The sequence below is a fragment of the Talpa occidentalis genome, unplaced genomic scaffold, assembly GCF_014898055.3.
Source record: "Talpa occidentalis isolate TD23 unplaced genomic scaffold, MPIMG_talOcc4v2.1 talOcc4.7, whole genome shotgun sequence".
NCBI classification, from domain to species: Eukaryota; Metazoa; Chordata; class Mammalia; order Eulipotyphla; family Talpidae; genus Talpa; species Talpa occidentalis.
The window spans coordinates 103,680,210-103,823,524 of NW_023605083.1; the positions used below are offsets into that span (position 1 = coordinate 103,680,210).

A 143,315-nucleotide genomic window follows, 5' to 3' on the forward strand; every position below is an offset into this window, starting at 1 on the left:
GACTTGTGGGGGAATTGACACAGGATAGCACCAAGGCAGGGCTAGAATCTTAGAGCTGTTCACTGTCTCTGTAGCAGCTAAACCAGACCCCCACAGAACCACGGAAGACCAGGGATATTTTACAGGAAGTCTGCTTCCCAGTCTAGCATGGTCCAAACCAGGTGGGTGTTCTTTGGTGAGATGGCCAGGCCGTGTCCAGCCCTCAGTCGGCCTTCTTGGGGAGCCCTGCACTACAGCTCCTGGAGTTAATGGCTGGAGCCGCCTGCTGCTCTCTGAAAGCCACTGCAGAATTAGGCATCTGCAGACAGACTGACCACAAGAGACGCTGGCTTTGTCTTAACAAAGCTTTTGGTTTTAGGATAAGCTGGCATTGCATTAAAAATTGTCATCCCATGATAAGACCGTGTCTAAGATTACAGGGGAGCAGCTCTGGGCCTTGGTCCCCACACTCAGGCACGCAGTCTCTAGAGGCAGCTCTAGCCACCAGAGACTCAGAGCAGACTCAGGAAGACACTCAGACTTCTCCTCTGCGAAGGACTGTGAGCATTGTGCAGAGGGGTACGGTGACCCTGCCGGCTCTTCTGCCTCCGAAGAGCTGGGTGCCCACTGCTGAAGCTGCAAGTGGATAGGCGGCACGAAGCCTTTGTAAACCGCAGCCGGCTTCCCCTGGTCAGTGAGGAGCAACGGGTGTTTCAGAGCCGCATCAGCTCCCACTTGGACCGGACCTCACCCTTGTCCTCACTCGAGGTTAAAGTCAGATTCTCTTCAGGTGGAGACTCCCCTACCGGCTGGTGGACCTTCAGGTCAAGTGCCTGAATATGAAAGTGGGGAGAAGCAACAGGCTGAGTTACATTAATGACAACCACGATCTTGGGCTGTGCTCACACAGGACGGTGCAGCTCATACGGAGTGACCCGACGGGCAGAACAGCAAGGATTCTAGAAAATGCAGCTTCATGTACACTGCTGTCCCAACAAGCAGAGTTTCTGTTGTGGCCTAGTAACATGGCCTGTTTCTACCAGACAGACCTGTCACATAGAAGCAACCAATTGAGAAGTTCCAGTTGTGGTCCCAGAGATCCAGTCTGCATGCTGTCTAGACGTTCTGCCTAGTGGCCATGTCCAAACAGGCCGGGTGAGGGGTGCACAGATGTGGCAGGATCATTTCGGGGTCAGGGGCCAGCACTGGCTAAAAGGTGTCCTTGTTACAGCTCTCCTGAAAGAACAATGTGGTCTCTGATGTCCCTGCAGAACAGAAGACCCCACCTGTCCAACCCAGGTCTCCCACACAGTCCAGAACCTTGAATCTCTACAATTTTCCCCCTTGGGGTCTAGCAAGCAGCCTCTTGTTCCCTCAAATCCTGGTCTGCTCTCTCCCTGAGAAAACCAACTGTTTAGCCTTTGTTAACAGGGAGGGGTCTTGGGTGGCCGTTGAACCCAGGACACTAAGGCCAAGCCGTCACAACCCCTCCACATTAAGTCTGGCCTTTCCTTACAGTGCCTATACCCGTCACTCAAGCCTGGGGACACCCTGCCTCGGGGGGAGCCTGTTCTGCCACTTCAGTGCTAGGGACAGGGCACAGTGCCCACCCTTATAGTTTAGGGCACCTACCTCCCAGCAGGCACCCAGTGCTGCACACCCCGCTGGACAAGGTTTTCAGGCCTGAGCCTGCAGGACATCTAACCAGAACCATCTCGACCTGCCACTGTCCCTCCTGTCCTGCCCGACTTGGGTGTCCAGGAAGGCTTTGCTCTCTAGGATTTCCCCAGCACTGGAAGAAATGGGAATTTCAGGGAGTAGAACTGCCCTATAACCAGGAAGAGGCTTGTGGGGCCCACTGAGAGACGGGCCTTGAAAGATCCCTCAAGATGGCCACCTCGTTAGCCCCATCTCCGCCTGGTGCTGGTGACATACCCACGCCTTCCTCCAGTCCTGCAGCATGCGGTCGTGCTCCCCCACCATGGCCCTCCAGGCGGCCAGCTCTCTGGTCCACTTCTCCTGCTGGGTCATCTCTGCAAGATAGAAGCGGGGTGCCAGGGCTCAGTTCTCAGGCCTTTGCGGCACCTCAGCTACCTGCTGTCCACTGGGGCGACACCCTGAGCCAGGTTGAGTTCCCGTCACTGGGCTGAGCTGAACCAGCCACGGCAGCCACTGGCTTCAGGTCTCACCTGTGTGGCTATGGGTGCCTCCACACTCAGCATCCCCAGCCACCAGCATGGGGGCACTGCCTCCTGAGGCCATGCTGGCCCCATCCTCCCATTACTCAGCACACACACCTGCTGCCTCCTCCCCTCAAGTGAGGCCTGGAGCTGAAATCAGTCATCTGTGAATGGTAATAACCACAAGCCCACCTCATAAGACTGTTGAACTTGATGTGGTAAAACTCTACATAGCCTTATACTGCCAAGCTGCTTCTCGTTGGCAGTACAAAGCAGTTTGCAGAAGCACCACCTACCTGACTTCTGGAAAAGGATCATAATTTCTAAGTCATGCTGATGTTTCATTTTATCCTGTCAGCAACAAGCAAGGACTTCACAGAAACAGGTTTTGGGTAAGGGTGAATATATGCCCTCCTCATAAACTTTTTAAAAATGAACAGGAAACCGCAAACACCCAGAAACTAACAGCAGACCCAACAAAGCTGGACCTGAACCGTGATGGGGAGACCCAGAGCTACCTCACAGAAACACCCAAAGCTGGGGCGCTACAGTGGATGCTGAGAAATGATTGCTCCCAAGGCGGCAGCCTGGCCCCCCTACTCCACCACCAGAAGACATGGTCCTGCAGAGCAGAGGAGCTCAGGCTGGACTCTGGGATCAGTGGACATTGGCTCTCAAGTGACGTGACCTTGCCCTCTCAATCCACTGAAGTCCCTAGTGAGTTCCAACTAGACCATGGAGGTCCCTGCTGTGCCGGGAGTGGGCTGGGACTGGCTCTGCTGCATCAGCACCTGCATTTTAGCCCCCCTCTCCCCGAGCTGCAGCACAGCCTTAAGCTGCATGCACGTGGGAGTCACTGGAGAACTTGTGCTTCAGCCAATCTGAGGGAGGGCGTGACACGTGACCCTTCCAGTGAGGGCACAGGCAACACGCTGCCAGTCCACACACTGCCTTGGGTTGACAGCACCTCAGTGAAGGGTACTTGTGCCCTATTCTTACATGTAAAGGGACTACCAAGGGCCATGAGACTTTTGAAGGGAACAGGAAAAAACAAAACAAAACAGAAAAAGGCAACTTGGAGGGAGAAGAAAACACTGGAAAAAAAAAAAATACCAGTATTCTCAGAGTGAAGAGAAGGTAGCGCATCCATGGAACAGGAACCCAACATGAGACAAGAACAGAGTACAAGGTCTGAGTGGTATAAAGGGGACAGCGAGGTGGAGCTCACGGCTGCGCAAGACGGAGCTGAGAAAAGCTACCCGGAGGTAGAGGGAAAGTTAGACGGCAGACGCGCAAAGGAAGTGGACAATTAGAGCGTCAGCCCAGGTAGGTCAACATCTTGGAAAACAGTGCCCAAAAGAGAAGAAAACGGGAGGTAGGATGTTGGGCAAATAGCACGAAAGCGTCTAGAATGAAAGGGCAAAGCTTCCAGTTACCAGGCCAGTCAAGTCTGTGAAGACTGCTTGGTGAGAAAACACAATGCTTAAAAAATTGGGACAAAAACATCTGGAGTAGAGCAGGATGTGGACAGGAATTGGAGCCAGGGAACCCCACCTGCAAATGCTGTAGAGGAAGGGCTTTGAGCCTGAACTGTAGACCCAGCCGAGCCTAATTTCTGCATGAAGACGGGATCTCAACAGGAACTCCTGACTCTGCCGGACGCGCACATGACAGCCCTGAGGGAGAATCGGAAAGGAAGCCGCACTCCTGAGCGACGAGGGAGAAGGTGCGTCCCAGGGCAGCACGCCAGCTTGGTGCAGGAGGCTTTGGGAGGCTCGGACACCTGTGTCAGGTGTGGGTGACACAGGCAAAGACACGCACAAGGCACCAGCAGAGCGGCCACCCTGGGGGCAGCACAACCTGCCTGGCTCAGCACCCTAATAACCTGACGTGAGCACGGAGCACGGAGGCTGGGTGGTGTGCGCGCTTTGTGTGACTGTTTGGTGAGGTGTGCGTGGTGTGTGCGGTTGTATGTGATCTGGTGCTGGGGTGTGTCTGTGTGCACGGTGGCGTGGGTGTTGTGTGGCATGTGCGGTGCCATCTGCGTAGGGGGTATATAGCGTGTGTGGTGTGCAGCAGAGACAGACTGAGAGTAACTCTCACTGAAGCCGAGGCACTGCCCAACTTGCTGTTCCCTGCCCTGCCCAGCGGGGACACGGCACACAAGGACCGTCGCCCCCAGCGCTGCCCTGGGGCTCACCATGTCTCAGGACGCTGACCCGCACGGAGGAGGCCCTGCTCCCGGCGGAGGAGAGGACGGAGCAGCGGTAGTCCGCGCTTTCTCGGAGGGCGTCGCGCAGCCAGCTGAGCACGTGGGCCCTGCCGTCGGGCAGCGTGAGGGTCTGTACCGGGACACACATCTCTGCTTCATGTCCATTCTTCTCCCAGATGACACGAATGTCCGCAGGACCTGGGGGCACATAGACCATTTCTACCCCTGCCCGTGACCCCCAAATCAGGACCTACCACAACCATCTGGTGCAGGGGCAAGGTGGGGGGCTTCCCAGATCAGGGAGCAGGTGCTGGAGGGCCTGCAGGGACAGGTAGCTTTCCTCTCCCCAGCCCCTTCCCTGGCACGGGCTCGGGTGTTTTGCTCCTGTGGTCCTTGTGGCGCCCGTCAGAAAGGGGGTTGGCAAATATCTCAGGCCTTCACTGCCTGGGGGTTTCCCACTCCTCAATTTCACTCATGCCCACCCAAAAGCCCACCTGCATGGCCATGTCCCCAGACACATGGGGAGACAGTGCCGCAGGCGCTCCCGGCGGGGCCGGGGCCGGGGCTGGGGCCGGGGCAGGAGAGCGTACTGAGGGCCTGCCCTACAGAAATAAGGCCTCAGAGGAGAGTGAACCAGGGGCAGGATGGGCCTGGGCAGAAAGCCCTGCTCAAAGCATGGCTGGGTCCATGCAGGGGGCACCAGGGCAGCAGCCCAGGAAGTCCAGTGCAGGGAGAATCTGGGGTCAGACATGGGCTCTGGCCAAGTGCCCAAAGCAGCCTCAGCAATCACCTGCGCAGGCACGGGCCCAGAGGCTGTGCCAACATGAGCCCCTCCCTCGGCAAACGAGGCAAGAGGAGAGCATTGTGACTTGGCTTCCATTCAAGTCAGCTGAAGGAGCACTGAGGTCAGATTGAAGCCCCCTGTGCCCTCAGCACTGCTGGGCTCCTGCCCAGGCTCTGGGCAGGTCCCACCTATCTGGAACAGCAGGTGGGCCAGGCCTGAGATGGACATCTGCAAGCCCCAGCACGCATGCTGGCCGCTCTCCCTGCTGTTCCAGTGACAGTGGGCTCAGGCCAGGCCCATCAATCCTCACTGCTGCTTCCCCTCACTTCCAACTGTGACATGCGGGCATCCCATCCATGTTAGTGGGGTGCCCTCTGGCATCATCCAGGGATCTGGCTCACTGATTATTCCCTGTGGACTCCACCTCCCAGCAGGCTGTGGGGTCCACCTTGCCCGGAGCAGCCCCCACCTGAATCTAATGCTGCCTGAGGCGCAGTTTTCAAAGGCAGATTCCCCCTAGATGCCCACCAGGCTGGAGATGGGGTTATAAATGTGGGTTTGCAGAGGACATCAGGTTAGAAGAACTGCATTTCTGACTGTGGCTGGAGTTCATGGAGCAGGAGAAGTAACTGATACAAAGGGTTAAGCCCAGCACTAACCACACTCAGTGCCTGGGTGTGGCCAGACGCAGGGGTCCAAGGTGGGCCACTTGGAGGGGCAGGTGGGCAGCGTCCTCTGTCACGTGCCGGTTTATTTAGGAGAGACTCTAGTTTACATTATTTCCAGTGGCTTTCCAGCGTGACCAACTGAGCACGGTCAACACGAGGAGAAGCTGCTGAAGCCAGTTCTGCTAGCAAAGTATCTGGGAATATTCCACAAGGGGTTTCGTGAATAACATAACAGCCTCTCGTGTCATCACTCAACAAGAATTACACTCAAGATTAAGTAACACGGAAAATGCTAGTAACATGTGAAATGGAAAGGCACATGAGTGTGCGTGTGCATTATTAGTGCACACATGTACCTACGTGTGCATATAGGTGTGTGTGGACACATTCAGGTATACGTGGAGAGAAAAGGCCCAAAAATGGCCACGGTGCTGGCAGCTACCTGCAAATGGTTTTGTATGGGATCTTTTAAATGTTGTTCCTTTTCTGGACTTTGTCATTTCACTACAACAAATATTGTTTTTATAATCAAAATAAAACACAACTCTGAGGAAAGAAATGTGCCACAGGCCGAAGGACACTCTGCAGGATGCCCAGGGGTGGCCGGCACAGAGGCCCTGGCGGCCCTGGTGCCGTGGGCAGCTCGGTCTGTAACTGGTTTTCTGGGCAGGCCTGGCGCTCTGCAGCTGCTCCTTCCACTCCGCATGCTCTGCCCTAGGGGACTACTGGCCTGTCCTGGCACCTGCGTGTTGCACGCCTGCATCTATCCAACCACCGCCCTGTCACTGCAAGGACTAACTGCTTCTGGCACTGTTAGCCACCCCTCCCGGCACTGGGTGGACTCTGGCTTTACAGTGCACTCTCCCGAGGTACTCTGGTCAGGGGCAAGAGACCTTTCTTTAAGCAGACACTGAAGGAAGTTCTAAAATGGCCAGTGTCCCTCTTTACTCCCTGGCACCGCCTGGCAATGCCTGGCAATGGTGGTGCTGAGAGCTACGCGGGAGAGAGCCAAAGGCACCAGGAGCTTCTGGAAGGTCCTCATGATTAAGCCCTCAGACAAAGAACCTGGGTGGTCTGCGCTGAGGTGACACATCACCCCAAGTCCCATGAGCCAGGCCCTTCCAGGAGCAAAGGTCCCCAGGACCCACACCACCAGTATGGGAACTCACCCCCGACCCCTCTATTGTCACGACGTTCCTCAGTGTCATCCAGTATAATCTGTGTACTTTACTGAAAACGTTAAAAATGTTAAAGTACTTACGTTCCATTATTCTTTTATAAAATTATCCAACTCATTCTGAATGCGGAGGAAATTAAAGAGGGAAAGCGAGAATTAAAACAGGTTGGTCAGCTGGGGCATTGAATGGTGACAGCAGTGGGGCCCAAGGGCAAACCCCCTACCTCACAGGGTCTGCTTCTCCCTGCGGGTGGCCCTTGGCCCTTGGGGCCCGCCTTACAGTCCCAGCCTGTCCTGTCCTGTCCTTAACCCCATGCCATGCCTTCAGATGGGACCCCCTGGGGCAGAGCTAATTTGACTTGGGACAAGCCAAAGCCCCTTTTCTGGAGATGGGGAGTCAGTGGGAGGGGAGGGGTGTGATGGGTCCAGGCCCAAAGCTCAGGCTACACCCCCACTGCCCTCTGCAGAGCCACGCACCAGGCCTTCCCCTAGGTAGCCCCATGCATGTGGTCGCTTCTGACTCAGGGCTAACCTGTCTGGCGAGCTCCAGCTCAGGCCCTCCTGCCTGCTTCTGGCATCAGAACCACAGGCTATGTGCACCAAGGCTGTCCCGCTCCAGGTCCAGGTGCCCCTGTGAGGCCTAGAGCTCACAGCTACACAGAAATCAAGAGAACTTGGACAAGAGGGGAAAGGGCTTTGTGGGTCACCAATACCCCAATATCCTCAGCTTTCCTCCTTGGGGTGTCCCAAGCCCATCCCAAAGCTGCCAGTGCTCTGTGGCTGACTAAAGAGTAACCCCGCCTAAAATATCCAGGTCCTAATCCTCAACCTTCAGGTGGCAAAAGGCACTTTCAGCCAGGTTATGGGAAGTGCAGGAAGGCCCTGCACACATGACCACGGAGGGTGGTGCAGAGGACGTGCTCTTCTGTGGATGACTCTCCTGCACTTAAGTAGATTTCCCAGAAACCCGAGGGCTCTGTGGTGAAGGTGTGTAGATCAGCACAAATGATAGACATAGCTCCCAGCAGAACTACTTCATCAAACCTGCTACGGAGACCAGCAAGGTGACACCCACCAGGTCTGCGGGGGAATGACCAACGCGCAGTCCATCGCCTCCCAGCCCGCCTGCCCTTGCAGCAGCTCTCTGTGGTCACTGCAGCGGACAGGCCCCTCCCAAGGCCCCGACTGCCTTCTGCTGCCCTCTAACCCCAAGGGTCAACTTAGTTCAAAGGCATTAAAAACCTGAATATCCAAAGTTATCTAATATATGGGGCTCCCTCCTGTTTTACATAAGAGTCAAGCAGGGAGCGGCAGGGCCCACCAGGCGAAATTACGTGCCTGCCTAGCAAGTGTGTGCACGTCACTGCCAACCACTTCCCATTGGCATTTACAGATACCGAGAGCTTTGTGAGCACGTTTCCTCTGTGCTATTCTAACTTTACACCAGGAGCTTGGGTGCGGAACAGTGAGACAAAGAAACATGCTGACTTAATTCCCTGCACAGCACAGACCCTTTTGCTCTCTCGTCCTCATTTTCCTAACTCCCCTTGATGCACAAAATCCACTGTGCAATGCAGGAGAGCGCGGAGAGCCGCTCCAGAATTTGGATTATTCCTCCCTACACAGGCACACACAAAGACACATGCACAAACAACTGTGCGCACACATGTACACACATGCATGTATGCACAGCACACACCCCGTGCATATGTGTGCACATGTGCACAGGCACACACCCCACTGGGAAGAGATGAAGGGGAGATGGTGAGTTGAGAAGCCCCTCAGTCTCGGGGTCCTTAAGCCATGACTACCATTAAGTAGCAACCAGGCCTTGGGCCCTGACCGACCATGACACGGTTTTGTAAACCCAGCTCTATGAGACCCACAGGCCAAGACCTTGAGGGAACCACAGGACCACCCTGGGAAGAGAGAAAGACAGAACCAATACTTCTGCCAAGCTGCAGCTTAAAAAGACACCTGGCATGTAGTTTATTTAGCATCTTATGGGAAGTTTGGGCCAGAGAAGGTGCTACTTTGAACACACTATGGTTACTACACCCTCACTGCTCAGCGTGCCAGTGAGGGGCTGGTGGTTTAGGGAAAAGGCACCACCACGTAGATTTGGACATGCCCCGGGGCACCGGGGCCAGCATGCTGTGGCAGGACAGGCCTGCATGGGGCCATGCGCAGGGGCTTCAGAGGGCCAGAGGAAGGGATGTGTGCTGACCTGGCAGGCTGCCCACAGAAGGCCTGGTGCCTGCATGCACACTGGGGCTCTGTTGAGGGCTGGGTCCCAAAGGCCCTCAGTGGGATCCCTCAGGGCCACCTTGGGCTTTTGCTGCTGAGAGGGGCAGAGAACGCGTGTTCCTGGAGCCTGGAGTGGGAGAGGGTACTGCATGGGGGTGGGGAGAGCCCCTGGGGGAGGCATCTCCTCTCTTGCTGGCAGCCCCAGTGCTCAAAGGCTCACCCACACTGTGTAACAGTCTCTGCACTGTGTGACAGTACTCTAGACTGTACATCCCATTGTGGTGCGTGTGTACTGCGTGTGGCAGTGGTATGTGTGTGGCGATTGCATGTGGTATATGCTGTGGTTTATGTGGTGTGTCGTGTGGGTGTGAGTGCTGTGTGTGCTGTATAAATGTGAGGGGTGATATGCATGTGCTATGCGCACATGGTATATGTACCACGTGTGTTGTGTTCATGTGTCATACATGTGAGGTGTGTGACATGTATATTTGTAGTCAATGCTGTGTGCTGTGTGTGTGGTGTGTTTACATGTTATGCCTGTTTTGTTACGTGCACACAATGTGTTGGTGGTGGTATGTGTGCAGGAAGTGTGTGTGTGTGTATGACTGTGTATGCGGTATGTGTGTATGACTGTGAAGTTTTCATTTGCAGCCTGAGCTGGCTGGGGCGCACACAGAGCTGGGCCCCTGGTCTGGCTCCTCAGTGGATGTGGGCTCCCGCTCTTGAGGGGCATGGGCTGTGTCAGGCTCCCTACACCAAGGCAGGTCTTGCCTGGGGAATTAGGCTCAATGGGACGAGGGAAGGTCCCCAGGGGGCAACTCTTCTGGGGACACACACACCAGGAGGGTCTCAGTTCCCGTCTGAGCCTCCCAGAGCCCAGGAGACTCGTGGCCTTGGGGGCTGCAGGTCAGGCACCTGGAGCAGCGTGCTGGTGGGAGACTCTCAGTGACAGCCCTGCTGCTCGCATCTGTGGGTGGTAGGGGTCCTGCAGTCATTATTGGGGGAACCTCACATCCGTTGGCTTCCACCCTTGCTGTCACCTCTCAAGTCCCACAGAACTCCTGAATGGAAATACCTGTATTAACAGCAGGCACCCTTGGGTCTTCAACAGGTGGTGTAAAGCAGCATGGAGCCGGCACACTTTGCTAGCTGATGAGGAGGTCAAGTGTGCCTACGGGGACACCAGGCAGCAGGGACCCCAGCACAGAACAGTCCTGTCCCTTGGGGTGTTTCTCCACGCACCCCAGTCACAGGCACCTCTGCCCAGCACCCACAGTCTGTGCAGAGCCACCAGCAGCCACGCGAGTTGGTTTCCAGTCAACTGGCTGCTCAGAAGCTGGCGAGCACATTCAACATGGAGCCAGCAGCAGCTCAGCCCTTAGCAGCTCCTCAGTGTTTGTTTAAACTCAAAAAGGGAGAAAAACTGGATTTGCTTTTCCTCCACAGGAACTTCATTCCTCCCATTGGGGGAGGAAGGAGTCACCCAGTCTCTAACCCATGCTGGGTTGCTCCGTAGCTACCAGTTCCTCAGCTGAACAGACTGGTACCAGGGGCACGCTGCAAAGCGGTTTGGCTGACATCCCATGGAACCTCGTCTTACGTGGGGCCTCGTCTACGGCACATTCGCTGGGCTCAATATCTTCTGCATTTAAGCATGACTAAGCAAATCATCACTTCTCTGGAGGCTCTGAAGTTATGCCACATATCAAACCCAGCGTGTTAGCAGAGCAGGAGTCACCCTATGTAGCAGTGGCTTTTGGGCCTGCCCAGCCCGCATGCGCACCGCCATGCCCACTTGTTGGGAGCTTCTAGGATGAGCAGGTATGACAAAGACCACCCTGTGGCCACAAAGCCTCAAATCGTTAATATTTGGACCTTTGGAAAAGGTTGGGTAAGCCCTGCCGGCCAGAGGACCAGCTCCAAGCTAACTTAGTTTCACTGCAGGTCAGCTTGGCTGAGGGACGCAGTTAGGAGGGCATGCACGTGAAGGATGCTCCACCCCCAGACAGATGCCCCACTCACCTGTAGCCTGGCAGAAGAGGTGGAAGGTCCCCAAGGCACGCACATGTTGTGCCTGGTCGCTGAGCAAGGGTGGCAGGAAGGCGACCCGTGGGCTGCTGTCAGGCCCCAAGCCTGAGGTTGGCCAAGGGCTTCGGGGAGAAGATGAGCCAGGGCCCACACAGGACAGGGAGGAGGACCCCAGAGGAGGGAAGGGCATAGGAGCAGAGGCTGGAGACAGAGGACAGAAAGAAAGAGGCACTGAGGAGAGGTTGACAGGAACACGCACATGCCAAGAAGGGGAACAAGTGCAAGAAAAGTAAGCGCTCCCGGCTGTCCCGGCTCCACCTCTACTGCGGCCCAGTCCTGCCTGTAACACTCCAGCCCCACCAGGAATACCCTGTGGGAGCAACGTCCAATGCCTCAGCAAATCACATGCCACGTCAAGGATATAAGTGTCTCATTTATTCATTTACTTTCCAAATGTATACAATTCCAAGTAGAAAAATAAAAACAAAGTAAATCTTATAAAACACAAATGTTTACACCTAAACGGTTGAATCCTATCATGCTGGAAGATGAGACTGTCCAGACGGGCACACAAAATTCCAGTTTATTGCTCCTTGCCACAGACAAAAAGGCTCCTCTTCTGGGAATTAGGAAAGCGAGAGGTCGAAGTGGGTCCTGGGAAAGCCCCGTGTGCAGCTCTGGAGCAGGTGCTGGGGAGCAGGTCAGCAGTGTGGCCTCTGCAGGTGCTGTGGGCACAGGCTTGAGCTGCAGCTCTGGCTAGTTGTTTTCCAGCTATGGACAGCAAAGGCAGCCCAAGTGGGAAGTCTGGGCAGGCAGTGGTGTGCGGTGGAAGCCATAAGAGCAAGGTGAGGTTGGAGGACCAGGATCCTCTGGGTGACATCTTGGCTGTCAGCATGGGAGGATTTCTGGCCGGGACGTCAGACTTGTGAGCTGCTTGTTCCCAGATACTGGCTCAGCCTGGCTCCAGCAAGCTGGCCAGGCTTTCTCCCTTGCTCTGCCCCACCTGGTGCAAATGGACAGTCCCCCACTGCCTTCTCCTCTTCTAAAGAGTCAAAACCAACATAGAAGAAGTACAGAAAGAAAATCTCTCTGAAAATGAAGTTTCCCTCAAGGAATGAAACTAAAAAAAAATTAAGTATGGTCAAGAGATGGTGTTGTCTACATTTCTATAAGCAGAAAGAACGCATTTAGCAAAAATAAGTTTATCCCTGAGAATCTGAAGCAACGTAAATCATATCTTATCCTAATAGAAACAAAACCCAGAATAAAGTCCATCTTCTAAATATTAAACCATCTGCTTCAGTAATTTAAAAAAAAAAAAAAAAAAAAACAATGACCTAACAGACAGACCAACACAATTATAGCCAAATCCTAAAACAATCACGTGAAAGAAAAAAAGGTTTGTGCCCATCTGGACAACAGGAGATAAGTTACCAATCTGATAAACTAAAACGTCATTTCCAATCTGGAATTAAATTATCTTTCAGTGGCTGCTATGGGGAGGAAGGGGGTTGGAGCATGAGTCTTCCCAGGCCAACAGCAGTCCAGCCAGCCCCTCCACCGCACAGGTCACTCAGCCAGCACCACTGCCTGCAGGACCTCGGACAGCGCTCCAAACAGCCAGGGGGCCGGGGGTGTTCTCGCCATTTTTCCAAAAAGACAGAGATACCAAGTCACAAGCTCGACCCAAGAGAAGAGACACAGAAGACTGAGGTTTGCTGACACAGGCTACCCTACACAGCACTGGACGAGGTCACGGGACTGCGAACACAAAGACCTATCCGTGGGCGGGGCACTCAGTCCCCGTCCGCGTCGGAGTCGGCAAACTTCAGCTCACACTTGACATCGAATGGCCTGTCCTTGACCGGCAGGTCGTCAAGTCTCTGCGAGTCCTCCCTGTCGGTGGGCACTCTGCTGGCCATGGTGTCCTGTTCTGTCTCGTAGCCAGTGTCCAGGGCCGGCTTGGGCTGCCCTCCATTCTGCTGTGAGAAGCTGCCCTGCTCCACCAGGGTCTCCTTCACGCTCTGCTCGCAGTCCGAGAAGTCGGACGTGGGCTTCTTCTTGCCCAGCAGCACGGCAGAGCGGAATTTTAAGCACTGTGCCGGCAGGTAGCCCTTGTAGCAGTTGTAGGAGAAGAGGCACAGGCAGAGGAGGAAGAAGAAAAGAAAGAGCAGCATGAGGAGGCGGTTGTCACTGGACTTGAGATACAGCGTCTTCTCCGAGTGCAACTGGGGGACCGTGTTGATGACAATCTGGGGCTCACAGGACGTGCTGGTGGGTGTGGGGCTGGAGGGTAGGGCGGCGGCACCGGGTGAAGGGTCCCGCACAGCCGGGGTCTGGGGATGGGAGCCCTGGGTGGGCCCCGCTGACTCTCTGGGGATGAGCCTACTGCTTTCGGTCTGGATGGCCGGTGAGGTGGACAGCGTTGGGGTCCTCGAGACCACCTTGACCTCCAGAACGTGCTTGGCCACCAGCTGCAAGACCGTCTTGTTCCTGACCTTCTCCTCTGACAGGCATTGGTACACCCCACTGTCCCCCTCCGACAGGTTGAAGATGAGCAAGTTCTTCCTTCCCACCAGGCTGTACTTGGGGCTTTCGAAAGTGAGCACACCATTCTGGAACTTCCACACCACCCGCGCCAGGTTGGACTTTTGGGAGCATTTGAGTTCTGCCGTGCCACCGTGCTTGAAAAAATGCTGCCGGTACGGCTCTTTAACTTTATCTGGAACATCAAAATAAATGTGCACAGTGTGAACAACCCCGCTTGCCATTTCACTTCCTTTAAAACTAGGTAAATATGCACAAGAAGACATAAGAGGTTCCACCCCCTGGAGCAACATGGAATCTTCCAGAACAAGTAAGGTGATAAAAACATGCGTGACTGAAAAGCAAAGATGAGCCCTGGGTGGCAGCGCATGGGGATAAGGAAGCTGGAGGCAGCTCTGAGCAACGGAAATCCCATATGTCTCCCTGGTATCCTGAGAGAAACTCATAGGGTATGGGGGCGGGTGGGGGAGGGAGGTTAAGGGTGCAGTTGGGGGCATCACTGAGTCAAGCATGACAGGCGTCCCTAGTGGCCCCGGGCCACATCAGCCTCTCAGTCCTCAGCCTGGCTTAACCAATGACAGCTATTGGGTCAGGGATGGGAATACGAGTCCAGGGGTGCATCTGTCCACAGTGGGGATACCCCAACTTTCCCAGAGGTAGAGGGGAATGAGGATTGACTGTTCCTGAGCTCCATTCCCCCGTTCATGGTTTGGGTTTTGTGGAACAAGCCCCGTGCTAAGCAAAGAGAGATGCAGCTCGAGAGTGGATGTGACAGTTTTGAGCAGAGAGGGCTTTGCAGTGAACACACAGGCTACATGACTCCACACATTCTTCTCTGCAAGAAAGGGGTGCAGAAAGATCATGGGTCTGGCACAGAAACTTGACCTCTGTTCTGAGAAAGGAAAGCAAAATACAGGTCACAACACCAAAGCATCGTGAGATGGTTACTCGACCTTGCTGGCCTGTAAGGCAGCAGAGGGAGAAGGAGCCACTTACCGGGGCAGGCGGACACATCCCCGCTCATTTCCTGGACGAAAGACTCCCTGCAAGACAAAAGGCACAGAGGTCACGCATGCAGTGTTTTCCCTTGGGGAGGAGGTACGTCCACCAGCAAAACCCCGGTGGGTACCTGGTGGGGCTGTCAATTTCATGCAGGGTGACGCAGGAGGCTGTGGCGGGGCTCCAGGCGCAGTAGGGGTCCCGGGCCAGCACGCAGTCCTGGCAGGTCCCATGCTTTCCACAGAAGGCCACTGGGGCCTGGACCACGCCTGAATTGGAGCCGGCGTAGATGAAACTTCTGCCCTGTGAGTGTGGAACAGATGTGAAGGGTGGGCCTGGGGCAGTCACAAGCAGTAAGGTGACAAAGTATCTTTCTCACTACGTGGAGGAGGAAAAGCCTCCTTACCTGGAAATGGAGCAAGGCTGGGCAGACCCAGATAAGCCAGAATGAACAACAACGTGAGAAGAAGCAGTGCATGGCTTCTTCTCGGAATCTGCACGTTGGCGCAGGGCACCAGGCCTGGTCACAATCCCTCCCTCCATCTCCTTGGCCACCAGAGTGCCTCCCTTCCTGCTCTTCTTTAGCGAAAGGCACTCTCAGATGCCTCCCTGCGAGGGAGAGCCACTGGCCCTGATGTCCTGGGCCTCACTCCAACCAGAGGCTGAAGGGCACAACCTCAGAACCCAATGTCCTGCCTGAACGGAGGGCACTGGTGTGCATACTACAGCTGTCACCAGGCTCTGAATCCAGCAGGGGCTGCTGTGAGGGTTACGCTAACAGGACGAGGGTGGGGAGTGGACACGATGCTTATAATGGACATTCACTGACCATCACCCACAAGGAAAGAATACGCAGGCAGGGACGTGGGCGTCCACGCTCAGAAGCAGATAGCAGAGCAGCTGGTCCAGGCAGGTTGAAAGGCTGCCTCTTTCTTCAGTGAACCAGGCCCCAGAACCGCCTCAGTGGACTCAGTGATGGCCATCGTGGACTCAGCATCTACTTCCTTTGCCTGGGAGCCTCCCTTCCCACCTCAAAGTCCTACAAGGACCTCTTGGTTAACATCAAAAGATTCCCAAGTTCACAAAGAACTCAGTATTTTAGATTCAGACGAGACATAGTCTTTATCCTTAGAGGACGTGTTCAGGGTCAGCTGGAGCTCAGGTTCCTACTGTCCCCCAACATCTCCTGGCCTGTGATGCACAGTCCCCAGGTCACAAGCCCACCTGAGCACAAACAGCAGAGGAAGGAAGTCCCCTCTGCAACGTCAGCACCTGCAAAGCTCAGCATCCACTAGGGAGGCCTTGCGGGCTAGCCATAGCACCTCGCACGACAACAACAGACCAGCCCGACGGCCCCCAGAGCCTCACTCACTTGCTCTCTGCCTTATAGGAGACATTTGGGACCATGACATAGGAGAAAGCACCTCAAAGACATGACACTCTCTGCTCAGAGGTGGGGTTCTCAACCCTGACCATTCACTTCCCCACACTGTGTTAACACCACACCTGCTGATGGGGTCTTAGCCTTGTCAAGCTTGGGTACAAGAAGGTGTTGTCACAGGGCAGCGTGCCTCCCACAGCTTGGCAGGTTGGCTCAACAAACTCGGGTAAGTCCTGCCAACTCTAATTTAGAGGAGGCACAGCTCCCAGGTTTGCTTGCGTTTAGCCCAAACTCCACACTCGACCACTCAGAGAACAACTTTGAGAGCCAGAGGGTCGCTCTTCTGGGCCACATGGAGCAAGGGGTGTCTACCCCAGCTGGTGTTCACCACAGGCCACACTTCCCATCCCGGTCACCTGCCTTCTTGGAGGAGAGCAGCAGGGTCTGGATGGGCTCTAAGTCCTGGAAGAGCTGTGTCTCTTCAATGATGTGGACGTCACTGCCCAGGCTGACGGCCTTGTGCAGGGCACCCTGGTCTGCAAGGTCAAAGCACAGGTCAGTGATGCGCCTGTAGGTGGGGATAGTGCTGGCACTTCCGGTCACAGCAGTAAATGGTCCCCCTTCTCAACTCACTCCCTCAACAAGATACTCAGTAAGAGATGACACTTTTACATTAGAAATAGAAAAGGAGTGGTCCTTGGCAAAATAAACAACTGGAAACCTCAATGGAAAATTAACGTACCATTGTTAACTCCACAACCCTTTCAACAAAGCCAACACTGTACCATCTGGCTCAAACTGGTGGCATTTCTTAGGCTCCACCAGCCCTCTGGGGGTGTCATCCCATGCGGGGCCCCAGGCAGGGGAGCACGGGCCCTCTGTCTTGCTAGAGGCACTGCCAGAAAGCAGCAGTGCCCCGTCAGCTGCTGCACCCAGCCCAGCCACCACCCTCATCCTAGAGGCTTGTTTTGAAGCCACAGGCTACCAGGAAGTTATGCCTCCCTGACAGGTCAGGGCAGGTCTGCAACCTGGCTGTTGGTGTGCTCACCTGCAGCTGTGCGCGGGGGGGGGGGGGGGGGGGGGGGGGGGGCCACCTGGGCTCCCTCTGCACCAGACCAGACCCACCAGACCTGAACTTCCGGTTTTGAGCCAGGGCTTGAAGCTGAGCCAGTGCCCAGGTGGTCTGAAGGTCACAGAGATCTGAAGCCACCCAGGTGTGGCCACCTCTCAGGAATCCTTCTACTTGCTAGTTAAGAAGCTGCTGGGGGTACATGGGGAGGTGCTGGCTCCTCACAGCAGACTGAGTTGACTTTCCTGGGGTTCCTACCACAGGCCAGGACCCACCTGTGCTGAGAAACATGACATCGTAGTGAGTCCCATCCAGGGCCTTGGTCCTGTCCACCACGATCTGAGTGTAGTTCACATCACTCTTGATGAGCCGGGGCTTGTTATCTGCAGGGGTCACGGAGTCATCCATCAGAGGGTGGTCTTTGACAAACTGCAGGGTCTTGTCTGGGAGGTTCAGAGAGCTGGAGAAGTTGGCTGCACGTGCCGCATGGTTGATGCACTGCAGGGACAGACCATCATGTCAGCGGCTCATCCTGAGCTGGGCACACTAGCTGGGGCCCAGGGAGCTGCAAAATTTGGGGATTACATGTGATTTCTTGAAAAAGGGGAAAAACTGAGGTGACCTTCTCCCAGGAATCTGAAGGTGCTTCGAAAGTATTTGGAAATGGTCTATCTGTAAGATATGCTTGTATTTCATGACAGTGAAGTACTCTCTCCATTCATGCATCAAAAAAAATGAATCAAGCTCTTGGAATTAAAAGTAAACATGAACCACACTCAACAGCCTTCTGTGAGAAGATTGTTAAAGTTGCTAAAAACAGCCTAATTCTGAACAGCTTAACAGAGCATGAAGAATTCTTTTCTTCAGCCCTTGCTCCCTGATGTGTGTGAACTCACGAGCACAAGTGAGCAAAGTCTTACTCAGCAATCAGCATGGACAGAATGAGGGCCAGGGTCAGCCGTGCACCCTCATGGAGGGGAGTCCCTGCCGGGGAGCGAGCCCCAAGGACCAGCTACTCTGCTGGGGTGACGGCCCCACACCAGCCCCAGAATGGACAGAAGCCACCCAACCGGCCTAGAAATTCGCACCAATTTCAATGGAAAATTCTCTAATTTTAGGAAGAAAAAATGTGACTCATAGTGAGGATCAGACAGTATAGCTGATCCAAACACAGAGGCCTTTGCCAAGAAATCGTGTGTTTCTCTGCAGAAGCAGAAAATGAAACAGACCTAATTATGTTAAGTAATGCCAACTTCACAAATACCCCATGCAGCCAGGGCAGGCTTCTGGTCTGGGCAGAATGTGGCAACAACAGCTATTACACAACTCGTAAATGAGCAGAACTCAGAAGGAGTGGGGTGTGCTCACAGCCCCGGGGTGACGCCTACTCCCCATGGACTTGGCCCAGCACTCCATAAGCACAGGGACACCGCAGGGCCATCACCAAACCCTCTGGCCACGCTCGGGCCCCACTCACCGCCCCGGGCCTCGGTGTGGGCACGGGCCCGTTGTAGCGCACCCACTTGGTGTGGGACTGCTCCACCGTGGCGCTCTGCATGTACTTCCCGCGGGAGAAGACCGCCTCCACCGTGGACAGGTTGTAGGCACACACCGCCGACAGCCCCACGTTGTTCCTGGAGAAGAAGGGGTCACTTGAGTGCCCAAGGGGGTGGAATGTAGGCAACACCTTCCTCACACACCCGCCTGTGGAGTGAAGCACTCACAGCTGTGGGGTGAAGACCCCGTAGAACACGGGTTCCTTCAGTTCCGGAGACTTGAGGATGAAGACGTCCCGCAGTATGTTGAAGACCAGGCTGCTGTCCGGTCTGGCGCATATCAGCCTGGCCTTCAGGAACGATGTCCACTTCTTCTGCAAGGTCCTCAGGCCGCCCTGGTCCCCCTGAAATCCCAAAGATACATGTGGTCTAGGAGGGCAGGCAGTGGCCTGCAGTGTCAGCATTGTGGCTAGGTCAACCCCAAGCTGGCTGTGCCTGAATGAAATGCAGCCGAGGCTGAAAGAGAAAGCAGACTGCAGACAGCCACGTGGCCCATGTACTGTGTCCACGTCGGCTCAGATCCTGCGCGTTGTATGGATGAAAACACAAACCCAGCACACAAACTCTTGATGAAAAATCATTAACTGCACCTACAGCTGTCCAGTCCTGCCCCAGTTGCACGGCAGCAGGTGGGCTGCTGTCCTCCCTGTCACAGCTTAACCCCCTGGCCTGTGTGCATCTGGCTCATGACCAACAGAGAGCAAACCCTGAGCCAGGCTGGCACACTCATGACCCCCAGGCCAGCCCAGCCAGTGTGGGTCTATCTCCCCAAAAGGCATTCCTCGTGGAACATTAGATCTTTCTTTCTTCTCCCCCAAGTTATCTGCTTGGGACATACCAGGAGAGCTGGTGGTGGTCAGGAGAGCTGACCACCAAGAGAAAGTGTAAAACATATGACTTGGTCTGCAGGAGAGACTGTGAAATCTGAAAGCAAAAGAATATAAAATTGAAGCATCCTTGTTCATTTTGGACACTGTGAAAACAAGCCCTCTCCATCTGTACAACGGGGTGGTGAGAACCGGTTCCAGTTTCAGCAGAATTTGGCTAATAGAGGGGAACAAAGCTAACAAGTTGGGGGAGGCTTGAGGGAGGCATGTTAAAAATGGGCCTCCAGTCACACATGGGGTGCCAAGACCCCCTCGGCCCCCAGGGAGACCACAGCCTTCTGAGGAGGTTGGCCTCGCTCCTGGCAGGCCCCCATCTGCACTGACATGTGGAACAAAAGAATGAAGTGGTAGATGGACATTTCAGAGCAAGCCGGAGCCTGGGCCAAGGGACTCATCTTTCAGACATGATCAATGCAAAGCTGGACCAGAAAGGAACTGGGGGAGCAGGCCTACCTTGCACACCCTCGCTACTCTCGGGATCAGCAGTTTGAAGACAAACTCATACTCTACAGACACCTCAGTGAAGAAGAAGTAGACCCTGTCATCCCCGCCATCGGCACTCTCTGGGCTCTCCCGGATCACGTCAGCAAAGACGAAGCTGGGCTCTGCAGGGAAGAGACACCCTGATTACTGCATGGAGGGGTCTAACATCCTTGCAAGCATGGCACACCCCACACCCCAGTGTCCTGAGTGCCAACAGCATGGAGTCCCAGATGGTGCCCATGCTCTCCCCTCTCAGCCTTAGGTATCTGTCATAGGGTTCTGCCATCTGCCCTCCCTCCCTCCCAGTTCACCCCAAGCACCCAGCCTGGGAACCCTGGGAGCCGGAGCTCACCATGCTTCAAACTGACAAACTCTGACCTCCAGATCCCAAAAGCTCTGGCTGCCCGCTGCCCAGCGCTGAGGACAACAGCTGTCCCCATGTCCCATGTCACCCATCTTCGAGTGTCCGGGTGGATTAAAAGCCCAGGGCCCTGGCTGGCACCCATGAGAAAAGTCCTCAGTGCACAGCTCGAGCCACCTCCCCCAGGAACCCTACACAGACACGCCCTCAGAGCTGATCTGGTTAGGCTCCCGGGCACACAGGCGAGGGCCTCTGCACCTTGATGTCACTCGGGACACAAGGCGGCCTGCCCTAGCCTGAGCTACATTCTCCCTTTGTGAGTCTCCCTGATCCTGTGCCTCTTAGCAGAGAAGAGAAAGAAGCCCTGGACAATAGCTGCCCTGTGCCCGTGGGCAGCCCTGGCTGCAGACGCCCTCGCACGAGGCTGGGAGACAGCAGGGGAAGTACAGTGGGGTGTGAGGACGGAGCCACCACAGGGCAAGACACACCTTCCTGCAGCTGCTGGGCCACTTACCATTAAGCCAAGGTATCGCATATTCTGTTCTCAGGGGACTGTGTGAAGAATGTCGGGAGATGATGGGTTCGCTTCCCAGAAAGTTATACGATGTCCCAGAATAAAGATCGCCATCTTCAGCAGCCCAGGAGGAAAGAGGAAAAGGGAATTAGCACCAGCTGTGGGGGGTGGGGGGGGAGACTGTGAACCAGCCACGAGCCCCCCTGGGCAACGGAGAGACCACCACCTGCCCCAGGACGCACTTTTCTGCTTCTGGAATCTTCCCTTTCATTTCCTTGACATACATGATTTTATGCTCCATGTTCAGCTGTATTTTGTGAGAGCTGGGGCAATAACTAAGATGAGCCAGTCACTCCAGGCCGTAATAAAATAGTGAATCTAAAGTGGGTATTCACGGGCCTGTGGCCTGCTCGCCCCAGCTGCCCGGACATTCTAAGGTAGGATGCAGCTCCCCACAGACTCCCCTCAAAATAAGTATATACTCAACAGGCCCAATAACTGGAGGATTTTCACAAATGATGAATTTAACATAACCTCCCGCAAATCTAACCGGCGGACTGTAGAAGTGCCTGGCAGCCTAGAGAGTCATGTGTTCAAAATGGAGGGTCCAGGGAGGTCATGTGTGAGGATGGTGAATAGGGAAAGGAAGCAGAGGGAGGGCTGCTGAGGGGGACGGGGACCAAGCTCCCTGCCATGCCCTTAACAGATACCACAACTGCGTGCGACTCACCAACCATGACCGACGTGTAACTCTGAGCCGGGTCAAAGGGACACCTGCCTTTGCCATCTTCATTTCTCCCCAGAAATGTAAAGGATGTTAAGTTCTACAATGGAATAAAAGAGAATATCACAATGTGCCTGAATCTCAGAAGTAGTGTGCAGAAACTCGACTTTGGTGGTGACGGCCACGTGGTGTGTAAAGATTGCTCACCGGAAATCTACGCAGTGTTACAAGCCAACGTTACTTCAGTTTAAAAAACACAGCCTTCCTGGTGGCGCAACCTGTTGCGCCACCAGGGAGGCCCTGCTTAAGTCTCAGCACTATGAAGCTATCAGTAGCCACCGCAGCACAAGTTCGATCCCCAGCCAGGGAGCTACCCACATGGCACAGCAGACCTCTCCTGCCTCTCCCGCTGCTCCCCTCAGCAGTGTATTTCAGTAGATCTGCCTGTTCTGCTCCCCACTCTGTCTCTGGTGAATCCTCTCACCACCCACACCTCTGGCCTGCACCACAGCTCTTGTATGCATAAATAAATCAAATAAATCTTTGAAAAACAGCTGTGTGCATGTGCCATGTCACCACTCCTGGGAGGGGCAGATTCCAGGAACTTTGGGTCAGTGGGTGACTGGACACCACCGGGTGGTGACATCCCAAGCCAACCCAGCCAGCTCAGGTTGCTGTGGAGCAACCACAACAGGCAGATTCAAGCACGACATTGTGTCTCAGTCTGGAAGCCGGGGGTGGGGACGGGGAGCTTCAGGGCCAGCAGCTGAGGCCCCCTCCCTGACTTGCGGGTGGCGCCTTTCACTGTTGTCCTTACATGGCGAAGAGCGCTCTGGAGTCTCTTCCCTCCTATCCAGGCACCAGCCCCACTGGATCAGGGCCTTGCACTATAGCCTCACACTATGGCCTGTCACCTTTATCACCTCCTCACCTTTATCACCATCTCAGATACTGTCACAGGAGGTTATGGTTTCAGCATATGAATCTGGGGGAGTCACATTCAGCTTATAACACACATGAACCAAGAACACACAATCCAGGAGGAGCAGACCATAGCTAGGCCTCTCCCATGAAACACGGATAGCATGACGACAAGGAAGCACGTGCAGGACCCGGGCACACCAGTGCTTCTCCCAAAGGCCCCCAGCTGCTCTGACCACAGAAGGTTGGTCCCAGGAGTCCTCCCCTGGGCCACACCCTCAGTTATGGAGGTTTGCATGCAGGACCCCAGGCTCGGGTCCAGTGAGGCAGCAGTGGGCATTCTGAGGAGCTCAAGCTGCCCCTTCCCAGAGGCACAAGATCCTTGGTCATGTAGAGCAGAGGCCACAGCGGCCAACCCTCACATGGCTTCTCCAGCCAGGGTGCTGCCCGAGCTCACCAGGTGGTCACAGGTGGGCTGGAAAGCGTTGGTCCCACACACATAGAGGGCGTTGGCGCTGAGCGGCTGCAGCACTCGGATGTAGTTGAGGCATTCTGTCTACAAGGGAGGGAAATGCGCTGTCAGCCCCTGACACCCCACTCTCCCAGCTGTCAAGCCTGTTCACTTCAGATCCGGCCAGGCAGGTGTGCCGCACTGACCTGTCTCTGGTGTGTACCCCATCCTCCTCTGCCCTCCTAGGCTCCCTTTACCACACACTTGACTGCCCCCCAGCGCATAGGGACAGGCTGAGAGATCCACTTCAGCCCTGGACACACCAAAAGCTGCGGCTAGCCTGGGTGCAAGTGATATCATGCAGTTACTTCTACCCAGCAACTATCTGTTGGCCAAAAAGCATGCCAGTTGACCTCTAATCTTTCTGGAAACACCCACAGTAGAAAATAACATCTTACTTTCCCTGAACATACCAACTTCCACGCTGCCAGAGTCAGAGGCTGCACACTATGCAGGGTCCCCCTGTCCTTTTTAGAGGGATCCCACTCTCCATGCCCTCATGCATAGAGCTGGGGAGACTGTTTCTCAGGATGGGGGTGTGTCTGGCCCACCCCACTCAGGTTGGGGGAAGCCAGGTAAGTGAGGGGCTGCGAGCCTGAGGCTGGCTTCCCATCAGGATGGCCCGACAGAACAGCAGCTGCCACGCAGGCACTGTTCACTCTTCCAATGAGACACAACACTTGGGTTTTCTGTTGTATAGTCTGAAATTATCTCTGCTCAGGTTTTTTTTTTGTTGTTGCTGTTGTTTTTTGCTATAACTGTTTTTAAACTGGCTGGCAGTAACTCATCATCCACCTCCCCCACAAGAACTGGGAGGCCCCTGTCCAGGCCCATGTGGGGCCGGCAAAGTTCTTGGTCTACTTTTGCTGGAAGACAACTCCCAGCATGACCTGTTATTACATTGCAATGCCAGCATTTTTTTCTCATTTCCTAAAGTAACTTTGGACTTAGGGATTTAGTGAAAGCGTTTAGCACTCTGCTAAGAAAGTTCAGCAAAAAGAATTTTAAGAACCTTTTTTTCATTCTTTTGAAAATTAGCCAATTGTAATTAGCTGAAATTTACCATAAGCTGTTGTTCTGACCAACTATCAAGGAACTTGGGGCTCTTATACCCAGAGAAGCTGACATGGGCCCAGCTCAGTTGGGGGCATACTGGCCCAATGCTCAGTGCAGGGGCCCAGAGCTCTGGAGGGGTGGACACTCAGCCAGTGCTCCCTGAGGGTCTCCAAAACCAAGGTGCCCGACTTCTAGAGCAGGAAATCTCAAGGGATGGGGGTTGCCACAAATCAAGAAATCCTACAGCAATTCTTCAAGGTCTAAGGCTGTTGGGGTGTTGAGGAGCCATGAACCCTACATTTTACATCTGTAGGTGGCAGGGGACACCAATTGTTTTCTGTAGTCAAAGTTTAGGCCATCTGAATAAATTCAGTTCAGTTCAACTTTAGAAAGTTGAACTTTCTATTTCTCACTTGCCTAACTTTATCTGGCACTCGTTTTGAGGGACACCACCTCCCTGCGGGGGACGGAGGAGCAGGACCCTGCAAGATGGGCCCTAGCATGGTCAAGCCTGCACCATGCAGCCCGCAGGCATCTCAGATGCAGCAGCCTCGCAATGCTGAAATAACTAGGACATTCCCGTGACAGGCTTCTGTAGTTTGCAAAAGAAATTACCTGTTTGGACTTTCCCTTCTCTGCACATCTTGCTTGTTTATCTTCTGAGACCTTCCAGTATGCCTGTTGGGATGAGTGAGAGTCCATTTCAGTGCATGTCTGCCCTTGAGGAGGAGACACTAGAATAAAAGATGCTCAGTTCACAGAGCATGTGATGGCAGGTAAAGCAGGTATTTCCCGACAGAGCAGTGGTTTCAGGAGCCTCATTGCACGCCCTCCACCCTGGAGGTTTGAGATTTTTCCATAATAAAACTTGATGCATAAAAGGTAAAATGAGGCTGGTCTCTGGGTGACCTAGGAGTTGGGGAAGACAAGGCTTTGGGGGACAGCCCCAGATGGGACTGTACACAGGGTGGGAAGAATTATTCTGGAAGATGGAGCCCCGGGAAGTGGGCAGGTGGGAGGCTATCCCCTGGACACAGGATATCTGCAGGCTGGCCATGGGGCCAAGACAGCCTGATCCCAGGGAGGGGCCAGTGTCCTGCCATGAACCAGCAGCCGGGGAGTAGGGAGCCCATGTCCTACCTCATGCTGCTTCTTGGAGATGTTCAGGGCGCTCACAGCAAACACAGCTTCCCGGGCACCCACATACAATGTGTCCCTGTCCTCGCTGAGCAGCAGGGCTGAGTAGTTGAAAATGCCTGGCTCATGGAACTGCACCAACTGCACCTCTGGGGGGAGAGTTAGCATCAGGCACCCCTGAGGCCAGACATACCCTGTGTGTGGACTCATTCCCTGCAGTGCCATGTCCCAAGCACCATGTATGGATCCTCTGCTACAGCCAGCTCCTTGGTAGAGTCGAGAACTCAAGCTCCTCTGGGTAGAGCAAACTCTACCCTACCCTCCCACCCTAAGACAGCCAACAAATGGGACCCAGAAGGCCAGAGCCCCATGCTGAGCAGAACACTGCCAAACTCCCCTCCCTACTCACTCCAGCCCACTCCAGTTCCAAACCTGCACACAGTGAGACCCCTCCAAAAGCATGACTCCGGAACAGAAGCCCTTAGTATACATGACCTTGCAGCAACGGGACAGAGCCTCCCAGCAAATGAACCCCCAAGAGTATGAGCCCCCAGGATGTGAGCTCCCCACACATGACCCCAAGAGAACGTGATTCACTTCCCCAAGGCATCTACAGGTCAGATACCTCCAAATGCTGACATTGGCTCCCTCTGCCTCCCATCAGACTCCTGTCTGTGCAGGTTTACTCATCCACAGACACGTAGTGCGTAAAGAACATAACTATTCAGGATCATCTTAGGAAAAAAGCGATTTACCTCTAAACCTTTAGAAACCCAATTTCAGTGACTATATGCCTCAATCCAGCGTTTTCAACAAAAAAATACCCAAAACTTACAAAACAGAAACAGGTGTTTTCCCCTCACTTGTTGGCTAATTGCATCAATAGCTATTTGGGAATATGAGCAATTTAACAAATAGTTACTTGGAACTAATGTAAATGCACCAGCACTACTTTTAAGGAGGTGTTTTTTTCTTTCCTCCAGCCCAGCATCAATTTGAGCGTGTTGAATTTGCTCTCCAATCTACTGGTTTTGTTTAAGGGTCAGTGCTGGGGCTCTCTGCTCCCCTCTCCCTGGTTGAGGTGGCTGACAAGGCCCTCCGCACCCACCATGTTCTGCAGCAGACAGCTCTCGGCTGCCAGTCCACCTTGCTCAGGACCAGAGGTATGTTCTGGGTCCTCCCTGAAGCCTGGGAGACCGGGGATCCAGGACCCCCAAGTCCCCCCAAATACAAACAGATGAAATGGACACAAATGAGCTGCAACTGAAACAAATGGCTGAAGATCAGTCCCACATACAACCCAATGTCTTCATGCTGTGGCCCGTTCTCAGGGGCCAGGCCACAAGCCAGGTGTGGGCTGTGCCTGGACATAGCCCCAGACCATCAGGCACAGGGCAGATAACTTTCCTTTCAGGGGTCCCCCTGACTCAGAAACTAAATCAGCAGGCCCCAAACAGTATGTGAGCATCTCCAGCTCTGGAAGCATCTCATGGGCAGCAGCGAGCCAGCCACCGCTCCAGCCAGAGTGGGAGGGACCCCAGCCAAGTGGGTGTGTGTAGTGCCTCTGCACTGGGCGTGCAGGCCACCATCCTCACCTCTGTGTCCCCAGGTGATCCTAGGCACAGGTGCAAAGGCCACTGCTGTCCCCAGCACCACGGCGAGCGCTAGGAGCTGCATCCTCATGGTCAGGGTCACAGCTGGAGGGCTTGGGCAGCAAACACTCCTGGGCAGGGGAGGCCGGGCAGCAGGGCACCCCTCAGAGCCCCTGCACAGGGACCAGCAGCACAGCTGGGAGCTGGTGCGCAGTATGACTCCCGAGGACCCGCATTTCCCAGCAATCCAGAAGGGTCTCTCTCACCACTGCAAATGTCAAGGGCCACCCTGTGGGCTTCTTAAATGGTGGCTTCTTTGTGGTCTTCAGAAGAAATACTGGAAGAAAGTAAAAGGAAGGGGTTACAAGCCAGACATGTGGTCACAGTGTCTGCTTTCTGTTTGCTCAGTGTTCCCCCACAGCTGCCTCCTCACATCCCTGGCCACCGACTCCAAGGGCACCGAGGGGGACAGTCCATGCAGACACACAGAGGAGTGGTGCCAGAATTAAGGGGTCGGTGCTCCCCACCCTCAGGCTAGCTGGGATCCAGACAGACATGGGGACAGGGCCCAGCATGGGCCAGGGACACTGAGGAATGGATACCCTGCACCCTCCCTGCAGGGCTGCTGAGTCTAGTGGGTAAGGCAATGGAAGGGAAGGAAGCAGAGTCGGGGTTTCAGTTTCCCTTGAGACTCCCAATTCCTGTAAAGCTCACTGAAAGGACAACCTGAGTAAAAGACCAGAGGCTGAAATGCACACCCATGCAACCTTCCTGTGAGCGGTGGCTGCCTTCCTGCAGGGAGTGGGGCTGCCCCCAATGGCCCTCTTCCTCTAGCCTCCCTGGAGAAGCCTGCAGGATGGGAACAGGGTCGTGGGCATTGAAGGTCCCTGGACAGCCATGCTGAACAGATAAATGTGAGGAAGGGGCTGCAGATCTCTCAACACCCAAACTCTGGCCCAGTCCTGGTCACCTGCCAGTCTGGGTCATCTAGAAGGTTCCTTAAAGTACATGCCAGACCAGGGAGGTACTTCTTCTGGCAGGGGAATACCAGGGATTTGACCCTAATGTGAGGGCATAGCCAGGATCCCAGCAAGACTGACAAGGAACCTTTCCCCACTTCTCAGGAAGGTGCTTACATCAAAAATGCCAGCCCATGCAGAGGTAGGCCCTTGCCCACAATGTTTGGAGAACGCAATTGAGATGCCACCCTTCACAGATGTACTGTCTTCAGGGAGGTCCCACATGGGGTCTATTGGGGCCCCATTGCATCCCTCACTGTTCCCTTTTCTACAAGATGGTCGAATAGCCTGGCCCCTCCCCACATGCCTTCCCTTATGTGGAAACCCCTGCAGTCCTCCCTGACTTACCTTCCTCTACCCCCATCAAGCCAACCACCTCCAGGTCTATCACCCTGGGCGTGTCTCTGGAACCTTCCTCTCATCCCCACCACTTCCTGACTTCACCTACCTCGGGGTGTCTGACAGGCAGCAGATCCCGCCCTCCCCAACAGTCCTCCCCCAGCTCAGCTTCCCAGGGCCCCCACAATCTACTGTCCACCAGCACCTGTCCAACTGCCTGCTGCTCCAGACACCTCAGGCCAAACCAAACCTCCCAAGAGAGTTTTGGGAGGAGCTGACTTCCTGTTCACTTAGTCAAGTCACTGCCCCAGGAAGCCTGCAAGGTGCCTTCCTCATCCTCCCCAGGTCTCTAAGCCCCTGGAATCTTGCTCTGGCCCCTAAAGCTTAGCAGACAGAATGGCTCAACCTAGGCAGCACTCTGGACTTAACAGGCTCTTCTGTATTTTTATTACTTGTGTGCACTGGCAACCCACTGATCCGTTCCACTCCACACAGGAAGGCCTCACTGGGGACTTGCCTCATGGGGAGATGCTGGTAAGAGAAGGGCTCTGGGCTTCACCTGCCAGCCCACCTTCCTTGCTGGGAGGCCCGCTGCACTTCCTCTTTCTGGCCTTAAGGCATGCTGGACAGGCTGCCCATCCACCCAGGGAGCTCCTTGCTTCCCCCAGGGACTGGCACATCCTGGGCGGAAATCACACCCCTCTTTCATAAAGGTGTTATTTTCAGCTTTGCTGGTCCTAGAGTCCCTTCGGCAGCTTGACAGCAGGCAGAGAGGACTCCTACATGAGTGAGCCTGGCCAGGTGCCAACACAACTATTTACAGAAACAGGCGCTGGTCTGCAAGTCAAGCCCTGCACTAGGGATCCATAGGGACAGTCAGTCCAGACGCCCCCACAACAAGGGCGTGACCCTAACTCTAAATGCAATACCAGATGCAATAGGGAGCCAGGAGGAGAAACTGGGAGGGGAAGAGGAGACAGCTTCTTCATGGAGTAAGGTGTGGGAGCTCTCTGCACAGAGCCAGCTCTCAGAAGCAGCCTCCATGTGGGAGACGAGGTACACACACACACACTGCCTTCACCCAGCCTGGGGCGAGGGGGCTGTCCTCCACCACCAATAGGGGAATGAGATATGAGGCGGCTCCTGTAATATGGGGCAGGTGAGTTCTCTTAAGCGGTGTATTCTGGATATGACCCACTCAAGCAATCCTATGGGGCGCCTGAATGTTAAGTACTCCCACAGAAATTCTATGCATTCGCCAGACACCGAGGCCCTGGGGAAGAGCTGCCTGTGAGAGGATGCTGAGAGCTCACTGAGTGCCAGATGCCCCACCTGCCTGTCCCCAGGCTCACTTCCACCACCAGCAGCCCCATCTAAGCAGCACGCACCTCCAGTCTTGCCTTCTCCCCAGCCTCCTGCCCCTTCCAGATCACTGGTTTCCTGCCTAGTATCCAAATCCTTTAATTCTCATTAGAGAAACTCGATTTTACTTGGGATAGCAGTGTGGTCACCTAAGCACACCCACCCACTCCCTGGAGGCAGTTCTGGCCAAAGAGTTGGAAACAAAGTTATTAGGTAGGAATTCCCAGAGAGCTCTTTAAAGGACACTGACTCAGCTACTATGTGATGTATGTATGTATGCATGTATTTATCTTTAGCCTTTCCTCTTTTTGCTTCCTGCAACTGAAATTTGATGGTTAGAGCTCTGGCAGCCACCTGAAAAGCATGAAGATAAGAGCAGCCAAGTGGAAACCCATAAGAGCCAGGGGCCCTGACAACACAGCAGAGATTATAAAAACCTGCTTTCTTTTGCCTACAAACTGTATTTGTTACCAGAAATCAAATACAACTCCCAACAAAGACAACCTCCCTATAAGACATTCACCAAACTTAGTGGCAGCCAGGAAATGTAAATTAGAACATACAATTTCTCTACATGAAATATTTCAGTACCATCTTATCACTCAGATTAAACCCCAAGTTTCCATCATGGCAACAGGATGATAGATGACCACAGTCCACATTCCACCCATGCCCCCTCTCTCATGCTACCTTCTCCAGCTTTGTTCCAGCCAGCCCGGACACATGGCGATTCAGCCACACCGGACACACGGTGACTCAGCCACACTGGACACACGGAGGCTCAGCCACACCGGACACACGGAGCCTGGCCACCAGCAAGGCTGTGCTCCTGCTGCCCGGCAACGCCATTCATTCAGAACGCGTATTTCCAAACACACCTGTCCCAGAGATCACAGGCACAATCTCATTAATTCACCTGAGAACACTTTTTCTCTGTAAGAATGATCAGTGACGGCAGTGACTCCTAAGTTCTCTTTTCTGAGCTCACAAACAGGCAAGGGGTGCCAGGACTGCTACACGTCAGAGCAGCCAGAGCAGCCAGATCAGCTGTTGCAGGGCTAGAAGGAGGGAGGGTGGGCAGGGGAAAGAGAAGGAGCTTTTAGCCCTCCAAGTGGGACTCTGAGGGGAGGCTGGGTGGGTGTGGGGACAAGGGTATATGGAAACTTTCCTTTCTGCTCCATGTTGTTGTGAATCCAAAATATATTTAAAAGTGATGTTTATATGTATATACACACATATATGTAAAAAAAAAAAATCAAAAAGCAACAACAAAAAACCACCAGCTCAAGGAGGTCCTTCCTGAGCACAGAAGCACCCTGTGGCCCCTGCAAGTGTGCTGACAGCCAGGGGGCGCTCTCTGGTTTCGAGGAAGAGGTGTGAGGCCATAGGGATGTTTCACTTCTGGCCACACTTCGGTGCAAGCTGAGTCTGCCAGACTGAAGTGGTAAGCAAGGGCCCCACGGCAAGAATGATCCTACTTAGGTCCCTGATCCAGGTCAATTCTCTGAGATGTCCGTGAAACACAGCGGCGGCCAGGCTTGGAACCAGATGTAGGGGACGGGAACTCCTTCTCTGGAAACCAGGCCCATATACACAGACTTCAACCAACTCTCCTCACACCCCACACAACGGCACCTGAACAGGATATAAACTCCAAGTAACAGCGGGAGAGAAGACGACAGTCCACAAGGTGAGAACAACCCATGAAGGGAGGAGGTGACTTTCTCTCAGAAGCTGTATAAGAGCCATTTCATCTAAAAATCATGTACATTAATTACTTAAGTTTTAAAAGTAATCAATGCTCTGGTTCCTTGCAGCCCGGAAGACACGGCTCAGTGGGGCAGAAGCAGCAGACGGGGCCACGCAGGGTAAAAGTAGGGCCATAGCCCAGGGGCTGCACAGGAGTTAGGGCTAATCAGCTGCCCAGAGGCCGGCACTCCGCCCTGCATACCTGGGCACAGGCTGCTCCCTCTTCCAGAAAGTTCGCCAGCAGCTCCTGGTGGCTGGCTCAGTCCCACAGTGACCCTGGCCCTAATACTGCCTCCTCACAGGTCACCCACCCCCACCTCCAGGTCCTTCCCGCTTTATTATTCTCATAGCCTAGGACCTGTGGATGTCTCTGTGACGGTCCCTTCTGGAGTAGAAGGGGGTACATTCTAGGTAGAGGACTAAGCCTGGGCTTGAGAGAGCCAGGTGAGACTCAGTGGCTCAAGTTTTCACAAACAAAATGCCCAGAGTGAACAACAGTTCACTCTGGGAAGGGGTTGGACAGGGCATTCAGTATGCAGCGCCAGGTGCCCCTGGACAGAGGTGCTGTGGGTCTCGGCAGAAGAAGGTGGAAGTGCTGCTCCTTTGGGAATAGCAGGAGCAGCTGCTGCTCTCACAGCTGCTCAGACTGCTTTTGGTGACAACACGTCCTTCCAAATCACCTAAGCCAGGACCAGCCCAACAAGGTTATTCAGGAGCCAGGCGGGGACTGAACCAGCCAAGCAGCACTGACTCCTTCCATTCCCCACCTCACCCAGCCAGGGACCACAGACGTGGGCACGTTCTTTCCACGGCAGCACATGCAGACTTCCCAGCGCAAGTTCTGCCCAGCTCTCATCAGCACATGCCAGATTCCTCATAGCTCCCATCACATCTTGCCTCTGGTTCCAGAAGGTCTTTAAAAATCTCCACATAAATAGCAACAGTCAAGAGGGCCCACTCCAGACGCCCTTGGGGGGCAAGGAGGTACGTTTTGTTTTATGACATTGGAAAGTTTGATATTCTTCCTTTTTTGACAAGCACATGCAGTTCAGCATGACTTAAGAAATGCTAAGCAAAGCACATGTGACCCCTACACAGACATGATGACCCCATGCACTTCCCCAGGAACGTGAGTTCCATACCACTGAGGGGATGTGGCATTAGCATCCAGCCTAAATGTTCAAGTGGAAACAAGAAGTAAATGCTGGCTTCCCTGGCATTTCTGAGAAGCAGAGGGGTCTTGTTGGGAATCAAGAATCAGGGCTGTGCTTTTGTCTCCCTGACAGGAAAGCGTCGCCTTTCATGATGAGACAGAAACCCACCAGAAAGACAGTTCCCACAGTGTCGCTCCCACTAGCTACATATAACTGTGCAGGCTCGTGAAAGCACAATGTGTGTTAAATGTCAGGAGAATGGACCTCAGGGGCTCTCAGCCCAAACTCAAGGGCTGTCAAGCCTGTCACATCGCTGCCTTCTACCCGAGTGACCTGAGTCGAGTCAGGGGTCTCAGCAGAGAAAACAGACTACTCAGCACCTGGCAAGGGTAATAGCTGTTTCATGAGACAGCACCTGTATCTCTCTGTGTATACACAGAAGCATCTGTGAATGTACCTGTGTACACACATGGGTGTGCATCTGTGCATGTGTGTACACAACATGTAGTGTTCACACATACCTTGTACATACACATGCATTCATGCATGAGCACACTTCTGTGCTTCTCTGTGTGCCTATGTGCACACACACACGTGTGCGGTGCAGGTATACGCTCTTGTATGCAAAACTTCCAATCTAATGTCGCATTCTTTTTTTTAATATTTTTTAAAGATTTACTTATTTATGCATACAAGAGCTGGGGTACAGGCCAGAGGTGTGGGGGGTGAGAGGATTCACCAGAGACAGAGTGGGGAGCAGAACAGGCAGATTGACCGAAATACACTGCTGAGGGGAGCAGTGGGCGAGTCAGAACAGGTTTGCCGCGCCATGTGGGTTGCTCCCTGGCTGGCCGGGAATTAAACTCGTGCTGCAGTGGCTGCGGATTGCTTCATAGGTTGCATCTTAACCAAACTCGTGCTGCAGTGGCTGCAGATTGCTTCATAGGTTGCGTCTTAACCCCTAGCGCCACCAGGGAGGCCCTAATGTTGCATTCTTAGAGGGAACGGTGACTGCAGCTGAGGTCTATCATGGGCACCCATGTTCTGGCTCCTCTTCCTGGTCCCTGGCACATATGACCACATATACTTAGAGTGTCAGCACACCTGTAGGCGCAGAATGCTAGTCAATGCCTACCTATATCCCTGTGCCCCTGCTGAGCACCAGAGAAAGTGAAACAACCCTCCCACAGACCTTACTTTTCCTGTTGGCACCTTCCAGGCCACCCTCACATTCTCCAGACTGGACACACTGCTGCCAGGCACAGTGGGCTGGACTGGGAAATGCTGGCAGACCCAGGGAGGTATGTGTCTCAATCATGACTCAATCATGACCCACTCCTGCAGAGCTATTTCCAGAGGTCAGAGGTCCCCACGTCTCCCTGGAGAGCCTGGAAATAGCACTAAAACTGGTGACCCAGCCCTCCAGTGTATCACACATGGGGGGCAAATTTAGGTAAAGGAGATTATGTTGAAAAGCTATGCTGTAGCTGGAATTTATCTGCGTTAATTTTTAAAACTTTCCTACTGTCCAAGATGGCCACAATCTACACATACACTGATACACAAGCACACAGAGGGATATGCATGACACACAGATTCACACAGACACATATGAATAGACACAGACGCATGGCTATACACACAGGCACACACTGACACACTGCACATACATGGACATATATAAACACAGATACGTGCAAACACACATATACAGAGGCATGGATCTCCAAGAGACAGACACATGGACTGACACACATACATTTGGGTGGACAGACACAGATCCAAATGTTAACGTTACATTTGGAAGGAAGAGAACTTATTGTTTATGTCTGTTTTGTAAACAATGAAGTACACTGTATATTGCATTGTAAAAAAATTAATCCATTAACATGCATTACCCCCCCCCAATACTGTATTGACAAATATCACACAGGTGGTAGGTATGACATCTCCTGGTCAGCATCTTTATTTCCAGCCATTTCTTTGCCCTTTTTGCAGTTATGCGAAAAAGTGACAAGCAGTTTTGTTTCCTATACATACATCATGGTTTTTGGACAATGAGGTAAAAATAACAGGGCTTTTACACTGGAATTTTCTAATTGCTAACACAGCACTGGACAAGAACTTGCCTTTGCTTTCAATGCTTTATAGCCAAAGATTCCAAAATATTTCTTTAAAATAAAGGACTTAAACAAAATCCAAAGACAAAGTACCTGTGACATCAGTGCCAAGGTCTGGAATTCCTAATAAGTAAACGGCTCTCATAGGCCAGAAGAGCCCACACAGCCCCGGTCCAACCAGGACGTGCATGTCTGTACATAACTGGCCAGTGAACACGGAAAGTGCTGTGCATCCCTGGAAGGAAAGCTGTGCTCATTAAGTGGCCTCACCAAAGTGGCAAAACAGGTCTGGGGACGCTGTCATGCCCGCCCAGCAGGCAGACAATAGCCTTGGAAGTAGAGGCAGCAATCCCGCAAGTCAGCAAGACCAAGGAAGGGAGGGAGGATAAAGAGGACAGGGGCCCCCGCACTTTTACGCTTAGTCTTTTATTTTTCTTTCCTCTAAAACTGGAAATACATGGTTTGGAATTGCCCACAGCTAAGATGATCACAGAGCAACTCAAAGCCAGGGTAGGGCGGCACGAGGGACCTCTGTTCATATTACACCTCACTGATGACATCCTCACACCGCCCATGGGAGAAGATGGAGCTTTTCAGGGCTAGACGGGGGCCATCGGTTCAAGGAGAGATAGGGAAGGAAGCAGGGGTGTGAAAAGCTGTGGGAAAGAGGAAATCAGACAGGGGCACACAGAGTTCCAGGGGCACCGCAGCCCTTTGAGCACAGCCAGGGCAGTGGTGGTTGAGTATGGACCTCTGCCCCCCAAATCACATAGGAAGCAAGGAACACCCTTCCGCTGGAATTCAAGGAGGTGTCCACAAGGAGTGAGCTCAGCCACTCTAGAACATGGATGGAGAAACAAAGTGATTTTACCTGTATCTTGTGCCTCATGAAACTTCCCGATTGTTTCAGGAAAGTGTCTTCAGAGATCTTTGCTCTGAAAATAATGGGAAACAAGAACATATAAATACTTAACTTGTTGATGTACGGTTAAGCCCTTGAAAAGAAACTACATTAGGGCCTCCCCGGTGGCGCAGCAGGTTGAGCGCAGCGCTGTGAAGCTCTCTGCAGCCTCCGCAGCTCCAGTTCAATTCCCGGCCAGCCAGGAGAATCCCACATGGTGAGGCAGACCTCTCCTGTCTCGCCCACTGCTCCCCTCCGCAGAGTATTTCAGTCAGTCTGCCTGTTCTGCTTCCGGCTGTCTCTGGTGAATCCTCTCACCCTCCCACGACTCTGGCCTGTACCCCATCTCTTGTATAAATAAATCTTTGAAAAAATAAAAAGAAACTACATTAAAACAAGCTCTCTGAACTCCTCATCCCCCCCCACCCCAACACTGGGCCTGGGCACATAGCAGGAGGAGTGAGCATGTGCCATCACTCACCCCTAAACAGAGGCTGTGCCACTCAGCCAAGGTGCTGGAGCTGATACCCAACCAGTGACCAAAAAATAAGCCATTCAAAATGGCTGTAGTCCAGCCCTGAGTCCATTCATCAAAAAAATGTCATCAATCCATCTGAGCTTCAGATACAACACGTAACCCTCAGAGCTCACATTCATGGAAATCCAAGGTGCGAGGTAATAAAGGGAAAGAGCAAAGACACAGGACATATTGACCCACTTTGCTGACTGTTTTCAAGCCAAACAGAAGAATTTCCAGAAGTGGTGCCACAAGTTTCTGAGTGTTTGTTATCTCTTCATGGTGCAGGGTGGAGCCCCCAAAATAGGAACCCCAAGTGCAGTAGGATCACAATTAGACAAAGAATCAGAACCACAGAACCAAAGTCACATGCACGCATGGAATTACAGAGGGCTCGGAGGAGGCAGCGAGAGAGACGCTGACCCTCCGTGGGTATGAACGTCCCAACATCGCTTCTCAAGCTTAGACTCAAACGTTAATGTTTTTGTGGTCAATGCATTTTTGTTTTCCTTTTGCTACTTTTTTTTTTTTTTTTCCTGAAGACAGCTAAGAGCAGGAGGCAGTCCCTGGAAATACGGTTAATGTCCCATTCCTCCCATCATCCCTATGCGCAGAGACCCACATGCACCCCATTCTTACATATTATCCATGGCACAAGTTTTGTGGGGTGCCCTGGGCCCATCAGTGGCTAACATGTCCCCTGAATCCTAAATAAATGTCTCAAGTTAGCAAATGAGACCCTGGCCCACCCTGGCAGGGCTCCAGACACTGATTCGAGTCTTTGAGATGGCAGTGGCTGCTTCTGATGGCCAATTTATAAGCCAATACCGTGACACAGGAGATCTGGGGTGTCCCATGCAAAGCCATGCCCACCCAGAGATACACCCAGGGCACAACCAAGGAACAGATGACTGCAAACCATCAAATACCTGATACTCGAAATACAAGGGGTTTAAAAAGAAAGCAAGTTGCCCAGAAATAAGAGGCTTAGATGAACATCAGTGCCAAGACATTTTAAACTATAGAGCTTTCTCTTAGAGAAATCAGATAAGCCTTCATCACTCTAATCAAAGGCAGATCCCGCCTGTTCTCTGGTTGGACAAGGCACACGTCACAGGCATCCAAATTTCAGGGGATAAAAACAGCAGCAGCAGGTTTGGGGTATCTGTGTTCATGATAAGCTCATACCGTGGACTTGAGGTGCCGGTACCTCATTTTCTATCTTCAAGGCAAGTCATCACATGTCTTCTCCACCAATAGGCTCTGGCCCGTGGTTCCTGAGTAAAAATACCCTCTCCTGACCTCAGATGGCCCCAAGGCGAGGCCCTTCTCTGCATCTTTTACAAGGTAATTTTTTCTTCTTTCTCAACAGAAAAACCCACAAGCTATAATTAGTTATCACCACACACTCCTCATGCAATTGCAAATCATGTCCCTCAATTCTGCATCTCCTATTTACTTATCGGGACTCAGAGGGAATGCAATGTCCACTTGCCAAATAAAGGGGTAGGTGAATCCAAAAAGAGAAATGTTTCCCCTGCATGCACCCAAAACTTGGCCTTAGCTCCCCTCCACAACCCCCAACCCCACAGGTACAGGATCCGTGCAGCCCCCACACCCTGGTCCTGAGAGCGGCTGCTCGGGGGCCATCTGTGACGATCATGCGGCCGAGCCCGGTGGGCCTATCTTGCAGGCATCTTGCTGACATTCTGCAAACGTGACCTCACCTGAAGGCCCTCACCTCAGGAGCAGCCAAGTGGTCTCTTCTCACAGGGGGGATGGGACCAGAGCACTGGGCTCTGCAGTCAGTGGCATGGGCTCAGACTTGGCCTCTGCACTTACTAGCTATGTGTCCTCGGGAGAATGAATGTCATCTCTGTACCTCTGTCTCCTCAACCAGAAAGAGGGCAGGATAACGGTACTGCCTCATTTGGTTGTGGAGGATCTGGAATGACCTGTGTGATCTGGAATGACCTGTGTGATCCAGAATGACCTCTATGAAGGACAGCCTGTTACCCAGCAGGTTTGGGGTATCTGTGTTCATGATAAGCTCACACTGTGAACTTGAGGTGCTAGTACCTCGGCGTCTGTGAGTCGACTGTGATTCTTCCCACCAGAGAAACAAAGCCAGTTAGAATGACCTTACTAAGAAGAGTCCATGGACATAAAAAGTGGGTTCTGGCTGCCAGCACATTTGACCCCACTATTAAAGCTTCCTCCCGGCAAGGGGAGCTCAGGGCTCTATGCTGGTTTGCCAGGTCAACATCCACACTCTCCAGGCGGCAGCCCCCAGAACCCCCCAACCTCCTGGCCCCAGCATGAAAGCCCATCTCCATGGTGCCAGGGGTAGTGTGCAGTGGGGGCCTCAAAGGCAGTCAACCCCACCACACCGGCCCTGTCTAAATGGGGCTTACACAATGAAACAAGGTGCATTTTTGTCTCTGAGAAGGGCACCCATGGGAGAAGCTACTGTGATGGGGTCAGAGCAGGGAATAAAGGTCTTACGGCAGCCTCCTGGGCCACCCCTGGCAAGAACTTCTCACCTAGGCATGTGCGTGCGCACGCGCACGTTTGTGTGTGTGTGTGTGTGTGTGTGTGTGTGTCTCCATGCAAGAAAACATATTGCATACGCACATGTTTCCATGTATATAAAATATGGTACATCCTTAGGATGGAATACTATGTGGCTGTGAAAAAGAATAAAGCAGTCACAGAGATGAAAGGATATCTAAGATACTGGGTTCAATGAAAATGAAGGCTCCCCACAGTGTGGATGGCATGATCCCACCTGTGCAGACACACGATCTGTGTGTGTGTCTTAATTTTAATTTAAAAACCTGCTAGCAGTGAGAGACAAGTGTGGCTTTGTCTGGGGCAAGGGCATTTTCCATTTTTTTTTCCAACATTTTATCTTTTAGTACTCTTTGAATTTTGCCTATTTTTTTTTACCAGATATTAAAAGTAATATATATTAAGTGTAAGCAATTTAGAAAACTCCAGAGAAGAAAATATTACTGATTCCCTTTTTCCAGTTGACTAAAACGGATTTCATCAGAATGGCAGTTTTCAAGAACAGGAGGCAGACTTGAAATCACTTCCGGTAGTTCTGACACCATGCCCGCCCTCCTGCTAAGAAACCCCAGCAGAAAGGGAAAGCCCTGGAGCAATGCCCCACAGTGCCCCGGAGGGGGACGGGTGGGCTCCCAGCCTGAGGCCACAGGAACCTGCCATGCGGGGCCTGTGTCTGTGGCCACAGAAGGGAGGGCTCTTGGTGAATGGCCTGTGTACCCTGCATGCCTGCATGGCTCCCTGTGGGTGTGCCCCTGCTCCCAAACGTATTTCAAGACTGTTCAAGATGACATAATTAAGTATGGTTAACACTGGACATTCAAATCCTTGTCAATTTTCTACTTAAAATTTGTTCTTAAAGACTGACTGTGACCGGGCCTCCCCGGTGGCGCAGCGGTTGAGCGCTGGGTTGCGAGGCTGCCCGCGGCCTCTGCGGCGCCGATTCAATCCCCGGCTTCTCCCCGGCCACCGGAGGAGGGTCCCACATGGCGCGCAGACCTCTCCTGCCGCCCGCTGCTCCCCTCAGCAGTGTACTTCGGTCCTTCTGCCTGCTCTGCTCCCTGCTCTGGCTCTGGTGAATTCTCTCACCCTCCCGCGCTTCTGACTGTACCCAGTGCTTGCATAAATAAACAAACAAACAAATAAAAATAAAACTGCTCAATTAATAGACTATATATTTTAAAAAAAAAAAAAAAAAAAAAAAAAAGACTGACTGTGACCACTAGCAAAACCTGACAGAGTCATTTTACCTAGCAAAACCTGACAAATACCCAAGTGGTATTTGTGGTTCTGGGGGTCACATCTGTCCTTTCACACCTGGGCACGTGTGGGTTGGTGCATCATTCTCAGGTCGGCTTCCTCCACCCAGAAACCTCTACATAATTTCCATGACATTTCATTCCACTCTTCTAAGTTTTTCCAGTTGGTCGAGCGATTCTGAAATGGCACAGTTGTCTGCTCTGAAACAAGTCATGTAGTGCAAGCCATTTTTATGTTTTTTTTTCAAGCCAATTAGCTGCTCAATTCCATTTGTGTTTATTCTAGCCAGAGCTGCGCCACCACCCCAGCCACTCCCTCAGCTCTCTGCCTTCCTCAGCATGTGCCAGACTCCAGATGCTGAACATCTGAAGGAATCCCCCTCTGTGGGCCGAGAAACTTGGTCCCAAAGGCCACAGACCTGCAGCACTGACTGATAGCGGTGTATGGCTCCTCTATGGCCTCAGGGGCAATAGCAACAATATCCACCTGTGCTCCCAACAGAGCCCTGGTAAGATAGGCTTCAAGGACCTCTGTCTTAGAGGGTAAACGGACTAACAAAATGCAGTATCTACCTAGAGTCACAATCAGAGAAGGCCTCCCACCTTGCTCTGCAGTGCTCACAGGCATGCTGGCATTTCTCAGGCTCCAGAACTGTCCGGTACATGGAGACAGGGTGGCCATGACACAGTGAGCATGGCTGGGGAAATTGCTGCCTGCAGAAGTGTTCTCTCTCCAGGTGGTGCTGAGGCCCATGCCCCAGCCAGCACCTGTCACCTCCGCCTGGAACTCAGGACAGAGATGTGGGTGTTCTGGCCCGCGTGGGTGCTGCAGATTCTGCCTGGAACCAAGGACAGCCCAGGGCTGGCTCAGCACTGCCCTCTGGGCTGCCCCAGCATCCTTCATCCCAAGGAACTCACAGCCTCTCTAAGTGTCCCCCCTACAGTCTCATCAGAGATCCCCCTGCTCCACATGTGGCCCCCAGAACCAGCCCAGCTGAAGGGGGATGAGGGAATCTCTCCTCTTGGCTGAGATGAGAAGGCCAAGCCAAGGGGGAAGACCAAGCCAAGGAGCTAGTCCAAGCCAAGCAGTGTCAACAAGCCCAGGTCCAGGCGGAGATTTCTTTTTTAAGTCTCAAAGCCACAAAATGCCACTCTCTTTGCTTTCATCTTTAGCGATTTCTTAAAACTATAGAGCAGAGTTATAGTCAGGCCATCTCCACCGCAGGCCATTATCCCACTCAGCCAGGACCTGAATCGACCCGAGGCCTCTCCTTTGCAACCAGTCTCCTTCCCCAACATGCCACCCCTCCCCATGGACAAATCCATGAGGGAACCCACAGGCTCAGGCAAAAGTGCCGCAAAGGCCCCAGGTCACCTCCCCGCTGGCACAGAGGAAGGCTGAGCATTCATCATCTCCAGCCACCAGTCCCCACCTCAGCGATGACCTCAGGCTTCTGCTAACTATTCTGGACACACTCCATGTACCTTTACTCAGAGTCCCTGCCTTTTCCCCTTCCGGGAAACTGCAGAAGTACTGATTTTGCCCGGTGTCAGCTCAGCAAAACTGACATGGGGACAAAGCTACACTGAGACTCAGAGGCCTCAATACCATGCTTTAACACCTCCAGCCCGCCTGCCGGCGAGGGTGCGACATAGTCACGGCGGGCAGGTGCACTGGCTTTCCAACAGTGGTCAGGGGACACGGCGACAACCACATGCCTGCTGTGAGGAGGGAAGCAACCACTCTCTGGTCACATGAAGACCTGTGGAAGGCCTGCTTTTCCCTTACCTGGCAGCACCAGGTTTCCTCAGCTGCTAAAATACCAGCTGACCATCTGTGCCCATATTGATGGTCAAAATTTCAACCCACTTCTACCTTCTAAATCGCCAGCAAAGGTGCAACCCCACAGGCTGAGGCCTTCCCTTTCTGAACACATGTCAGCTTCCAGATGATTCAGAGCATGTGAGACCTGGGAAAGTGGCAGCTGGTGTATCACCATCACACGATCACCATTCACGTGAGAAAACTCTGGCAAAGAGTTTGACCAGCCCTTGTGTTTGTCCCCTGCGGCCCTGGTGAAGTGTGGTCTTCTCTGGGGACAGCTGACTTGCTGCTGGGCAGGTTAGGAATGAAGGTGACCTCAATGTCAACCAGGAGGCTGATGCTTACTATTCATGGGAACCCAAATCACTGAAAAATCTAAAAGCTGCTCTAGAAGATTCCTACATCAGGGGCCTGGCATCCTGTTTCTGAAGGTGGTGTCTCAGTGAGGGCAAATTCAGCTCTGCTTGAAATGGCATGTGTGCAAAGGGGCCCTCCTTAGAGTGGTTGGGGTCACACCAAGCATTCCTCCAGGGACAGGCTCTGGGCATCTCACACATGCAAGCACTCTGGGTATCCCTGTCCCGCAGCCACATACATGGGGCAATGTCAGCAGGTCCCCAAACATGAGTCCTAAGCAGGGTCAGCAGTGGAAAGGCTTGGCAGCTGTGCTCCTCCAGAATTAGACCTGGAGCATCACTAGCTGGTCACACAGGCCCGCTGGGCAGAGCCGATGGCCAAGCCATGGTGTGACCTGCCCTCAGCTCCCACACTCTCTGCCAGGCGCAGGGTCTCAGGGCGACAGAAAAAGGTATGTCAGCCCTCTTTCAGCTCCCTTTTAAAACCAACCATGACCGGAGCCAGGGGCTGGGCCTCTTTATGAACGTGATGCCGTGAGAACCACAGGCGCAGTCCCAAGTCATCCAGTGGGTCCCTGACCACTGCCTCCGGAGGAGCTCACCGGGAGGGGAGACTCCCCAGGGCTCCTGCCCTTGCCTGCGCCATGGAATGCTGGAGGGGTAAGTGACCACTCTCAGAGGGTCTGGCTGGTGGAGGGGCTGGGTCCCAGGGGGTGCTGCTGCCCTGTGAGGACAGGAATGCACAACACATGACCGCACACAACACGATCTGGCCCCTGTGCCGCTGTGTCACTGCCTGGTTCTGCTTTCTCTGTGACAACACAGAGGGCACAGTGTAGACGGTGCTGGGATGGCGCAGGCACCATTTCCTGAGAAGCACTTCCTGGCCCTCCCACGGCCACCAGCTGAGGACGTGCACTGCTCCCCAGTACCACACATGTTCTTCTGGGCTCCACATTGAGGCCACCCACACCCACCCCACCTTTCAGACACAGTGGGATTTTGAAGCCAGGTTGAGGTATATAGGTAGGTGTTGGGCAGCAGAGGAGAGGGTGGGAGTCCTCAGCCATGCTCCTAGGGCTGCACAAATGTCAACTCTGGAATGCTCATAGCCACTGAGTTGCTGGTCCCTTCATTTCAGACAGGAGGAAACTGAGGAACAGGATGGTGAACCACTTGGGATTACAGAGCACAGGCTCAGCCCCCAGCCCCTGTCCAGGCCCAACCTCTAACAGGATGGACCCTCCTAGCACTGAGGCCCCAATATCAGCCCTATCTACAATGAAGGGTGGCGGTGCCCCACCTCCCAGAGGGGCAAAAAAGGGGATCTGAGCTGGCCCCAGGGGTGGGGTGGGGGTCTCCCTTAATCTTCCTCCTGTCAGCAGCCCTGTGGCCTTCCCAGGGCTAGCCTGCACCCTCCCATGTGTCCCTCTGGGTCCCTTGTGTCCCCCAGGACCCTCCACTCACCAAAGTTCTTGTTTGTAGGGATGAGAAGAGAGCAGGCTCCCCAGGGGAAGTCCCGCCTGAGGTCTAGGAAGCAGGTCCCCAATCCAACACAGCCAGGTGGACCCCACCAAAGGCCACCCCTCAGCCTGACTGCCGTTAGTGTCAGAGTCACCCACTGTCTGTGAGACAATAAGGCTATGCCTGGGGGCGGAGGGGAGGCGACTTCCCTACAGTCACAGCAAGAAGTGAGTCAGCCAAAAAGGACACCAGGGTAGTGTTGGCCTTTCCCAGGGGCTGCCCAGGACTTGATGGGGAAAAACGGTCACTGTCGTCATCATCATCATCATCCCTAGTCTGCAAATAAGAATACCAAGGCCTGGAAACTTAGGAAGGTATGCCAGTGAAAAGCATGGTGATTAGTCTAAAACCTCTGCCTGGCCGCCAGCCTGCTCCCAGCACCCTCGCTGCTCCTGGGGGTGGAAAGTGAAGTTGTCCACCCCCTGCAGGTGCCCTGGCCAGGGGCACACTTGGGTCTCAAGAGCCAAATCCAGTTTCTTATCAAACTCTCAAACTTGTTCCCTAGTTTCTGTTCAATGTCAAGCTGCCCCAAAACTCAGATAACAATAAAACCTCACTAAAACCCCCATCACTACAAAAGCTGTATCCAAGTCTTGTGGCCAAAGGGTGCACTCCCAGCTGTCTCTGCAGGTGGAAGGTGCCAGGCTAGCTGTCCGAGGGGGCTTGAGGCTTGGTCTGCCAACCGCACCGAAGTGTCCACAGGTAACAGGCTCTAGAAACGTTTTAGTCACAGGGTAGGGTAAAACTCAAACAACAGACGATATGTCATGAATTTCAGAACCAGAAGGAATTTTTCCCCCAAGTTTCCTAACTTGCAGACCGGAAACTCAAAGCACTTGCCCCAGTCTGCCCAGGTCATCGGACCCCTCGGCCCCTCTCCAAGGGCCCCCGCTCCTCTACCGAAGTCAATAACCCTCTCACACACACCTGTGGGGACCCCACCATGCAGTAGGTTACTGGCCCCTCAACCTCCAGAGGGAAACAATTTACTGCCTCCCTGGGGGTGTCTGCTGCCTTCTGCCAAGTCCCTACCAGGGTAAGAGCCGGCACCAGGCCAGCTACAGGGATCCCCATCTTCCCAGACTAGAAGACCCATGAATTATTGCTGACTGGAGAGGGTGGGGCTAGCCTGGCTTCTGGAGGAGTCTGACAAGTTCTGCCACGTCTGTTTCATGGGCCTCAGCAATCCCGCAAGTTCAGGAGGATGTCAGCCCCAGCAAGCTTATCGCCACCTCACATTAGTAAAGAGTTATCATCTGGGAGCGCACCCGTCGGAACTGGCTCGATAAATAACACAGCACAGCATGTGATGCAGGCACACGGGCCGTCCAGCGGACACTGACCGGCGGGCAGCGATGAGCACAGCGTGTTATTACACACAAAGAGGGGGTGATAAAAAAGCACTTAAATGTTAAGCTTATCCATGCAAAAAACAGCCACAGAGGCTTACGCCCAGAAGAGCCCCAGGTGGCACACGCCCAGCACCACCCACTGATGCCCCGATCCCAGCAGGGTGCGGCTCAAAGCCACTTCTGCAGGTGAGCGGCTGGTGCACCTGAGCTCAGAATGGAAGCCCCTGGCACCTGGCTGTGCTCACCTGGCACAAGCAGAGGAGGGGCACCGGGGTCAGCACCACTCAGTTCTGGACAGGGACTTGAGGGGCCTTTGAATATCCTCTTTGGACTCTGGTATCTTTCAGTTTTTTACATTATGATGCATTTTTCACTTTTCCTCACGTAACAATCATGTAATTTGCAAACATCAGCACTTCTGGTGTTCTCACCCCTAGGTTACCCCCAGAATGAAGGACAGGGTGGCCCCAGTAACCCCAGGAGCACACTCCTGTCATCCCCAGGGCTGTATTCCAGTCCCTCCATTTCCCCAGCCAGCCCTGATCCACACTGCTGAGTCCCTATGTGACTCTGGCTACTTCTGCCTTCACACCACATCTGTCTGTCCTGTCCATCCAGTAGGAGGGTATGAGAGACACTGCAGTCAGGCTTCTGGGCTCAAGCTCCGAGCTCCATCACCAGTGGTGGGACCTGAGACCAGTGGCGGGACCCGAGGCCAGTCGCTTGACCTCTCTGCCTGGCCTCAAACAGGGTGTAGGCTGTTTACACCATGTCTCAGCACCACAGACTCGAAGTAGTGCTGTTAGCAATAATGTTGTTGAAACCCACCACGGAAGAGCTTGGTCAGTTCACTAAGGCTTTAACTCTGAGGTCGTGAACTGCAGCCATCTGACTCTGTGACAGGTGGCAGCTATAAAAAAGGCAACTCAGCCAAGTTTCACATTTTACTCTTTCTATACTAATTTTCCCCAAATAAACTGATCAGAAGTGGAAGAACTTGGCTTTGGATCCTGAGAGCATCCACCTAGTTGTCTACACAAGGTGGCTCCCATCTTGGTTCTGACTCTCATACTCTGTCCCAGGAGACCTCAGTGTGGTCCCTGCTGCCCTTAGGATAGATCACCACATTCATATTCCAAAGCAGAGCAGAGAAGGCCACACTGAGGGTAGGAGGGGGTGAGTGGCCTGCAAAAGCCACGGCGAGGGAGAAGGGGTATCAGAGTGCCATACACACCTGGGGCACAGCAGGGCCTCCCCAGTGCCCAGCCCTGGGGCTCCAGTCCCTCTGCGCCTGTGCCTCCTCATCGCCTCACTCAGTAGCCACATTATTAACTGTCTAGAACTTTCTGTGACCAAGATGAGTGTGACCCTGACTGCTGGCAAGATGGCTGTCTCTCAGAGAATTTAGATCAAATAGTCCTTCCCAATCTTGGATGTGGTTGCTGCCTTTGGAGTACCAAGATCTTGAGAGGCTGGAGTATGAGCATCTGTGAAGATGAAGACATGAGAGTGCAGGTAGCAGGGCTGGCAGGAGCCACCCTCCCACGCCAGGCCACACTCAGGTTCCGCCTTGGTTCCTCCACCTCTCCTCCCACCTCTGAGGCCCATGCTGCACCAGTCTACGCGAGGCAGACTCTGCCCGCAGCCCTGACACTGAGAGACTTGCAGGCAGGTGAAGGAAGTGGACAGTCACATGGGGGCCTGGGTGACCACTGCTCGTGGCCCGTGCAAACAGATGAACAGGAGCGAGGTCAGTGTCATGAGGGTGGCTGCTTCAACCCTCAGGGGGCCCCAAAGGGGGACAGTTATAGCCCCCTGAATGAAAGGGCAGAAGCATTAACGCCTAAGTCTGTGGATGCCCCTCCAGCGTTCCTTCCCACGACAGCGATGCAAGAAACAGAATGAAAAGAAAGATGATGGGCTGTGATGGAAGAACCAGGATTGTGAATGCTGCCCCCATCACACCAAGTGCACCCCCTGAGGCTTAGCCGCTGGGGGCCCTCGCCTATGGTCCTGCCCCACACTGGCTTCAGTGCTCCTGCATGGACATGGGACAAGGGTCAGGTCGGGCTCTGAGCCCCCCAGCACACTTTGTGTCCAGGCACAGTATGGTCCTTCACTGCCCAGAGAATGCCCCTGGGCTCATAGCTCAGACCTCTCCTCTGTGGTTCCTCCACCCCCAAGGGATCCTGGTGCCATTCTGGTTAGGATGGTGAGTCTCATTCTTGTTCAAATGAGGGAAGGATCTCAGGAAAACAGGGGTGCTGCTCTGTCTCCTCTGGACTCCAGCAGCTTCCAGAGGATTTCCCTTCTCAGGATGCTAAAACGATCCTCGCCAGAGCTCATGCAGAGATTATTTCCTTACCTACCATGCCCTTCCAACCAGGGTCTCCATGTGTACATACATGTACATATGTACTGATCACATGTATCCAACACACATACCATAGAGGCCAAGGTCTGGGTATGGGTAGAGGCAGAGGAAGATGGAGCTACACGGCCCCACACTCCAGGTTCATGTGGGAACACTGAGGTCCAGACACAATGAAAACTGAGGTCCCCGTACGGAGAGGAAGCGGGGGCTCCAAATGCAGGTTGGCCTGAGATTTCTCAATCTGCAAGAACCCAAGAGGGTCAGCACAATGTCCCTTCTGCTGCACCCTGGAGCAGAGTGCACAGCTGGCCGGGGGACAGGCCCAGCGGGGGCCAGCCCCAGCTCTGCTCACCAACACAGTGCAAAGTGCCCTCTGGGGACTCATGGGGCCAAAAATGATTCCATTAGGCAGGAGTTGCAGAATGATGCCTGATAACTCTGAAAATGAGGTAAGTTTCCAAATCGGGGCTTAGTTCAAAACAAAAACAATCACCTTATGCTCTTTAAGACAGCTACTATTAGAAAGCCAGAAAACAAGTGCTAGCAGGGTTGTGGAGAAAGGAGTCTGGTGGAGTGTGTGCAATGGTGAAGCTCCTATGGGAAGCCATGTATGGAGGCTAAGAACATAAAAGGGAACTGCCACCGACCCCTCACATCGGTTTCCAGGTACATACCCCAAAGAGTCAAAGCAGGGTTTTGATGAGACACTTATATGTCCATGTTCATGGCAGTGTGACTCACAGCCACAGCCATCAAAGTACCCCGTGTGCACAGACAGACAAACGGGTAAGAAAACAGGTGGCCACATGCAGAGCGCTATAGCGCTGTCCATGCAGGGAGGGGGTGTCTGGTCAACACCACGGATGCTGGTGCCCACCGTGTGGGGGCCTTGTGCCACATTCCCCAGCACCGCCCCCGCCACAGCAACACAAGCCCGAGAGGCTGTCACCCAGTCACCACTGACTGCAGCGCACTGACTGGGGCTACTCCAGTGTTCTGATGAGAAGTGAGAGGACGTGTAAGAAACACTCCTGGGAGAGCTGTGGAGAGCCCCGGCAGAGCTGTGGCCCGTGCACTCTCTGGATTGGGGGCAGGAGGATGCTACGGGCAGTTCCTGTGGACTGTGGGGAAAGAGCTTTCCCTCAGTATGGACTCGGGGAACGCTTCAGATACAGGCTTTACAGAAAGACACACGTGGGACTTCAACGTCCCTCTGGCCAGCAGTCCCCCTAAGCTCATTCCTGTCTTAGACATACCCCCCATATGCAGAGCTGGGAGCATGCTGAGTCCACACAGGATGGCCCTTCCAATGAAAACCAAGTTCTCAGGGTTCAGGATGCTGCTGCCCCTGCAGACCCAATCTAGGAAGAGTGGCAGGAGGGGAAGTGCTGGTGGGGAGCATTTTGCATTCAGGAACTGTTCATCAACAAACAAGGCAGAAATGGTCACAACGGAAATAAGCCCACTGGTCTGGCTGACACAAAGCAAAACTGCAGCTACACAGATGCTTCTGGAAGCCCAGCATGACACTGCCAGGGGCAGGCTCTGCCCCAGGAAATGTGTGAGTTGGAAAAGGTACCCCAAAGTCCCAAATTCTTCTCACTCCCTGGATGGGTGGTCTCTGCCCATCACAGGGTTCTGCTCCAGGACGGTCCACAGTACCCTCACGGTCCAGCCAGACAGGTTCTGAGGTGGTTAGGGAAGGAGCTCACATCTAAAGGCTCTACTGTGGCAGTTTATTGAAGTAAAAGGCTATCAAAGAAGCGAAACCATGTCACGGGATGGTGCTATGTGCAGGACTGGGGGTGCAGCACCCTGTACCTGAAAACAGCAAGTGCCCTTGTGAGCCCCAAGGAGTGGGGTCCAAATCCAAGAGGCTTCTGTTCAGAAATACTCCTGGGCCCCTGCTTGTTCATGCTGCTGGGCAGACCAGCCAGGAAACTCAGGGAAGGTGCCTGTGCATGCCGCTTCACCCCGTCTTCTCCACAGTGCAAGCCTGGAACTGTGGCAGCTCAGCCATCCCTGAGAACAGACACCATGCACAGTGCATGCCTGCCAGGGAGAGGGCTGCCAGCTTGGCCAAGTCCCTGCTGATTGATTGCTCCCTCTCAGGGGAGCTGAGGCCCCATCACCTCCAGTCCCTCCCAGCTGCCCTAAGCCCCCACAGCACCCGTGCCTGACATCTGACAGCGCAGCAGAGCTCCCGCCCAGACAGGCAGCAGTAACAGCATCCCGAGGTCACCTCCTCAGCCCATGACCCCTGTGCATTTGCACAAGCTACCAAGTGACTTACACCCACCAGAGGATGCCACAGGCCTGCACACCGCTTGGTCACACATCCCTTGTCTCTGTGAAGTTAAAGAACATGTCTTAAGGGACCGGTATTGGTTTTCTATGATGCCTGTAAAAACTACCACAAATTAAGAGGTTTGAAACAACATAAATTTAAATCTCATCAGTTCTGGAGGTCAGAAGTTCAGAGGCCCACTGGGCTTTAAAACCCAAAAGCTGGCCTGGGTTCCTTCAGGGATGCTCTTGGGGAGAATTCATTTCCCACTTTTCCCAGCTTCTGGAGGCTTCCTGCACTGCTTGGCTCATGGCCCTTTCCTCCGCCTTCAGAGTCAGGGTAGGGGGTCAGAGAATGCCACTTCAAATAGGGCACTTTGCACAGGATTGTTTTAAGTTGAAGGCAACTGAGAAATAGACACAGGAAGAGTCCCTGCCCTCCGCTTTCTGCCCCAAAGCAGGACATACATTTAACAGTGCTGGAGAGCCAGCACAGGGGTGGGGCTGTGTATCAAACCTGACTTAACACCCTCTACTCGCCATATATTTCCTAGTGCTACTCCCATGATTTATTGCCCCCCAGAGCCTAATCCTCCTACCCCTGCCCTTTGTGTAGTTACTTCTCCACAATTTATTGCTCTTTGCTAAAGTGATATGTAAGCTCCAAGTCTAACTTCTTCTTTGGGTTTTTACTTCTTTTCCTGAAGCCCCTAAACAATATTTAAACAGATGACTTTTTTACTCTGTGAATCTATCACGTCAGTTTAATTCACAGGTTCCATGGACTGCACCTATGAGAGTGGAGGAAGTTTCTCCTTCCCCATACCAACAACACAGCATGTCTTTTCTCTGCCCTCCAGACTCTCATAATAAAGCCCATGATTACACTGGGGGCCCACCTGGATACCTGAGGGTCATCTGTCTCCCAGCTCAAGATCCTTGGCTCCACTACTTTTGAAAATTCCTGGAACATATACTGGAACATATTCTCAGGTCCCAGGAATCAGGATGCAGTTTGGGGGCCATTATTCTGCCTCCTACAGAATCCCAATTCCCACCCTGTTCTTGTAGTCAACCTGACTTACCTAGCATGGGCACTAGTTTTTTTCCCAGGAGAAAAAAAAAGAATTTTTTAGGTGGTCTCCCTATTTCATGATGCAGAGATGCAATTAATATACACTGTTCGATCCTGGGAGGTCCTATCTCTCTAGAGGCTGAGAGATAGGCCTGCGTGGGGCCCACAAGGCAGGGGGAGCCCATGGGTGTCAGGGAGAGCGCCAGGGCTGACAACCCACAGCAGGAACACTGGGGACAGGGTGGGAGGTGCCGAGACAGAAATCCATGCCAGGGAAAGTCAGAATAAAGGCACTCCTAAGGTAGTATTAATTTTAAGAATGTTGTTTGAATAAAAATGCAAATGATTGTTAATAGGAACTAGAAAACAACCAGGGAACCAGCACATTCCATGGCAATCTTGACTTGATTAGTCATTCAGATGCAAATTTTACCCCAATTTTGGAAGGATTACAAGCATCCCTATTCAGAGCCCAGGTCCTGGGTAAGTCCCAGTCTGAGAACGCTCCCTCACTGTGCCCAGCGCGGGCATTTCCCTCTACTGTATTTCTGTGAGGCCTTTTCAAGCAGGCCCTACCCCCCCTGCCCAGCCCCCACGGTGGCACTGTCCCCAGTTCTCTGCCCTTCACAATTTTGGGATGTCCTGGACACAATGCCCACGTGCACCCTGCTGGACAGAACCAGGCTTCAGTGGACACCGTGGACTGTAGTCACGTTACTACTACTTTGTGTAGTGCCACCAGGGCCTCCAGTCCCACCCATGGCCTGCCCGGCCTGCCTCCAGTCCCTGGACAGCCCACCTGGTGGTAGGGTGGCCATACCCTTTCCTTATGGAGCTCTTACAAAATGGAGACGCCAAGAGTTGGATGCAAATCAAACAGCACCATGCTCCCAGCCCCCATGTCCACATCTCCTAGGGCCTGAATGGGCTGCCCAGTTAAGTAACCCAGGAACATTCTCCAAGCAGGAGAACACCTGCCCAGACTGACAGCCCCAGGTGCTCACTGACCAGAAGGACAGATGGATTTCCCGGATGGACCCCCCCAGGGGTCGGGAAGGATGGCTGGGCACGCAGGCCCCGGTCTTTCAGGTTGGGAGACAGAAGGATACCGCTTACTCAGCTTGCCCCCACTCAGCTGAGCTGTGAGAAATGGGAAAACAAAGCCCACTGACATAAGCAGTACAGAAACGCTAAGGTGCCTCCACTCAGCCCCCTGCAGCACCACCGGGTGCGGGTGAAATGGGATGAGCGCACATCTGCTACCCAGAGACTCACACCGCATCTCACCCACAGCACACACAGCAAAAATCTGACTCTGCTTATTACATTCTTGTGCCCAGTAATTTTGAGATGCTCGTGGCCTTTACCAGTAGCAAATAAAAACTCATGTGTGTAAATAAAGAAGGAAAGAGACCACAAACCCTAAAGAGCCAGGCAAGCCCCTGCCCCAGCCCCCCGGCCTCACCTCTCCTGGGGCGGCACTCCCTGGCCCCGCACTGACCACAGAGAGGACGGCAATCAGGACACGCTCTGGTCTGGTCACCCCCTCCTCATGGGACCTCTGCTGTCAAGGGCACCATCTGTCCCGATACTGAGGGGTGTCTGGGGTATGGTCCAGGAGGGGCCACGGGGACGGGTGGTGGGCAGCTGGGCCCACTTGAGCCACGACAAGGCTCTGTTTAGCAGTGGGACAAGGCCCTCAGTGAGTTCCCCTTGGGCCGTGGAACACGCTGGCCCCATTCTCATCCCTTTCAATGGCAGGCTGTGTGCAGTGTGGGCCCAATTGTTCTCCTGTGTGGGCTCATTCAGGGGCATCCGGCTGGGTCTAGCCGGCTGAGGAAGAAGGAAGGAGCCTTAGAGTCACTGGGGAGGAACAAGGGGTCTCACCAAGAGCCAGGCCCCTCACAGTCTCGGGATCATGCAGGTTCATCATGGTCACCGAGGACCAAGGTGTGGGGGATCCAGCCTCTGATCCCTCCAGCCTCTGACCCCTCACACAGCAATATCCCCCCATGATCAACACCCTCAATGGGCCACAGGACTCCAATTCTCCCTGCTCCTTGGGCAATTCTGGGCCCTGGGGGAGGGGGGAGTTCTGGAATACAGTGGTGCTCGCTGACAGCAAGTGATGAACCAGGTGTGCCACCAGCCATGGGGGCTCCTGGTACCTGCCTGTGGCCTTGCAGTCAGAGGATGACGTTCCAGCACTGAAGGAAGCCAGACCACGACCAGGTGGGCACGAGGGGCTGGTACACACAGTGAGCATTGGAGTTTTGATCAAGGTGACACAGAATAGGTCCCAGATCCCAAGCCCAAAATCCCCTAAAATGAGCAAAAAAAGGTTCAGGTGCCTCTCACCTGCTGGATAAACAGCACGGGTGGCTGCCAGCACAACAGTCTCACCCCTCCAGCTGGGCAATCCGGGAATGCGGGAGCGAGCGGCCTGAACTGAGCTTGCACTGAGCGAGGGGCAGGCAGCCCTGATGGGGAGGAGCCACGGAGGCAGAGCCGTAGAGAGCAGACCGCCCTGTTCCAGGCACCTGCTCCCCTCGCCTCTGCACCTCCCTCTCTGCCACAGCCTTTGGTGACAACAACTAAGCCTTAGGCTTAGGGACCAGCAGCAGGAAAGGCAAGGGGCCAGGGCCTGTGTGGGCTGGGTGGGTGCCACGCCCTCGGCTGGCCTGGGACGACTTTCAGAGGCCCCTGGGGCCACATGGCAGCTCCCATCGGAAACTAAGCAGGCTGCCGGGGACCGTGCAGGGAGCCAGGGGCCATGGCACAGCCTGTGACATGGAAGCTGATGGCACATGAGCCCATCCCATCAGGAGCGGGGAGTGGCTCGGCCACAGCAGCATTGTGGACACTTGACTGTGCCATTTGTGAGACAAAGAACAGTTTGGCTTTAAAGATATTTTGAGCTAACAAACCCAAGTAGTCTTTATATTCTTTGACTAGAATTACATGTAATTTATGTATTTTAAGGCTTTTGTAAAGTCTGCCAGATGCTCTATCATGCAGCTATCTTTGTCGGTCTGCAGCACAGAGCTCTCTGAAAGGACAGGGGAGATGCAGTCGCTGAGAGCTGAAACCACTCTGGCCTGTACGTCGCCTGTGAGGGTAATTAGCTCTGAAGGCAGTTTTCTCAAAGCGGCAGTAACATGAAATGAAGCACCAGTGCATGGGGAAACCTATTCTTTGATTAAAGATTTCACACACAAAAAATAAGGTGCCAAAGAGAAGCTGAGAGTTTCAAACAGCAGCACTCACCACCCAAACAACAAAATGTAAATTTTGGTTCCATTTACAGGAAAGGACCTCTTGGCTTGGCACCAGCTCAGCAAATTGGTCTGAAGACCAGCACAGCCCCCAGATCTCGAGCCCCAGAAAACACCCATGAGCAATTTCATTTTAAGTAAAAAACACTAGTGTCTATTTTTCACAGTACTGTGTTTTCCTTTACAAGCAAGTTAGCAAAGAACTGCCCAAGTTTTGGCCAAATGAAAACCAACAAATCCATGTTCAAGTTCACATTTATCACAGTGTATTCTGCAGGAGTTAATAATTCTAACACTCCAGGGACAGAGTTGGGTCTGCCTTCAGTTTCCCCAAGACACAAAATGAGGCCAGGGCTTCATCACCTACCCTCTGACCTGAACCCCGCCCTGCAGACCACCCAGGACAGGGCTTCCCTCCCACAGACCCTCCCAACCCCTGCACTCAAGGGGGACTCCAGGCTCCTGCCAGCTGATAGCCATCCTTTCCCTAGATTCCTCCAAAGTCCTGAGTCCTCTCTGCCAACACTGCCCCCTGGCCCCTGCGGCATTTCTACAATGCCATTCTGATGGTGATGTTCCCCGGCTTGCTGCAGATCCTCTGATGATCCCCTGGCTGCCTGTAGATAAAATTGCAGGTCCTCACCACACCCCTTCCCGACACCCCCCTGTCACCTGCACATGCCCTGCGCATCCCCGTTCCCACCGAGCTGACCCCTTCGGCTCTCCAGCACCTTCCACACACAGGATCCACACACAGGGTAGCCCCCAGGGCATTCTCTGTGCTCTTCAACATGCCCAAGGACTTTCTGGGCTAGGCACTCTGGTCTCCCCCGAAAAGGGCGGCATCATCGGGGCTTTCAGGGGTCTATGCTACCGCACACCATCGCAGAGGGTGTCAGCGTTCTTGGCAGTGCACGGGCCCTTGTGGGTCTTTCAGGAAGTCCATGTCATGAGCAATAGATATGTCGCCCTCTCTTCAGAGGAATCGTCAGTTTCCCAGGCAGAGAATAGCATGTCAAAAGTCCTGGGGTGACAGTGAGCCAGCACATCTGGGCAGAGCAGAAGAACTATATGGTTGGAAAGCTGAGATCAAAGGGTGACCCTGAACTCTAGCCTGGGGTCTTGCCCGCGTCTGAGACCTCAGCATTAGAAGGGGATAAGGGAAGCCAAGAGGCAGGAGGAGGGGAGGCACCAAACTTCCCAGCTTAGGGGCTCCTCCTTGGTATTGCCACCTGTGGCCATGGCTGCTTCATGCACCCACAAATCCCTGGCTCCTTCATCTCTCAGTCTCCAGTACCAGCTGATGCTTGTGTCTCCAGTGCCCCTACTGGGCCTGGTCTAAAGCACTTCAATCACAGCATCTGATCAGCAAGGTAACTCCGAGCCACCATGAGGGCAAAGGACGGGGGCTGGCTGGGACCACCAGCTGAGAGACCAGGCAGAGGCAAGTGTGGGGCCGGCAGTGCCCCCAAGAAGTCCATCTGATGGCTGCATTAAAGCTCTCTCCTCCCCATGGCCGCCTGGTCCTACTCGCACATCCACAGTTCCATGGTTCACGTACACAAAGAGCATCCACACGGCTATTATTAACACCCCCACTAGGGCGCCAGGAGCTGGCTGTGTCCTTCCTTCCCCTGCTGGCCAGTCTCTGGCCTTCCACAGGGCTCACTTCCCCAGTGCAGCTGGGGTCCAGGTCAGCGGCCAGAGTTCTGAGGGGGTCAGGGGAGGTGGTGGCAGGGTGCCCGCCTTACTCCGCCAGCCCTTTCCAAACTCCCAGGGTCTGTTAACTCCAGGCAGCTCTGTGAGGCCTTGTGAGCCTGGCTGTGTGGCCAGTAGCACATGAGGAATTATGCAGAAGCCAAGTGCCTGCAGAATCTCAGAGGAATGAGGCCCTCCCAGCAAGGAGGGCTAGGCCCCAACATCGGGAATCCTGCCCACAGAGAACTGCCTCCTGCTCCTCTGAGGGCTAGAAATACAGGGTCCTCGGTCAAATCTGGTAAGACAAATGACCCCGTCTACAGGCACCCAGCAGCAGGCGAGTTCAGACCTCCCACCCTCCCCCTGTGAGCTCTCCCCTGAAAGCACACACGGAGTTCTGGTCCCGCAGCCTGGGGATCAGCACCGGACTGACTCACACCATCCTCAGCCCACACTCCCTGCCCCTTCCCAGACTCCCTTCACAGACCCCAGTCGGGCTGATTCACCTGTGCAGGCAAACACCCGCCACAGTCAACCACACATTCCCTGAAACCCCCAGGAGAACCCCCCGTGCACGTACGCAACTCTTGATAACAGACATCCACTGTGATCAGTGGACACGAATAACACACCCCACAGCTGTGAAAGGTCATCCCAAAGCTGCACCATCTTTCCTGGGTCCTCCTCCACCTCCCACAAGGCCTGCTCTCCATCCTCTTTCCACGAGCCCCATTCCCCATCTCCCCTTCTCCTCTGGAGCCCACTCCTAGTCCTCCTTCTATGGGGCCTGCTCCCCATTCCTTCCTCCTTTCCATGGATCTGCACCCCCCCCCATTTACTTCCCACGGGTCCTACTCCCTGCCTCATCCACCCCCAGTAAGGGGCTCCTGGTTCACCTTCCACTGACCTGGTGCAGGTCAGTGGCAGTCCGGTTGTACCTGCAGAGCCTCCAGTCACACAATGTCAGGGAGACAAAAGTGCCACCTTGCAAAGGGCAGTCTGGACCCCACCCGCGTACATTTGCCACCCGGGGAGCAGGCTGGGCCAGCAGCAGCTGCCAAAGCAGGACCTGCTTGGGAGGAGAGTGACTGAAACACCTGCACCCACCCCATGCCCACATCTGCTGAACTGGCTTCCTCCTGTGAGGCTGCAGATGTCGGTTGGGTATGGGTTAGGCACCTGTGGCTCTAACCACACCTCCACCTGCAGGTTGGGTGGACCAAGGCCACCTGAAGGTAAGCACAGGCCATGACCTCGTCAGGCTCCTGGCATGGGTGGGGCCAGCTCAGCTCGGGCAGCACAGCAGGACTGCAGGAGGAAAGGGCATCTGGGAGACAGAGTTTGGGGGCACAGGGTGCTGCCGCCAGTAGGGCCGGAGTCAGTGTCCAGGTGTTAATTCCTGAGAGGAGCCAAGGCTTCGGGAGACAGCAATATGCACACACACCAACGGCACACGCATGTGAGGACACCCACACTCAGAGGAAGTCCCCATGCGGCATGTCCCCAACATGCCCTTACCCGGAAAAGATGAAAAAGACCTTCTTAGAAACAGATCTGGCAGGACCTCTATGATAAAGAGACACCTGACCCAGCAGCACTGCTATCTGACATCTGTGAGTGTGTAGCCGCCTGCACTGGCTGTATTTTCTTTTCCTGTGGCTGTTTTGACAAATTACCACAAACTGGGTGGCTTAAAACAACAGAAATCTATTCTCTACTGGTTTTGGAAGCTAAAGGTCTGAAATCAATTTCACTTGACAGAAATCAGGGTGTCAGCAGAGCCACGGTCCCTCCAGAGGCTTGAGGGGAGAATCCTTCCCGGCTCTAGAGTTTCTAGTGGCTCCAGCATTAGTTGTTTTGTCAGGGTTCTCCAGAGACAGAATGAATAGGGTATGCAGCATACAGAAAGCAAGATTTATTATAACAAATCAGATCATGTGGCTATGGACCATTCTCCCTGGAAACCTGTGGTCCTATCAAAACTCTCGGCTGCCAATGGTATCCCCGAGCCTTCTGCCCTGCCCCAGGGCCTTTGCACCAGCTGTTTCTTCTACTCCACTCCATTTCTCCTCTTTGCATCCCTCATATCTGACTTACTATCCCCATTTGTGGTCCATCTTCCCTGATACTGAAATGCTATTTCCACGGCAGAGGCCTGGGTGCCTAGGACAAGCAGGCCCAGAACAGGGGTTCAGAACTCTGTAGTGACATACCCCAGAGGGACTGTTTCTTCCCCAGATGTTGTGGGGCCAGTCACATTACCTCAACACAGGAGATGGGCTGTGCTTGATGTGAGGGCTCACCCAACAGCAGTAGAGCAGATGTAAAGCCCCAGGCGTATGCACGTGGATGAGAATGTGTCGGGTACACCAGGAAGTCAGCTAATGAAAGGCTTGTTTCACTGATTTCACCCCTGTGCATGACAGCATCGCCACATGCCCACTCTTGTCAGAGAAAAACAGGCCTTTGTGGGATATAAATAGCCTGGCCAGATGTGGGAACGCCTGCGGGTCTCTCCAGGGCTCCGTTCACGTACCCTCCAGCTGCATGTCCAGGGGCAGAAGAGGTTAAACTGTGGTCCCTCCTGCTTCATCAAAGCCATCCTGCCATGTGGGCTCGCCCTTCGTGTCAGTGTGCACCAGAGACAGTTGTGAGTGAGGAAAAGGGCCTGGATGTATCCACAAAGAGGAAGACAGGGATCCGAACACTGGGGCCTTTGGTCGTGGTGGAAGGCTTGCCCAGTAAACAGTCAGAATGCTCGTGCAGAAGAGGTGCAATCAAAGCAGGGAACCCATTTCTTTGGTATGAACAGCAAGTCAGCCTGGCACTGGGCCGCTAGGGGACACCTCACAATTGGTAAGACCATGGGACGGTCGTTGGAGGTTTTATAATTGTTTGCAGAAACGCAAAATCAACAGCACTTACAGCTAGTTAAAGGTATTCTGAAAGCCTGATGTTGGTTATTCATCAGAGCTTCCCAACCTAAAGGCTAGGCCTTGAAGGAAGTAGGACCTTAAGTACAGAGTGCACCAAAGAAAAGTCCAGAATCCCTGCTTCCAACAGAAACACCAGGCCAGCTGCACATACGTGATTTCAATGCACTGAAATGTCATGTCAAGAGAGTAAAAGCAAGCAGGTAAGTGGTTTTAAAATATTTTTTATTTAACCCAACACTCACCCAAAGCACAGTCGCTTCCACATATAATTAACAGTCACGCAGGAGATGCCAGTAGCTAGGTTCTGTAGCTAGGTTCCGCAGCCTTGCCACGGCGCAACACAGCACAGACATAAAGCATGGACACTCCACACTGCCTCTGTGTGGCCACTCTGTCGGAGCTGGGTGGCCCCAGCTGTGGAAGCTCAGGTCACTCTAAATGGCCCCAACAAAGCCTGAGTAGCGTGAGTCTCCTGGATGGAGTGCTGGATAGCCTGTCCTGGGGTTGGCTCCTCGGAGCTATCCTCGGCCGTCTTCAGACAGTAAAAGCTCAGACCACATGTCAGCAGTGCCCCTGGCACCCTGGATGCCCACAGCGGGTGGCCCTAAGGCCACTATCCAGATGACAATCTCACAGGGCTGTGTCTGCAGAAGTATTTAACTCCTTCTCCAGGGTCTCTAACTTACATCAGCAGTAGCCCCGCTGAACTCTGAGTGGCACCTGAACACCTCCCATTTCTTGCCCGTGCATCACCCTGCTTCTGGGGCCCCCTGGCACCTGGGCAGCATGTGCACCCCACAATCAGTTAAGATGACGGGATTGCTGTAAACTACCAGGGGAAGAAAAGAATGAAAACCTAAGGCCCAGGTAGCACTATTCAAATTAATTCATTAAGCGACATTCAAGTTAATTCTTTCCCGCATTCAAGTTCACCACAAATGCAGGGGCTTTAAGGCTTTAGGCCTAAGAGAAGAAATTGCAGGTGGGACATGAAACTGTGTCTGCTGCTCTCTGCTCCCCCCAGGTAGGTGTCCGTGATCTACCTGGGAGGCCTTGGAGCCCTTCCACCCTCCTGCTGCATGCTTTGGGGATGCTACCTGCAGTGAACCCCAGAGTAGGTACCCAAGCATGCCCTGACCATCCACACCTAGCAGCTGAGCCTCCAGACCGCCTGCCTGGCCCCTGGTTCCATGAAGAGGACACATGACCCCAGAGGTCAACCTCCACTCAGTGCAGTCTCCCCAGGACCACCACAGACTCGGATGGTGCAGTGTCTGTGTGAAGTACTCAAACCAGCAAAGTGGGTCTCCGAAAAATATTGTTTTCCTTCCACTTCAGTGCAAGTTCTAGAATACTTTGAATCCTCCTTTTTCCCTTTTTAAAGTTCCCTTTGTATGCAGACTGTCTGCAATTGAAAGGTAAGCCAGGGGAGAGTCCTAACATGGGGGAGAGGGGCCAGCAGCTCAGAGACCAAACCCAGCTCTCTCCCTGAGAAAAAGGTCAGTGAGCACCAAGGCTTGCTGGAGGGGATGCAATAACTCAAAACATCCTACATGCTGAAAACTAAAGCTCCTTCTGGGGACTGCCCTAACACAGACGTGTCTGCACACACCTCTAATCCAGGTCCCCGGGACAAGCCGCAGGCACTGCAGGTCTGAAGTGGCAGTGCCCCTCCCAGCTTGGGTGTGACTGGTGCCCCAACCCCAACCAGCACCCCTACCCGTCCTGCCCTTGCCCCCCTCCACTGCCTGTCCATAGCTGCCAGGAACTGGGTCCTGGGTATTCCTCTAACTCTTCTAGAAGTTTATTCTTAGCTGCTGGCCCCCAACCAAAACAAACAGGCTCCCTCTAAAGACTCTGGCTCAGTTAGAACACGTAAGCTCAATGGAAACAAGAGCTGAAGACAGTCCTCTGGGGCCACAGCGGGGCCTGTCGCCATCTAGCCAGAGCTTCAGCCCCCCTGTTAGGCGTGACCACCACCGCTGGCAACTGAGGGGTGTGACTGGTGGACTCAGGGCTGATCCTGCCTGTGTCTGACCCTACATAGGGGCACGGCAGCGAAGGCAGCATGAATGGAGAGCAGCAAAGGCAGCAGGAACAGGGCGCAATGAGGCGTTGGACCAGTCCCAACCCTGGGCAGTGAGCCCAATCTGCAGCACCCCCTTCTTCTGCTGTCTGGGAAACTGGCATCGACCACTGGGTAACCCACCTGCGGCCCACACCCTGGCATTGCCTCTTCTACTCACGTCCCACAGGCACCTATGTTCCCTAAAGCCTAGTCCCCTACATGACAAGAGACCCACTGTCCTCCTCGCCTTCAAGTCACCCAAGGGTGCCAGAACACAATAAACACCGAGTAGTTCACCGACTCTCCCAATTCCAGAAAGAACCACTCTCTGCAGGCGGAGCTCACTTCCTACCTGATGATCGGGGTCCTCAAACATCTCAGCCATCAGGACTCAGCTTCTTCCTGCTGTCTGTGGTGGCAGAGTCTGAAACAGTCAGGAAAGGGGAGGCTTCAGCAGGGGAACTTTGAGCCAGAATCTCCTCCTCCCTCCCCCCATGCACGCAAAGTGCCAAGCCACTGAGCAGGCCTGGGAAGCAGTGCCTGGGAGCAGCTCACGCTGCCAGGTGAAACCAGACACAGCCTCATGGCACAGACTGGGAGGGAGTTTGCAATCGAGCGCCTGAGTGACAGTAAAGTCACAGGCACAGGAACGAACACAGGCCTCTCAGAGATATTGGGGTTCAGTTCAGCAAATACTGCAAAGAAGTGAGTCACACGATTTTTTGGGTTATGTTTACACTTTACCGTAGTCTATTAAGTGTACCATAATATTATATCCAAACAAACAATTTCTCAATTAAATGTGATGGAGACAGGAAGTGCTAGAGCACACATTGTCGGGAAAGTGGCACCAACACACTGGCCAACCTTCCATGTGTGAAAACACACCATCTTCAGGGTGCAATAAAGCAGAGCACGCCTATAAACGTATTCACACAAAGCTTTCAAATGGGTCCCTATTTAGAATCCTGTGGCAAGAACATGAGTTCAAGCTCAGTCTTTCAACAATGGTTTTCAAATGAATTACAGACTTAAAAGCCCAAATCAGGGGCCTCCCTGGTGGCGCAAGGAGTTAAGCACCGCACTATGAGGCAATCCACAACCTCTGCGGCATGAGTTCGATCCCTGGCCGGCCACAACCCACGTGGCGCAGAAGACCTCTCCTGTCTCACCCGCTGCTCCCCTCAGCAGTGTAGTTTCAGTCAGTCTGCCTGTTCTGTTCCTGCTCTGTTTCTGGTGAATCGTCTCCTCTCAACCCCCCCACATCTCTGGCCTGTACCCCAGCTCTTGTATGCATAAATAATCTTTTTTTTTTTTTTTTTTTTAAGACAAGCCCAAATTAGTAGATGAGGGAGTGGAGGAGAGTCACAAAGAGAAAGGAGAAACCAAAAGAGCTGGAATTTGTGAGGGTTTTTAATAATCTTAAAAGCAGAGGAAGGGCTTCCAAACATCACGTGGAACTCAGAACTGCAGTGAGGAAGCACCATGCTGAAAGCCTTGCAAGGAAGCAGCAAGAGCCCTCACCCAGCCCCCTGTGCCCAGAGCTGCTCCAGAGTATGCAGGACCTTTCGTTGTCACAGCCCACTCAGATGGCACCTCCCCCAGAACAGGTCTGAATGGTGTAGGCCTGGGCAGGTGGCCCAGCTGAGGCTCCAGGGCCAAAGTGGCTGGAGGCCAGCCTGGAGGAGCTACAGCTCAACTGCGGGATAGGCCCCACTCCCTGGCAGGGACAGACCTGAGCATCCCCGGCCCTGCGGTTGGTAGGTCAGAAATTCTGTCCCTCTGTGTTCCAGCAAGAGCTCACTGCTCAGGACCTGGACAACCCACAGAAGCCCTCGCTCCCCTAGGCAGAGTCACAGACCCCAACTTCCACCCTGTGCCTCGACAGTGATGAGCTGACCACCCCAAACAAAATGCTTGTCACCAAACAGGTTCAGCTTCCTTTTCCCCAACCCTGGACCTGCTACCAGCCTGAACCCTCAGACCCCCGAAAACACACTGGCAAGGGGAGGAGTATGCTATGTGCTATCAGACCCCGCCCCATGACCCCACCTGGGTCAGTCAGCTGTGTCCACACCTCCCTGCAAAGGGGTACCTGTTCCTCTGCCCCTCTAGAGGATTGCTGATCGCAGGGTTGCAGGACTCCCAACTGTGACAGCCCCCACCCCTACAATGGTCCTAAAATAGTCTCGTACTAAGTCCAGGTTTGTTTTTTAATTGACAACAGATTACAAACAACTTGAAGTCCCCAATCTGGCTGGCAGATGACCAGATGAGAGCTTTGGTTTCATGAGGTCTCACCAGCGAGGGTCCCCACAGGAAAGGAGCCAACTCAGGAGCATGTAGGAGACCCCCACCTCACAGCTGTTCCTGGGGGCAGGTGGGCAAGAGGAAGAAGGAAGGGCTAGCAGAGAAACATCACACAGGCTGGCGACCCCACACTGTGGATATCCAGACCTTGGAAACATCAAACAGCACAGATGTTGTGCTTGAGGCAACTCTCCCTTAGAAAGTGGGCAGGACTCCCTGCAGCCATCAAAGGAGTGGCACGCAGCAGTTACAGACGCTACCCAGACCCCAATCTCCGAACCCCTGCAGGGAACCTGAGATGTTCCGGCAGACCAGCCCCACAATCATCAATGCTGGCAGCCTCTCTGGGCCAGGGGCTGCAGATCTGCCCACCACTCTCCTGAGTACCAGGGGGTCCCTCTTCTCAAAGGACAGCAACCAAATGTGCAATGAAACATCCCTCTCAGTGGTGATCAGAAAAATACAAGTTTAAAGCGCATGCCTTGCTCCGTCCAGTATCAACAAGAAACAGTGCTAAGGGTCAAGGGTAGGTGGAGGGGCGAGGCCCTCCCCAATGGGCCTTTTCTAGAAAGCAACAGGTAGGGATCATGATGACTCCTCCAGGGGTCAGTGCTAGTGAGGGTACTGCTGGGCAGCATGCACACGCAAAAGTCCTCAGCCTGGGACACACCGGGCCCATGGACCCATGCTGCTTTACCAGCAGGGACGCATCCTGAGAGGGGCGTCATGTGTGCATCAGGGTGGGATCACAGAAGCCCAGACAGTCCTGCCTCACGCCACACCCAAGCTGTGCGTTAGAGCCTCTGGGAACACTGTCCTGGCCACGGTGTCACTGACCAAACTGTCAGTAAGTGATGAGTTCCTGTGTAAAACATTTGTCCCCAAACAGAGGATGAAAGGAATGAGAAAGCACAAAGGCTTGAGGACACCAAGTCATGGCATGCCCCTTCTGGACACTTGATGCCAAGTGAGTGCTGGCCCTCTGAATAGCCCACCTCCCCACCTGGGGCAACAGTGTCCCGGCCACCCTACAGGAGACCTGTTACTACCCAGGGAACACTGTTAAAATTACCTTCTCAAAATTCACCAGTCTGAGTGTGGCCCCCACCCTGGACAGTGGCCTAGGAATGCAAACCCGAGAGTCGAGGCAGGTCTTGGGGTGGTGCCCTCCTTCAGCAACAAATGAATTCAACAATGATTGGACTTAGGAGAAAGGCTGGATGATGGGGTCAGTGCACCCACCACCTTTCCCACCTGCACAGCTGGTTTCTGCAGAGAAGCAGAGTGTCTGAGGGAAGTGGGTTCATGCTGAGGATGGTTATAGCCAGGAGCTGTGGCGGCTGGCAGGGGTGTGGGAAGGTACACAACATGCTACGTCTAACAGCAGGGCACTGCCTGGCCACCAGAGCCACCTCCAGCATACCTGGCTCTGAAAGGAAAGGGTGGATTCTTATCCATGAGTGCCGCAGACCAGCACAGCAGTAGACGATGAGGCCACCTCAGGGTTGAGAGAAGCGTGCAGGGTGGTCAGGGAGTCGGAGAAAGAAATGACAAACAGACACACTTCAAGAGTGAAAATCTGAGTGTAATTTTCTTTGAGTTTGTGACCAGTATATATATGTTTTCCAAAAGCACAGGAATGAATATCAAGGAAATTAGCTTGCTCGAGGTGATCTACATAACAAACAATGACCATTATAGAAGAAAGGAGGAAGTTTAGAAAGACAAATAAGGGATTAAAGTTTGTAGTTCTAGGAAGAGGGATAAGATTTTTAGCATTCTTGTAGTGGTTCTCGGTGGTCGTTATCGTTTGATAAGCTTCTGCCTTTTCAGGGAACTTCCGCTGCACTTCCTCTGCTTCAGGCTGTTCTCCCGAGTGCTGGTTGCCCAGCCGGATCTAGGGACCGTGGCGAAAGCCATTCCTAAATATCACTGCGGAGGGAGGTACAGCAGGTATGTAGGGTTTTGCTGTTCTTCCCCTGCGCGCTGGTTGCCCAGCCGGACCTAGGGCCGGTTAGCCCTAAAGGTCACTGCAGGGGGAGGTGCAGCACATGAGGAGGGGCCCACAGAGGTGGGGCACCATGACCCCCTGCAGCTGCAGGACAGTGGGGACAAGGGCTGTCCCTCACAGCCACAGGGAAAAGCAGAGTAACAGAGGACAAGGCTCCAACCTGCTGGCCCCACCGAGTGAAGGCCCCATGAGGACAACCAACTCAGGCGGATTTGGGCTCAACCAAGTGGAGGCATTAATCAAAGCGGACTTCCTCTCCAGGTCTGCTGGAAGGAGGGCGAGGAGTTCCACCGGCCAGAAGCACTCCACGGTGAGGGTCCTAGCCTCTGCTCAAGTGATGCTGGCATGATGGCTTAGCAAGCCTGCTGTCTCCAAATCATATGGGACATCTTTATTTTTTTGGATGCGTTTGTGTTGTTGGCGCCATACTCTCTCCACTTCTGCAAACATCTGGTGCGCTCAACACAGCACGAGGCACAAGATTCTTCCATATTAGCCAACGGCCCCTGGAGCACCAGGACACAAGACTGGGAAGTCCATGTGTGCAGAGCCCCAGGGCTTCTATGATCCTCACTCCCAATGGGTCCCAGCCCACCTCATCCCACAGAGGACAGGTCAGGGGTGGTTCCAGGTCCAGCAGAAGCTGACACCGTCTGGGGGCAGGGCTGGAGGCTCAGCCAAGGACAGATGGTTGTTAAAAAGTCCATTAAAAATGACCACAGGGGGCCTCCCTGGTGGCGCAGGGGGTTAAGCACCACACTATGAAGCAATCTGAAGCCTCTGCAGCATGAGTTTGATCCCCAGCCAGCCAGGGAGCTACCCACATGGCGCAGCAGACCTCTCCTGTCTCGCCCGCTGCTCCCCTCAGCAGTGTATTTCAGTAGATCCGCCTGTTCTGCTCCCCACTCTGTCACTGGTGAATCCTCTCACCTGCCGCATCTCTGGCCTGTACCCCAGCTCTTGTATGCATGAATAAATCTTTTAAAAAAAATGACCACAGGTTAAAAATGTTATCTCACTCTATACTCATGTAAATGTAAATAAGATGTTACAACCCCTTTAGCAGAGAAGCCAAAGAACCAAATAAAGAAGGGGCTGGCTGGGAGAGGTGGTAGGGAGGGGAGGGACAGTTACTGGGGACAGGGCTCCTTCTGGGGTATTGACTATGTGTTGGAACTAGATAGAGGGGGGGCGTCATGCTCTGTGAATGTGCTCAGTGCCATGGAATACACTGTAATGTGGTTAATTTTATCTCATGGCAACCTCAGCTGTATAAAAAAATTAGAATGAGTCAAGGAATATTGAAATGAATTTCCAAAAAAAATTGGCTTACCCATGGGAGGGGTCGACTGGCACCGGGCAGGGTCTGTCTGTCTCTAGATGAAGTTCATCTGCCTTGCCACATAGGAGGCGCTCACACGAGCTGAACAGAGAGAGGCCCTGGAGCCTTCTGTTCCAAGGCACTCGCTCCAGAGTCCACATAGGAAGAAGTGCAGATGTAGGAAGAGGGGGGCGCAGGTCAGTGCTGGTTTAGAGTGGGCTGAGGATTGGACTGGGGCCCAGAAGGACTCCGGTGCTTCTTGAGCGAAGTGTGGTTAGAGGAGAAGGGGCCAGAAGGAAGTGTGCCCTGATAGAATAAGAAACTGGCTTTCCCAGCAGCCCACCATGGATGCGGGACCCTCCCACATGGCAACTGCTGGGATTTGAGTCCACTCAGCCTTAAAAATTAGTGGTGGTACTACCTCACACCATACACAAAAATCAACTCAAAATGGATTAAAGAACTAGACATAAGACCTGAAACCATAAAATACATAGAAGGAAATATAGGCAAAACACTACGTGATATTCACATCAAAGACATCTTTACAGACACATCACCCAAAGCAGTGATAGTGAAGGCAAAGATAAACAGCTGGGACTACATCAAATTAAAGAGCTTCTGTACAGCAAAAGAGAGAATAACAAAAACAAAGAGAAACCCCACCAACTGGGAGAACATTTTTGCACCCAACACTAATGATAAAGGACTGATCACAAAAATCTGCAAAGAGCTGATGAGACTCAACAACAACAAAGAAAATAATCCAGTCAAAAAATGGGCAGAAGAGCTAAAAAGAAACTTCTCTGAAGAAGAAATGCAAATGGCCAACAGACATATGAAAAAATGTTCAACATCACTTGTCATCAGGGAAATGCAAATCAAAACTACCATGAGATACCATCTTACACCAGTAAGAATGGCACATATTAAAAAAACTAGCAACAACAAATGTTGGCGAGGGTGTGGAGAAAAAGGAACTCTTCTGCACTGTTGGTGGGAGTGCAAACTGGTCCAACCACTATGGAGAGCTGTGTGGAGATTTCTGGACCTACTAAACATAGAGCTTCCATATGATCCAGCAATTCCACTCCTAGGTATTTACCCAAAGGACACAGAAACATCAATTCCAAAGAGCACCTGCACCCCTATGTTTATAGCAGCACTGTTTACAATAGCTAAGCTTTGGAAACAGCCCAAATGCCCAAAAATAGATGACTGGATCAAGAAGATGTGGTACATATACACCATGGAATATTACTCAGCATTCAAAAAAGATAAACACATGCAATTTGCAGCAACATGGATGGCGCTGGAAGGGATCATGCTCAGCGAAATAAGCCAGAAAGAAAAAGAAAAATACCGGATGGTCTCACTCATAGCAGGGATCTAGAAAACTTAAATAAGGGACCAGGAAAATGAATAACTATAAGAAAGTGAAAATCAAAATCAACAAAAACTATGAACCAGAGACACTCTACGGGGGGTAGGGGGCGGTGGGGAGGGATTGGGGTCAAAATAAGGGGGTTGCAATTGTATGGGGAATATAAAAATAAAATTTATTATAAAAAAAAATTAGTGGTGGTGAGACCAATGCACTTTCACAAATGCCTTTTCTTTCTGCCAATCTAGAATTCTTTCCAGAGCTCCGTGAGTATCTCTGGGAACTCACAGTCAGAGGAGTCTGCCTGGGTCGTCCTTTTGTGAGTAAAACCACTGCTCTTGAAGTCACACGTGTTGTCCTGGGGCCCACGCCCATGCCCACGCCCCCTGTGTGCACCTGCTCGGATGTGTTAAACAGGCATGGCCTCCTCACAGGGTCCACTGATCCAGAGGCCACTCAGAGATGCAAGGAGGTCCCTTCCTTCCAGAATACTCACAGCCTCACATGCGCCCATCTGCATGAAGCATTGGTCCCCAAGTGAGGCCCGCGTTGGGCACAGGCGGCGCTACTCCCAGAGCCCAGCTGCACCTGCTCCACAGCAACAGCACGTCCTCCTGGCCAGCCACACTCCTGGCCAGCCACACTCCGCGCTGCTTGTGGCAATGCCTGCAGGCCCCATGCTTCACTGAGTCCTGTTCTTGGTGAGGCCGAGGGAGGCACTGTAGGTTGCAGGGTCCCTGACTGGGTCCATACTTGGTGACAGACATGTACTGCACATCAAGGACCAGTACCTTCTGAAGGAGGCTGCTCCAATCCCACTGTCCTCTCATTACTATGTAACTAGAAAGTTCTAAGCCATAAGCTCTAAAATGCAAGGTCCCTAGAGAATTTTGTTCCTCTTCCATAAGCAATCAAAACAGAAACTAAAATGTCACAGACTTCCTGGAAAGAAACTGAATTATTAATTTGCAGCGGTAACTGTACACCCCTCTCAGTTGTTACAGTGGGAAACCTTCCATGAAAAAAGGCATGCGTACAATTGCCCCAGGGGCGCAAGGACACAGTGACACCTGTAACAGGTGCTCCCCAACCGTCTGTGTTTGCAAAACCGATTCTCTTTTATTGCTCACAAATCACTCTCCTACTCTAAAGCCCAGTGTGGCACAGAGTTTTTGGATAAATGAAGCAAAACTAATCTTGCTGAAGAATCACTAAACCACTGTGACATTTCCCTCACTTTTGGAAGATGCCACAACATCTGGCCAGGAATGCCATGTCTGAATGTTTCTGCCCCCCCAGATTTCCTTCCTTAAATCCTAACCTCCATTGTGATGGTGTTAGGGGGTGGGTCTTGGGGAGGAAATTAAGTCATGAGGGTAAGCCCCCATCAATGGGATTCATCTGCCCAACAAGCGAATCCCCTATAACAGAGACCCTAGTGAGCTCCCTGGCTCTCCTGCCCAACACCCTGATTTTGGGCTTCTACCTGTAGAACTGTGAGAAATATGTATCCACTGTATATAAGAGACCCAGCCCATAGTATTTGTAATAGCAGCCCAGGTGGACTAAGGCACCAAAAAACCCCTAGTTTTTGTCATTCTAAGAATATCTCCTCCTTTCAGATCCTGATGCAGGAAGGCAACATAGCACACAGGAGGACACACGTCAACCAACTTCAGCCCTGGCTGCCAAAGAAGTCTCTGCTCAAACCACGGGCCAGAACCCAGAACGTGCCTCTCTGTGGGCCTCCACTGGAATAGAGGAAACACAAATAAGTCAGCACTACCAGCACCTCCCAGAGCCCTTCCCTTAAACATCACGAGTGACTAGAATCTGTGTACCTTAGGGAGAGCCCCCATGTGAAAGTGTTCCCTGGCACCAATGGATACTTCTGGGGACACAAGAAGACATGCAGGTCACTAGGGTGCCATGTGCCAATTTCCACGCTGGGCACCAAATGCTTAAAGGCATAATGTTTCCCCTTACACAACTCATTGCGAGTCCCTGGGGTAACTTCCGGAATGCAGCAGTGGAGGCAGAGCCACTCTTTGGCTAGGCGACAGGGCTGCTCCAAACAGCAGGTCTAATACATCCCCAAACCCAGCATCAGGACAGAGGGGGGTATTGCCACAGCCCCCCCAGACACCAAAACAACACGGGCTCTGTAATGCAAAGCTAACCCCTTAGAGCTGTTCCAGTTTCTCAACAATCACAAACTACTCAAACACACCCAAGATGATAAAGCAAACCGGAACAATACCTTATCAACTAAAGAAATCGAATTCTTAGATAAAAACCTGAAAAAGACATCTCCAGTCCCAGATAGCTTTACCAGCAAATTCTACCAAACATTTGAGAAATAACCTCAATCCCACACAGTCTCTTCCAGGAAGCAAAAGAAGCAAAAATGTCTCCCAACTTAAATGAGGCCAGTGTGACCTGGATAGCAAGTCCACACAGAAACAGCACATGAATTAAGGGAAAAGCGCACGACTGCAGGCCGGTGTTCCTCATGAACACAGATGCAAAACTCTCCACCAAAATATTAGCAAGTTAAATCCAACGACACACACACACACACACACACACACACACACACAGAAATGCCTCTCTTAATTACAGGGATACATTCAAGATATTCGTCGTTAGATGACATTATGTGACCACAGAGAGTGACCACAGGCTTATCACACAGGCCTAGGTGATACGGCCCCCACACACCTGGACTGTATAGGGACCACCATCATACGGGTGGTCTATGTTCGACATGTTAAGTGGTATAAATGGCACACCACAACCAAATGGAGTTTATCCCAGAATAAAAGACGGCTTCACTATGCAAAAATCAATAAACAGAATCCACCACACTATTTACAGAATTTTGAAAAAGCACACGAACCTATCAAGTTATATAGAAAGAGCACTTGAAAAACTCCTGCATTCACTCAGGATTAAAAACTGTCAGAAAAGGGCCTCCCCTGGTGGCGCAGCGGTTGAACGCTGGGTTGTGAGGCTGCCCACTGCCTCTGCAGCGCCGGTTCGATCCCCGGCCACCGGCGAGGGTCCCACCAGGGGAAAAAAAAAAAAAAAAAAAAAACCTGTCAGAAAACTAGGACTAGACGTGAACTCCCTTAACCTGATCACAGGAAAACTCCAACTAACACGGTACTCAGCATAGGACCCTGAATGCCTTCCCCTAAGGCCAGGACAGGCAAGGATGTCCCCGCTCTGCCTCTATTTGACATTGCACCCTAGGCCTGGCTAGCAAGAAAGGGATATAATAAGCACACAGATTAGCAAGGAAGAAGTAAAATGGCCATTACACAGTTAACACAACTATCTGTGTAGAAAATACCAAAGAATCTACAACAAAAGGTTCTTAGATTTAGCAAGTGAGTTTAGCAAAGTCACAGGATACAAGAACAAGAACATAAAATGAGTCATCATTCCCTGCACTCTTGTCCACATTTGGGAAAGGGAGGGTTTGGGCTTCACAGGAATTTAAATGCTTTACTCTGTGAAAGATCCTGTGTAAGAGAGTTAAGAGACAAGCTGCAAACAGGGGGAAAATATCTACAGATCCTATACCTGACAAAGGGCTTGCATGATAAATACATAAGGAAATCTCAAAACGCAACAGAAAGAAAACCACCCAGTTCAGCCATGAGCAAAAAGTTGAATGTATTTTACCAAAGTGGGTATGTTGATAGCAAACAAGAGGTTTAACATAAAGATATTTACATATTGAACTACTAGGGGAATGCAAATTAAAACCACGAGACACACTGCACACAGACAAAAATGGCCAGTACAACTGGCAATACCAAGTGTGAGTACGGATATAACGCTGACATAGTGTGTTGTAAAATTATGTTGTAAAAATGGTATGGTCACAGGCCTCCCTGGTGGCGCAAGGGTTAAAGTCTCAGTGCTATCAAGCTATATCCAGCCACTATGGCATGAGTTTAATCCCTGGCCAGGGAGCTAGACCACATGGCACAGCAGATCTCTCCTGTCTTGCCCGCTGCTCCCCTCAGCAGTGTATTTCAGTAGATCTGCCTCTTCTGCTCCCCACTCTGTCTCTGGTGAATCCTCTCACCTCCCCATGCCTCTGGCCTACACCGCAGTTCTTGAATGCATAAATAAAAAAGAAAGAAAGAAAATGATATGGATGGTCACTCTGTAAATAAGTTTGGCAATTTCTTAAAAAGTTATTCACACTTAGCATATGACCCACCAATCCCCCTCCTGAGAATTCATCTAAGGAAATGAAACTGTATGTTCACACAGAAGCCTACAAAGCATGTTTATGGCAGCCCATTCCAGCACACAATGGAGTACTACTCAGCAGTGAAAAAGAACCACCTGTTACTACATGCAACAGTTTGAAGGAAACTCAAAGGCATCATGTTGAAGAAACTAATTGCAAAGGCTCCCAAGAACAATACTCCCTGATAAAACTGTCCTGAAAAGGTAAACCACAGGGACAGAGCAGATCAGAAGTTATAGGTTGGGGGTAAAGGAGAGTTTGAATATAAAGCAACAGTATGGGGAGCCTTCAGGGATGGAAGTGGTCTGTATCCCAACCATGGTGGTAGTCACACAAATCTACACATGTGTTAACACTCACAGAACTGTGCAACAAAAATCATCTTTACTGTATTATTTAAAATATAAAGAAAAAGAGAGTTTAAAGGATGACACCAATTTTACCAAAATGTTTTTGAAAGCATTATTTTTTATAGACATAATAGGGAAAATACTGTATGGTTCCATTTATTTGAGATCTCTAGAGTAGCCAAATTCATAAAGACAGAAAGTAGAAATGTGGGAGCCAGGGGCTGGGGGAGGAGCTAGTGTTTATTGGGGACAGAGTCTCAATATGAATGTATTTAATATCACTGAATTATATACTTTAAAAAATGGTTAAGACAGTAAATTCTGTTATGTATGTTTTACCACAATAAGAAAGTACACCTTTATTTTTCATCAGAAAAGTAGACTTCATTTGTATTTTAAAAATAAATTTACAAGTTGCTTTGTGTAAAACAATACTCGGAAATTAAACTTTTGGTGGTAAACATAAAGTAGTATATAAAGATGTTGATTTACAGGCTGTTCAATCTGAAACCTATATGTTATAAGCCAGGTTTATCCAATTAAAAAAATAAAAATGACTTCTAAAAGCAAGAAGTTAAAGACTTAAACTGCTGCTCCTGCTCCACATGGGTATTTTCACTAACACTTCACCCCAGACTTTTCCCTGCATGTACTGCTCACGCAGGCTCCTTGCAGACAGAGCCTGGTCATACTGTCTGTGGTCACAAACACAACAGAGACTGCCCATCAGTTCCTCCAAACTTTTGGACATGCAAAGAATCATGCTTTGCAACCAAAAGTAAATAAAATACCTCTAAGAGCTGAAGAAGCACTTGCATTTTAGTTAAACCTGAGACAGCCAGAACCTCAAACAGAACTGAAAGTAGACAGTCTTTGGGCCAGTCAATGACAGATCAGACAAGTGGGGGCACACTCCTGCAGCAGGGCTCCTGGAACCCTGGAGACTGTATTGCACAGCCCACGCTCCCAGTTTGAACAACTGCAGCCACACTACAGATGCACCAGCACCAGCATCTGGCAAGTTCTCCACCACCTCCCACTGGCTGTCAAGAGACTTAGCCTTAAGGGTGTCCAAGCACAAACTGCAGCTTCTAGACCCCCAGCACCAATAAACACCAACGATAAACACAATCTGACTCATTTACCCCACTCTGAGCATTGCAGGCATTTCAGAGTAATTAACTTTCATTTAAACTCTGTCTTGAGGGCTGAGTCAAGAAACTTCTGGCATTTTAATCCAAATATTAACATCACAAAGATTATGCTGGGCAGATGAAAAGATAAACTTATTTGAATTTTTAGCAAGACTCCTCTGACATGAAGGAACCAAGTAAATAATCTCTGGAAATTAAATGTTCTGCTTTCTCTGTGGTCTTGCCTCTAATTGTCTGACTTCCCTGCAAAATCCAAGCTTCTGGAACATGGGACCATTTTGTAAAAATACATACACTTCTCGCTCTCTTTCAAACTTTATGATTCTAAGAGCATGCTAGCCAAGAACAGGGCTGAACATGAAAAATTATCACGCAGAGGTTCCCAGCCTCTTCCGAACAGAGCTGTGAGAAAGAAAGAAAGAAAAGAAAGAAAAGAAAAGAAAAGAAAAAAGAAAAGTAAAGTAAAGAAAAGAAAAGAAAAGAAAAGAAAAGAAAAAAAAGGAAGAACTTTCACTTCACTTGCACATTCCTCCTGGCCAACCCATTCCATTAGGAAAGACCGGGATGGTAAAGAGACAGCCAGTGAGCCCCTACTGTGGTCTGGGGCCCAAAAGGGGTTGTCCTATGTTTGGGACCCTGGGGGGGTGGGCCTGGAGCTGTCATACCACTTTGGAACCTGCTGCCACTACCAGCACCCCTAATTCTCATAATTCTCCTGCACAGTCCACCATTAACAAAGCAGCCCTCCAGCATCCCAGCTGCTCCCTGGTGAGAGAGCTCGGGGTACCCCAAAGACCCTCATAGCAGGAACCCCGGTCAGACTGAACACCAAAGCAGCTGCAACCTCTGGCAAGTCCCCAAAGGCCTCACTTTTCTAAGAACTAGTGAGGCTGAGGCTTCATAGGAAGTCTCAGAGGCAGTGGGCGGTGCCTGTACTGTATGTCCGGGGACAAGAAGCCTGCCGCGCCTGAACTCCCAGCAGCGTTCCTCTGGGACCCCAGCTCGTTGGGAAGCCACCATATAAACCAGAGAATCCATGTTCACTCCTGCCCACCTGGCCCGGTCACAGTCCTGGCTCCTGTGCCCCCAGACACCTGCCCACCTACCAGACACACTCAGGCCTTCCAACTCCTAGAATCAGCTCCACCCACCAGCCATTTGCCCTGAAAACCACACATTCACCCTCACACCAAAAGGAAAGGAGCCCAGAATTCCTGCTTTCACCAGTCTTGGGAACAGTCCTCCCCAAGCTCATGCCCATTCTTCTGAGAAGCAGGTCAATTCTAAACCTGTACAAACATTAGGATTGGATGAGGCTCTCCCCCCAGGACACCACACTGCTTTTCTTCTGTTTCACTGAGATGATTTATCATCAAATTAACAGGATGGCGAAGCGACCCGATAAGAGGGTGCCAGGCATACAGGAAGCCAACATTAGCGGTTCACAACGGGAGGAACAGGATGGCAAGACGTGACCCGAACAAAGGTTTTTCCTCCAGAAAAAGAAAATATTAGGGAGGCAGAGCACCAAGGCCTTTAGCTAATAAGGACCCTCAGACTCCAAGTCAGAAAGTGAAGCACTTTCTGGAGGGAGTACAACAGGAATCAGCTCCAGAGGCATGAGAGCAGCTCAGGCCTCAGCACCGACCAGTGGCCACCGTGATGGGGCAGCAGTCCCAAAACAGCCACAGGTCAGCCAAGGATGGGCCTAGCTTGCATGGGAGCATGTCACTTGCATCCTCAGAGCCAAGCAGCTCACGTACCTCACCTACAGTGCAGACTGGGGGCTGGGCACTGACCAGCAGCCGATGTATTATTTTATGGGCCATGGTATCCATATATTTGGTCACACATTATTCCAGATGCTTCAGCAAAGGTATTTTTAGAAGTACATTAGCATTTAAGTCAGTAGACTGAACAAAGCAGGTCACCCTTGATAATGTATGAGGTTCTCGTCCAATTAGTTAAACGTCCTAGTAGAAAAGATTGGCTGGCCTCTGGGAAGAGAAATGCTGCCTCAGGTGGCCTGAGATTCCAGCCATAGGCAGGCCTACGAATCTCATGCTTGCTTGCAAGTTATGTGAGCCAACTACTTAAAATAATTCTCTCTCCTGGGCCTCCCCAGTGGCGCAGCGGTTGAGCACTGGGTTGCAAAGCTGCCCGCAGCCTCTGCAGCTCTGGTTTGATCCCTGGCCACCAGGTGAGGGTCCCACATGGCGCGCAGACCTCTACTGCCACCCACTGCTCCCCTTAGCAGTGTACTTCATCGGTCTGCCTGTTCTGCTCTCCACTCTGGCTCTGGTGAATTCTCTCACCCTCCCATGCTTCTGACTATACCCTGTGCTTGTGTAAATAAATAAATCTTTAAAAAAAAAAATAACTCTCGCTCCTTTACACACACACACACACACACACACACACACGTCAGTTCTGTTTCTCTAGGTAATTTGATTTACACAATCAGGGACACAGCTTCCAAGATGCCACGAGGCCTGACCACTCCCACCCATGAGCAGAACCTCATTGTGGAGCAGCAATGCCAGGAGCCGGAGGAGCTTGCGGAGAGTTCCAGTAGAAAGCCAGACCATCAGGGACACAAGGCCCAGCAGCTGGCTCAAAGCATGGTGGCTCTCAGGAAGCGTGCCAGCCCACATGTGGCATCAATGGGCCCTCATATATGCACATCATTCCAGACAAGGAGAGGCACAGAGTGGGGCTGTGAGCTTGAATCATTTGGCTAAAAGACAATTAAGACTTAAAGGAAAGGGGCCTCCCCGGTGGCGCAGCAGTTGAGCACTGGGTTGTGAAGCTGCCTGCAGCCTCTAAAGCACTGGTTCGATCCCCGGCTGCTCCCCGGCCACTGGAGGAGGGTCCCACATGGCGCGCAGACCTCTCCTGCCACCCACTGCTCCCCTCAGCAGTGTACTTCGGTCCTTCTGCCTGCTCTGCTCCCCGCTCTGGCTCTGGTGAATTCTCTCACCCTCCCGTGCTTCTGACTGTACCCAGTGCTTGTATAAATAAATCTTAAAAAGAAAAAACTTTATGCTCAAATCTTTAAAAAAAAAAAAAAAAAAAGACTTAAGGAAAGCACAATTCCATAGGCCACCAATGAGCCGAGATTCCTAAATCTGTGAAAGCCTTTCAGAATGCAATCCCTGCACTCTGGTGTGCACTAGTTTTTATAAGTGTGCACACTCACACATGTGCACCACATACAAGCACATACCTGCATACACAAACACCGACAATTCCTCTCTGGGGCCCTGCCATTCGCAAGGGCCACTGCAGACCCTACAGGCAGGGGCCAGGCAGCACTGCCCAAGCTGGCTGATGCTTGTCCAACAGCGATGGACACAGAAGGACGCTGGCCCCTCAGCACATCCCCACCCTTCAGGGGAACACCAGGAAGCAGGTGATGGCCCCACTGGTCTCCAGTCGGAATTCATTTCTGCCTATTAAACACTGCAGACAAAATGCTTTCAACTAGACTTTATTTTTCCAGAATACTCTAAAATGACAGAAATTCTTCAAATCCATAAAGCTAGTAAAAGAACAACTCCAACTTATTAAAAGGGAGGAGTCCATAGATGGGAGCTTCAGGGAGAAAATATCAACGGCCAATAAAACACAAAAAAGTGGTCTGGACAGGGACTACGGTTTTCTCTTTTCCCAAAGACACCTTGAGAACTCAACAGGGGGAGTAAAGGCTCCAAGGGGGAGGGAGGGGCAGTTGTAAGCAAGGGGTGCGATGCGGCCCTGACAGACAGCCTAGCAGTCAACACTAAAAACGCATACACCCTTGACTCAAATATTCTGATCTAAGACTCCGCAAAACTCATGACATACACCATGGACAACCATCAAAGACACAGCCAGCAGGGAGACACCCCATCCTCCACCAGAGCCTGAGGGACATGGGAACACCAGGGCCTCACCAAGCAGGCACAGCTCTGGTGTGATGCACACGTGTGTGTCTATGCGACATGCTGAGTGGACAAAGCAAGTTGCACAGCCCCCTCCAGGGGTGAGCACACCTGGGGGAAAGCAGTGCCTGTACAAGTATGTCTTGTGCATGCACGCATGTGTGCAAGTGGCACAGGAAGACGTGGGCGTGCAGCTGTCAAAGGCAGCCACCCTGGGCACAAGGAGACAGTTTCACTCTTTGCTCCAGACTTTATTCTCTAAACAATAAAAATGCCATTAAAAGCAAGGAAAAGTCCGTCAGCATATCTAACTTCCTGTTCACACTAAGGATTCAACAAGCACTTTTGCAGGAACACTACTTAAAAGAAAAGGTCCCACTGGCAGAGATAAAACTCCCATAAAAAGATAGAGGGCCTTTCCTGTTTCCTGTCTGAATCAATGCAAAATTATTTTAGAAAGCAGTGAGTTTCCACCATACTCTCATTTCTATGACTTCCCACGAGTGCAGAAAGCAGCCGTGTTTCCATTTTCCTGCTGATAAGGCCAGGCTGGAAGAGATCCTGGGGAAGGTGAATGGCTGCCAACCCTGCCCACCCTGCCGGCCCCCAGCCTCCTTCCAGCCCCTGGAATTTTCTATTGCCTCTGTGCCGTAAGGCAGGTTGCAAACCCAGAGCCTGTGAATGTGACCGTATTTGGGAAACGGTCAATTAGGTTAAAAGAGTTCAGATGAGATCATCCTGGGTCATTTCAGTGGGCCCTAAATCGAATGACAAGTATCCCTATAAGCAATACACAGAGGAAGGATGGGCACTCGAAGAAGGTCTGGGGCAGGGAATGAAGCAGTGTGGCCACAAACCAGGGAATGCCCGGGGCCACCAGAGGCTGGAAGAGGCAGGAAGGGTGCTGTCGGAGAGCCCTCAAAAGGAAGTGCAGCCCTGTCCACACCTTGATCTGGGGCTTGCAGGCTCCAGCACCAGGGAAGGTAGATTTCTGTTGTTCTAAGCCACTCAGCTGGTGGTGCTTCATTCCAGCAGCCCAGCAAACACACGAGTGCGCAGTGATTCTAGGAGGTGGGACTGCATTTCCTTCCCGGCTGGTTGACCAAGAAGGCAGGAAAGTCTCCCTGCTCCACAGACCATGAAAATGGGCTCCACACTCCCCCTAGTACCATGTCCCTGGCTGCCCCTGGGTCACTCCAAACCCCATCCTCTCCTTGGGAGACCACTTCCCTTCCAGTCGCCTCTGCTGTGGATGACTACCCAGACACGGCTGCTGCCACGCTTCACCCAGCTCATAGGCCACCACAGGGACACTTGCCTGTTTCAACATCTGAGGCCCACCTGGGGGACCCACGACACAGGCTGTATGTGAAGGCTGATGTCCTTTCGGGACATCAGCTCCCACGTGGCCATCCTTAAAGCATGGTGGTCACAGGGCCACTGACCCCTTACTTGGGATCTCAGGATTCCAAGATCTAAGTAGTCACTGGTTACTGGGGGAGGGCAGGCACTTTATCTCATGACCATTATTTTATAGTCAGGTTTGTAAACTGCAGCAGCCTTTCCCCCACTCTCCAGCTATAGCTACTGGCTATTCCCACTTTTTTTCCCTGAGTTCTGACTCGGCATCTCTGACTTCAAGAACCAAGTCCAGGGCCTCCCCGGTGGCGCAGCGGTTGAGCACTGGGTTACGAAGCTGCCCGCGGCCTCTGCGGCGCCGGTTCGATCCCCGGCTGCTCCCCGGCCGCCAGAGGAGGGTCCCACATGGCGCGCAGACCTCTCCTGCTGCCCGCTGCTCCCCTCAGCAGTGTACTTCGGTCCTTCTGCCTGCTCTGCTCCCCGCTCTGGCTCTGGTGAATTCTCTCACCCTCCCGCGCTTCTGACTATACCCAGTGCATGTGTAAACAGAACAAACAAATAAAAACAAATAAATAAAGAAATAAACATGCCTCTATTAAAAAAAAAAAAAAAAAAAAAAGAACCAAGTCCACCCATGCTGGTTACACCCACCCCTCACATACCCCTGGAAGCAAGCATCCCCCATCAGTGTCCTCTGACATAGCTGTCCAGCTGGTTGGAAGAACCAAGTTCTGTTGCTCTCCCTCTGCCCACAATCCCAGATTTCTATCACTGCCTAGGACACGCTGAGCATGGCACATGTTTGCTGAAGTAGTGGAGGGGTTTGTCTGCAAAGGGCAGGGCTTGCAGCAGAGCAGAGGATCACCACTGGCCTTCATGGGTCCTCCAGATGGGAATGCAGAGGTGCAGAGACACGAGGTGCAGCTGGAGATCCCATGAGGGACCAGTAGGCATCAGCAGCTCCTGGTGGAAGGAGAGGCTTGGGGGGGGGGGGGCGGCGGTTGCTGGAGACCAGGTACCTGCAGGAAGGTCTGAGACTCAAATTCCAGGAACCCAGTTACAGATGAGGCAAGCTGTCTGCTAACAAAGATGAGCCATGAAAAATCAGGGACCTCCTCAAAGGAGAATAAAGGGGCGAGCATGTACACAGGCCGCATTCCTAACAGCCCAAGTCAGAAACCAAGCCAACGGCACAGTGGGCACGAAGCTGTCGAGCACGCATATGCGCGTACGCATGCACACACACAGAGACACACACACACACACACATGATGGGCACAGTGGGCACGAAGCTGTCGAGCACGCACATGCACACATGCATGCACACACACACAGACAGACACGACACAGACACAGACACACACGACGGAATGCCAGAGCAAGCAAGAGGATGGAGTCGGGCATGCAAGCGGCCTGTAACACACAGGGGATGAGCAACATCGGTGAGCGCAGTGGACACGGGGAAACCCAGGCAGAACCACATCTATGTGATAAGCCCAGTGGGCGCCAGAGCCCTCTCCGGGTTCTCTCCTCACCCTGGGTGCCAATTTAGCTGGACTCTGCTGTGAGCAGAACGAGGCTGAGTCAAATTGCTGTGAAGTCTGCAAATAGCCCACCAAGGAAGGAAGCAGGAAATGCAAAGATGAGACTCAAGAGAAAAGTCTGGCCCACCAGATAAATTTGGCTGCTCCCGCCATTCCTTGTCGGTCCCCTGAATTTCAAGATGGGAAAGGAAGCAGGGAAGGTTTCACCCCTGAGCTTGGCCCACTCTGCGAGGCAGAAGACCACTATGACCCACAGCCCCATTGTTTCTTCCATGAGATCTGACTTTCTCCAGCATTGAGCAGACAGGCAACAGTGCACATAAAGATAAGCACAGGTCGGCCCTGCACAGAGCTCAAGAGCATCAACCACGCTCCAGGCTGATGTAGATCAGGCTGCAGGAAAGGGCTGCTGTGCAGCAGGGCCAGGCAGCGGCCCAGTCACCTCCCCACTCCCGCAGCCTGGGCCGGCTGACACCTGAGGTTGTCAATGAATGGAGCTGTGTTTGGGAAAAGTGTTTTTCCTTCTTCGGTGACTGTAACGTAAGTGCTAAAATGGGCATGAAAATAGTCCTGACTCAAAACATCTCAGCAGCACTCCTGAAATCACCACGCGCTTACTCAGGAGCTGGTGTGGGCACAGGTCACCTCCTCTGATGAAAGATGAGAGGGTGGTATGTTCTGGCTCTCTCATTTTAAGCCGGGTGGTCAGAAATAATATGCCTGTTCTAAATGGCACACTCACCCATGGAAATCAAGCCAGGCCCACTGGCTCTCAGAAGGCAGAGCATCTACAGCAGAGGAACATTTCCCTGAGGGCTGCCTCCCACCACACTTGGTGTCTGTTTTACAAATCTCATTCCCTCCACCCTCCAGGATTTGCTGAGCCAGTGAAAACCAAGCCCTGCTCCTGGTGGTCTTCCCATTGCGCATGGGGGCTGTGTCCTGCACAGAGAGAGGGGACATAAACAGAACGGGAGGCCAGAGGGAGCCTGGCGGCTTCCCAACATCCCACATTTGAAACCCAAGCTCCGACCTCAGGTTTCAGAGACGCGCAGAGATCCCATTCTGCCTGCTCAGGGGGTTGGCCTGACCCAGTTTTCCAGCACCCGTGCAGCTCCTGAGCCCCACAGTAGTCCCAGGAGGAGAGACAAATGTGGTCCCCTTGCTCCAGGCCCTGACTTGTGCCAGACTTAAGAGAAAGCCAGGGGGAGAGGGCGCAGGCACAAGTCAGCCGGGATATCTCACGACAATACAGAGCTTGCAGAAGCTCAGTGTCCTGTACTCACACACAGGGTAAGACACCAGACCGGGGTTTGTAGTTTTCAATACGGAAGGTGGAAAAAAGCTTTTAAAATAAGATGCAATTGAACAAAATACCAGAGCGTACCATATGTATATAGTTAAGGGTCGGTGTGCAGTTGAGGGAAACTTTAGTTTTAGTGATGTATGTGCATGTGTGTGTGCATAAGCATGATCGTGTGGATCTGTGTGTATGCACATGTGCAAAGTGTACACATATGACTCATGTGTGCATGTGCATATGGATACGTGTGTGGGCGCTGCCTCGCAGTATTAATTGCAAGTCTTCCTGTGAGTCACCCTCAGGGTCTGAAAGCAGCCAGACTCCTTGATCATTTTGAAGTTTTAATATTCTAATAAAAAATGTTTCTGGCAATATTATACGTGCACTTAAAATCTCTCCAAAGCTTGGGTTTAAACACCACACAGAATTCCATGTACACTTCATTTCAGTTTTCCAAGAAGGAATATTTCACATGTTATCGGGATTTCCCAGCTCCCCCTCTCTCAACCCCAGGAATCCCTGCTGACTAACCCTGCTCAAGGAGGAGGGCAGGTTTGAGGCCAAGCACACCACACCTGGGAGGACAGGCCAGGGCAGCGTCTCCAGGTCAACCTCACACTGTTTTAATAGGCTCTCGCTGGAGCCACGGCACCGACCTATGGCACTTCCGGCCCGCAGGACCACTTCTGGTCAGTGTCGCCTGGACACAGTCACAAACACCCGAGTCAGCAGCTGGGTGCTGGGTGAGGCCCAACTGGATGAGGCCAACTCGCTGGGCTTCTTCCCACGGTGTTTTCCACTTAAAAGTACAACAAACAGTAAAACACCCACTTGCTTTTTAAACAAGGCAGGTACAACAAATCTAAGGCAAAGGGTGCTGGGCTCTTAAGACAATATGTGTGTGGGATCAAGAGTCCTATTTTTCCCTTTTTTCTTTGGCTCTTTCCTTTATGATTTCCCTAACGAGCATTACTGCAGGAGATCAGAGACATGTGGATGGCATCCAGCAGAGACAAAGGCAACCTCACCCACTGAACACATGACAAAACTGGAACACATGCTAGATATCAGTGCTTTCTAGGCAAATTCTAGGTCCTCGGCGTGCATACTGCTTTGGGAACAGTTTTTAGCATCTGTTGTGTTAGGCTGACTTCTCGTTGCCTTAGTCATAGTCGTGCTGTGATTTTTAGAGACTGGCCACCTTAATTGTATCTCCACCCCATACTATCTCACTGTGCATGTGGATTTTGTATTTATAAATACTGGGAACACCCTTTCTAATAAATGTTTCTCACATCCATCATTCCTTAGATATACCTCTAGATGCTGAACTGCAATGGCCAAGAGTACACCATTCTTTAAAACACCCAGACCAAGGGCACCACCAGGCATACTGGGGAGCACCTGCCTCCCCATGGGCTCAGAGGCACAACTCCAGGCTCACGACTTTGTTGTCCTTACATCCCGCCTTAGGAACCTGTGAACATACTTTTTATTCTCTCGGTTCCCAACGTCCTCAACTGCAGGAGGGAGAAGGACTGTCCCAATTTGACAGTCCTGGTAAGATAGTACAGGGAGTGTGGCACGGCATTTACTATGAGAGCACTGTGAATGTCACCATGTCATTTTTTCCCACAACACCTCCTTCCCACTCATTGCTCAGAGGCCTGTCACCCCCAACACGGGTTTGATTCCATTAGCTACAGTTCAACACTTGCACAACTGTGCTATGCAGCCAAAGTCAGACTTAGAGGTGACAGACAGTGCGGCTCCACTTACAAGGTATTCTAGAAATGTCTCTGAGCGGAAGAGTCCTGATTCCAGAGGGAGACATATCAAAACTCACAGAATGAGACACTTAAAAGGCTATTTGCTGCATATAAACTAAACAAGTCAGCTCATCTTTCTCCCTACTTTGGTAGGCCTGCCCAGAACCTCTGCATGTCAAGATAAATTCTCCCTCCTCCACTCAAAGGCCCTCAACTCTGGGACAGCTTATCAAAGCCCGGTCCCCATCCTCTCATCCCAAGAGATCCTGATGTAACTGGGCAGCTGTGAGTTCTTGTTTTGTTTTTAAAGGCACAAAAATGAAAGCGGGAACATCAGGTAGATTGTAGAGACATTAAACAGATAACAGGCATGTTATGAACAATTCTGCACCAATTTGACAAATGAGATAAAATGCAGATTCCTTAAAACACTGGAATGGTCTCAAGGAGAAAAAGAAAATTTTAATAACTTATGCCAACAAACTTAAATCACATAAAACCCCCCGAAAGAAAATCCCTGATGTCTTCACTAGTAAATTCTATCAAACCTTTAAGGAAGAAACAAAAACAGCCCTCCACAAACTCTTCTACTAAAAATAAACAAAGAGGAACACTTCCACACCACAGTCCAGAGCAGCATGGCCCTTACACAACCACACAGAATCATAAGGAAAGAATGCCACAGCCCATGTGAAAACAGCTACAAAAACTCTAGTCGAAACTGCAGCGAATCAGGCCTCCCTGGTGGTGCAGGGTTAGGTCTCAGCCACTATCATGCCATCCAGCCACTGTGGCATGAGTTTGATCCCCCCATGAGGGAGCTACCCACAAGGCACAGCAGACCTCTCCTGTCTCACCTGCTGCTCCCCTAAGCAGTGCATTTCAGTAGATCTGCCTGTTCTGCTCCCACTCTGCCTCTGGTGAATTCTCTTACCTCCCCCCACCTCTGGCCCACATCCCAGTTCTTATGTGGATAAATAAATAAATCTTAAAAAAAAAAAAAAACCCATAGCAAATTAAATCAATAGACACAGAAAAAAGGTAACACATCATAAACAGCTGGGGTTGGTGGTAGAAAGCAAGGCAGCTGATCATTCAAAAAGTCATCAATACAATTCACTTTATTTGTGGGTGAAAAAACCATACGATCATCTTAGCAAATACAGAAAGGTCTATCACAAAATTTAATGTCCATTCCAGATAAAAACCGTCTGAAAACTAGAAAGTTTCCTCAATCTCAAAAAGCAGCTACATAAAATCTTCACCTTAACTTTATATTAATGAAAAAACATTAAGTGTTTTCTTCCTAAAATCTGAAACACAAAACAGCACAAATGTTCCCTTTTGTTATTTCTGTTTAGCACTGACTGAAGATCCTAGTCAAACGAATAAAAGAAGAAACAGAAACAAGCAGTATTTGAATTTGAAAGACAGAAGTGAGGTGATCCCCATTCCCAATTTTCAGGATTATCTTTGTGCAAAATCTTAAGGGACTATACCCCAAAAAAGCTATTTAATCATGCAAGTGAACTCAGAAAAGTGGCAGAATAAAGAATATTAAAAAAGCAATTGTATTGCTAAACACTGTAACTGGAAGACAAAACTTTAAAAATTCATTTATAATAACATTCAGAAACAGGAAATCTTATGAAAAAATTTAATTAAATATGGGTGAGACCCGGTTACTGGTCACTATGAGTCACTATTAAGAGAAATGAAGGACAGTGAACACCAGTGGATACTCAAGCTCTCTGCCTGTAGAGCTCACTCTACATGGTCCCGAGGTTTCTCCCTCCCAACTGATGTAAGATAACGTCAATGCAATCCCAGCCAAATGCCAAACGGGCTTTTCTGTTGAAAATGACAAGCTGATTTCAAATTTATAGAAAAATCAAAGAAGCCAGGCTAGACAATACAATTTTGCAAATGAAGCATATCGGAAGACTCACACCATCTGATTCCAGAACTTACTATAAAGCAAGTGTCATGAGACAGTGTGGTTTGGGGCTGATGGGGAAGAAGCCATAATGGACCAGAATCAAGTTCAGGAACCAAGCCACACATATCCGATCAATTATTTTTCAAACACGATGCCAAGATAATAATTCAAAGGGGAGGGGATAATTTCTTTAACAAATGGTGCCAGAACGACTGGAGATCCACAAGCAAGAGAATGAACCTCAATCCTTAGCACTTTCCAGTTAAAAATGAACTCAAAATGGATAACAGATCTGAACATAAAAGGCTAAAACTAGCATTTTTCTGAAGAAAATCTTTATGACTATGAGTTAGACAAAGATTTCTTAAATAAGACACAACAAGCACAACTAGGTGCACTTGATGAAACCGGGCTTAAGATAAAATGTCCTTTGAAAGATATCATTAACAAAGTAGACAAACTTGAAAATATCTGTTATAAAAATATATGACAAAGGATTTGAATCTAGGAGATGTAAAGAAGCCTTGTACATCAAATATAAGACAAATAATCCAATTAAAAGGTGAGCAGAAGATCTGAACAGATACTTAAGAGGTAAGAAACAGTGGGAAAAATGCTTAACTAAAGCTTCAAGCAGACAGCACTAGACCATCCAGACAGCACTAGACCATCCATACCCACTAGAAGAGCTAAAATTAAAGAAACAGCAAGTCTTGGCAAGGATGTGCAACACTGCATCTCACACATTAGCAGCAACCATGCACAATGATGCCAGCCCTCTGGAAAAGGTCGCAGATTTCTTAAAGCTAAATAAACATCCACTGCACAACACTACAATCCCACTCATAGCAAGCACTCAAGAGAAAGGCAAACAAGGCAGGTGTCCACTAAGATTTGCATTAAATCCACTGAAATTTGCATATGAACGCTCCAGCACTTTTTTAATATTGTTTTTTAGTACAATAAAATACTTATAACAAAATTTACCATTTTAACCACTTTAAAGAGTACAATTCAGTGACCAAAAAAATGAGTAGAATCACAATTTTATGCAAAAACATTACCACTATCTAGTTCCAGAAGGCATTAAACACTAACTCCCAGTCTCCCCTTCCTCAGTTCCAGGCAACTACTAATCTGCTTCTGTCTCTATGGATCTGCCCATTTTGGACATTTCAGAGAGACAGAATCATACACTATGCGTCCTTTTATGCCTGATGACTTTCACTAAGCATAACATCTTCAAGAGTCTTTCATGTCATAGGATTTATCAGTATTTCCTTCTTTATGGCTGATAATATTCTACTTTCCAGATGGACATCAGTTGATCACTCATCCTCACTGGTGGGCACTGGGGGTGTTTCCATCTTTCAGTTGTTGTGAGTGATGCTGCTATGGTCAGTTGTATGCAAGTTTTGTTGGAATCTGTTTTCATATCTTTGTAGGTATAGCTCAAGAATGGAAGTGCCATGTCACGTAGGAAACTGATGTTTAACTTTTTCCAAGTTCTGTACCATTTTATATCAGACCAGCAATTTATGAGGGTTTGATTTCTTCACAAGCTCACCCACACTGTTTTTTTCTATATTTTTTTTTTAATTAAAGCCATTCCAGTGGGTAGTCTGTCACTGTGGTTTTGATTTGTAGTTCCCTGTTGCTGACATGGGAAGTATCTTTGCATTTGCTTATCTGTCACTTCTGTATCTTCTTTGGAGATATGCCTCCATGTGATCTGACTGGCTGTTTGACCTTTTGTCACTGAGTTGTAGTTCACAGCGCTTTTTTATTCACAATAACCAGACCAGAAAACAGTCCAAATATTCACCAACAGGTGAGTAAATCAATAAATCATGCACACCCACATAATGAAATCATACTCAACAATAAAAGATACAAAGACTTGATATACACAGCAAGACATAGGAATGTCAAAAACATTGTGCTAAATGGAGAAAGTATGATATGAGTGTCTATAATATACTCTTCCCCTTTGACACTCTTGAAGAAACAAGTCTCATCTATAATAATCTAACCTTAGCAGACAGGTGATTATGACCTAGGGGTGAGTGCAAATGGGCAGCAGGGAATCTGGGGCATGTGCTCAAGCCACATAGCCAGTCTCTGCTCCTTCTGGTCAGCTGCTTCAAAAGCCTGCAAAATGCTGCAGGTAGTGAATGAAGGACACGGTGCTGTTGATATGTGGGCTGGAATCTACCTACCACCATCCCCCGACCCCCACTTGTAGCAAGGTCGAAGCAGCAGCTGTATGAAGGTATACATTTGTCAAAATTCACCGAACAGTGCATTTTGTATGAGTGCCTTTTATTTTATGTAAATTATACCAGGATAAAACTATTGAAATTTTACCTCTACGGCAAGCACCCCAATCTACTGTGCATGCAGACTGAGGCCCACAACACACCGGGGTGCACCCCAAAGGGCACTCTTGGCAGAGTGGCTTTTATTTAAAAAAAAAAAAAAAGATTTATTTATGCATACAAGAAAGGGTACAGTCCAGAGGTGTGGAGGGTAAGAGGATCCACCAGAGACAGTGTGGGGAGCAGAACGGGCAGACTGACTGAAATACACTGCTGAGGGGAACAACAGGCGAGTCAGGAGAGGTCTGCTGCACCACATGTGTAGCTCCCTGGCCGGGGATCGAACTTGCGCTGCAGTGGCTGTGGACAGCTTCATAGGTTGCGTCCCAACCCCTTGCACCACCAGGGAGGCCCCAGAGTGGCTTTTAAACAACAAAGTCAAAGTCCCCTGAACGGCCAGCACCCCTGATTTGGGGGGTCTAGGGTGGGGCTGGAACTCTTCTTCTGACCTGTTTCTCAGGCTGCGATGCCGCAGGATGGGGGACCATACTGTGGGGGCATATATAACGCACGCAGCACTCAGTGGATGCAGTGCTGAGTCGATCTGGTAGACAAAACCTAATCCTTGCTAGTGGCTGGGCCACTACAAAATGCAGGGGAACATTAAAAGAGGTCTCTCTCAGTTTCGGCCACCCACAGGACAAGGCTCTACTTTCAATCTCAGTTTCTGGTCAGGTCCACCAGCGCCCAAGCCCCACCCTGCACCTCCTTCCTTCTCCAGTCCCATCCAGCTGTCTCCAGTATCCCAGAGCAATCTCTGGGGCCTGGCCCCTGCCCCATGGTCTGTAGATCCCAAGGCCAAACACAGGCCTGGTATATGCTACTGGTCAAAGAAAGCTTGTGGGGGAACAAACTGGCCTGACCTGGAAACATCTCTGTCATCTTGATGTCACCAAGGTCATTTCTCCAAGATCAAGACTCAGTCCCCCATCTCTCGCTGGGCAGTCCCTCTTCCCCATACACATTCTGCCCATGGCCCCAGGATGCCCACACATCCCTGGCTTTCTCTGCCTTGCTGGCCACTCCTCTTTGGTTTCTTAGCACCAGATTCAGTCCTTAGACTCCTCCTCTTCTCCAGCTACCTGACACACTCACATTATCATGCCAACTGACAGCTTTAAAAATATCACCTCTGTGGGCCTCCCCAGTGGCGCAGCGGTTGAGCACTGGGTTGTGAAGCTGCCCGCAGCCTTTGCAGCGCCGGTTTGATCCCCGGCTGCTCCCGGCCACTGGAGGAGGGTCCCATTTGGTGCGCAGACCTCTCCTGCCGCCCGCTGCTCCCCTCAGCAGTGTACTTCGGTCCTTCTGCCTGCTCTGCTCCCCGCTCTGGCTCTGGTGAATTCTCTCACCCTCCCGTGCCTCTGACTGTACCCGGTGCATGTATAAATAAATAAATAAATCTTAGGAAAAAAAAAAAAAAAAAGAATTCCTGAAACAAATATTCAGGCATTTAAAAAAAAAAAAAATCACCTCTGTGCCAGCAGCAGCCAGGCTTACAGCCTTTGTCCAGGCCACTCCTGCCCTCCGGCCTTGTTCACAGGCGCCAGGATACCCCCAGGGCCTCTCTGCCCCTCCTTCACAACACCTGCTCAGGGAGGTCCACTGGCCACCTGATTTCAAATCCCAATCATCCCCAAATCCTTGGTGCTCTGGAGTACCTGCACACTATACATCTTACCCTGACACATGACAGCACCCCATCTATTCCTCTTACCTTCTTTCCCTCTCTACTGGTCTAAGGTCCAACTGGGGGGCGGTGCCTTCTGTTGCTTGGTTCCTTAGCTGTAATTGGTGCTCAATCAACCTTTGCTGGAAGGAATGGTTGTCTCCATCAATTGGGAAAATTTTCAAGTTGAAAGGGCACTTAGAAAAAGGGCTCTAGAAAGAAACACCACCTGCCATGGACACGAAACTCCCAACTTTTCAGAATGGCCCAGCGGCACACCTCTACTTGAGTGGGACCCCAAAGTCCCTCAGAAGGACTAGGATACACAGAACACAGCAGCACTGAATGGGAAAATGTCCTCAGGGGGTGGCTGTGTGTTGGCACGGTGCCAGATGGCTCGTGGGCAAGCAGACATGACCCCAGATTCAGGGCACAGCACACCATGCCCTCCCAGGCTGCGGAAAACACTAGCAAACAACAACTCAAACTCCCCAAACACAGTGAGCACAAGCTCAGCCTTTTATTCAGGGCAGGCCCCCAGGAACTTCATGTCCTTCCAAACACACCCTTCAGAGACTTGAATGCTAGATCAAAGCAGGTTATGTTCTAGCTGTTAGAGCAACTTGGATTTCTTGCAATGGGACCAGAAAATGGAAAAGCAAAAAACTTCTGGAATTCCAGGCAACTTTTACTTGTTACTCTGTACACTTGCCGCTTTCACGCTTTTTCTGGTGGTGTAGATTATGGTTACTTAAACTACCTGATACTAAATGAAAAGAGGAGACAAACACAGCAGGCATGGAAAGTGAGTGGAACAGCTCCAGCGGGGGATCATCCCACCAGGGGAAAACCCACCTGCCAAGGTGTCCGTCTCTGCCTTCGGTGCCTGCGCAGAGTCTGAGGGCAGGGCAGGAACCTCCTGCTGGGCTGAGGGCTGGCCCATTCCCAGGGTCCAGACAGCCTGGGAATAACCCTCCTCCTGGACCACAGTCCCATGGCCATGCCCTGCGGGTGACTGGCAGGGCTGCATCCACGCTTTCCACAGCCACAGAGCACCCCCAGAGCCAGATTTGCCAAGAGCCTGACTTAAGCCACATCCTGTTAAAAAATTAGGAAGGAACAGGCATGTCTACAAATCAAATTCCACTTAAAACAAATTTAAATTTGTAAGTGTAGAATACTTAAAATGGAATATTATCTAATGTAGTCTGACCCCTTCTTTAAAATTAATTTTATAATTACAATGACAATCTCACTATAAAAGGAAAAAACGACCAGAAATATGTATGGGGGGGTTGTAGTTTACCTTCCCCTTCCCTCCCCTTCCCATTGCTCAGCCATCCCTCAACATACACACAATTCTTTCCCAACACACACACAGTCACTTCCTCCCCCAACACAGCTCCCACACACCCCTGTCCTCCTGCTACCCCGTGCCTCACAGATGGCAGCCTGTGCTCAGGGCTGTGCCCCTACAGCCCAGAGTCCAGGCATTACGGTTCTCTGTCCTGCCAGCTGATTTTCACACGGGAGGACCTGCACGCACGCACGCGCGCACACGCACATACACACGCGCGCGCGTGCCATTGTGCTATGCATTCTCCCCAAGTAGGGGCCTCTCACTTAACGTATCAACACCTCTTTAAAGGAAGCCTCAATTCCTTCATCAAATGAAGGCCCCTGTGGCATGTTTCTAGGGGCGCTTAGGGGAACAGAGTAAAGGGCCTTCAGGCACCCCTGCCCACAGCCAACACCCATCAATCTGGATAATCCTGCCCTCCACGTCCCCGCCCATCTCCCACCCACATCTCACCCACAATAACCCTGTGCCATTTCCTCTGAAGACATTCCGGTATCTCACTAAAAGGTTAAGAGCTTTTTAATATAACCACAACGCTGCCAGTAAGGAATACAGTCATTCTTCACAATTATCAGTCACTCAACCAATGCTCTACTGTCTCTCTCATACATATCAGAATTTGGCAAAAGGGTGCTTCTTGGGTGAAACGCTGTCTGATGTGAGCTCTGGGTCCAAAGCAGGCAATCCCAGGGTGCTGCTTGGAAGCGACTGGGAATAGGTGCTTCCAGGGAGGACATCTGAGACTTTTAGACCAAATAACAAGCCAGTCCTGCAGAGGTGGACATGGTCACAGGAAGCCGGCTCTGGGGGCTGGCACCCAGGAGGGGTGCTGTTATGGCCCTAGGAGGGCAGCAGGCCCGGCGCTGGCATGGCACTGCCAGGTAAAGTGAGTGCAGGGTTTGAGGGCAGGAAGCTGGAAAGTGAGCCACTATAAGAAACCAGGATGAACCAATCTGATCACCCTAAGGCTGACCTTAATTGGCATGCTGAAAAATGCCACCCCAGCTCCTGGGGAGTCCTGCTCTTGGCAGAGTCAGCAGAAACTTCCTCCTAATAAAACCCACTTACCCCATGTCACCTCTGGCAGCAGAAAGGCTAGAAATGGCTGTGAGTTATGCTGTGTCTCCAGCACAGAGGAGCCTGCTAGACAGGCCCTGCTCTCAGGCGACACCCCAAGACATCCCCAGATGGACACAGAACCATGAGGGCTGCACCTATCAAAGCCAGGGTGATAGGGCCATCTACCTACCCTTCCTTGCTTCTTTCCTTCTTACATCTATCCTTCCTCCTGGAATGGGGACAGAAGGATATCCCTGCCCTCAGCTGGGAACCATGAGGACAGCAGCCTGTCTCCCAGGGTCCATCCTTGACAGCCAACCCATGGCAAATTCACATGTACACATTATACACAGGCAGCTTCATCCCACAGCCAGCCTGAACAGTCACTGCTGTTGCTCTGGCCAAGGCTGGGGGCCATGCCACCTCACCTTCCCACGAGTTCTTGTAACTAAGCAAATTAACACCAAGGGGAAGATGGCTGTATATTATGAAACAATCAGCAAGCAAACGGCAATAAGACTCTAATCCAGGGACACCCGGAGCGCCAGGGTAGAAGGGGGAACAGGTCCCAGCTGCCAACGCAGGAGCTATGGCCCAGGTTCACCACACAAGTGGTCAGAAGGCTCTGCAGTCATGTGCATTCTGCCCCCACCAAAAGAAGGGGACCCAAGTAGCCAGTGTCCACTCTGGGTGTGGGAGGGGTGGGCTCCCTCTAGAAACACAGAGAACCGATATGAAAACCATTGATCTTTGCAAAGCATTATTGATTTTGCTGTGTGCTGGCACCAGTAGACGGGCCTCCCTTCTCACTCAGAGCCAGTCATTAGTGTGCACTCCCCAGCACTGGCCTAGACATCCCAGCTTGCTGCGGAGAAGGCACTCCAGATGAAACGGCCTTGGACAAACCACACGGAGGGGTCACATGATGCTGCCATTAAAGTGCTCTCCCTGCCCCTATACCCATCAGACAGCTGAGCAGCAGGGCTGCACCCCACACTTCAGCCCAGGCAGATGCATCAACTTCCAGGACCCCCAATAAGGTCACCAGAGCTCCACTCACAGGGGAGGCTCATTTCCAACAGACAGTGTGCTTTCAGGGAGGGGGGCTGGGGGACTCCTCAGCACCATTTCAGGCAGATGGAAGGAAAGAAAGATGGCAAAGCCCAGTCCATGCCCCACGCCATGCCAGCTCACCGTACTGTAATGCTGTGTGTGGAGGGAGCCATGCCGGGGGGGGAACCTGTGCAAGTGAGGGACTCTGACAAAGAGGGACCCAACAGGGTTGCCTCTCAATGCCAGCAACCAGCTTTTCTTTGTTTGTTTGATTCTGCAGGTGCAGACACTTTTATCAGTCTGAAGGTCTGGCCAGGGGCGGGGGGCAATCCCTTCCCATACAAACACCACCCCTCATTCCTGAAGGCCCTTTCCCTGGTAGGAGGCAGTGCCAGTGCCAGGGCTCTCAGAGTGGGCCTGCCTTATTCTCCTTTATTTCTGAAGACGAAGGACACAGACACCAACCGTTCCAGTGACAATCGTGCCATTATCTCTGCCAGAATCCTGGCCCCATGCTAGCCAAGGCAGCCTGTTTCTGGGACACAGTAAACACTACCAAATACCGGCATCCAGGAAGTTAGCAGACAAGCCCCAGGCCTGGGACAGATAGGAGGTGACAGCCCACCCATGTCACCTCATGCAGCCACCTGCCACCCGCCCCCCCCCAAAAGGAAGCTTCCACCCCATGGTGCCCAGTTGACTTGAACAGACTCAGGACAAGAGGCCCAACTGCTTGGCTCCAGGCCTCAGGTCTGGCATGGCCTGCAGGGACCTGACCACCCATGCAGCTGGGTTGTGTTCAACGTAAAATGAGGTTTTCAAAACAAAAGCAGAACGACTTGCAGAAAGCAGGGCCCAACCAGTGACTGCAGGCCTCATTTGAAGCGACATGCCCACCTGTAGATGCCCATGCACTCCCCTCTCCCCAAAACTAAATCAAACGAGCATGGAGGGCACCACTCAATTCTTCTTCCCAGTCTGCACTGGCGGAACCCCTTGGATTCGGCCCCTGCAGCTCACCAGGCGGCAGCAACAGGTGCAGCCAGGCTAAAGCTGGCGAATATCCCGGTTCCTGCTGGAACCACGCAGCCCAAACCCAAAAGGACGGCCGAGGCCTGCAGCCCTCCAAGCCAGGCAGACCTGCCCCACCTGTCTGAGTGCGCGCTCCGGCCGGCAGGGCACACTGGGGCCGCGGCCTCTGCGGCCTCCGCGCCCGAAATAGCAGCCCGCGGGGCCAGGCCTGGCAGGAGGGGCCGCGGGAGCCTGGCGCGGGCCGGCGGGGCCGCAGGGTCCCAGCCGAGCGGACCGAGCGCCGCCGGCCTGGCCCAGCGCGCCACCCCTTCGCCCGCCGGGTCAGCAGCTCGCCCGCGCCCCCCCGCCGCGCGGAGCCACCTGCGCCGGGGAAGAGGCGCCGGGAGGGGGCCGGGGAAGAGCCAAGGGGTCCCCGAGAGGGTCGCGGGAGGAGGATTCGGGGCCGGGGCTCCGGATGGGTCAGGGCTGGAGTCCGGGTGCGGGGTCCGGGTGGACGCCGGGTAGGAGCCAGGGGGTGAGGCTGGGGGCGCAGGGTGTCCGAGTGCGGCTCCGGAAGGGTCCCGGCGGGGGTCGGGATCCCGGGCCGCCGAGACGGTGTAAGGGCAGCTCCGGGGCGGGAGCTCCGGGCGGGCTCCAGGGGGGTCCCGTAAACCCAGCGCACCTGCGCGGCCCGCGCCCGCCCCCGCGCTTACCTGGCGCGGCGCGTCCTGGCGCAGAGCCTGCGGTGCCCGGCCCTACGCGCCGGCGGCAGAATGGCGACGGCGGCGGCGAGGCCCGGCTCGGAGAGCCGCGAGGCCGGGCGAGGCGTGCGGCGCGGGGATGCTGCGGCGCGAGGGCGCCGAGGCGGGCGAGGGCGGGGGGGGAGCGGCGCGAGGCCCCGCCCCCGCCCCCGCCCCCTCCCTTCCCGCCTCCGCCCGCCCCTCCCTTCTCCCCGCCTCCCCTCCCCCTCTCCCCGCCCGCCTTCCCTCCCCTTCCTTACCTTCCTCCACTCCCCTTCCTCCTGCCCCACCGCGCCCCACCTCTCCTCGCCTCCCTCCCGCTCTCCCCTCCCAGTCTTTGCCCGACTCTTACCCGAATAACAGGGCCCAAAGGCGCCCCCCCCACCTCTGGTCTAGTCTCTGGCTTCTGCTGGATCAAACAGAGATTCTGATAACTGCCTTTACGCCTTCCTCACCACCTGCTAATGGCCTCTAGGAACCTGGCCTAACCCGCCCTTCCTAACAGCCCCCTCCTACCCTGCCTGCAAGGTCTCTTGCAATCCAGGCCCAGGTGCCTGCTATGTTGGGGAGCTGCAGTGTAGGCACAGCATGGCACCCAGGAAAAAGCTGACTTTGGGAACAAACAATCCAAACCAAGTCCCATGCCCACACACACACACTTTCCTGGGGTGAGGAGGGCAGGCAGCTCCTCCAATACAGGTTTTCCTGCAGCCCTTCTGTGCCCTCATACCAACAGTTCACAAAATTTTCATCATTTTCTACATTAGAGGGCCAAAAGGCTCCTCATTGTGGCCTCTGGTGAGGCATATCTGTGACTAGGCCCCAGGTTTGGGAGGCTAAGTGTCCTCAAAGACTCTTCCACCAAATAGGGAAAGGTGACAGTGTTATAGAGCAACCCTGATATTAAAACGGGTTCCTGGCTGTGGGTCCTCACCCGTGCGCTTTAAAGGGACTTATGAATACTCTACCACACACACACACAAAAGGTTAATAAAAGGTTTATTTACAAGAGAAAAGGAAATAAGGAAAATGTACAACTCAGGGAAAAAATAGGGAAATAAAGTCTTTAATGCGTCCTACCCGATCCGCCTACCTGGAAACCCAAAGTCACTCTCAGAGCTGGCGGAGAGCCAAAATGGGGGATCCCCAAAGCCCACATGTCTGCCTTTTATATCCACCTGGCTGCTTAACCCCACCCTCAGGTCCCAGCCACCTTCCCTTTGGTGGTGATGGGATTTGGAGTTCCCAGTGTCTTTGACTTTGACCTAGGGTGGGGGTGGAGTCCACCAAGCCTATATGGAATTAGCTTTGGGACATCCTTTTCCCCCTAACAATTCCCCCCTTTCACTTTTTGCCACCATTTCCATGGTGATGAAGATCGAATATATGGAGGTTGTGTTATAGGACAGGGAGAGGGGCAGCCCAAACCCCGCAAACCTGCCTATTCTAAATGGGTTCTGCCATCCGCCGCATCAACACAAAACATATGAGACTTTAATGGGAAGGAACTTTAATAAAACTAAGAAACAATACAGGTAAGGCAAAGAGTCTAGTTTCTAAGCAAAGCACCCAAAGTTACCCATCCCCTCGTGGGTAAAAGTCCATCCAAATGGGATTGGCCCAGAGCAAGGCCCCAAAGCCTGCCACGAGTCTAAAGCACCTTCCAGTGGGGACCCACAGCAAAGGGTCAGAAACAATCAGACAAGCCCAGAAGGAAAAGAGCAAAATCAACATCAAGATAAAAGCTGCCATGGTCACCTCCCCACGGGTCTCACCCACATCTGTGTCACCCAGTCCACGACCAAAAGACAAGCGCAGTTTCTTTACGTGTCTCTAGGCTCAATGCGCCTCCTCCAGGTCTCCTGGCTCCATCCTGCTTCCTTCCTCAGTCTCTTCTTCAGCTTCTCCTCTTCCTGCTCAGCTCCACCCTCCCTTGGGTGGGGCAGGGAACCTCCCCCTTTCCTGGGGACCACCCTGTTACAGTTGGGATGCAGTCTCAGATGAACATTTTGTCAGGTTCCAGTGTGAAAGAAAACCAGTCTCTCCAGGTATTTGTCCATTGTGGAAAGCAAAAGTCCTCCACTCCAGGAAAAATAGTTCACCAGTTCAAGCCAAAAAAAAAAAAATCTGGAGGCATTAGCCAAAACAAGACAGCAGATATGTAAAAAATCACAGGAAAAAAAAATCTGAAAATGGTTCAACTGATGTAAAACACAAATTTTCTCAACCTTGATTTGGCGTCCAACGTGATTTAGGACAGAGCCATCCGTGGTTAGTCAGCCCCATGGGGAAATTGGGCTTCCCTATGGCACTGGCTACCATAAGCGCAAATGTGATTTTTGGTTTCTCCAGTGTGTTTGTTTCATATGTCGATTTGCTGTTGAAAAACTGGCTTGGGCTTTGTGAAGATTCTGTGTGTCTGTGTGTAATTTGTTTGTAGTGACTTGCTAACAGATTTTAATTTGTGGAAATTGTTCTGTGCCAGTTTTACTCAAAAGATTAGGCAGTACATTGGACCATGTGGCCAGATCAAAGATGGCGTCTGAGGCCACTTGGTGGGCTCTTGTAAAATTCAGAGGTTCTTGTTGCTAGGACTTTGGAGCTTTTTTTTTCTTTCTTTCTTTTTGTAATCTCTGCTGTCTCATTAGCATTTCTAAAGGCAATAATGGTTCATCAGTGGTATGTTGCTTTGTCTTTGGCTACTTCCTGCTCTCTGCCTGATGGATTTTGCAAGCCAATTGTGGAGCAGTGGTGTTTAAATTAGCAAACGTATGCCTGGGTGTTAAGGAAACAGTAGCCTTAAGCAGTAACTGGTAATTGCTGGTAGCCATGATGGATTCTTGGAGATAACTTGAATTTTTGCAAAGTCTGGATCAGAAAAATTAACAAGATTTTGTCTGAGTCTGAAAGGATTTGCTACTGTGAATTTTGTCTACATAATTTGTTTTGGGCATGTTTGCCATTTTGAATACTGGATTTGTTCAATTGCTGGTGTAAGACAAGATTCTAAGTTTCTGCTTCCTACTGAGGAAGGTCTGTTATGGAAAGCACTCTTTAGGGTGCATCATAAAACTGTACCAGGTTTTCATACCTGTGTTGTTGTTGTCCCTCCCTAGTGTGGGGGAGGTGTAATCTATGCTTAGATGTTGAATCTGCTCTTTCAGCTTCTGTCCCAGAGTGGCTAACAGAAGTAAGGAGATGACTCCTTTTAATTGAAAGTTAATTACTGATATTTTGATTTTGCTTTTTCAGGTTCTATTTCAGGAAACCCAAGGAGTGCCTGCTTGGTGGCTAACAAGAGATGACTCCTTTTGCTTAAAAGTTAACTGTTACTTTTATTCTTTCAGTTGCTGTACAGAATACCCCAGGATTGCCTTCTAACAAAAAGTCTTCAACACTGAAAACCCTAAGTTGATAAACAAGGTCATGTAACTCTTGTGATTAATAAAACTTTTCCTTCCTATTTCCAAAGTCTTAGGTTTGTAAGATGACAACCAGAAATTTTTCTGCCAGCAACACTCCACAATTTTTTTTGGACTTTGACATTTTTTTTCTAAGCCTATGGAGTAAAACTGTTATAGGACAGGGATTGGGGCAGCCCAAACCCCGCAAACCTGCCTATTCTAAATGGGTTCTGCCATCTGCCGCATCAACACAAAACATATGAGACTTTAATGGGAAGGAACTTTAATAAAAACTAGGAAACAATACAGGTGAGGCAAAGAGTCTAGTTTCTAAATGAAGCACCCAAAGTTACCCATCCCCTCGTGGGTAAAACTCCATCCAAATGGGATTGGCCCAGAACAAGGCCCCAAAGCCTGCTACAAGTCTAAAGCATCTTCCAGTGGGGACCCACAGAAAAGGGTCACAAACAACCGGACAAGCCCGGAAGGAAAAGAGCAAAATCAACATCAAGATAAAAGCTGCCATTGTCACCTCCCCATGGGTCTCACCCACATCTGTGTCACCCAGTCCACGACCAAAAGACAAGCGCAGTTTCTTCACGTGTCTCTAGGCTCCATCCTGCTTCCTTCCTCAGTCTCTTCTGCAGCTTCTCCTCTCCCTGCTCAGCTCCACCCTCGCTTGGGTGGGGCAGGGAACCTCCCCCTTTCCTTGGGACCACCCTGTTACAAAACTGCAGTTACCTAACGTTCCACGTGGCATAACTAAAAAAAACTGTCTTTGTCTACATGTTGTATGACTGTATGTCCTTGTGTCTAACTGTCTTGGCCTCTAGAGGTTGAAAAATTGGTATACATGGTGCCCATAAATGTTGAAAAAAAAAAAGAGTCTCCAGCTATGAGGAAACACAAAGGTTATGGTTTCATTGTCAACATTGTGCTACTGAACTAAGCCGGTACCTTCATAGAGATTGAATATTGTTGGTTCTGTTAATTTTCTGATATTTATGGCAAAGCTTCCCAGAAATCTAAATTCAAGTACAAATTTGGTAGCCTGTCATTTGACTCATGCAAGGAAATTTTGTGGAACCTCAGTAGAACTCCTGAGACACTCCACAAAGTTTCTCCCTTTCCTCCTGGGAAGGCATTAGATGAATTTGTTCTATTTGGCTTTTACCTAATGAAGTAAAACTGGAAGGGAAGCATTGTCACTTGGGAAAATGGTAAAACTTTGGTATGTACAAAATGTTAACAGTAGTTTTCTAAAATGTGTATGAAAAAACCTCTCAGTATCTGGTATGTATGTAAATTGTCAATGGTGATTGTCACCTTGTAATATTGTATAATTCAATTGTTTCACATCTACAGAAATTGTTTCTGGAAATGTAGGGAGAAAAGGTCTCAACAGATTTCTATTGATGGAACTGTTGAGAGTAAAAAACTTTCCTACAAAGGACTGAATAGACCTGGAAATACACCTGACATTTACTAAGGTTTCTTTGACATAATACTGGTAATTTTTTTTATGCATTCTGTCCTGAATCCACAAAGTTTTTGTTTTGTTTTGAGTAACCAGGAGCTGCAGCAAGGTTGCAATTTTTTTTTCCAGCAAAGCTAACTTGTCACATTTTCTCTCCCCTTGATACCAACACAGCATACAAATAGTGGTAGTAATTTTTGCTACTTATCTCAGAGTCTGTTTTTGCATAACTTCCATAGGGATTTTGTCTGCTTAAACAAAAAAATTGGACGTGAGTTTAATTGTGTGGCTTTGTGTGGAGTTCTTCCAGAAAGTTGAAAAAGAGCTGAACCAAGAAGAGGAGAACCTGTTTGCCTTGTTTGTAGGGTTCCAGAGACCTCCAAAGAAGGTGAGGAAGCTTGCCTCCATTGGCAGGACTGGACAACCCGGCCAACGAAAATGCCCTGGTACCCTCGAGAAGAGGAAGCCCAGGTGGAGTCTGATGAGACCAACTTTATACCTGAAGCCTACATCGACTGGATGCCACAGGTTCGCTCTGATCCTGTGTGGAGTATTTCAACAAAGCCAGCTAAAAATTGCTGTTAGTTATTTTCTGCCCTGTGATTTTATGCAAAAATAGGAAAAATGGTTTAAAAGTAGATTTAATTTGCAAACTTTTGCTATGCTATTAAAGTTTGGGATCAAGGTTGAGAGAATTCGTTTTTGCATAAGTTGAACCATTTTAACATTCTTTCCCTGTGATTTTGATATATTTGCTATCTTGTTTTAGCCAATGCTTGGATAATGGACTAGTTTTAAGTAATGAAACTCATACTGGACATTCATGACAATGCTGTTGACTAATTGTTGCTTCTCTTACACACATTGTAACCCTGAAAAAAGACTGTCTCCTAAGATTACACCATGAGATCTGTGCCACCATAGATATGGTGGAATAAAAATTAAAAGGGGGGATTGTAACAGGGTGGTCCCCAGGAAAGGGGGAGGTTCCCTGCCCCACCCAAGGGAGGGTGGAGCTGAGCAGGAAGAAGAGAAGCAGGAGAAGAGACTGAGGGAGGAAGGAAGCAGGATGGAGCCAGGAGACCTGGAGGAGGCGCATGGAGCCTAGACACATGTGAAGAAACTGCGCTTGTCTTTTGGTCATGGACTGGGTGACACAGATGTGGGTGAGACCCGTGGGGAGGTGACCATGGCAGCTTTTATCTTGATGTTGATTTTGCTCTTTTCCTTCCGGGCTTGTCTGGTTGTTTCTGGCCCTTTTCTGTGGGTCCCCACTGGAAGATGCTTTAGACTTGTAGCAGGCTTTGGGGCCTTGTTCTGGGCCAATCCCATTTGGATGGACTTTTACCCACGAGGGGATGGGTAACTTTGGGTGCTTCATTTAGAAACTAGACTCTTTGCCTTTCCTGTATTGTTTCCTAGTTGTATTAAAGTTCCTTCCCATTAAAGTCTCATATGTTTTGTGTTGATGCGGCGGATGGCAGAACCCACTTAGAATAGGCAGGTTTGCGGGGTTTGGGCTGCCCCTCTCCCTGTCCTATAACAGCAGGACCTGGACAGTAGCTGGCAGGGCCAGCAGGCCTGTTGAGGGGCGCTGTCCAGAGAAAAGAATATAATTCCCAATGAACTTACAGGTTCTTCAAGTATGGGGCATCAAGGTGCCCCCTCACCAAGCCTGGTCATAGCTCCCTGATTGCAGACACCACTAGGGTGCCTGAGGCCACTTTCCCGATGACCACAGACTGCCCAGAGCCACAACCAAGTTTAAACCCATCTTAAATGACAAGTAGGGCCCAAGGGCCTTAAATTTCCCTTCAGGGGTGTAGGGTAAGTGAATTAATCAGGCTTTATACGGCACTAGCCTCTGTGGCTATCACCTGTGTCCTTGATTGTGTTGATGCAGAAGGCTCTTGGGAGTATGGGCACGTGGCACACATGCCTGATTGTGGACACATGGAGTAGGGGTGGGGGCATGTGTAAGTGTGCACACCTGAGCCTAGAGGCCAGAGCTATAAGGGCAGCATCACTCAGAGATAGACAGCAAGGGGGAAATGCCTATGAGAGGATGAGCAGAGTGACTACAGAAGAGGCGAGATCATGAAAGAACATCAGAGAGCCCAGAAAAGAAAATGCATATTCACTGGGGACCGGGGTGCTTGACAGCCTCCCGGCCCCCCAGCCTGCCTGCCCTGCACCTGGTGGCCCCACTATAATGGGTCTCTTGCCTTTCAGTGCAGGGACTCTGAGAGCCCTGGAGATATACAGGTGCAATAAAGCTAAGACAACTAAGACAGAGCCCAAGGGTGCTAGGGGTGGGGAGCTCACCCCTTCTCCCTTGGTGGGTGGGGATCAAGACCTGGAACCTGATAGACTCAAGTTTGAGTCTTGGCGCTAATGCTCCCCAGCTGACCTTGAGAGCCACAGCTTGCAAAGCAAGGATGAGGGACCATCTCTGAGGGCTTCGGAGCATCAGGGAAAGCATCTCAGGACAAGCCACCTTGAGCTCACCTTCAGTGCTGGCAACTGTTAAAGGGAAGTAGGAGTTAACTTTTTAAGCTCCCTTCCAGGTAGATCTGTGTTCCCCATCCTGTTTGGATTAAAACCAAAACAGGAAGGGATTAAGACAGGGCTGTTTAAACCCAAATGCCCAAAAATAGATGACTGGATCAAGAAGATGTGGTACATATATACCATGGAATATTACTCAGCATTCAAAAAAGATAAACACATGCAATTTGCAGCAACATGGATGGCACTGGAAGGGATCATGCTCAGCGAAATAAGCCAGAAAGAAAAAGAAAAATACCGGATGGTCTCACTCATAGCAGGAATCTAGAAAACTTAAATAAGGGACCAGGAAAATGAATAACTATAAGAAAGTGAATATCAAAATCAACAAAAAACTATGAACCAGAGACATTTTTAGGGGGGCGGGGGTGGGAGGGGAGGGATTGGGGTCAGAATGGGGGGGCTGCAATTGTATGGGGAATATAACAATAAAATTTATTAAAAAAAAAAAAAAAAAAGAAATGAAAAAAAAAAAAAAAAGACAGGGCTGTTTAAACAGCATCCCTTCCCCCAAGAACGGACTCTCTCTTAAGATGGATAAATGTAAGCACTGCAGAGATGGGGGTGGGGGGGAGGGGGAGCAGGTATGCTCCTGTGTGCTTCCCTAGTGGGACATCACTGGGACACTATGCCCTTGCTTAGTGTCGAAAGACAGACCCCAGCATGCCATGGGAGGGTGGCTGATACACCTGCAGTCTTCATTCTGGAAAATCAATGCGTGGAGCACAAGACAGAGGGATCTAAGTATTTGCAAGAACTGTCCAAGGAAGAAGGATTACCCTGTGGGGCGATGAAGGGCAGAATGAGGACAGATGGGTGGAAATTAGATGAGGAAGTATATTTTCTCCCACTGGGAATGCTTTCTGACAGCTCTGCCTGCCAGAGAAGCATGTCCTTCAGAGCCAGTGTCTAGACAGATTCTGGGCCACTGCGGGGACCAGCTGGAAGGGGGAGGCTGTGACCGCTGGAACGTCACCAGTTGTAGACCATGCTGTGCTCCCTATAACACCACACACTCTGCCCCTATCACCAGTGAGGGCCCAGAAACCCTTGGTTGCTGTAGGGAGTGACCAGATAAAGGTCTTTGTCTTGTTGTTGTTGCTAGTTTGCATTTTATTATGGGACATTTTAAATATATGCATAGCAAATGCCAATAAACCAAACCCGCAAGCTATAAGGAGACACTGATGTTGTCCCTCTGCTTCCCCTTGGGTAGCCAGACATGTTTGCAAGTGGCTGTGGACAGTTTTGGTTTTTTTTAAGTATTTTTTTTAAAGATTTATTTAGTTATACAAGCACTGAGGTACAGACCAGAGGTGCGGGAGGGTGAGAGAATCCACCAGAAACAGAACAGGGAGCAGAACAGGCAGAAGGACCGAAATACACTGCTGAGGGGAGCAACGGGCGAAACAAGAGAGGTCTGCCGCGCCATGTGGGTAACTCCCTGGCCAGCCAGGAATCGAACCCGTGCTGCAGAGGCTGCGGACAGCTTCACAGCTCTGCACTCAACCCACTGCGCCACCGGGGAGATCCAGGGAGACAGTTTTAAATGTGAGTGTTTGAGCAAAGGAAGAAGTGTCTCAAGAGCTGGATGCAACCCCATGCTCAGCCTGGAGGGAGTAGGCTGAGCTGGCAAAGCCAAGGGGAGAAATGGGTCCTGGGGCTGTGGTGTGCCTGGCAGCCTGTGCCTTTCCAGGCCTGCGGAAATGTCTTCTGAATGCAACCACGAAGCCCTCTCTGGATGTTGGGACCAGGCCTTCTCCGTGCTGCCAAAAGCACGATGCTCCCCACCCCTCCGTGCCCCCCCCCACCCCAGAAAAGACCCACCTTCCTGGCAGCTTCTCTAAGGTAAAAGGTCCCCACAGGATCCTACCAGGCACGTTGTCAGAACTCCTTCTTCAGAAGAGGGGGGAAGTGTCCAGGTGCCCTAGCCCGCCTTGGGCCATTACCCTCCAGGACCCCAGGACCCCAGACACCAGGCCACTTATCTTGAAAGCACATTCTGGCAGCAGCATGTAAATGAAGGCCTGTGAGCCTTGCTATTGTTCTGGGCACCCCAGCAGCATTTCAGCTGTCAGACCACTAAGTGCTAGCTCACCCGGGTTAAAGGGTGTAATCTTGCCCTCACCTACTCTTTCATAGCACTTTCAAGGGTTGCTAAGCCAGCACGGTGCATCCAGCCATCCTTTGTGATAGTCACAGAGTGAAAATATTCCAGAGAGGGAGGCTGGGCAAAGTGGCCCAGTGCTGCCCCAGTTGGAACCAGGAGAGTGGAAATTGGGAACAGCTGAACCGGATGCTGCTATGCCTGAATGGCCATAGCTTTAGCAGAGGGCAAGTCCTCGATTGACCTGCCCAGGCAGTGCCTGCCTGACCCACAGAGGCCATGGAAGCCAGCACTTCCCTCTGTCCCCTCCCCCTCAGCAAGAGTCTGTCAGGCATCATTTCTCCATGCTACTCACACTGTCAGAGCAATGCCCCCCTCCCACAGTGCTGTCATCTCGAAATCTCTCAATTACAGTCAGCACCAGGGCCACTACTGTTGTCTCTTGGTCTGTTCCTGGTTACTCTGGTCTTCATTTTGAGCTTCTAGAACTTAGTAAAGTCTGTTCATCTCTTTTCAGAAGGTACTTTTAAGTGCACAAAATAAAATACAAGACAGAAATGACACCGATGGTACTGAAATCTCATTATCAAAATAAATGTAATCCTTTTCCCTCTGTATTTATATATTGAGTAACATATTCTAGCAGCAGGTCTGATAACTAGTAATTTTGCAGTGATAAACTGCCTGGTATTTTGAGATGTGAAAATATCTGTGATTTCTCCTGGGGGCAGGTGGCACATTCTGCCAACATGATTGTGTTTTTGTTGCCTGCAGTGATATTTCAAATAAATGCTTATTTTGAGTTACATGCTAGTGGAGGGAAGTGTATTTCTTTTTTCCCCATTCAGTCCATCTAGATAAACCCTCCAAAGTCAAGGCAGACTGAGAAATACTTAAAGGGAAGGAATTTGTGTCCCCAGCACCTAGCACAATGCTTATTTAAAATTGTCTTCAAATGTCACAACATTAATGAAGCTCAGGGGATTTTGGGTGCAAGTGACGAAGTTCAGCTCTTCACATCTGAAGGTGCTGCAGGTATAGTTTGATCCAGCGGCTGAGGTGCCATTGTTGGATCTTCCTCTTCTATCTGACTCTTCTCCTTTCTCTCTGATTGGTTCTAGTTCTCTTGGGGGTGGATTCACTCTCCTCTGCCACCGGGCTGCTGGAAACCTCAGTCCAAAATGACAAAGACTCCTCTTGCCATTCTGTGAGTCTCATGCAAGCACGTTGGTTGGCTAGGTTGGGTTTCATGCTCACGATACCAACTCGTAACCCTGAGCAGGGATGGGAGACCAGCAAAGTGGCGAAGTGGTAATTTCACAGGACCTAGGGGCTGGGTGAGGAGCAGTGCCTTAGTGGACAGATGCGCTGAGCAGACAAAACGGCATCCAGTTTTGTCAGAGCTGCAGGGTAAGTGAGTAATCACAGTGTTCTTTTGGGGAAGGGCTTCCTGCCGTAATAAAGAAAGCTAAAGTACAGTGACTTAACCTAAATAGTTTATTTATTCTTATATCACATTTCCCGGCAGGCAGGCAGCAGTGAGAGGCAGCCCCTCTGGGCGGCACCACGTGTCCAGCGAGAGAGGAAGGGCACACTCACAGCCAACAGGCCAGGAAGGGTCCACATCACCCTGTCACATACCAACAATGACCAGTGACTATGGGACTTGTGTCATTGCTGGCTGAGTGGCTGTGCCTAAACTGCGTCTTCAGAGGAGGAGCAGCAGCTGTGGGAGGACAGTTAGGACTGCTGTACACACTTGGGTGTAATTAGAGCTACGATAAGTGTAAGAGGAAAAGTACTCACCCACCGAAACTTCTAAAATTAAAATACTGAGTGCTGACGAGGATGTGGAGGAAATGAACTCCCATCCATTGCCAGTGGGAGCGTGTGGTAGAGCAGCCACTTTGGAAAAATATTTAGCAGCGCTATTAAAGGTGAGTGCTTCTGGTCATTATGAGCCTGTCCATGCCGCCGCCCTGGCCTGGCCTGCCTGCCTGCCTGCACCCGCAGGTACAGGACAGCCTCCTCAGTGCCAGCTCTTCACACTTGCGGAGCGCTTGATGTTACTTTACTCAATGGAACCAAAATTATCTTGAAAGAAAGTATCCTTGCAAAGACTGCGTTTCAACCATCACCAAGGCCAGATTGTCTACGATGGAGGCAAAACACAAGAGAAAGTGAGCTATTTAGGAGATGCTAGTGAAAGACCTAGGAAACACTCAACAGTGTAGAAGTGCATCAGTTTATACTTTGAAGTCATTATGCAAACATAACAGAAACAGTCAAACAGTAAACAAAATAAGAAGTGACAACCCAGTGCTCTCGACCCATTTCCTGCCCTCTCTAGGAGGATCTTCACACTCAGGTGCTTTTTCTTCCAGACATCTGCCTCACTCAAATATGCAAATGTGTAAGACTCTTTTATTTTATTTTATTTTTTTTAAATATTTATTTATTTATTTATACAAGCACTGGGTACAGTCAGAAGCACGGGAGAGTGAGAGAATTCACCAGAGCCAGAGCGGGGAGCAGAGCAGGCAGACTGACGAAGTACACTGCTGAGGGGAGCAGCAGGCGGCAGTGGCTGTGGGACCCTCGCCGGTGGCTGGGGATGGAGCCTGCGGTGCAGAGGCTGTGGACAGCTTCGCAGCCCAGAGCTCAACTGCTGCGCCACTGGGGAGGCCTTGTAAGACTCTTTCAAATGTCTGTGATCAACTCTCACTCTTCCCCCTTCTCCTTCCCTCTCTCTGTTATTTATTTTAGATGAGGCTACGTAATTTAAATTTCATTCATTTTATGGACACAGAGGGTGTCCATGTATATAAACTATCTCATTTTTTAAAAATTTTTTTTAAGAAGGATTTATTTATTTATGCATACAAGAGCTGGGGTGTAGGCCAGAGGTGCAGGGGGTGAGAGAATTCACTAGAGACAGAGTGGGGAGCAGAACAGGCAGACTGACTGAAGCACACTGCTGAGGGGAGCAGCGGGAGAGACAGGAAAGGCCTGCTGCGCCATGTCAGTCACCTCCCTCGCTGGGGATCGAACTCATGCTGCAGTAACTGCGACTTGCTTCATAGTGCTGATACTTAACCCCTTGCACCAGCAGGGAGGCTCCCAAACTATCTCATTCTTTATAAAATCATTGAAAGCCACCCTCAGAATAATGCACACCAGGTAAATAACAATTGAATCCAACAAGACAGAAGTATATTAAAAAAATATTGCTCACCCTGCCTCCCATTCTAAGCCCAGAGACACCATTTTGATTCTGGTCCTATCTCTGTGACCCCGTAGAGGTGCCCTGTCCCTGGCTCTGCTTTCTTTGTGAGGTAGCAGCTAAGGGCATCTTGGGGGGAGAGATGACTTAACACCCACCTGTTACCAATCTCCTGCCACCTCCAGTCAGATAAATATGTGCTATTGTAAGTTCCCCCATTTGCTTGTGTTGTCAAATGCTAGACTTGGGTGTTTATTTCTCCTACTCACTTTAGTAGGGTTCCTTGGACTCCCCACCCATTGAGATGAGATGCCACACCCCTTCCCTATTCCACCTTAATTCCACCCCTTTCTCCCATCCACTTGGGATCATTTTTTTTAAAAGATTTATTTATTTATACAATAGCTGGGGTACAGGCCAGAGGTGCAGGAGGGTGAGGGAATTCACCAGAGACAGAGTGGGTAGCAGAACAGACAGACAACTGAAAACACTGCTGAGGGGAGCAGCGGGCAAGACAGGAGAGGTCTGCCACACCATGTGGGTATCTCCCTGGCCAGCCAGGAATCGAACCCGCGTTGCCGAGGCTGCGACAGCCTCATAGTGTGCTCAACTGGCTGCACCACCAGGGAGGCCCCACTTGGGATCATTTTTCACATTTAAATTTTCTGTATTACAGTCCACATCTGTCAATTTTAAAAACACACCAATCGGAAGGAACACGCACCTGATCCTAAGCTGCAGCTGTGATGCGCTGCAGAACTGGTGACAGGACAGAGCCTGTGGACTTGGACCTCGGAGGAGAATGTCCCCAGGCCAGGATAGCAGATGACCCAGTCCTTCATCCTCTAAGCAAAGCCACCATTCACTTGGCTTCGTGGCTGCCCTGCAGCATTGCTAGTTTTCACTTTTGTTTTGGAATTTCTATGCCTCTCTTTTGGAGTCTGAGCCTCCAGTGAAACACAGAGATGTTCTGTCCTGCTCATTACCTGTGAACATTTCTCCCTGGAATCATGTTGCTCCAAGAACTCTTCTTACATGCAAAGTTTCCTTTTTATATTGTTTTTATTTCATGGATATGCAATCCCCTCTTTTCTCTGAGGAATCTTAATTTTAGCTTTTTGTGGGGGGAGGATTTTTTAATTTGGTGTGATTTTTTTTTTTTTTAATTTTCTCTGAGTCCCTTTTCCTGGAGGGTTACTTTCTTTCTTTCAGCTACAATAATCCCTCCTATTGATCCTGGGCTGCTAGCTCAAAAATGAGTTTGGGTCCCTGAAATTCTGATCAGTTGTTGGTAAGCTCTCTGTGGAGTGCTTGGGGGCCCTGACTTTCTGTATCAGTCTTTCCTTTTTGACCATCCATTTTCCTGGCTGAGAACTAGGAAGAACCCATGTCCTCCTGGCTGGACAGAGTGGGGATGAGCCAGCTGTTCATTCTTTAACTGGGTTGGTGAAGGTCAGGAGGGTTTCCCTGTCAACCATCCATGCTCCTGCCATCCCCTGTGCCCAGCATCTCTGACACAGAAAGTGATGAATGGAGAGTAGGTAGATGTGGGAATCTCATTGCTTCTTAGGTTTCTACCCGATTTTCCAGCCCATCTGACTCGGGTTCAGAGTGCTCCACTCCCTGGGATGCTCTTGGGTTCTGTGGCAAAGCTTCCTAATTCTTGTCTAAGTTGCTACCAAGCATCCATCTATTTCCTAGTCTCCAAAATGTCAACATCTTTCAACTAAAGTCATTTTCTTCTCTCATCTTCTGATTGCTCATTCCTTCCCCAAGTATTCATATGTAATTAACTTCCAAACAGGCAGAAAAGTTCTAAGAATGAATTCCACTCATTCTACCATTAGCACCTCATGGCCTCTTCTGGATCCCACATCCATTCACCCATGTATTCAGCCATTATCCATCCCATTTTTTAAAATGCGTTTTAAGAGCAGACACCACCACACTTCCCCTAAATACTTAATATTTCAATAGCATTTTACTCTTCTTTATAATCTCAATTTATACTTTCCTAATGCCTGAGGAGGCTAGTTAGAACTGACTTGACATTTTTCTTCTGTTTCCTCAATTACTGGGGTTTCTTCATAATCACTAACTCCTCCGTGGTGCTGGGTGTTCCCAAATGGCTGGTAATTTTGTTTGTTCATTTATAAGATGAGATGCAATTGACTGCCTTGGCTGCCTCTGCCTTTGAGCATGTAAATATCTTCCCGGTAGAGAATGGCTCCCAGAAGTAATGGCATGTGGGGCAGCATGCAGGCTGGGGGCTGTGGGTGTGGTACGGGGGTTACTCTAGACTGCATTGCATCAGATGTGGGATAGGGTGACGTGATGGATGGCTATGGAGTCCCTTTAGCTGAGCTTTCCCACTTTGTGTGGGGTCAGCACAGGCCACACTGTTCGGAAGGGAGAAATGAAGCTCATAGACAAGCTCCTGGTCCTTAAACATGGAGGGACAGGCCACCAGAAGCAGGCACGACTCAACATCTCCTCCCTGAGCTCCACTTCTGCTCCAGCATCAGCCGGGCCTCCTATCAGCTTCTGCACTCCCAAGTCACAAGCATGCTTTGCTCTGAGATACTCCACATTGTCCAGGCTGGCTGCTTGGATAGGGGGTGCAGAAAGTAAGTCAGGCCACTTCTGGGTTCCAGCTTGCTTGCACTCACCCCATCACATCCATCTTGCCCATCCGGATACCTGCCCCAGGCCTTCACCAACAGCATCTTTTGAGGGCTCTCCCTGATAGCAGTTTGAGGCAAAATCAGGGTGTAGCTCACCCCTCGGGGTCTGTGTCCCTGATGGAGCCCATGCTGCCCCCACCAGCAAACTGATCTGTTAGAAAGGAGATACTTCTATTTGTTTACTAACTTCCATGTGTTATTCTTTAGACGTATTATGCTTATTCCTGTTGTTTATATAATTAAATAAATTAAATGTACCTAATGCTACTTAATGACTCAAGGTATTGCCTGCCAGGTGAAACTGGGCTTTGTTGACTTAGGTGTAACATCTGTAAGACTTTAAAAAACAGGAGTCTCTGGCTCTCGGCTTATTCAAAGGCAGAGAAATATTGCCATTCCTGGTGGCCTTGGTCAGAGGCTGTGCTAGGTGCTTCATGGCTCCTTCCCTCCTCCCTTGGGGACTGTCCAGATTCTGGACCCCCATGCACACCATTTGTGTCACCTGCAAACTCGCAGGGCTGTGCAACTTGGATAATAAATTCTGTAATTAAAGTCTGCCATGAAATCTTTAAACTGCACACACAAAACCATTGAGAAAGGACACAAACATCCATCTGAAGGACAAATGGGTGAGCAGCACAAAGAAGCCAGGCCTCCATCCTCTGTGAACCACCCCCCCACCATAGAAAGGACAATAAGGATGTCCTGTGGTATTGAATGGCCTACTTTGCTGGCCATTGTAGCTACAGGTGTGTGTGCCCTGAGGGGTACTATTCACTCTTGTATTTTTAAAAAATTTTATTTATTTTCTTACATTGTTCATTTTTGTATAATATTTGATTTCTCCACTCAGGTGTGGTCCTCCTAGTTCTCCACCACCATAGCACCCGTGGCCCATCACCATAGTCCCTTGTGCTCTTCCCTCCCCTGTTTGGACTCCTCTACCTCCCCCTCCCCTGCTGTAGGCCTCAGATCTACAGTCGGCTTCATTCTTTTAGATTTTGCAGAAACAGTTAATGTGCCTAGCTCCAAGATTCTCAGGGAGACTTGGAAAAGACCAGGATGCAGGAGGTTGCAGATTTATACACAGTCTCTCGAAAAGATAGGAAGCCTTCCAGACATCTCTTTTTCTGTTTCAGTATTCATTGTCCATACCCTTCCTCAGCTTCCCCCCTCCCTTTCTATATTTGAGCCTCAACCCTGCTGTTTTGACATGGCCTTCTCTGGCTGTATGTGGCTTCTTTAATTATTGTTCATCAAATTCTATTTCTCCATGCATGTCAAAATCAGATGGTGATTTTTTTCCCATCTGTTGCCACAATCTGTTCAAACTGTCACATTCCGGGAGCTGGAGGTAAATTGTAGAGCCCCAAAAGAGAAATGAATGTGCTTCACCAGACTTCACAGGGACAAGGTTTTGGCTTACAATACTGCATTAGATTCTTGGTGTCTAAGGCAGAGATCAGAAGAATTGCTTTTTTTTCTCTGATTCCTAAAGTGAGTAACACTGCAGTGGCTGGTGAGACACAGCAGAATTTAATTCTGCAGCCCTCTAATATGAAAATATTTAATAAAGAAACTTCTCATCCTCAGACCTTTCTTCTTCAACCACAAATATTCTTAGCTGAGACAGAAAATTGAAGTACTCATATTACTTTTCAAAGGTTTAAATGCCACACACCTGAATTGGAAGAAAAAAATCCTGTTCTTGAAAGCATTTCATGTGAAATGGACTGCGTGGCCTCATTCTGGGTAGACTTGCTCCTGCTAAGTATGTGTGCAGAGGCTGTTTCCTTTCTCATTAAGTAAAGTGGTTTGAAAGCCCCCCTGTGGATGTGCTAATGGCATTAGGGCTTTGGTCTGCAGGTGCCAGAGGCCTGGGAGCTGGAAGGAGAGCAAGCACAGGGCTGTGGCACAACCTATCGGGGACTTTTCTCATTGACTAGCAGCCTCTCAAGTAACTGCTAAAAAAGATTTTTCCAGAACAAATCCAGTTTTAGAGAGGAGGAAGCCATCAGTCTAAAGCTCTGTTTCCGGAGAGATGAAGGATGGGTTTTCTCAATGGCTCAAGAAATAATCCTATGCCTGGGGACCCACTCTGTGTAGGAAAGGAGCCCCCACTTAGTCCTGAAAGAAAAGAGCATTTCCATGGTGACACCCCATAAGTGTGTTTGCCTTTATAAATATCAATTCAGGGCCTCCCCTGGTGGCGCAGTGGTTGAGCGCTGGGCTGCGAAGCTGCCCGCAGCCTCTGCAGTGCCGGTTTCATCCCCGGCTGCTGGCGAGGGTCCCACATGGCACGCAGACCTCTCCTGCCGCCCGCTGCTCCCCTCAGCAGTGTACTTCGGTCCTTCTGCCTGTTCTGCTCCCCGCTCTGGCTCTGGTGAATTCTCTCACCCTCCCGCGCTTCTGACTGTACCCAGTGCTTATATAAATAAATAAATAAATCTCTGCTCTCTGGCTCGCGATCGCTCGCCTTCTGGCTTCACCGCTCCTGGCTGGCGGCCAACTCTGAGAGCGCCATTTTGGGATTCCTGATAGGCGGATTGGGAAGTCCCTCTGTTAGGGGGAAAGGATGTCCTGAGCTAATCCCATATAGGCTTTGTGGATCCCACCCCCACTCCAGACTAAAGCCATCAGGACATTGGAAAAGACAAATCCCATCACCAAAGTGAGGGTGGCTGGGACCTGAGGGTGGAGTTAAGCAGCCAGGTTGGGTATAAAAACCAAACACGGAGGAAGAGGCCCACGGGCAAGATGGCAGCTACTGCGGCCAGTGTGGGCCGGCTGGAAGAAGCAGCTTTGAGGCGAAAAGAACGCCTGAAGGCCCTTCGGGAGAAGACCGGGCGCAAGGACAAAGAAGATGGGGAGCCAAAGACCAAGAAGCTCAGAGAAGGGGAGAAGCACAGGGAACTTAGGCTGAGAAACTATGTCCCAGAGGATGAGGACCTGAAGAGAAGGAGGGTGCCCCAGGCTAAACCAGTTGCAGTGGAAGAAAAGGTGAAGGAACAGCTGGAGGCTGCCAAGCCAGAGCCGGTCATTGAAGAAGTGGACTTGGCCAACCTCGCGCCCCACAAGCCTGATTGGGACCTCAAGAGAGATGTGGCCAAGAAGCTAGAGAAGCTAGAAAAGCGAACCCAGAGAGCCATTGCTGAGTTGATCCGTGAGAGGCTGAAAGGCCAGGAGGACAGCCTGGCCTCTGCAGTGAATGCCACCACCGAACAAAAGACCTGCGACTCTGACTGAGGCATGTCCATCTCCCCACCTCGCTCCCCATCAGCCTGTCCTATGGGAGATGGTCTTGGAACAAGGGGACAGGGCTTGCCATCCCTTCCAGTTTGGCTTCAAAGCAGTGACTCCCTGCCCTGTTAGCCTGAACCCCACATGGGGTGAATCAGCTCCTCGTCTCCTGACTGATCCCGCCACCCAGAGTGGGAGCAAAGCTACTGGCAACCTGTGAGCTTGCTGTGTCTGTACATATGTATGTATCTTGAACTGTTTTTTATTCTCAAAATAGAGATAAGCAGACTGTGTATGGCAGAAAAAAAAAAAAAAACCAAACACGTGGGCCTTGGGGTGGCTGGCTATCGCTCGCCTCCTGGCTGGCGGCCAGCTCTCAGAGCGCCATTTTGGGATTCCTAATCGGCGGATTGGGTAGGACTCATTTAAAACTTTGTCTCCCACTTTTCTCCCAGAGCTGTACATTTCCTCATTTCCCTTTCCCTTGTAAATAAACCTTTTATTAACCTTTCAAAAAAAAAAAAAAATAAATAAATCAATCTTTAAAATAAATAAATAAATATCAGTTCATAGTACTGGGAGCTTCTGCTTTCAAAGCAGAAAATAAACTCATCCCGTGGTCTACAAAAAGCACATGTTCTTGGCTGACTTATTCAGATGTTTTACACATTTATTTTCATTGTGCAATTACCAAGTCTTGCTTTCATTTAATTGTGTGAAACTGCAGCTAGCCCATGTCCCCTCTTTTCTTCCTGCGCCCACCTATTTTTTTATTTCCAAAGGTACATGCTATCTGTGAAACAGTGAATGAAAGAGGCTCTGGGGAGACCAGGCGTGGCTGCCTCTCTGTGGGTTTGCAGCTTCTGCTGCTGGGATTTGCTCCTTCTGGTTTCACGATGCCAGCTTCCTTGCTCAGGAACGTTCCTCCTTCACCTTCTGTGATCGCTGGGAGGGGCTGAGCATGTGCCCAGGACTATGGAGCAAGAGTCTTGGGTCTCACTGGGGGTCAGACATTGGGTCAGACATTGGGGCTGCTGACAAGGCCTCCCACTGTGAGAGGGACTGGTTCCTCAGGCTTCCAAGAGCTATTGGCACTGATGTGTCTCAGAGCATCTGTGCTGGAATCTTACCACCTCTCTTTGGAAGGTCTCAGCCAGATCTAAGATGCATTTGGGTGGTGGCCATTCTAGGAACAGGAGAAGGAAGAGGACTGGCCAGAGGTGGGTGAGACTCCATCTCCTGGCTTCCACTTTGCATTAGCAGCCTCCTTCCTCTCTGAAGTGGTGGACAGGGACAGGACTTTGACCAGCAATTCCCCAGCCCTCAGCTGCCCTTCTCTGGTTAGGGTCTTAAGAGGCATTGATCCTTTCGGGGATGAAAGAACAAGGTGGAGGGGGATGCTGCAGCAGGGGAGGAAGACCCAGGCTGGACCTCCAAGCTGGCCGTGAGAATGGTGGTGTGCCCATCAAGAGCTGTCTCCCCAGGGCCGCCACAATGGGAGGCCCACCTCCCACCTTGCTCAGGATTGATGCCTCCCAGGAGGGCGCTACTGAAATGCATACTAGTTATCCGGGACCCATTTGCAAAACTTTTTTACCTTCGCATGCTATACACAAGAATGTGTGATTCCCAGCATGGAAAACATTAAGGTTGTGGGGGCCTTTGTCATTCCTAAAATGCTGAAGCCTTTAAGAGGTTGATCTGTCTGCTCAGCATCCTACTCCGAGTCCATGTTTCCCGGGCCCCTCCAGCAGCTGAGCCTGTACTCCCATTTCCGTTAACCTGGTGAAGGGCCTTGGGAAGTTTCCAAGTCTTGGCTATTACAAAGAAAGCTGCTCTGAACAGTCTTGTGCAAATCTTTTAAGAACAGGAACATATTTCAGTTATCATGGTCATATAGCATAGGTGAAGCGTGCTTTTTTCCATAGGAAACTGCCAGGGACTTTCTGGGGTGGCTGGACCCCTTACAAGCTCATGAACACAGACCCCATCCCAGCCAGGACTCTGCTGGCTGCAGCTCCAACCACATCCATTCTGGGGTGTGAAGTCTTATGAGACGCACCTGGTTTTCCCAAACAGATTTAGCTCCAGAAGATTTCATAATTCCTACAGAAGAATCATGGCAGCTTGGAGAGCCCCACCTAAGGGTGGGGCAGAATCTGAGACACTAATTCTGATCTCAGACTTGTGGAAGTCCCCTGGGCAAGTTCTTGCCAATCTGGGGCAGTTCCCGGAGAAGCTGTCTGCTTCACCTGGGCAGAGGTCCCTGCACACAGGTACTGCTCTCTTTTGGGGTCACTGTCTGCAAGCCTTGGTGAGTGGACTATGAATGCATCATGGTGGCAAAGTTTGCCCACTCTCCACACAGCCTGCGGGAAGCCTGCAGGACAGGCAGGTGGGGATGCAGGGACACCACAGGGAAAAGGCTCAGACAGGCAGCAAGGCACCCACCTAAGCAAGGCACCTGACCTGGGAGGCATCTCATGCTGTCCTCCCTTCCCCCAAGGCTTTGAGCAAGGCCTACTTCTCTGACAGCATGTGTGCATCCTCCCGGAGTTGAGGATAATCTCAGATGGAAGAGTCCCTGGGAGCCACGTTCAACCTCCCGCTCTCGCCCTGCCTTTGCTGTGCACAGGGAAGGTGGCAGCTTCTCCTTCCTAAAGGACTGGCTGGCTGTTGAGAAACTGCTTTCCAGGCCCCAGAGAGAGCCAGCACGCCGAGGCTGTGTCCCTCAGACCCCAGTATCTGCACGGTCATTAAGGCCTCTGGACACCATGTGTGCTTGTGGTGCAAACTGGGATTTCTGTCAGTTTGCTCAGAGGTTTAACCTCAAGGACATGTTCATAGACAATTTTGAAATTCTGGAGAATAGAGGGATGGACTCAGCTTCTGCATCAACATGCCAGCCCTTGGCAGTTGGTTTCGAGGACTGTTTAATTGAGGACCTGTCTTTGCCCTGACAGCACTAAAATGAGGCTTGTTTCTAATGAGAGGTCACTTGCTTTTTAATGTCCTAGGGACAAAATGCCATGCCTCTGGAAGGACTGTGACATCCAGATGGAGGAGGCCCTGGGGTGAGGCCCTGTGATCTTTCCCCAGGGTGAGGTGTGTCCTGCCCCACCCCCCAGGGTTGGATGAGATGGAGGGTATCAGGCTGGATCTGCAGTGACACTTCCCTTCCACAGGTCACTTTTTCTGGTGTTGAGTCTCAGTGAAGCATAAAATATGTTCTATCCAGGCAGGGAAAGGGGAGGGATCCCCATGATCATCAGATGCACAGAAATAATTAGAAGAACTTGGGATGTCGGTTCAGCTTTGGGACGATTGTTCTTCTTGAAAGCTTTGACTGCAGGCTGCAGGGGAGCACGGTGCTGAACAGGAAACTGGAAGGGAATGGATTTTATCCCTTCACCAGAATAAGGTGTTCTGCAGCTGGTCTGGAGCAAATTGCTTTCTCTGTCCCATCTAGAAGGCCCCCACCCTCCCTATCTTGAATCTCATTTCCTATCCAGGGGAGGGTCATGGTGGTGGTACTTATATGCTAGGGCAATCCCAGGAGAGTCCCCCTCAGACTGTGTTAACAGCAAGGGGAGGTTTTCAGACCAGCTGTGATAGGCTCTTGGCCTGGAAGGGAGGTGTGGTGGGGCAGATGGCTCTGTACCCAACAAGATACCATCCCCAAAGCAGGATCATAATACATGAAATCTGAAATGAGACAGAGAGGAGAGAGGAGGGGGCTGCCAGGAAGGTAAAAGCAGAATTCTGGGTTAATTTCCATTAAAAAATGTAAAGGGCCTCCCTGGTGTTGTAGGGGTTAAAGTCTCCACACTATCAAGTTATCACCAGCCACTGTGGCATGAAATCTATCTCTTGCCAGGGAGCTGACCCACATGGCACAGCAGACCTCTCCTGTCTTGCCCGCTACTCCCCTCAGCAGTGTATTTCAGTGGATCCACCTGGTCTGCTCCCCACTCTGTCTCTGGTGAATCCTCTCATTCCCTGCACCTCTGGCCTATACCCTAGTTCTTGTAAGCATAAATAAATAAAATAAATATTTAAAAAAAGTAAAATAAACCCTGCTATTCAGGTCTCCACAGAGTAAAGTGGCAGCATGATTAGGGACATGGCATATCTGGGATTTTCACGGAAGTTATTTTCAGCAATCCCATGTGTGGGCAGCCAAGACCCTCAGAAAATAAGTGAGAGGACATAGGACCAACTTCTGACTCCAGTTAAAGTGTCCTCAGTGGATTTTGGAAGGTGTCGGAGAAGGCACACCAGGCCAAAGACCATGGGAACGTGCATCCGGGCCTCTGTTCATGGATGCTGAGCAGCTCCTGGCTGCAAGATCTTTTTCCTGCCTCTTCTTCCCCCTACCCCCACACACACAAAAAAAGGAAAAGCTGAGTGAATACATGAATAATCAATGAAGGCAATGTCATGATATTTCAGGAGGGAAATTAATGGGCCGGAAATGGGTGTATCCAGGACAGCCTTGCTAGAGGCAACACCTACCCAGAAGCCAGAGGATGGGGTGCAGCTGAAGGATGGCATCATTGGCAACCCTCTGGGGGGGTTCTATCCCTTACCCTTGGATCTGGACAGGCTTGTGCCTGCTTTAACCCATCAGGCATGACTGAAGTGTTGCTCTATGACTTCCAGGCTACTCTGAAAAGGCGAGGAAGCTCTGCCCTCAATCGGGGTGCTGAGACATCCAGCAAGAAGTCTGAGCCATGTGGAGGGGCTGGGCTCAGCTGGCCCTCCTGAGCTTCTCTAGCTGGCAGCAGCCCCCGGGGTCAGGCAGCTGAACCACCTGAACGACCAGTCTGCAGACGATCCAGTCCCAGCTGACCTCCTACTATACCCTCCCGAAAGAGCCCAAGCAGACTCTCCAGTGAGTCTTACCCAAGTTTCTGAGCATTAAGTTGCGAAATGCGCTATGAAAAGTGTGCTGTTTTAAGACACTGGAATGGGAAATTGTCACCCACCCCTCGCAAGGCTGTGCACATGACAGGTCCGTGTGCCCGCTCAGGAAGCACCTGTGGAGGCCCTAATCTGACCTCTGGCTGGCCCTGAGGTCCTAGGCTAACAGAAAGTGTTTAAGGCAGAGTTGTTGGCTGCCTGCCTGAGTGTATAAGGGGCCCCCACCTCACACACAGCCCCTTGGCAAAGACCGAGGGACTTACTGGTTCCAGGCATTTAAGGAAACTGCAGTTGCCAGCCAACCACTAAGCTACCCAAGCAGAGACCCGGTCACACATGACAAAGGACACAGTCTTTACAAAATTATTTCAGAAAAGTCACTAAACACACACTGGGAAGGGGAACCAACTGGATTTCTAGAGTGTTATTTTAAAATGTGTTACTTTAAATATAATTTTCAATAGCAAAAGCAAAAAAAAAATTGGAAATATGCAAAGAAATAGGAAAGGGTGAGCCCTCCCAGGGTCCCCAGTAGACACTGTCCCTAGGAAGCCCAGGCTGTGCACTTACTAGCCAGAGATCTTAAGCTGGCTCTTTTAAAGAGGCCTAAAAATCAAAGGAAACCATGTCTCAATAATTTAAGGAAAGTCTGAGAAAACTGCCACCAAACAGAGAATATCAACAAAGAGATAGAAGTTATAAAAAAAAAAGGCGAAGTAGAAATTTTGTGTGTTTTTAAAAAAATAATATTTATTTTTGTGTAGAAGAACTGGGGTACAGGCCAGAGGTGCGGGGGTGAGAGGATTCACCAGAGACAGAGTGGGAAACAGAACAGGCAGACTAAATGAAATACACTGCTGAGGGGAGCAGTGGGCAAGACAGGAGAGGTCTGCTGTGCCATGTGGGTTAGCTTCTGGCCTGGGATTCAGGCCACAGTGGTGACAGTCCTGAGATTGAATCCCTTGGCCACCAGGTAGGGCCAAAGTAGAAATTTTGGATGCATCACTAAGCTGTCCAATATTTTAGCTGAAAATGTGCTATGATTGTGGCTACTGAGGAGAAAAGGATAAAGGAAGATCTGGGAAAACCCACAATTTTTTTTTTAAGATTTTTATTTTATTTTATTTTTTTAATTTATACAAGCACTGGGTACAGTCAGAAGCTCGGGAGGGTGAGAGAATTCACCAGAGCCAGAGTGGGGAGCAGAGCAGGCAGACTGATGAAGTACACTGCTGAGGGGAGCAGCAGGAGGCAGGAGAGGTCTGCGCGCCATGTGGGACCCTCGCCTAGTGGCCGGGGATCAAACCAGCGCTGCAGAGGCTGCGGGCAGCTTCGCAACCCAGTGCTCGACCCCTGCGCCACCAGGGGAGGCCCAAACCCACAATGTTTTTGAAGCAGCGGCCCTGGCAATGCCCATCTTTGGTGGGGCAGCACGGGGGAGGCAGACGTTTCTACCCTGTATTAGGGCCCTGTGCTGTGCCAGCACATCCAGGCATCCAAGAGTCTGTGTCAAGTGCCCTAAAGCTGAGAGTCAGAGAGAGGACTGGCAGGCCCTATGGCACGTGAAGAATATGAGAGCAAAAGTGGGGTTTTGGACTCACAAGCCTGACATTGTGGGTGACCTCAGCACCCCGCTTTGGGACAGTGCCTTGGAGGATGGGGGTGAGACTGGGGGAAACGGTTGACTTTGTCCTAACCTTTGCACTTGCTCCTGGCAGATCAGGCAGTTCCGAAATGCTGTGCCATTTGGAAATATTGCACAGGAGCAAACCGAGTGGCTCAGAACGAGGCTTGGACACTTTGGGCCAGTGGGGTGGTTGTAAAATATGTTTATCATTGGGGTCCATACTCCTCCCTCGCCCCACGTGGCCTTCTCTTTCACAGCCCCCAGGGACAGGATGCAGCAGGGGTGAAACTGCATGACTTCCAGGCTCCAACAGCAGAGGCCACGCAGCTGTGCCTGCTTCTCTGGGGAGAGTTACTCTAGGAGCCTCCACGTAGAAGCCAAGGGGCCACATGGGTAGATGGGAAAGAGAGGGACAGAGAGCTACAGAGTGAGATAGAGACTTAGTGAGACTGGGAAAGACAGAGATAAACACAGAAATAGAAAGATTTAGAGCCACAGAAAGACAGCGACAGAGAAAAGGAGAGACAGAGAGGTAGAGGGAGACAGAGGGACAGAGACAGGGACACAGAGACATACAGAGATAGAGAAAGAAGAGAGAGACGGGGCAGAGGGCGACAGAGACAGATGAAAGACACAGAGTGACACAGAAAGAGTGTGCCCTGAGGATGTCCAGCGCCGTCCAGCTGTCCAAGCCTCCCAACCTCAGGCCCAGCCTATGAGGGAGGGGTGCTGAGAGGCCTCCCTCCAGTCTTGGTTTTGGCTGCTCCCCCTGAGAGTCCTAGGCTGGAAGTTCTGCTGCCACTGTGCATATTCCATGCATTGGGCTAAAGTTTGGGCATTTGCTGTGCACGGGATACCAGGATAGGGAAAATAGCCACTCTGGCAGCATCCTGGAGACCCCTGGCTCCTGGGGCATCCAGTCTCTGAAGAACTGAGCTCACAGTGCAGCCAGGGTGTCCTGGGCCACTCCAGGTAGAGCAGACAGCTTGGGGGCCTGACTAAGCACCAGGGCGATGCAGCCCACACACCTAGCCTCCCCCCTGTGCCCCTTCTGGCTTCTAGAAGTGACTTTGGAGGGCAGGACTGCTGGGGAGAATCAGAACGATCTCTGTATCGGAAGCCAGCTCAACCTGAAGCACTGCACCGGCTTTGGCTCAGTTTTCCATCATCCCTCGGAGCAATCTGGAGAAAACAGCAGCCAGTTTTCACTATTCACAATTCTATCAAGGCCGCTGGCTCCCTGCTGACTTTCCCCTGGACTCAGGCACAGGCGGGTGGGGGCCCCAAGGGTTCTCCATATGTTAGGAAGTCAGTGATGGCCTGGTTCCCTAGGGTCCAGTTCCAAGCACCCCATGTACGGAGTTGAGCGCGGGTGTCAGCTCAGGCCCCTCCCAGTGTAACCCACCAGCAGGAAGGCCAGCACAAGTTGGGTGCAGACGTGGGCATCTCTTGAAGACAGAGAGCGGGGTCACATCTGACCCACCACGGGCAGGGCCTCTAGGACAGCCTGGTTAGGTTGTTTCCCGCTCCCTGTGGCTCCCTCCTTGAGTCCCTGTCTGACCTCATGATCCCTCCTCTGAGTTCCCCTCCCCCAGTCTTGTGGGGCAGAGGCTGGGCCAGGTGGGATTGGTTCCAGGAGATGAAGAGCCAAGCTCTTCTGTTTTCAGACTGGTTTTCCTACCTGGTTAGTTCCCCAAAGTCACCGGGAGGCAGACAATGATTCCATGTGTGTAGTTGAAGCTCCGGGACAGCGCGTGTGTAAAGGTGCACTCTGGTGACACATTCCCACGGGTCCTGTGTAGGGCAGGATGGGCCATAGAGCAGGTTTTCTGATCCAGCAGACCAGGTAAAGGAGGAGAGAGTCCTGAAGCCCTCAGTGGCTTTTGCACGCTTTTGTTGGGATTTATCAGGCATCCGGCAGGCAGGGGTGCTGGGTGCCAGCCTCCCAGCCCCCAGCAAGTCTTCACTCTATATCTGGGCTCTCCTGTGTTCTCTCGCGTTCTCTCTGCTTCTTCATGGTTCTGCTTCCGCTTCTCTACTTCTCTCACTGGCGTCCCCGTGACACCGCCCTTAAAAGCCCAGTCTTAGCCCAGGTGAATCCCATCTACCTATGCCCACACCCTACTCCAGGTGCCCGCCATCAGGCATGTATTCGGTACCACAGGGTTCCCTCATCTATCCTAATGGTGGGAGGGCAGAAAAGCTTGATACTTTTTACCTTACCCTACACCCTGCATTTTGACTTTCTGTCTGTGCTCCTGAAATCTCCACACTGGGCACTAGAGTTCAATTTCACTTTTTAAATTAAAAAAAAATAATTAAGGTCCTCCCTGGTGGCCTAGGGGTTAAGTCTCAGCGCTGCTACCGGAATGGCCTAAGTTTAATCTCTGGCCAGGGAGCAACCCACATGGCACAGAAAACCTCTCCTGTCTTGCCCGCTGCTCCCCTCAGCAGTGTGTTTCAGTAGATCTGCCTGTTCTGTGTCTCTGGTGAATCCTTTCACTACCCGCCCCGCCTCCACTTCTGGCCTGTGCCCCAGTTCTACACAAAAATAAAAGAAATTAATAAAAGTTGTATCTATTTAAGAGGCACAACATATGGTTTGGTGTCTATATGCAATCAAGCTAATTAACACATCTCATATAGTTACTACTCTTTGTATGAGTGATATTCAGTACAGTCAAATGAACTAGAGTTGCTAGGCTCTGAACTTAGTAACCCTGTGTCCCTGAAACTTTGTTCCCTTGGCCAACATCTCCCCTTTCCCTGCCTCCTGCTCCTGGCTTCTGCTTTAATGTATTCAGCTTTTTTTAGATTCCACATATGAATGACACAGGGTGTTTTTTCACTTAGTATAATGTCCTCCAAGCCCATCCACGTAATCGCAAGTGGCCGGATCTTCAATAATAAGCCATTGTGTATAAATCACATTTCCTTTACCTATTTATTCATTGACAGGCACTTAGGCTGTTTCCTAATCTTGGCTACTGTAAATAATGTTGCAATATTTCATTTCCTTCAGGTAAATGTCCAGAAGTGGAATAGCTGGATCATGTGGCAGTTCTAGTTTTAATTTTTTGAGGAACCTCCATACTGTTTTCCATAGTGGCTGCATCAGTTTATCGCCCCACCAACAGTGCACAGATGTTCCCTTTTCTCCAATCCTCCCCAGCACTTGTCATTTTAAAAATAGTGACAATTTCAACTATCCCCTTTAATGTTGGGGGGGAAAAATCAGGCTAAGTCTAGGAAGATAGGTAATCATTTTGCCTGGAGAAGAAAAGCCCAAATCTCCTGAAATTTGGTGACTGTGATGTGGCTCTCTTGGGTCATCCACTTTATCCTGGCCTGACAGGTGGCCATAAGATGCCGCCGTCCTCTGGTTGAAACACTGAATAGCAGGTAAAAGACAGAGGGACAGGGAGAGAGAGTGAGAGACATGAGAAACAAAAGCAGTGGGGAGTGTTGGGAGGAGAAGTTTACAGCCCAGACACTCAGGCAGAGTGGCCACAGCTGGGGGCTCTGCTCAGATCTTGAAGGCTGGTCAGCTCTGGATGCTGCCTTCCAGAACACACGGGCCTGCAGAGCTTTATTGCACATATGCCCTCATGGAGTGGTGCTTCCAGCTGTGGGCGAACTTTCTTATGGCAAGTGGGGTCATTAACCATGTTGGTGTGCTTGGGACCAAGCTCCAGGCTGGAAACCACACAGCTGGTGATTTGTGGTATGAGTAATGCCACGGGCGTGTTCAGTCTTATGTGGGGGTTCCTGGGACCAGCACATTCCGTGATGATTTACGGTATGTCATTTCTGAGAAGACTTACGTGGAAGCCATCTGTTCCAAAGGTTTAACCTTTTCCTGCACTTCTCAGCTTTCACTGTTTCACAAATACTTGGAGAAAAAAGAGGACATGGAGAAGGGGCAGTGAGAGGGGATTAGAGCTTGAGGGTCAGCGGGGTGGGGGATACCACCTGTGCAGGCCTAGAAACCGCCTCTGCCGCTCCCCGCCAGGTGGGGAGCTGAGACATGTGCTTCTCTCTCCATCTGTTGGTCTTGAGTTTGGAAGTCCTTGATTCAGGATTGATCACTTCACTCAGGTCACACCAGAAAGATTTACATAAGAAGAGGAAACTGGACTTTGGCTATTCTAAAAGCTTCTGTGAAATTCCTGAGTCCATCTGTAGGATAATGGGGATTAGGAGCATCTACCTCTGGGCAGCTGAAAATCCTGCATGAATTTTGATTCTCTGCGCGAGCTCACTTTCTACAGCCGTGTGCATTTGTGCAGATGAACTGCTTTCTCAGAATTAGTGTAATGTGGGATTTTAAGTGGATAGCGCTGTTGTGCCCACGTCGACCAGTGCAGCCCCCAAGGACACAGACAACCGATGCAAGGGCACAAAGGAGTTTAATACGGGCTCGAGACCGGGCCCTCGACACGCACCGATGCAACGGCAGAGGTCGAGAGCCCCGAACAGAGGAAGCTGGGACATCTTATAGGGTCGCGAGTGGCGGGAACTTTGAAAGAAGTTGGCAATTATTCATTGGCTACTACAAAGGCACTTTGGGCGCGCGCGGTTACAGTTTCAAACTGATTGGACGGTTAGAGATGCTGTCCCATTTATGGACAGGACTGCCCTCATTGGTGGCTGGGGTGGTCTGCTTTTTCGTCACCAAGTGGAGTGAGGGTTGTGACTGCTGAAACTATCTCCGGAATGCGGCAGGACAAGGACTAACATATCAAGGTGGAGGATATACAAAATGGCGAAACCTCAGCTAAGCTTGGTTCCACAAGCGCCACATATGGTCTAAATGTATGTGAGAGTTTTGATAAGTTTAAACTTTTTATAATAGATTTGTCTGTATCTCTTGGTAGTAAATGATAAACTATTATCTAGATATATTTTAGGCATATCTTTTTCTTACTTTTTTAGATGCACCTGACTTTCTTAATAGGGTCTCAGCTTTTTTAAACTGTTGCTAATCTCCAAACATTTTCCCAATATAGTTATTGAAAGAAATTACATAGACTGGACCCACACAGTTCAAACTTGGGTTGTTCAAGGGTAGCTGAATTTTATGTGAGTTTTCACTCAATAATTTTCTTTTAGTTCACTCAGCAGATCCCTCCAGAGAGAACATTAAGGGAAAGCAAGTCAGAAGAACCTTTGAATTCTTTCCCTTCAAACAGACTATGGGGAGGTGGATGAGGGAAAACTGTCAGCTCAGTTTACAATGTTGAGGAAATCTTCCAAAAATCCCTTCTGGCCTCCAGTCTGCTTTCCAGCGTCTTGGCCTGTATCCAAGGGCTCCTGAAATGAGCTTGGTTGCACCTCTCAGGCCTGGCCTCTCCTTCATTCTCACAAAAGCCAGGCCTGGGACCTCAGACCTGGGTCTCCCCACATGTCTGCCACCTCATCACTTCTCCCTTTTCTTTACTGTTGAAATTCCACTCACCACCAGAAACCCCCTGGGTAGGGTAGGGCAACCTGACACTTTGCATATCAGACTTGCACAGGTGCAGACCCGTCACTGAGACTTCCTGGGAGCCATTCCTATGTGCACACACAGGGGCCGGAACCCAGGTGAGAGCATGCCTTGCACACTATGTGCAATGGCAGGAAGTGACAGAATCCATGTACATGTGTCTCAAGGACAGTGCACCCTGGGCACGCTTGGCTTTGAAAGAGAAGGGTGTAAACGTGCCCAGACATAGGGCTGCCTGCTGTAGTCATCCATTACTAACAACAACTAACAACATACTGCAAGCTTAGCAGCTCGAAGTGAGCACATCTGTGACACCCAGGTCCTATGCATGGGGGTCCTCCAGTGTCGTCTCAGGCTGCCATCTCACCTGAGGCTCAGCTGAGCAAAGCCTTTCTCCTTACTCATGTACCGTTGGCAGCCGTCAGGATGAGGGCCTCAGTTTCTCCACATGGCACTTGCTCCGGGAAGCATCGCTGCTGGTGAGACTGACATTATACTCTTGTGTAACCTGATCACTCACGTCCATCATTTTTGCATATTCTATTGGTTAGAAGCAAGTCACAGGTCCCACCCAAAGTCCCAGGGGAGGACTGCACTTGGGAGGGAATGTCAGGAGGCACCAGTCACGGGGGTCATCTTAAATCTCTCCACCCCAATGCCCATGCTATGTTCATCATTATTATTTTTTTAAAGATTTATTTACTTATGCATACAAGAGCTGGGGTACAGGTCAGAGGTGTGGGGGGTGAGAGGATTCTCCATAGACAGATTGGGGAACAGAACAGGCAGATTGACTAAAATACACTGCTGAGGGGAGCAGCGGGCCAGTCAGGAGAGGTCTGCTGCGCCATGTGGGTTGCTCCTTGGCCGGCTGGGGGATCGAACTTGTACTGCAATAGCTGCGGATAGCTTCATAGATTGAGTCTTAACCCCTTGTGCCACCAGGGAGGTCCTGTTCATCATTATTAAACAAACAAACAAACAAAAACCAAGAAAATAAGGACTCAGCACAGAAGGAGAGCTGTCCACAAAAATTCTATGTAGTTCAGCTATTTTGAGGAAGGGACCCCCAGCCAGGACATTGCTCCTTGCTTCCCACTTCTGTCTTTAGCCGCCAAATGACTAGTTCACACCAGTGGGGTAGGAGCAGATACAATTTTTTTTTTAAGATTTATTATTATTTATTTATACAAGCACTGGGTACTGTTGAGAGAATTCCACAGAGCCAGAGCGGGGAGCAGAGCAGGCAGAAGGACCGAAGTACACTGCTGAGGGGAGCAGCGGGCGGCAGGAGAGGTCTGCGCGCCATGTGGGACCCTCCTCCAGAAGAGCCGGGGATTGAACCGGCGCTGCAGAGGCTGCGGGCAGCTTCACAGCCCAGCACTCAACTGCTGCACACCGGGGAGGCCCAGGAGCAGATACAATTAATGTCACTTTTGGTCTAGAGGGTAAGAACGGAGGTGACCTCCCACCATCGCTGTTCCCATCTGCCCTTGAGTTGGAGAGTCCCGTGTTGAAAATATGAGGCCACCAGGGGGAAGGACATGGCCCATGACCCTGCTCAGAGGACCACCCAAGCAAGAACCTGCACATCCATGTGGACAGTGATTTGCCCGCTAAATGAAGCACCTTATTTAGCTGCACAGATTTTAGGAATTATTTAATTACAGCGACTATTGTTACCTTATGTAATGTATGTGGTGCTGTACGATCCCATTACAAAGCCTACATGAGCCTGCATATGACACCATGAACATTTCCTTCTCTTAATTGAGGAGCCAAAATTGCTCAGCTCTCTGTTGCTGCACAGTAAGTACTCCAAGACTTAGAAGCATAAGATAATAAATATTTATGACTTCTCCTGGTTTCAGTGGGCCAGGAATTTGGGAGAGGTTAGCTGGGTGGTTCAAGCTGTGGTCTCAGCTGAAGGCGTGACTCCAGCTGGCTGGAAGATCCACTTCCGAGGCAGCTCCTTACATGGCCAGCTTGTGGCTTTGGCTCCTCTCACCACAGACCCCTCCACACAGCCATTGGGCGTGCTCATGGTGCAGCGGCTCGCTTCCCGTAGTGGGGGTCCCGGAGAGATCCAGGCAGGAAACTCGATGTCCTTTATGGCCTAGTCACAGTGGTCATGCATGGCATTGTCTGCAGTGTTCTGTGGGTGACACTTGGTGCAGGAGGGGATCACATGGAGGGCAAGGATCAGGAGGTGAGGAGCATGAGAGCTTCCTGCAGGCTGGTCACCACAGGACAGAAAATCCCTCCATGAGATGTTTATAGGAGCTTAAGCAAATTCAACAAAGCAATAAATACATGGACAGGTCATGTTGCTCCTGGAGAGAACCATGATGTAGCAAGAGGTCGCTGGGCAACTTGGGAGGGATATTTCCAGCCACCCATCCCGTGGGCAGGGAGAGAGCTGAGACGGCACAGGATGGCTGCAGGATGCTTGTGACAAGGGGAGCCTTTTATAACTGGAGTGCCTGGCCAGCATGCGCCCTGGCACACGGGAGCCTTCTAATGCAGGCTTGAAACTTCATCACCATCGGCCATATGGCAGTTAGTCATTGTCACCTTAGAGCTGCTGCACAGACCCGACACAGTTCTATCCCCCAGTGCACTGCATGAGGGGGAGGCTATCACGTTTGCGTGGGGCACATGATGGATGCTCTGTTCCCTGGAGTTCAGGGGCTGCATGTGCTTACTTGGATTGTGATTTATGATAATTAAAATGTGCAACATCCAAAACAATGTTAGGGATTGGAACCCTGCCTTCTTCATGACCCTCCCCTGCTCCAGCTTCACTTGTCATCCTACTGCTACTTGGTCCCTTGTGGCCTCCTCTCCAGGCTCAGGTGGTAACCCTTCCAGCCCATTCCTTTAGGTTCCCAGAGCCCGTCCAGTTCCTCCAGGAAGCCCTCCACAGGGGGCAGCCAGCCATGCTCATTTCCTGATGTTAAGGCTGCTACTGGGGTTGTATTGTCTTCACACTGTTGCCCACAATGAATATGTGTGTGTTAGTATGTAGGGCCCTGTGTGTTTGAGTTTCACTAGGCTTGGGCATGGAAATAAGAACAGAATATTTAATCAAGACAGTGGAGGGCCTCCCTGGTGGCACAGTGGGTTGAGCGCAGTGCTGTGAAGCTGTCCACAGCCTCTGCAGCATGGGTTCGATTTCTGGCCAGCCAGTGAGATTCCCACATGGCGCAGCTGCTCCTGTCATGCCCGCTGCTCCCCTCAGCAGTGTATTTCAGTCAGTCTGCCTGTTCTGTTCCCCACTCTGTCTCTGGTGAATTCTCTCACCCTCCCATGCCTCTGGCCTGTACCCCAGTTCTTGTATAAATAAAAATAAAATCTTAAAAAAAAAAGAAAGTGGAAATTTTATTTTCTGTATGAAAAAACTATAGTCATCACACTGACAAATAGAAGTGTGATGGCTTTCATGTTTATAGGACTTTGACATGTTGAAACAGTTGTCATATTTCCAACTGTCCTATTTTTGTTCCTGGGGAGTTTCTGGAGTCCAGGACACATCCAACTTGCTTTTGAGTATAAGGAGGCCCTTGGAGGCCCCTGGCAGCCAGGAGCTTCTACTCTGGGTTGAATTCCCTGAGCCTCCAGAGATCCTGCCTTCAGAAGAAGTGAACGACTCCCAGGAACCCTCAAATGGCCAGAGGGCCAGAAGAGACAGCAGCTATCCCTCAATTCCAGGAAGCACAGGGTGTCATAAAGTGATTGACTTCAAAGAACGGTGGGCAAACGCAGCCTGGCCCCCACTCAGAAGGTGTGACATCCAAGGGGCAGGGGAGCGGGGAGGAGAGTGGGGAAAATGGGGATCACAGGGGTGGGGAGGGCTCTGAGACAGGTACCAGTGCCCCACCAGCAGGCCTTAGTGGGTACAGGAGGAGGAGGGATGCGCATCTTGGTTTATGGAGGGATTCACAGATGACTACTGACCTAACGTGGCAGACTCAGAAGAATGAACAAAAAAATTGAAGCCGAACAATGCCAACACTCTGGATGAAGGTTTGAGGGCCCAGTTTGACTTCATCAGATAGAAGATGTAAGTTTAAAGGATGGTTTCAGAGTGGATGGGTGGGGGACTAGCTGAATAATTTAGAGGTTTCCAGAATCAGGAGTTAGCTGAATAAATTATGATAAGTCCATATTAAGCAGTGCTACAGAGCCATTTAGAAAGACAGTGGCTTCACGTCAGTGCTTCTTACTGGCAAATTCTGCAGGGCGGCAACTCATGACTCCTGGTCTGCAATGAAAGGGTGTGGAAATAATGCCAGTCCAATTTATGAGCATTGTTGAGATGCCCATTTATATGATGAATTATATTAATGGGGTTGCTAACATCAAGCTATATTTCATTATAAAATCTGCATTGTCCTGGTATATTTTTAAATTTACTATCAAATTAAATTCAAGACCCTATTTTTATTTATTTAATTTTTTTAAGTTATCCTTGTTTATTTTTCACAACATACAATTTCTCCCCTCAAGTGTGGTTACCTAAGCTCTCCCGCCACCAAGGCACCCACAGTCCACTGCAGGCCACTTGCTCTCCTCCCCAATTCTCTACACACTCTCTCAAAACTCTTTTATTTAGTCGAGTTTTTTATATTATAATTTTGAGAGTGTTCTGCAGTCATATTGCATTCTGATATCCTTGTCTGATTTTGCTATGAGATTATGTTTGCTTTTTAAATGAAAAGTGAAATTAAAATCTAGTGGAGAATAGAATGTACTGATATCAAAACAGATCTGTGACATAATCTTAAATGAAAATATAGACCCCGTCATTCATGGCATTCTGTCTGTGTGTAGAGAAAAGATGGAAAAAAGGTAGAAGAAATTGCTAGACATGGGGAGGTTTAGGAGGTAAGGAGACAAGTGGTTATCTGTTCTTTTTCTCCTTTCTAATTTTGAAATTTTCTCTCCTCTGTCTCCTTTTAATTTTTTTTTTTTTGTTATGTGTTTGGAGCTTTAGCCTTTTTTTGGATAACATATACATGCATGTACATAACACACATGTAAATTGGTATGGATATGTTTTCAATGAGTAAAGCAATTTAAGAAATGTAGTTTGGGAGGCACTGACTGTGTCTTGGCGGGCACAGTCTCAGGCAGCTCAGCTTTAGCCCGACAGCAGTCGCCTGTAACTCTTCTCATTATAGGGCAGTTTTAGGCTCAGACCTTGGCAGCCCTAGGACAGTCATCTCCTAAATGCCAGGCTGCTAGCCTGGCCAGAACTCACCTCTGACCTGTGGTCATTTCTGTGCTCTGACTGTGTGGGGCCTGGCTGTTCCGGCTGCAGCTAATCCTTTGCAGAGACCAGAGGCTGGCCGCCCTTCTGGGCAGCAGATCCAAGAGTGCAAAGCTCGGCTTTGGCCCGGAGGGGGCCACTGGTCTGGCGCAGGCTCTCCACCAGACCTCGTGTGCTATCAGTGGTGAGGTCCCAAACCAGGAAAAGTCATAAAGAGGTTGTCCTTTGTGGATGGCAGACAAACCCCTGCAGGCACTTAGCTATCATCCAGATGTCCCCTGCTTCCTGTCTTCAGAGCAGAGGAAGGCCCCAGGCCCTTTTGTTATAAGTAGACACCATTTGTGAACAGAATGGAGAGGCCCTGCGGGTGGGTTTTGCAAGGTGACCGAATCCCCCAATGCTGTCCCTGGGCGGTGGGTCGTCACCTCTTTATTACGGCCCGGAATAAAAAAATGCAGTTTTACTCTTCGAGAAGCACACAAGGTGTCTTGGCCCTTGTGCCAGTGAGGACCCAGAGAGAAAGGAAGTGCCCGCACGCCTTTTCCCCTGGCACTGCAGTGGGGCATGTGGGGGCGAAGACTGACTCACACCCACATGCTGGGCTTTCCACACAGACACCTATTTTTTTCCCTTGAACCATAAATTCCATAGTTAACAGTAATGTCTCAGCACCCTCGAAGCAGAGTGGTCATTAAAGGGAGGGGGGTATCTGGAACCAAATGGGCCTTTCTTCTTAAATTTAGCCAACAGTTAGTGTGACTCATAGACTTGTGCAAGTAGCTTCAGGGTTCCCCAGCTCCCAGCAGGAGTGACCTGTGACCCTGCCTCTGCTGCTGGTGTGAGCCCCAGGAGGAGGCAAGTCCCCTAGTCACATGACTTCATTTTATCTTGTTCTTAGGGTCCTCCCTGCACACCTGCACTTTATCTCTTGCTATCTTTTTAATTTGAAAAGCAACTTTGTTTGATATTAACACAGCTATTCCTGACTTTTTGAAAAACAACATTTTCCTGCTTGTAGCATTGTCTTCAGCTTTTGACTTTAAGGCACAGCTTGTCTTTAGAAGCTGAAGAGTTTCCTATAAACAGCAGAAGGCTGGGCTTGTCTTATGAACCAATCAGTCACTCTAATAGGTTATTTCAACCATTTGCACTTAAGGTGATTACTGAAACATGTATTTAAGGACATTTTATTATTTTCCTGTATTTTTCTAGTTTGTCTTTTTATTTTTTGACAGCTTCCTTTTCTGTTTTGTTTGGATCTTATTTCCATTGTCTTGTGAGTAAGACTTCTACTGATTTTCATTTCAAGGTTTTGCTGAGGTTTGTATGTGATGGTCTCTACTTGTCACTTGTGGTTTGGTCTCTACCTTGTTCTAATGGGCCACATTTTTACTCTCCTCCATCTCCTCCACATTGTGTAACTTTGGTGTCTGTTACTGCAAACTGAGATTAATGGACATTTCATAATAGTCCTTTTAATATTTCCTTCAAGGCTGACTTGGGGAGGCTGTATTCTTTTAATTTTTTTTTTTTTCTTTAAAGCGCCGTATGTGTTCTTCAGTTTTGAATGATAGTTTGACTGGATAAAGTATTCTAGTTTGGAAATCTTTTTGTTTGTGGGGATAATCTAATAGGAGTGCCCTTGTATATAATCCTTTCTCGGGAAGTCTTTAGTAAACTTTCTCTGTCACTAGTTTTTAGCAGTCTTATTACATTATGTTTTAAGGGTGTGTTTGTTTGTATTTATTTTGCTTACAATTCTTCGGGCCTGTTGGGCCAGGATATCTGGTTGCTTTTCCAGATTAGTGAGATTCTATGCTATTATTTCCTTACATAAATTTTCTAAGCTTCCATCCCCCTGCCCCCACCCTCTCATCCTCCCCCTTTCTGGGATTTAAAAAGAAAGGTATTGTTTTTAAATTACCCTAGAGAGTTCTTACACAATTTTCTTTCTTTTTCACTTTTCTAGTCTATGTGTTTTCCACCACTGTGCATTCAAGCTTGTGCTGATTCCTTTAGCTACATATGTTTGTCTACTATTAAGGTCCTTAATCATATTTTTTAGTTAAGTTATGGTCTTTTTAGGTCCATTAATTTTGTTAGAAGCATTTTCATATTTTCTCTACCCTTATTGTATTCCTGCCTCTGTCCATCCTTTGCTTTTCTTATTTCGACAATCATGGTTTTAACTGTTACCTTAAGCCCTTCATCAAACAGGTTATGCAGTTTTGAGTATTTAGTACCTTTTATTAAATTTACAATTGATTTCTAGGTTTATAGATCTAATTTTTCACGATGGCTATGTTTAACACGCAGCTTATGAGATTTCTGCAAACTCACTGATGGTCTTGTGGGCAGCGTGAGCTGGCTACGGCATGCTGCTACAGAAGGCTCTCCAGATAAGCAGATGCAGGAGCAAAGACGAGGTCATGGCACTCAACACCAAGCCAATTGGCCAGGATTTCTAATTTGTATAGTTTCTGCTCTAGCACTTGAACCTAAGTACGTACAGGGCACTGCCTGTAGCTATGGTTCACCCTGGGTCTTAGACCACAGCCCACTTCTCCATTGAGGGAAGTAAATGTGTCCCCTCTGAAGAAAGGAGAATAACAATAATAGGAACAGAAGTTAGGACTGGAATAGAGTCAATTAAGATCCACGGAATTGCCACTTCTTTAAATATTTACTTTTCATGTACTGATTATATTTGTAATCATAATATGTGTGGCAGTGTTTTACCTGCTGTTTATTCAAAACATTCCCAAGCAACGGATATAGTAATCTTGTGATTTTAATTAAATGTTTAGAAGAGCTTGAGTTTACAAACAGTGTTTACATTTAGGGCCATCTGATTCACCAGCTGGAAGAGCTGTGTGTCTTCAGAGCTGAGGTTCTCAAGTCTGGTCTCCAAACCATCTTCTGAACATCTGGGAACTTGTTAGAAATGGATATTGTCAGTTCCATCCCAGACCTGCTGCATCAGAAACTCCAGGTAGGTGTTCCAAGCAAATGTGTTTTAGTGAGCCTCCCTAGGGATCCTGATGCATGCTCAAGTTTGAGAATCCTTGCTTTTTAGGAGGTTCTTACCACTGGGATGTTAAGGACTCCACTAATGTTGTCTGGGGCATTGTCCATGAAACCCTTAGTTCTCTGCCAGTCCTTACCTTTTGTTTGAAGTGCGAGTTGAAGTAACCACTGTCTCCTCCCTAGGATTGGGAACAGGAGCTCCATGATTAGAATCTTCCATGAAGCACAGGTAGTGCCTGTTAATTTTTATTTGTTCCCACTCCATCTTCCTTGTGCTAAGCAAAACATCTGGCACTACTTGAAGTCAGTGGTTCAGTGTGGTGTGTGTGTGTGTGTGTGTGTGTGAAATATGTGTAATGTGGTGTGTGTGTCTGTGTAATGTGCACGTGTGTGTGTGTGTATGTGTATTTGTGTGTGTGTGTGTGTAAATCCTGCATGCACCGAAGAGCAGAGGCCGGGTAGATGGCAGAAGGAGGGGATCTAGGAGAGGCATGAGGGTGGGGAGGACTTGGGATTGTGGTTTAGCACAGATCCAGGTCCATGTCCCCACAGCACCTTGCAGAGTGACAAAGTCCGAAGGAAGGGCGCGGTGCCCCAGGCAGTCACAGCCTCGCTTCTCACCTGCCACCTGTGGAAGTTCAAGGATGCCAGTGGGGCTGGGTATTGACCTCAAGAGACCCTGAGACCTCGATACTCCCTGGGTGGCAGGTGTGTGCGTGTGTGTGTGTGTGTGCGTGGGCGTTGTGGGGGAGACAATTTTTTCAGCCTATGGGATGAGAGTTTGGAGTCACTTGCAAGAAGATTAGAGAAAAAAAGACAGGAGCTGTCCTGCTTGGCTGGGGCCTGCCTGCAACCTCTTGGCAGCCACACATTCTGACTCTGCTTCTTCCTCAAATGCATTTAGCGGGGCAGAGCCCAGCACTGACTTCCCCTTTCCTTCTTTAGACTACTCATTAGAAATTCAACCATGGTGGAAACGTTGATAATGCTTCGGTTCTTCCTCTTTCAGGGAGGTGCCTCTATTATCAGGGGTTCCTGTGTGTTGGGGGGGAAGGTCCTTCATTCTTGGGGCTAGTAGTCTTCAAGGAGGCAGGGGTCCATGCCGGCCAGCTCAGAGCTCTGGACACTGTCACTGGCTGTTCCCACACCCCAGCATTGCATTTCCATATTCATATTCCTGAGAACATGAACAAATAGATGTTGGTGTAGCAAGCATGTGGCTAAGTTGACAGAGGGGACATGCAGAGGTGGGGGACCCTGGGCCTAGGAGGTCAGCTGCTGTAGGGCTACTTTTTGGGGGGAATGATCAGTTTTGCATTTTTATTATTGATGTCTATAGGTAAACATTAAAGAAATAAATTCTGTCATGTTTGTAGCAAAAGTATGTTTTTGGTTCTTCTTCTAACTTAGACTTTTAAAAATTCTATCAGTTTTTGAGGTAACATTGCTTTGCACTATATGATTTAGGGGTATTTGATGTATATTTGTCTACATACAAGTGAAATTTTCCCACATTCAGATATCAATCTGTCTTTCCTTCATGGATTTTTCCGTTGTTTTTATATTTAGAGAGTCTTCCTCCACATTGCAGTTAGTTATCTATTAACCATCTTTTTATCTATTAATTTTTATGGTTTGGTGAATATAAAACTAGGTTTATTTTGGTGAGTGCAATACAAGTCAGAAATAGAGTTGATTTCTTTCCCCTCATTACATAGCCAATACATTACACTATTTGTTGGATAATTCATTCCTGATTCATTGGTTTACTGTGCTGTTTCTTTAAAAAATACAATCGTGTTGAGACATAATTTACATAACATTAAATTCACCCATTTTAAAGCATACAATTTAATCATTTTAGCAAATTTATAGAGTTATGCAAGCGCCATCACAATCTGCAGGGCTTGCCTTTCCTGAGCTCACTCCCCATGTTCTTGAAAACCCTGGTTCTTCCCGGTGCAGAATGGAACTTTCCATTGTGTGTTATTCTTCCAAAGCCTACATACCACCTGACTGGAAGGATCAGTAACAAGGTGAAGAACCCCAGCTCAGATGACTGTCCCTCAGTCACCGTTCTTGCTGGGAGTCGTCTCTTCAGCTACTTAGGTGTCTTGCCATGGCCTTGCAGGGTGGGGCAGTCATGGGCAGGTTTAACTTCTAAGCTGATCTTATTTCTGCAAAGACACCAGGAAGACGGACATAATGGCAAAAGGTACTTGGCTGTGAGTATTCTCAGAATTCCAGAGCCAGAAGTCCTATAGGAGTGACTACAAGATCCTACAGGGATGCAGGGTGCTATTAGGAAAAAAAAAACCTTTTTTTAAGATTTATTTATTTATGCATACAAGAGCTGGGGTACAGGCCAGAGATGGGGGTGTGTGTGAGAGGATTCACCAGAGACAGAGAGGGTCGCAGAACAGGCAGATCTACTGAAATACATTGCTGAGGGGAGCAGCGGGTGGGACAGGAGAAGTCTGCTGCACCATAAGGATAATTCCCTGGCCGGGAATTAAACTCATGCTGCAGTGGCTGCGGATTGCTTCATAGTGCTGTGTCTTAACACCTTGCGCCACCAGGGAGGCACTAGGAACAATTTTTATAGGATATAAAGAACATTTTCTTCACTTGAAAATACAGTTCACATCACTACCATCTATTTGAAAAAAATGAGCCACTTAATCCATCCAAGTGGAACTGAAAAATAGCTAAGTATTACATGGGTATTTCCACATCTTTCTGTTGTGAAATATGAGATAGATTCATAAAAGGCCAGGATAGCTATGAGCCATGACTTACCCTGGGGTGAACAGCTCCCACTCAAGAATCTGCTATGGCCTGGCCCTAGGCCCCTTCCCTCCCAGCTCCCGGCCCATGGCCATCTCTTAATCTCCTGCTGGGCATGAAATATTCAGGGTGGTGCCCCCTAATCACTGCGAAATGGTCAACAACATCACCTAACACTCTCATTCAGCTGCCCGTGCTTGCTGGCTTTTAGTCTTTTTTGATGAACAGAAGTTCTTAATTTCAATGTAGTCAAGCTCTCTCAGTATTTTCATGATGGATAGTGTTTTTTAAGTCCAATTGAAGAAGTCCTAGGGTCTCCCTGGTGGTGCAGGGGTTAAAGACAGCACTATCAAGCTATCACCAGCCACTGCAGCACGAGTTTGATCCCTCAACCAGCCAGGCAGCAACCCACATGGCATTGCAGATCTCTCCTGACTCGCCCACTGTTCTCCTCAGCAGTGTGTTTTAGTAGATCTGCCTGTTCTGTTCCCCACTCTCTCTGGTGATTCCTTTACCCCCCACACCTCTGGCTTACACCCCAGTTCTTGTATGCATAAATAAATAAATCTTTAAAAAAAAAACAAGAAGTCCTTAACTAGGACTTTGTTGGTGATCACAATGTAGAATATACAGATGTAGAAATAGGAAGCTGAATTCCTGAAACCTAAAACAAGAGTGTGAGAGAAGCAAAACAAATGAACAAAAGCAAAAACAAACTGTCTTATGAGAACAGCATAGTGGCCACTAGAGAGGAGAGGGTTGGGGGACTAATTATATAAAGATCAATTGTATGTTGGTGAATTAGATTTTTGATGGGGATCACAATGTAGCATACATGACTCTTTGGGAAGACCCTGAACCTCCGCAGCCCTACCTTCCCCAGAAATCAAGGGTCCAGTCTGTGTGATGTTTTCTGAGCTGTCCAGTGTGTTCAGCGGTCTGTTTTCTTTATCCTTGTGCTAATATCACATTTCCTTAATTTTCTAGTCTCTACAATAAATCCTGCCTCCTGTAGAACAAGTCCTTCCACCTCTAAGAGTGTCATGGGTCCTTCCATGATTTTAGAATTAGCTTGTCAAGTTTCACACACACAAAATGTTGGAAAACTGGTTGGAATCACACTGAATTCATCCATTTTTAGAGAACTGCCATCTTTCCAACATTGAAACTTTCAATCCACAAACATAGTATATCCCCACTTACTTATGTCTCCTATGATTTTCTTCATGTTTTGGTTCGGCTACGTGAAGTCTGGCTCCCTCGTGTGCCAGAAGTCGTCTTCCTGGGGATGAGCGCAGACTCAGAGCTCCCAGTCACCTGAGTACCTGCTCCTCTTTGCCCTGCGTTTGGATTTGCATTTTGACTAAACAGCTGGAAGTTGGGGGCAAATTCTCCTCTGTAGGCCTTAGTTTCCCTATCTGTAAGATAGGACCCTAATGCCTGTGTTCCCGGAGTGCAAGGATTCAACAAGAAAGCACACTTCAAGTGTTTAACTCAATTAATGTTAGTTAATATGAAACAAAATGGAACCAAGGAAATACTTGACCTGCAGGGTGAATGGACACTAATGGAAGGAGCTGGTCTGCTGTGTGTTTGAGCTGCATATAGGCAGCTGAACTGGCCTGTGCTAGGTTTCTCAGAGGAAGGATCCCTGAAAGGACATATGGGTGCATGAATTGGGTTAGGGGGTGCATCCTGGGCCCCAAGGAAGTCCAGTCGGCCTATAATCCAACTATTGGGGAGTGGACTCCTGGGTGTCTGAATGTGGCTGGGGCAGCAGGCCTGGGGCTGGGCACCCTGATCCTGCAGAGGGCATTGCTTCACCCCCGCTCAGCCCTTGTCCTGGTACTTATGTATCTCTGCTTCCAACCCAGCCCTTTGACCTGGGGAGTTGCAACAGCAGCAGAATGGAATCACGGATTGTTCTGGAACTTCACAGGCAGGACCGAGGCGATGCATATATCCAAGTGCAGGGAAGGACCTGAAACTCTGGCTTGGTCTCATGGCAGGTTCCAACATGCCAGGGGATTTTACAAGCAACATCTTAAAATCATAGCCATAATGATGATTCTGAAATGACAGACACTGTTTTGAAGCAGGAAAAAATTGTAGCAGGGATGAACGTGGGAGTTGAACTTGAAAACTTTGAAGCTGGAGTTTATTAGCTCTGATTAGATTCCCTGACGTGGTGACCAAGAGCCAATCTGTCCTCGTCCTCTATGCTCCCAGAGAAAATTCCAGACCTGGAGGAGCCAGTGGACCCTACCTGGCGTCAAGCACCAGCCGGTCTCCCGCTGGCCTGCTGCACCAGGCCAGGTCCTCTGCAGTCACTGTCCTGATCCCCATCTTTGCCTGTGGCTGACCCCCGATAGCCCCTTCCCCTGGTTTGCACAGACCGTTCTGGGGTTTCTCAAGGCTCTTTGGGCCTAGGCATTTCACGGAATCTACTCTATGGAATCTTTCCTCCAGAACTGGTTTCTTGGGGTATTACAGGCCTCAAGGGTTGTCTGTACAGCTGCTTTGGTCTCCAGACAGGAAAGGAGACTCTGTAATGGCATGCCTGCCTGGAATGGCAGGGCCACTCGTGCCAACACTGGCAGCAGAACCTTCATTCTGAAGGAATTTGGTCTCAGGAGGAGTGATTTTGCCTGTGGGCATGGGGGGATGCCTAACTGTGCGTGTGCACAGTAGACTGAACGGGAGAACAGAGAGATGCTCAACAGTGTGGAGGAAGCCTTCAAGTGTGACAGCTGGCCTGGGGCCGTCATCCGTGTCACACATATTTATTGGAACTTCTGTGCCAGACAATCTTTGCGCATCGGGGAGCAGCCCTGAGCCAGCCGGCAGATGGCTGCCTGCGGCCCCCCCCCCCCCCCCCCGGCCTCACAGGGGAGACGACGCACAGAACGAAGGAGTGAGTCAGAGAAAGTGCTAATAGAATGAGGGTGAAGGAGAAAACTGCAGAGGAGCTGGAGCAGGCACTGGGACTTGCAGTTTTGAATATCCCGAGATGGGTCGAAGGCATGGTGCATTTTTTTTTTAAGATTTATTTATTTATACAAGAACTGGGGCATAGTCAGAGGTGCGGGAGGGTGAGAGGATTCACCAGAGACAGAGCAGGGAGCAGAACAGTCAGACGGACCAAAGACACTGCTGAGGGGAGCAGTGGGTGAGACAAGAGAGGTCTGCCGTGCCATGTGGGTATCTCCCTGGCCAGCTGGGAATCAAACCCATGCTGCAGAGGCTGCAGACAGCTTCACAGTGTGGCTCAACCCGCTGTGCCACCAGGGAGGACAGCATGGTGCATTTTAAGACAGAGGCCAGTGTTTTTCTTGGAGAGCCTGGATGGAGGTAATTCTCACTGGGGAGGCTATGACTTCCAGTGAGCATTCAGCGTCTGTTGGAGATGCTTGGACAACAGGCAGCCTGCCAGGCTCAGACACCCCTGAGTTCTACATGACAGAGTTCCACATGCCTTGGGAAACCAATTCTCTCCTTGATACACTTACTGAATGAAGCCTAATGTGCCAAACATGCCCATGTCCTGGAGGTGATGTCAGAGGAAATTACTGGAGAGGCCACTTCATTCTGAAGCAGCCCTGATTGGGTTTGGCTTTCAGAGCCTGGGTAGCACCTCAGCTCCTCAGGCCAGAGAGCACTGAGGGAGCATAGGCTCCAGAGAGCTAGGCAATAGCCGCATCTGTTGAGCAGCTTGAGTCTCTTCACCACACAGACCCATCTTCACTCTGCTTTTCTTACACCACCAGGGGGACCCGCAGCTGGTCTGTGGCAAAGACTGTCTCCTTGAGAAGCTCAGTTCCTCTGACCCACGTGGGGTCCTATTTGTCGCTCCCAATGACAGAACAAAACCTTGACTGGCTCGTGGGCACATCAGAATATACTGAAAAACTCACTGATATTCCTTCAGAAGTTTCCAGTGTTCTGGATGGGGCTCTGTCAGATTTTGTGTGGCTTCATCTTCACCGTGGGCACTGATCAGTCATCCAGCTTCACATTCTCACCAGGACTGGGCTATTGGCAAGCCTGTGATCTAGAACCATGGAAATTGTCCAGGACTGGACCTCATATGGGATCCGGGGAGGTTATCCCAAGGAAACAACTGAGAGAGAAAAAAGGGGGCAGGAAGGTGCTCATTGTGGCATTATCTGTAATCGGGGAGCACTTTCTGACGACTGGTAAGTTCAACCATGGGGGTGGCCCACAAGTACTGCAGCACAGGGAAAGAGGTAATTTGGAAGGTCATGCAGTCACATGGCAAAATGCCCTCATGTTTCACCTGAAACAATAAGCACATGGTGATGGCCAGTTCGAAAGTGGACCACAAAAAAGAAAACACCACTGGCGCCAAGCTGGGAACATGCAGTTTATTTTTCCTTTGAAAAACTTGATTTTGCTGGCTCTTGCAGTATGTAGAATTCAGGAAATGATAGTAAATGACATTGTGCAAATTGTGTAATTGGGGAGGGGGCAGTTATTTTTCCTGGCTACATTCAATGTCAGTTTTCAAATCAAACAGGTAGGAAGCATATTCTGATGAGTTATAGGTGATTATATTTATCTTATACTCTTGCTACTATATTGATACTGGTATATACAACACGTGCTCATTTTCGGGAGGAATGAAACTAAATGAGAAACAATATTTAGCAAAAAAAAAAAGTAAGACGCTAGAGCATTCTATTATTTAACATTATATACTGACAGGCAAGATTCCCAATGTTGAAATAAGGCAGACGGCTTGACTGTTCTTGGATCTTTTGTAGAAGTCAGGCCAACTTAGCAAGTGTCAGAACCCTGCAGGCATGAAATGAGGCTCAGGGGGATTTGCTGGCCCCCAAAACCAAACAGCAGAGTGGGAGGGGTGTGGGTGGGCTCCAGGGCCCATCCTCCACCCAGACTAATACTCTAATGCACTTTCTATCCATGTCCTTTGTTGCTGTGTTCTTCCTCATTCCTTCAGAGGTCTCCCAGGGTGGCAGCAGCCACGGGTTCCTGATGACCAGAGTCCTTTCCCTTGTCTCAGGCTGAGGATGGAAGCTGTCCCTCATCAGGAGCCACCTGGTAGGACAGCACCATAGAGGTTGAGAAGCCAGAAAGCTGGAGACTCAGGGAAACACAGGGCCTGAGACTCAGGAGTCAATGGCATAAGTTCCAGCCTGAGTGTGAATCTGAAGGCAGGCAAAGACTACTATTTCAGCTCAGAGTTATGTGGAGAGAACTTTTACTTTCTGCAGGTCTTCAACTGATCAGATGAGGCCCACCCACATGGCGAGGGGCAATCTGCTCATCCAGTCTCTAGATTCAATGTTATATCATCCACAGCTACTCTCACAGACACACCTGGAATCACATTGGACAAAGTACTGGTGCACCCATGGGCTGGCCAAGATGACACATTAACCATGAAGTGTCTTTCCAATGATTAGACATTTTTTTAAAAAAAGATTTATTTATTCATGCATACAAGAACCGGGGTACAGGCCAGAGGTGCAGGAAGGTGGGAGGATTCACCAGAGACAGAGCGGGGAACAGAACAGGCAGACTGGTGAAATATACTGCTAAGGGGAGCAGCGGGTGCAACAGGAGAGGTCTGCCGCACCATGTAGGATTCTCGCCAGCTGGTTGGGATCAAACCCACACTGCAGAGGCTGTGGACAGCTTCACAGCACCACGCTCAATGGCCTGCGCTACCGGAGGAGGCCCTCAATGATTAGGCTTTTGAGGGAATTTAGCAGAGTCACTTCTATCATCAGCCCCATTGCTTTTAGCTGGTCATAGAACTCTTTAGTGTCTGGGACCCTCAGGTTTTCAAACGATTTTATTCAGAATGTTCCAATGTGGTACACAGGAAGTGCCAAGGTCTTTAACGAAATCATTAAGCTCCATAGTTCAGGGGACACCTATGGTGCCCTGCCCTCTCTGATCAGGGATGGGGCTGCCTGAGGGACACTCGCCCCTACATTTTGGGACTCAGGGACTCTGGCCCATCTGCAGCTGAGCCTGGGATGGCTGGTCTGGAGCTGAGTCTTCCTCCTTGATATTCTGTACCTCCACACCGGAGGCACTTGTTGGAGAAAGTCAGCCTCAGAGACCTTCTTGGTGTTTCTTGCCCATCACTCCCATCCTGTGTTCTCTGGCCTCTTGCCTTCCTGATGGAGTCTGGAATTCCTGTTGGAGTCTCCAAGACCCTTCAGCCCATGGGTCTCAAATGCCGACACACTCTAATAGCTTTTGTCTTTCCAACACTTAGGGCTCTGTGTAGGGTACACGGGCAAATTGTAAAGGATGTTGAGTGCCAGATGCTGACTTTTTGAAAAGCTGTGTGTCTTGGGAGTCCTACTTGCAGTATTCCTTAAGGTCACAGCTATAAATCTGGTAAATTGTCTTTTCCACTTCACTAAATTCTATTTGTTCTCTTGAAAGGAGTCTGGGGTAAGAATTAACCGTTTTGTGGTTGGTTCACAGTATGTAAATTTTGGACTAATCTGCTCCCAGTCTTCCTGGCCTTCTCTAGAACAATTCTTCCCACTGCAGTTGCTTGTTTAGGGAATTTACATTTATGCTCATTTACATTTTTAAAAAGAATTAAAATGTTTGTTTTTCATCAAAACAAAATAATCAGATTATCTGCTGCCTTTCTAATCCAATCATATCTATTGTCTTCTGTTTAACATTAATCATGGGCCTACTTGCCTTTCTTTAAATATATGCAATTAGGTTCTTATTTCTCCAGAAAGCAAATAATTTAATTATTAGCAGGGTAGGTATTTGTTGTCTAACTAGTTTCCTTCTG

At 50.6% G+C, this 143,315-nt stretch overlaps 2 protein-coding genes across 4 annotated transcripts; one reads left to right on the plus strand and one right to left on the minus strand.

The window, feature by feature from the left end:
- Positions 1–11,574: 11,574 nt before the first annotated feature.
- SEMA4D (semaphorin 4D) lies at positions 11,575–94,707 on the minus strand. 3 transcript variants are annotated; one of them, XM_037494515.2, is made up of 17 exons: positions 94,648–94,707; positions 61,123–61,194; positions 35,628–35,691; positions 27,017–27,350; positions 25,425–25,570; positions 24,900–24,962; positions 23,175–23,273; positions 21,803–21,896; positions 21,073–21,186; positions 20,168–20,319; positions 18,996–19,171; positions 18,749–18,905; positions 17,547–17,769; positions 16,623–16,738; positions 14,952–15,124; positions 14,819–14,865; positions 11,575–13,997 (listed from the first exon to the last, which is right to left on the minus strand). In XM_037494515.2, the coding sequence occupies exons 4-17, from the start codon at positions 27,102–27,104 to the stop codon at positions 13,072–13,074; spliced, it is 2,574 nt and encodes an 857-aa protein (XP_037350412.1). In that variant the 5' UTR covers positions 27,105–27,350; positions 35,628–35,691; positions 61,123–61,194; positions 94,648–94,707; the 3' UTR covers positions 11,575–13,071. The 3 variants fall into 3 exon arrangements, with proteins under 3 accessions (XP_037350412.1, XP_054545544.1, XP_037350413.1); XM_054689569.1 differs by lacking the exon at positions 94,648–94,707 and adding an exon at positions 89,500–89,519; XM_037494516.2 differs by lacking the exon at positions 94,648–94,707 and adding an exon at positions 64,504–64,524.
- Positions 94,708–112,894: 18,187 nt separating this feature from the next.
- LOC119231986 (coiled-coil domain-containing protein 12-like) lies at positions 112,895–113,559 on the plus strand. Its single transcript, XM_037493842.2, has one exon. It carries the CDS (start codon positions 112,895–112,897, stop codon positions 113,381–113,383), a length of 489 nt encoding a protein of 162 aa, XP_037349739.1. The 3' UTR covers positions 113,384–113,559.
- The last annotated feature ends 29,756 nt before the right edge of the window (positions 113,560–143,315 follow it).

Excerpts from the sequence above, each read along its gene's own strand:
- LOC119231986 (XM_037493842.2), top strand. The coding sequence starts at position 112,895 with ATGGCAGCTACTGCGGCCAGTGTGGGCCGGCTGGAAGAAGCAGCTTTG.
- SEMA4D (XM_037494515.2), bottom strand. The coding sequence starts at position 27,104 with ATGAGGATGCAGCTCCTAGCGCTCGCCGTGGTGCTGGGGACAGCAGTG. Across the intron at positions 21,897-23,174 it reads AGCCCACCTGTGACCACCTG|AACTTAACATCCTTTACATT; the intron begins GTGAGCTCGGGC and ends ATTCCATTGTAG. Across the intron at positions 13,998-14,818 it reads GGATGTGTCCGCCTGCCCCG|ATAAAGTTAAAGAGCCGTAC; the intron begins GTAAGTGGCTCC and ends TTGATGTTCCAG.